General features: G+C 42.5%; 4 protein-coding genes, 1 long non-coding RNA gene and 1 pseudogene across 15 annotated transcripts in view; 2 read left to right on the forward strand and 4 right to left on the reverse strand.

Annotated features, from left to right (window-relative positions):
• Positions 1 to 2,148: 2,148 nt before the first annotated feature.
• On the forward strand, positions 2,149 to 21,655 carry LOC141373884 (uncharacterized). Of its 2 annotated transcripts, XR_012380279.1 has the most exons (4): positions 2,149 to 4,288; positions 10,290 to 10,395; positions 14,533 to 18,088; positions 18,187 to 21,655. It is a non-coding gene; the product is annotated as an uncharacterized lncRNA (long non-coding RNA). The 2 variants fall into 2 exon arrangements; XR_012380278.1 differs by having other exon boundaries at positions 14,533 to 21,655.
• On the reverse strand, positions 16,093 to 65,610 carry KBTBD2 (kelch repeat and BTB domain containing 2). 4 transcript variants are annotated; one of them, XM_073899043.1, is made up of 5 exons: positions 65,557 to 65,610; positions 64,276 to 64,360; positions 25,350 to 25,862; positions 21,487 to 21,652; positions 16,093 to 18,828 (listed from the first exon to the last, which is right to left on the reverse strand). In XM_073899043.1, exons 3-5 carry the CDS (start codon positions 25,517 to 25,519, stop codon positions 17,293 to 17,295), a joined length of 1,872 nt encoding a protein of 623 aa, XP_073755144.1. In that variant the 5' UTR covers positions 25,520 to 25,862; positions 64,276 to 64,360; positions 65,557 to 65,610; the 3' UTR covers positions 16,093 to 17,292. The 4 variants fall into 4 exon arrangements, with proteins under 4 accessions (XP_073755144.1, XP_073755145.1, XP_025728895.1 ...); XM_073899044.1 differs by lacking the exons at positions 64,276 to 64,360; positions 65,557 to 65,610 and adding an exon at positions 52,042 to 52,163; XM_025873110.2 differs by lacking the exons at positions 64,276 to 64,360; positions 65,557 to 65,610 and adding an exon at positions 37,207 to 37,270.
• Positions 65,611 to 65,971: 361 nt separating this feature from the next.
• LOC112825049 (retinitis pigmentosa 9 protein-like) lies at positions 65,972 to 83,672 on the reverse strand. The gene is made up of 6 exons (XM_025873121.2): positions 83,304 to 83,672; positions 79,086 to 79,116; positions 77,802 to 77,931; positions 72,744 to 72,835; positions 69,589 to 69,650; positions 65,972 to 68,875 (listed from the first exon to the last, which is right to left on the reverse strand). Exons 1-6 carry the CDS (start codon positions 83,453 to 83,455, stop codon positions 68,683 to 68,685), a joined length of 660 nt encoding a protein of 219 aa, XP_025728906.1. The 5' UTR covers positions 83,456 to 83,672; the 3' UTR covers positions 65,972 to 68,682.
• A 5,431-nt stretch (positions 83,673 to 89,103) lies between these two features.
• Positions 89,104 to 89,498, reverse strand: LOC112825052 (metallothionein-4 pseudogene; annotated as a pseudogene).
• A 5,694-nt stretch (positions 89,499 to 95,192) lies between these two features.
• On the forward strand, positions 95,193 to 138,373 carry FKBP9 (FKBP prolyl isomerase 9). Of its 2 annotated transcripts, none has more exons than XM_025873111.2 (10): positions 95,193 to 95,553; positions 106,616 to 106,761; positions 107,188 to 107,377; positions 108,047 to 108,192; positions 111,697 to 111,886; positions 115,668 to 115,813; positions 127,115 to 127,301; positions 131,163 to 131,308; positions 133,233 to 133,396; positions 135,792 to 138,373. In XM_025873111.2, the coding sequence occupies exons 1-10, from the start codon at positions 95,324 to 95,326 to the stop codon at positions 135,966 to 135,968; spliced, it is 1,722 nt and encodes a 573-aa protein (XP_025728896.1). In that variant the 5' UTR covers positions 95,193 to 95,323; the 3' UTR covers positions 135,969 to 138,373. The 2 variants fall into 2 exon arrangements, with proteins under 2 accessions (XP_025728896.1, XP_025728897.1); XM_025873112.2 differs by lacking the exon at positions 95,193 to 95,553 and adding an exon at positions 99,619 to 99,672.
• Positions 138,374 to 143,169: 4,796 nt separating this feature from the next.
• NT5C3A (5'-nucleotidase, cytosolic IIIA) overlaps positions 143,170 to 143,551 on the reverse strand; it is a 54,927-nt gene continuing 54,545 nt past the window's right edge. For all 6 annotated transcript variants that reach the window (XM_073899045.1, XM_025873113.2, XM_025873117.2 and 3 more), the window contains one exon: positions 143,170 to 143,551. This exon is cut by the window's right edge and continues 343 nt beyond it. The gene's annotated coding sequence lies outside the window, so the exon portion shown is untranslated.

Below are 143,551 nucleotides of genomic sequence, written 5' to 3' on the forward strand. Positions count from 1 at the left end.
TGATATTTTCTATAATCCTCTAGAAACTTTTAAATTTTGCCTTTCATATTTATTCACCTGGACACTTGGAATTTCTTTTTTTAGAGTGAGCTAGAGTAGAGGTCCAATCCCTCCCACCACCCCGACTTCCCAGTGTGGCTAGAAGGTTTTGGCACTTCTTCTTTTGCCAAGTAAGGACTATATAAAACTACTTTATCTTATCATTATCACTCCATACAAAGACATTTTAATGCCAAAACATGGGAAGAGCATAGGGTCAGAGTAAAGGAGAATCCTTTAAGTCAAATATTAACTGTTGGAGGTGAACTAATTTAATTTTTCTTCATTTTTCTCATTTTATTACAGGTTCTGTGCACCAGTTCATGGAGATGGATGAAGAAACTATTTATTTCCTCCGAAGGGCTGACATTCCCCAAGTCGAACAATCACATAGAGGTCCATTGTTTTCCAGAACTGTCCTGGGCAGCTACAGATCCTAAGGATCTGCATCCTAAACACTGCATCAGAGGCACACTGGCCTCCAGAGACCCAAGATTTGCACATCTTTGGCTACCTGCACTGGGAAGCCACTCTTAAGACGAACCCAAGTCCCTCATACTCATACTGCATTTTAAACCCTGCCTTCTCCCTATCCAGTGTTTGAGTGCCTACTATGCATGCACATAGCACATGCCACACACGTGGTTCCTAGCCCTCCTGGAGCTTGCCGTTCATCAGGGCAGGTGAGCAGTTACCACAGGGGACGAAGAGGGCCAGGTCAGAGGTGAGCCAGGGTGTGTTCCAGCACATCATGGTGGCCGGCTGCTGTCCGACAGGGACAAGTAGAAGTCTCCTCCCCAGGAGCCTAAGTTGAGACCTGAAGGCCATGTGATAGTTACGGGGGTGAGGGAAGGGGTTGTAAGCCTTAGAGGGCTCTGGTGTGCAGAAGACAGCATAGGCAGACATGGAAGCAGTGAATGTTCTTTGGTGTGCCTGGGACCTAAATGGCCAGGTCAGGATGGGGAGAACTTTGTGAGCCAGGAGAAGGGGTATAGGCTTGTTCTAGAAGGCAGGGGAAAAACCTGGAAGGGCTTCCTTGCAGGCCAGAGGCAGGTTGGGTGGTGCATTTTAGAACCTTGGTTGAGGAGGAGGTACCACTGCCGTCCCACTGCCCTTAGCCATAAATTCAGTGATGTTTCTCTGAACCAACAGCACCCTTTCCTTTCCCTTCCCCAGTAGCCAGTCTCACAGCTTTCTGCTGACTTCAAATCACATGTGCCCCAAACAACAGGCCCAAGAAGAAAACCCTTGTGATGCTGTCCTCCATCAAAAAGCAGTCACTGTGAGAACATGCGTTTTTCCTTGATTTAGCCGGTGGGGCTTGTTAGTGAAAAGCAAATCTGAGTGATTTCGGGGAGTGCAGGGGACACTTCAGCATCTAACTTACTCTTCTTGGCCAAGTGGGGACCCAGGAGACATGCCTCACCAGCTCTTTGTGGATAGGTTTAAACGTGGATAAAACTCACTTTTCCTCTACACAGTTTACAAGCAGGAAGGGAGTGCTTTGTATATTCAAAAAGTCCATCTGCAGTCACCATCTGGATTTTCATTCATATTTGCTCCAATCCATAGAATTTTTTTTCTCATCAGCTTTCCCAGATGAACCACGTGCTTTGCTCTGGGGGATGATTGGGTCAAAGTAAGATAGCAGAGAACTTGAAAAGTAGCCTTTCCACCTGCTCCTCCTGGCTATGCCCTAGAAGATGGTTCCTCAGCAGCACTTACTAGAAACCACTGAGACCAAAGTTAAACCACACCATCTTCGGCTGCAGTGATCCTGAGCTGGCCCTCTGTGCAAGGTCATCCACGAGACACTGGTGCCCCCTCTGTGGCCTCAGTAGATCATTCACTCCCACTAAATGCCTTTGAAGTGCAAATTCCCAGGTAAAGTTTTAACAGATAAAGATGAATGAGTATTTCTTTGTGTCACCCACTTTATAGTTATTTAAAGTCACAGGGGCAGCAGGACTAGAATTTTTAAATCTTACATGTTTTCCCACCTTTGAAGTATGTTTTTCCATTAGTGACAGCTCCATTTTAAGACTCAAAGTTTAAAACATTTTTATTCTGAGTGCCATTAATTCCACTCCCTTGAGCAACCAAAAGTTGGTGAGACTACAGGACTAAGGAAAAGAGAGTGAAGAGGAGGAAATCCCCTAAGTGGCAGATAAAGGAAGGAAAAAAAGTACAGTTGAGCCCTGAACAAAGTAGGGATTAGGGGCACTTACCTCCCCCCCCATGCAGTCAAAAATTTGTGTGTAACTTTTAACTCCCCCAAAACTTTACTTATAGCCTACTGTTGACCACTAGCCTTACCGATAATGTAAACAGTCGATCAATGTATGTTTTGTAAGTTATATATATTGTGTACGTAGAATAAAGTAAGCTAGGGAAAAGAAAATGTTATTAAGAAAATCATAAGGAAGAGAAAATACATTACAGTTCGTTACTATATCAAAAAACTCCCATGTATAAGTAGACCCACACAATTCAAACTCATGTTGTTCAAGGGTCAACTTACTCTCCGGTGGGAAACTGTTCAAAGTCTCAGTTGAATGATGAGTAAGGCCGCTCTGACTGGTCACCTTCCTGCAGCACTTGTCTATTTCTTCCTTCCTTTGTGAGGTGTGCCAGGCTCCCACACTCCAGAAGAGTTCTTTTCTGAGTGTGTTTGAACGTTAAGCTAACACTTGTTTCATTTGCTTTGAAAGAAATGCCCTTTTAAGCCTGGGCGGCTCAGTCCGTTAAGTGTCCGCCCCTTGATCTCAGGGTTGTGAGTTCAAGCCCCGCACTGGGCTCCACGCTGGGTGTGGAGTCTACTTTAAAAAAAAAAAAAAAACAACCCATCTAAGAAACAGAATCAGTCATTAAAGCTGGAGTGAACATTTTTATGGCCCTGTACCTTAGTTAAGAGAGCATCTAACTCATTTTGAATGGACTTAATCTTATCCTAAAGCTGGTCAACATTCGATTCCTAAGGGTTTATATCAAAGAAATAATCCACAAGGGGGGGGGGGAAAGCATGTGTATGGAGTTCTGTGTCTTTATAACAAATAACGAAAACTTGAGAACAACAAACAGGACTGCCGTGATACTGAAGTGCAGGACTAGTAACTCTGATGCTCACTGTTACGTTAGATAGCTCTTAGTCACTGAAAAGTGGGGTAATGCGGAGAAGAGGAAAATACAGAGAAAAAAACAGAAACGTATCCAAAGACAGGTGGTTCATGGGGGCGGGGGGCGGGGGTACGAAGCCGACTTGCTTCCCTCTGCATTTCTTCTTCTTCCTTTGTGTGTCTTCTCTCAGTTTCTCCCACTCCGGTGTGAGAAGTTGGCTACTGTATTGGAGGGAGGGGACAATCCAAGCACAAATGGAGGTCGAGAAGACACTGCCTGTGAGTAGAAGCCTCTTGCGCCCTGAACACGTCTCCGTCGCCATTCCTACTGTTCTGGGGCTAACGATCTAGTGGTAGAATGGACAGTGAGGGTGGGAGTCCTCGCACGTAGTAGGCACTAGATGACTACTGTAACATGAACAAGACCCTCCTTCCCGGTGCCAGGCTCTGTGGTTACAGCTTACTGAGCACAGTGTAACTGATGCACTGAAAGAGCAAAAGGAACTAAGGAAGCAAAATAAAGCAGTGCTTTCAACTATTTCTATTTTACAAAGTGCTTGTGAAACTGTAAAGGGTATTTAGTACCACAGAAAGTAGGCCAAGGGTAAGAAAAACTCTCCATACCCAAGAGAATTCAGCTGACCAAATTAAGTCTGATCCAGAATAAACAGTTCTCATCTGGAAATCTAGCAGTTCCAGAAAGTACCGTCCAAGTAGGAAAAGGCCCACGATTCTGGTCTGTGTAATTATGTAACCCTTGAGGAGGTGGGAAGCAGGGCCAACGTGCTGGGGGACACGGGGAGAATTCTCGAGCCTCAGAGAAGAGGACTGTGCTGCTGAGAAGCCAGGCTCACATGCCCTTTCTCATGAACTTGACCAACCTCGGCCATTTTTCCCCCTGCTTACCCAGTGTCCAAAACCTACAACAGGATTTCTATTGTCGAATGCCTACGACAGAAATAACTTTCAAACAGTCATGTGAATAACACTGCACGTGAAGAGTTCACTTGAAACGAAACCGAAGCTCAGCTTCAGTGGTCAAGACCATCCGTGTTGGTGTTTTATCAGGAAAAGCCTTATCACTGCCCCTTTAAAGATCACTTAAAAACATCAAACAGACTAAATCCCAGATGGTAAGAGGAATTTAAAATATAACCTTCTTTCTCTAACAATTTGTAAAAATCCAGGCTTAAAATTGAAAGCGGGGATTCCAAGAGGTCTGCATACACCGTGTTTACGGCAGCATTTTCCATGATAGCCTAGGGGTAGAAGCAAGCAGTGTCCGGCCACCGACGAATGGAGGAACACCATGTGCGATGTACACACAATGGAGTATTATTCAGCCTTTAAAAGGAAGGAAATTCTGGCATGTCTGCTACATGGATGAACCTCGGAGACATGATGCTAAGTAGAATAAGCCAGTCACAAAAGGACAAATACTGTGTGATTCCGCTTGTGTAACATACCTAGAGTAGTCACAGTCCTAGAGACAGAAAGCAGAAGGGTGCCTGCCAGAGGCTGTGGGGCAGGGGCAGCGGGGAGTTACTGTTGCCTGGGTACAGAGATGCAGTTCTGCAAGATAAAAAGTTCTGGAGATGGGTGGTGCTGATGGTTACACAACGTTGTGAATGTGCAAAAAAACTTTTTTTTAATGCCCTTAGAAAGACCATGGAACCACTGGAAGAGACACTTGGGATCTTCCGAGTTCAGTTCTCTTATCATTTACCTTTTACTATGGCAGATTTCAAATACATAAGTAGTCAGAAGAGTTTAATAAACCTCCTTTTGCAATATGCCAATCTAAATTCATCTTTACCCTCACTTGTTCCCTCCATCCCATAGAATTATTTTTAAAACTTTATATTTGGAAGTAATTTCAAGGATACAGGTAAGTAACAAAAATGAAACAGTAAGGCAAAACCGAACACCTACTACCCTTTACTCAGATTCATCTGTTACTAACATCTTATTTCATTTGCTTTTTTATTAATATGTTCTTTCTCACCTTCTCTCACATACACACATGCGTCTCTCCCAAACACATTTTTTCCACCTACTGGGGGTAAGTTACATATATCCTGGCCCTTTACCTTGAACTACTTCATTGTGTTTTTCCTTAAAATAAGGATAGTCTCTTATATACCATTGAGTACAGTTACCAGTTTAAATTTAACACTGACTCAATTTTATCTCTACACCATTTGTGTCCCAGTTTCTTTTTTTAAGATTTTCTATTTATTTATTTATTTTTAAGATTTTATTTATTTGAGAGAGAGAGAATGAGAGAGAGAGAGCACAAGAGGGAAGAGGGTCAGAGGGAGAAGCAGACTCCCTGCTGAGCAGGGAGCCCAATGCGGGACTTGATCCTGGGACTCCAGGATCATGACCTGAGCCGAAGGCAGTCGCCCAACCAACTGAGCTACCCAGGCGCCCAAAGATTTTTTATTTATTCATGAGAGAGAGGCAGAGGGAGAAGCAGGCTCCCTGTGGAGCAGGGAGCCCGATGTGGGGCTCCATCCCAGGATGCTGGGATCATGACCTGAGCCGAAGGCAGATGCTTAACTGCCTGAGCCCCCAGGAGCCCCTGTATCCCAGTTTTGTCCGTTGTGTTCTTTATAGCATTGCTTTCCCCTCCAGTAGAGGATCCAGGTCAGGGCCAGGTATTATATTCAGTTGTCAGCCTCCATTTCCAGAGCCTTTCTCTTTTATGACACTGATATTTTGGAAATATAAATCCCTCTTCCTTTTTTTAATAAGATGGTCCTCATTGGGGTGTTTGCCTACCATTTTCTTATGATTAGATTCAAAATAGGCATTCTTGCCCAGAGCACTGCCTAGATGATGTGTCCCTCTCGGGGTTTTACATGTGGAGGCATGTGTCTATCTGCCCCTTTTGGTGATGTTGATCTTGATCACTGGTCAGGGGTGTTGCCCAGTTGCATCACCATGCAGTTACTGCTCTGCCTCCTCTCCCCCCCCACCCCCGGCAAATAATCTCTGGAGATGCTTTAAGATCATGCAACTAATCTGCTTATCAAAATTTCCCTTAGATTCAGCATCTGTATTTACTTCCTATTGCTGCATAATACATATGTCAAAACGGACTTGTTTAAAACAAATATTTGTGATCTCAGACAGTGTCTGTGGGTCAGGAAATTGGCTTGGTTGGATGGTTCTGCCTCAGGATCTCTGGTGAGATTACATTTTGTTGTTGGCCAGAAGTTGCCATCATCTGAAGGCTTGCCTGGGGCTGGAGAATCCATTTCCAAAATGGTTCAATCACATGCCTGGCAACTTAGTGCTGTCACTTCCTTGCCACCCGGACCTCTCCCTAGAGTTACTTCTGTGCCCTCATAGCACGGACTGGCTTCCTCTAAAGCAAGTGATCCCGGAGAGAGCAATGCCTTTTGTGACCTACTCTGGGGGGTCATACACTATCACTTCCGCTACAGTCTAATTAGAAATGACTAAGTCCAACCCACATTTCAAGAAAGAATTAAGCTCCAACTTTAAGTACCAACTTTAGAAGCAAGAATATCAAAGAATTTGTGGACATCACAGCATCCATTGATGAATCTTGCCTGATTCAACTCTTACTCTGACGGCTGCAAAATACTGGTTTTCCAACTACCCTGTATTATTTTTGAAGCAAACCCTGGCATTATATTTAATATGTAAATATTTAAGATGTATCTCTAAAAGATAAATGTTTTAATGTTATAAGCTGGTAACAGTGTTATCAAGCAGCAAATCAGTATTTAAATTTCCATTTGTCTCATGAATGCCATATTTTTATTGGGATTCAATTCACATGCCATAAAATTCACCCATTTAAAGTATACAATTCAGTGGCTTATAGTATTTTCACAGAGTTGCATGATCATCATCACTATCTTAATTCCATCACCCCAAATAGAAACCCTGTATCCATTAGCAGTCACTTCCCATTTCCCACTCAGCCTGTGGATTCACCTATTATGGACATTTTGTATAAATGGAATAATACTATATGGCCTTTTCTGTCTGACTTCCTTCACTTAGCATAAAGTTTTTAAGACTGATCCATGTTATAGCATGAAATAACTTTGTTTTTTTTTTTTTTTTTAAGTAGGCTCCACACCCAATGTGGAGCCCAAAGCAGGGCTTGAACTCACGACCCTGAGATTAAGACCTAAACTGAAATCAAGAGTCGGATGCTTAACCAACTAAGTCACCCAGGTGCCCCTACGTTTTTTGTTTGTTTGTTTGTTTTTTTTTTGCTGAATACTAGTGTATGGATATACCACATTTTATTTACCCACTTTTTGGCTATTATAAATAATGTTGCTATGAACATTGTGTACAAGTTTTTGTGTGAAGCCATATTTATTTTTTGTTTGAATCAGGACCAAAGTAAAGTCTACACATTGCTATTGGCAGATAAATCTTTTAAGTTTCTATTATAGGTTCCTCCTTTCACAACTTTATATATTTTTTTCAATTTGTTAAGCAATTTGAGTCATTTGTCCTGCAGTTTTCCAAAATCTGGATTTAGTTGATTGCATCCTCTTGGCATAATTTAACATGTTCTTCTAACATCTGTACTTTCATAAACTGGTACTTATGTGTAGAAACTTGATCAGATTCAGTCTTGATGGAAAGGGGTAAGGTGACTATAGGTAGGCTGTTATCCTACCAACCTAATTGTCTTTTTTTTTTTATATATTAGCAGCCATTGATAATCATTGCCCAGGTCCATTTTGGCATAAAATGTAATGATAGTCCCATGCTGTCATTTCTTACCTATGGAATCTGATATAAAGAAAACATTTGCCCTCAATTCCTTTATTGCTGCATGATTCAGTTTGTATGTAAAAGGAAGGATAAAATGCTTCAATTTTTCCCTTTGTTTTATCCTCTAATAATGATCAACTATTTGTGGGTTTTGAAAATGAATTGGTAGATTAAACATATTTAATATATTCCACTGGAGTGCGGTTTTTTGTTTTTTTGTTTTACATAATAGTTCTATTTTTTAAAATGCCACGTTTTATCAGGAACACATGAATAGATTCTTTGACTTTCATTATTATTAGATGATTAATGGTATTTCTCTTTTGATATGAAGTCATTTTAGGGTTTAATAATTCAAATATGGGTATACTTTTTCCAAATAAAGTAAGACAAAATGTTTGAAAATATTCATGCTAATGTTTTAATTTCTGAAGATAAAGAGGTTAAATATTTAGTAGACCATTTAGTAGGAAAAAAGCACTGACCTCTAGTGGAATCCCCTAGGAGGTTCAGTAGATTAAGGGTAAAATAGGTTTCTTTATGTACCAATAGGCAGCTGACATCCTCACAGAGAGGAATTTTTTTTTTTTTTAAGATTTTGAGAGAGAGAGTCGGGGGGGGGGGGGGGAGCAGGCTCACGCAGGACTCAATCCCAGGACCCTGGGACCATGACCCGAGCCGAAGGCAGACGTTTAGCTGAGTGAGCCACCCAGGTGTCCCAGAGGAATATTTTGAACACAGAAGATACAGGACACAACATGTGGTTGGTATTGGAAAAATGTCTGCTTTCAAATACATGTATTAATGTTTGCGTTTTACTGCCACCCCCTCCCAAATAATGCTACTGGTACAGTGATAAAAGGCCAAGAAAATTAACCACGATAAGTGAAGGGGAAATGTGTTACGATTCAGAAGCTTTAATTTTCAAAAACTTAACGTTTATCTTCCTCTTACTGGAGTTATTCTTACTGTTGTTGCTCACATTGTCCTCTCTTTGGCCAGTGGTTTTTTGTTTGTTTGTTTTTTTTAGGAAATTCTGTGGCCCCTGGCTCTCCCTACAAGCCAGATGGGGGGTGGCGGGGCGAGGGGCTGGTTGCAGGGAGCCTGGGTGCTGACTCAGCGCCTCCCGCAGGCAGTTTGTGCCCCGCACCTTCCCTCAGGCATCTGCCCTTCCGGCCTGTGGGATGAGGCCTGCCCTACGCAAACGGTCATATTCCTGTGGCCTGCAGTCCCCAGCACTGTGCCGTTGAGGAGGAGGTTTGCGTGGTGAATGGTGGCAGACCCCAAATGCCCCTGCTGTCCTGCTGGACCCTCGGGGCCTTTCCAGCAATCCTGAATCCGAGGTGTTTCCCTTCCTGTGGAGCCGCCATCAGGCCCGGCCAGTGATTCCTGTTGGTTACTTGGTTCCCAAGTCTTTTGACATGACTGCAGCATTCTTCGATAGCTTCCTGGATAGCAGGTGTAAGGTGTTTCTAGCTTCCTTCATACATTTCTTGCCCCTTATCTAGAATCAGCCTTTTCTCCAAGAATCTTTGCTTCTGTTTAGTAGGAAATATAACCTCAAAACTACAGTCCAGGGGCGAATCGGATGCTCACTGCCATGATTGGTAGTTGTTTGCAGGCCTATTCAGCAGAAAGGAGGAAAATTTGGTTTATTTGAGATGTGTTGTGAGTACATACAAATACTTGCACTGCAAACTCAGGCCACAAGGATTTTGCTTTCCTTCTATTGTACATCTGTATTTCCTCTCTCCCATGCAGAGAATCCCAGTTGTAAAGAGATTCTAGTAATACCAAACCAGATTATTACTCATTTACTTTAGCACATGGTATGTACACAGCAGTCTCAGGATGCTAATACTAACACTACCACTGATAGATAATGTGACTAACGACCTGTAAAGATTTTTATTTATTTTTTAATTTTTTTATTATGTTAATCACCATACATTACATCATTAGTTTCTGATGTAGTGTTCCATGATTCATTGTTTGTGCATAACACCCAGTGCTCCATGCAGAACGTGCCCTCTTTAATACCCATCACCAGGCTAACCCATCCCCCCACCCCCCTCCCCTCTAGAACCCTCAGTTTTTTTCAGAGTCCATCGTCTCTCATGGTTCATCTCCCCCTCCGACTTACTCCCCTTGATTTTTATTTACTTTTTTTTTTTAAAGATTTTATTTATTTATTCATGAGAGACAGAGAGAGAGAGGCAGAGGGAGAAGCAGGCTCCCAAGGAGCAGGGGGCCCGATGCGGGACCCGATCCCAGGACTCCGGGATCATGACCTGAGCCGAAGGCAGACGCTCAACCATCTGAGCCACCCAGGCGCCCAATTTTTATTTACTTTTAATGTAGGCTCTACACCCAGCATGGAGCCCGACCTGGGCCTTGAAATCAAAACCCTGAGATCAAGACCTGAACTGACATCAAGGTTCAGACGGTTACCCACTGAGCCACTCAGGTACCCCAAAGACTTTTTCCTTAGGGTTTATTCCACTAGGGATGCATAAATTACTGTTTTAAGAGGTACTTTTTGTGTGCTTATGCCACCCGCTGGATACTAATTTAGACTCATTAGCTTCATCCTCAAGTTTTTAAATTTAATTTTGTTTTATAATTATGTAACATATTTACCTAGTTCTAAAGTCAAATTTACCAAACTAGATATAGTCAAAGAAGACTTTTAATTTTTGTTCCTTGTTTTGTTCCTTCCTTTTCCCTCTAGTTAACCATTTAAAAATGTTTATAATTTATCTTTCTGCTTTAAACACATAAGCAGATACAGATAAAATAGGATTTTTTTTACCACACACACATTCTCCATCTTTTTAATCTGGAGATCTGTATGGATTTGACATTATTTAACCAATCCTCTTCTGGTAGACATTTGGGTTGTTCCTGGTCTTTTTGCTGTTGCAAATAATGTTGTAAGGGATAACAGCCTTGTGCATATTTACATTTAAAAAATATTTTTTGCCAGTTTGGTTTTGGGAGAGATCGTTAGATATGGGATTGCTAGTCAAAAGGATTAGTAATTTTACCAGTGTTGCCGAATTCCCACCAACCACAATGGTAATTTGCAGGACCATTAGCAATGTATGAGTGTGTGTGTTTCTCCACGAACAGTATGTCAAACTTATGGATTGTTGCCAATTTAATATATGAGAAATAGTATCTCAGTGTTAGTTTTATCTTTGTGTTTTGCTTAACATGAATGAGGTAAGCATGTTTTTATATCGTTAGCCATTTCTTTTCCTGTTCATTGTTTATCTCACAGGATTAATTTCCTATAGAGTCCTTGGTCTTTTTAAATTTTCTAAATTGTTTTTTTTAAAGATTTTATTTGTCAGAGAGAGAGAGCACAAGCAGGGGGAGTGGCAGGCAGAGGGAGAAGCAGGTTCTCCTCTGAGCAAGGAGCCCAAGGTGGGGCTCCATCCCTGAACCCTGGGATCATGACCTGAGCCGAAGGCAGACGCTTAACTGACCGAGCCACCCAGGCATCCCCCTAAATATATATTTTTTTAAATTTAAAAAATTTTGGGCTGCCTGGATGGCTCGGTCGGTTAAGCATCTGCCTTCAGCTGAGGTCATGATTTCAGAGTCCTGGGATTGAGTCCCACATCAGGCTCCCTGCTCAGTGGGGAGTCTGCTTCTCCCTCTTCCAATGACCCTCCCCCCCCACTCATGTTCTCCAATAAATAAAATCTTTTTAAAAAGTTGACCATGAACATATGAAAATATATTTCTGGGTTCTGTTATATTCTGTGTCCTCATGTGGTACCACACTGTCTTCATTATAGTACAGTTTTGAATTTAAGATTTTAACTAATCTCTACACCCAATGTGGGGCTCGAACCTACAACTCTGAGATCAATATTCACATACCCTATCAACTGAGCCAGCCAGGCACACCTGAGATTTTTTGGGTAAGTGTTCTAACTTTATTCTTTTTGTAAAAATGGTTTTGGCTATTGCAGGCCATTTGCTTTTCTGGAAAAATTTTAAAATCAGCTCTTCAGTTTCTGTGAGAGAAAAAAGGTGTACTGGTATTTTGATAGGGATTGCACTGAATCTGTAGATCAATTTGGAGAGAATTGACATCTTAACATTGATTCTTTCAATCCATGAACATGCTCTCTCCATTTTAGGTCTTTTTGAATCTCAGCAATGTTGTGTAGTTATCAGTGTGTGTCTTATACACACCTTTTGTTAAATTTATTCCTAATTTTGTTACGTCATTAATTTTTATAGTTGATAGTACATAAAATACAGCTGATTTTTATGTATTGATCTTGTAACCTTGCTTAATGATACTTGCTACATTATTCTAATTGGTTTCATTCTAAGCTGTATGCCTTTTCCATTTCTTGCCTTATTGCCTTGACTAGTACAATTCCACGTAGAAGTGATGAAAGCAGGCATCCTTGTCTAGTTCCTGATCTTTTTTTTTTTTAAGTTTGTTTTATTTATTTATTTATTTATTTATTTATTTATTTATTTGACAGAGAGAGACACAGCGAGAGAGGGAACCAACACAAGTAGGGGGAGTGGGGGAGGGAGAAGCAGGCTTCCTGCAGAGCAGGGAGCAGAGAGCCCCATGCGGGGCTCGATCCCAGGACCCCGGGATCATGACCTGAGCCGAAGGCAGATGCCCAATGACTGAGCCACCCAGGCGCCCCTAGTTCCTGATCTTAGGGGTAAAGTTTTCAGTCTTTCACCATTAAGTATATTAGCTCTGCCTTTTTCATAGATGCTCTTTATCAGATTGAGCAAATTTCCTTCTCTAATTTGCTGAGTTTTCATCGTAAATGGATATTGGATTTTATCAAATAATTTTTGTGTCTCCTGAGATGATATGATTCTTCTCCTTTATTCTGCTAATATGGTTATATTATATGATTTTCAGATGTAAAACCAACCTTTCATTCCTGGGATAACACCTACTTGGTCAAATCCTTTTTATATGTTGGTGTTTTCTTTTTTTTTTTAAATGCCAGCTCATTTGATGTTAATTTATTTGATAAACCCTTTCTCTGTAGTGTCAGAGATACTCCACTAATTACAATTCCAAAATAGGGGCCTGAATTCAAATTCCCTTTGTGCCTGTACACTCTTCCGTAGAGATTGTATTTTGTGTAAGCCCTTGCCCTCACAGCAGCAGTGAAGACAATCAAAACAAGTAACTATAAGAGTTTGAGGAGTGTTAGACAATATTGGGTACAAACTGTGATTTAAATAAAGGGAACCCAAGGTAGAATTTTTTAAGCCACCAGAGGAAATTACTTGACATGTAAATAGAATTTAGCCAGGGTTACCATAGCACTCACCATCCAAACAGGAACATTTTTTTTTTTAAAGATTTTATTTATTTATTTGAGAGAGAGAGAATGAGAGATAGCACAAGAGGGAAGAGGGTCAGAGGGAGAAGCAGACTCCCTGCTGAGCAGGGAGCCCGATGTGGGACTCGATCCCGGGACTCCAGGATCATGACCTGAGCTGAAGGCAGGCACTTAACCAACTGAGCCACCCAGGTGCCCATTAAACAGGAACATTTTTAAAAGTCAAAGGGAAAACAAGTATAAAATAGGATGTATGGTCTCCTTAGATCTAATTAGATCTAATCAAAGGAGAGGAGCGTTTTAGGCAGATAAAAACATATCTGAAAGAGGACTTGGTCTATTAAAATAACTAAAAATCTCCATTTAGTGAGTTTGTAAATTGTAAAGAAGAAAAGGAAGCCAGAAAAGTAAGGAGAAATCAGGTTTTTTTTTTAAAGATTTTATTTTTATTTGACACAGAGAGACACAGCGAGGGAGGGAACACAAGCAGGGGGAGTGGGAGAGTTCTCGGAGAAGCAGGCTTCCCCCCGAGCAGGGAGCCCAATGTGGGGCTCGATCCCACGACCCCAGGATCATGACCTGAGCCGAAGGCAGTCGCTTAACCAACTGAGCCACCCAGGCACCCAGGAGAAACCAGATTCTAAAAGCCCTGTGAATCAGAAAGGACCTTGGACTCCCATTCCAAGGACAATAAAAGTTCTAAGCAAAAGCATGACATAATTGTTGTAAAAAGATTACGTTGATTGCAGTGTGAGCAAAAAAGGGTATCAGTAGAGATGATTTAGCGGGGAAATGGAGAGTTGGGTATGGGTTTTTGGAGTCATGAGATGTTCTCTGATAGTGTGACTGCATGACTATGAATATAAAGACCACTGAATTGTTTGGTATGTGAATTACAGCTCAAGAAAGGTATTTTTTGTTTTAAGGAGATTTAGGAAATTAAGTTCTCCAGGTGAGATGATAGGGGCTCTGGATTAATGTTAGAAAGGAGGAGGAGTTCAAGAGATATTTAAGATAATCTGTAAGGCCTTGTGACTCAGGGTATGGAGGTGAGGGAGAGGGGAAAAATCAAAGTAACTTCCAAGATTCTGGCTTAAGCTGCAGGATGGATGATGGTGCTGTTTACTGACAGAACCTGAACCAGACACGTGTGAGATGGGGGTGGGGAAGGTCTTAAGACATGTTGAATCTGAGATAACGTTGAGACATTTAAGTTGGATTATCTGTTTTGGACTGTGTCCCCTCACCTCACTCCCCAGATTCATTTGCTGAAACTCTCATCTCAGTGTGATGGTATTGGGAAGTAATTCGGTCATGAGGATGGAGCCCTCAGGATCTCGAGTATCCTTCTAAGAGGAGGCCAGAGAGCTTGCTCGATCTTTTTCTGTCACATGAGGATACAAGCAGCCGGCCGCCTACATAGCCCAGGAGAGGGTCTCACCAGAACGCAACCATGCTGGCAAGCTGATCTCGACTTCCAGTCTTCAGAACTGTGAGAAACAAATTTCTGTTCTTTATGATAAAGCCACCTAGTCAGTGGCACGTTGTTTTAGCGACCCAAGCTAAGATAACATCCAAGTCTGGCTCTCAGGTGAAGGTCTAGACCAAACGAAATCAATTTAAGTCATTGAAGTAAACAGCATGGCATGTGAATACAAGATCAAGATTTAAGCTTAGAGGTGAAATCATCATCTGAGTAAAGACCCCAGAGGTAGGGGAAAAAACCAGGGGAGCGTAATGTCACAAGTCCAGTTTAGAGTCTTTCAAATGAAGTGTTCAGCAGTGTAACGTACTATTATATCAAGACAAGTGAAGTGGATTCTGAACTTAAAAGTTGCAGTGGAGTGATAATGGCAGAAACCAATCTCACATGGGTTCATTGGTAAATGTTGAGATGCGGTTTGTCAGACAGTTCAGGCAAGGAATTAGCTTTTAAAGGGGAAAAGAAGGGGTTGAGGAGAAAAATACTATTTAAAAAAAAAAAAGGTTTGGTCATATCTAAAGAAAGGAAAAGACCCATTTAGAGAAGTTGAAGATGGTGACTAAAGATGTGTGAGAAGGCACTCTCTTGGGCACAGGTAAGAGGTGGCTATCAGGGAAGCATTCATTTAAAAACTCCAAGTAATCTTAAATACAGAAAGACAGCCATGGGCAGCATAGGGACAAAAAGACCATTTTGAGTAGAGCGGTGGCACAGGCAAAGACAGCAAAGTACAGCAAAAGCCTGACTGGTAAAGTTTGTAGGAAAATAATATAAGGCTGGAAAAGTAATTTAAAGTCAAATTACAGAGAGCCTTAAATGTGCTAAAGAATTTGGGACTTTCTTCAGTAGGCAGTGAGAGGCAGTTGAAGTGTGTGAACTTGAAGTGTGTGAACATGACTAAGACGTGCTCTAGGAAGGCTGGCAAACCAGAAGGAAATGCCTACCGAAATCCTTAGTTAAGGCCTAACCCAACGGCTCTCAATGGGACTGCACAAAAGAACCACCTGTAGTGCTTTGAAAGACACTTGATGGGTGCACCCACCAGAAATTGTGGTTCATTTTGTCTGGGATGAGGCTCAGGCATTTCAAAGTATTCCAGAGGATCTTAATCCGGGACTAGGGTTGAAAGGCATTGTCTCTTCTGTGCAGTTGATGTTATGTTGATACAGTAAGGCTCAAATCAGACGGTAATAAAGGAAAGCCAAATATATATATATATATATATGTATGTATGTATGTCACATTCTGGGGAAAAAAACAAACACCTGTAACAAGCTAAACTGACCCAGTAAAATTAAAAAAGCACACCATTACACCATCCCCATCACAAAAGAAAAACAGATAATATATACAATTTATTTAATAAATTAATGTCATTCAAAATACAGTGCCAGAACATTATGCAGTTGAACATGCTAGTAATGTTGGTCATGAAGCACCTGTGCTCATGTTAGATGGGCGGCGCCCCGCTACTGCTAGTGGTTCCTGGGATTAATGCCAGAGCAGCACTAATGATCTGCTCGTGTGCACGGCTAGTGCCGAGAATTCCTGAACAGTTCACCTTCCTACTCCTACCCCCACACGCACACAACAGGTTAAAAAACAAAACCGAAAAAAACACACCCTGACAGCTAATGGATATCTATACACAATCACTCTACAGTAATGCTTGTTATTAAATTAAGATGTAATGACCTGGTTAACCCACTCTAAATCTTTACGATGGAGAAATACAACAGCAGCAGGTAGTTATATGCATGAGCCAATGTTAATGTAATACAGAAAGTGGAGGCATTTACGGATTAAAGCTCCACACAGACCCGCACAACAAGGGACCAGCAATTCTCATTGCAAGCCCAGCAACGTAAGTCCACACCTGGTAAATGACCAGCTGATTGGAAGACCTGTATTCTAGATAGACAAGTATAAGTTCGTGAAGAGAGAACACATGCACCTAATAGTACAGTTAGACTGATCCTGCAGTCATAGCTTTCCCTGTGCAATACCATAAAATGGAAGATCTTCCTCAACTAGAGTATAGGATTTTGACAACATTTCTATACCAACATGGACACTAGTGTTAAGTGCAGCTGAATTAATTACACTGAAAAAAACCATATTCCAGGACTTCGGAACAGAAGCACGGGAATGAGATACATATACTAAAATAACCTCGGCACAATTTGCGATATACCACACTAGGAACAGGAAACTACTTTTAATAAGTGAACTTTTTGAACTGTACATAACACAGGGCTAACAATGTTATTAGATAATCCAGATTCTTATGCTCTCATGATACACGTAAAAGTTTCTCAATTATCAGATAATCTATTTCATATTATGGAAGCATATCTTTCTGTAAGACTCACTGATATATATTATACTGATGCAAATATTAAGTAGGGCATAAAAATAAAATTTATCAAAGATAGACTTTTATGTACTCATATTTAGTCCTCTCATAGCCTCTCTTGTTTAAGCAAAGAAAATGACGAAGCACATAAACCAGGCGTGCACTCCCTCAACTCGCCGACTAGACAGGTGGTAGTGCAACCATTTCTCCATCCAGTTCAAACTCCTCCGTCCCATCCGGTGAAAAAAGGTAAGTTGGTGGTTTCCATGGAGACTCTTCAAGGCAGGATGGATAAAGTTTCCCCACAGTGCACCGAAAATCTCTCCCTAAGTCCCACAGTACACGTTCAGATATGTGCTGCCGCAGAGACCATCGGTCAAGTTCCAGATCATACTGGTAGGTGACATATTTCGCTCTCTCGTTTAAGTGGGTTTCTCGCATAAACACACACAGAGAATTTGAGATCACAACAGCTCTAACACAGGGATCTGAGTACCTCTTGGCAGGGATGTTGGCCGCCATTTTCCACTCATTTTTATTCACGTCATAAATCTCCACAGTTACCGAAGACCCGTCTACAGTGCCAGAGGGGAGTCTTATGCCAGAATTGGTAGCAATGTGCAACCCTCCAATATAGAAAATTTTATCACCAAAAGCCGCAGCCGAAGCAAAAGACCTGCTGGTCTGTCTCATGGCCATTTCTACCCATGAGTCAGACCTGGGAAAATAACAGTACATGAGGTTCAGTGTCATCACATAAATGCAGTCGTGAACCACAACTGCCGCGCTCCACTGCCAAGCACAAGGCAGAGGGCTTACCATTGTCCACTCATCCTTCTCAGTGTCGTATCTTTCCACGGTCCTCCGGTTAAGTTCGCCACCTACACTGTCTCCTCCAATTGCATAGATATAGCCCTCACAGCAAACCAAAGATGGCTTTATGCGGACAAAAAGCATCGGGGTCTTTGGAAACCAGGTATTTTGCTGTGCATCAAACCAGTAAAAGCAATTCACAGTTCTGAAGGCAGTCTGAAGTTTGCTTGTTTTACTGTGATTCGTTTTTGTGTTTTTCAGAGGAACCTGACCCCCTGCTATATAGATGTCATTATCGGGAGTTACAACAGTCCCAACCTTATGCAAATCGGCTGGTGGGCTGCACAGCTTGTAAACTTTTTCTGCTTGGGGGCTGTAACAGACAGAAGAGTAAAGACTACAAGGATTTTCTGAAGATGCTTCAATGAAAATCATCATCTCCTCTTTAGTCATTCCAAGTCTTGGTTTGAAAAACTTGGGCATAGACTTATACAGACCTTGAACCACGACAGACTTGTCATTGGGCGGCAGGCCTTGAAACCAAGCTCTCTGTGTTACTTCGGAAAGTGCATCAATTCGGATTTGGCTAAGAACTGAAGACAAATACTGGGACCGTGATTCTGTGTTGTACTCTAGCCACAGCATAGCAGCTTCGCGAACCGTCTCCTCCTTTTCAACATTTAAATTGTCACTACTGAGGATGTCTATCAGTAGGTCATGTGACAGCTGCATGAACGCTTCCTGGTGATACACAGCAGTGAACTTGTGCTCTACCATTCTTTTAGCACTCTGCTTTAATTCCTCACAACTGAACAGATCCGCAAAACTCAACAATCGCACGCAGTTCTCTGCGTTTATTTTTTTAATTAAGTATTCTCGACAGCGTTGCAATACATCTTCTACCTAAAATGGGGGGGAAGGGGGAAAGGTTGATAAAGACAAATTTTACTTTTATGTAAAATACAAGTAGTATTAATCAGATCCCCATCCTATAGTTTCTATTTTTAGATATGTATGCTTGGGCAAAGGGAGTGCCTTCCAGTAATAATAAAATTAGAAGACTATGCATAGTTTTGCATATCTACTACTTGTCCAGTGGCCTACTTAGGTGCCCTATTTAGGAGCTAATACTGTAACATTAAATAGGCTCTTAAAAATAAATGGTCTTGGGCGCCTGGCTGGCTCAGTTGGTTAAGCGACTGCCTTCGGCTCAGGTCATGATCCTGGAGTCCCGGGATCAAGTCCCACATCGGGCTCCCTGCTCAGCAGGGAGTCTGCTTCTCCCTCTGACCCTCTTCCCTCTTGTGCTATCTCATTCTCTCTCTCAAATAAGTAAATAAAATCTTAAGAAAATGGTCTTAAAGGAAAAATATGGAAATTTATGCATAAGTTCTATACTTTTCTAGGCTTTAAAAATATGTAATTGAAAAAAACGGAAACAATGTAAATCATAGTACATAAATGATTATAAAAAAATTTTTTTTAAGATTTTATTTATTTGACAGAGACACAGTGAGAGAGGGAACACAAGCAGGGGGAGTGGGAGAGGGAGAAGCAGGCCTCCCACGGAGCAGGGAGCCTGATGCAGGGCTTGATCCCAGGACCCTGGGATCATGACCTGAGCCGAAAGCAGACGCTTAACGACTGAGCCACCCAGGTGCCCCCTATCATTATAAATTTTTTATCATAAATGATTACTGTTGAGTAGCTGTTATCTGGTTTTCTCAACATCGACAAGACAGTACTATTAAACAAGAAAACCAGGTACAATGACTACTTATGTGCCTTTCTTTAGACAAGTAATGTCACCAGGGGAATAAATACATTTATATGCAGTTATAAATTACCTACATTTAAATGACCCACCTTAGCCATTCTGTTTCCTAGATTTTTAATTCTTAGGAAAAGTAGATCTCGGCTGAAATCAGAAGTGCTCCCTACTCTACTTATTCAACACCACAGGAAACTAACTAGAAGCAGTTTACAGTGAGAAGTCAGGGTGCTTAGACTGGATGGTCAGTAAGTAGACATCCTTAGGCAGCTTCACTTCTCTAAGCCTCAGCTTTCTCTTGTATACAATGGGGAGATCCTTACTGAGGATTATAATAAGGATCAGATGGTATCCATATATCTGTAGACATAAAGCATTACACTTAACCTAAATAACATATGAGAATAGTATCGGACATATAAAAACATTTATCATTTTCAGTGCTTAATAAGGAAAATCATGTTGGTAGTCACAAAAAGCCTGGCTTGTCATCCCAGGCTTGTCAGGACAGCCCAGTCCAAGGGAGTCCTGTTTTGCATTTGGTAAGTATATGCATACAGAGTTCATTAACACGGTAGGAAAAGAGTTCTAAGGAAGAGTATCACTATTTATAGTAATAAAGTACTCTGGAATCCAAATTTCTTAAAATTCCTCAATTTTTTAAGCAATTCTAAAAAATACCTGCTTTGAGTTTCTGGCTCTAAAAAAAGATACTGAAAACTTAAACTACGGAAAGACAGTGCATACTGTAGGCATTTCCTCCTTTCAGGTTTGGATTTAAGTTATGAATGCCTTTAATTCTAAAGCACCAGGAAGCTACTATGGCCCTCAATTTCCCCATAGTTGTAGGTACAGTAGGATACTGTATAATTTTATAGGGAAAGAGAGTACAGAATAAAAGGAAGCAAGCTATATAAAGCATGGACTGAGTTCTGATTACCAGAATTTTACCCAGGTGTTGGCATTCAGTGTCATTCATACTCAATGCAGCACACATTTATGAAGCACCTTAACTAGGTATCATGACCTGTTCTCCCCAAATATAACCTTTAGTCTCAAGGTTCTCCCCTCAGAGAAATTTTGTTTCTGAAATACACATTGTTATTTCAAAACAAGAGAAAGGAATGAGGAAAATATTTTTTATATTCCTCTTAAAATTTTCTTTAAATGGTGAGGGGAAAATAGAGTAAAATAGTTTATCTGTAAATGGATCAATGATCACTTTTTTAAATAGTTCTTAATATTAGTAGCTCAATATGGTCACATGGCTCTTATAAAGTTTGATAATTTCCATAAGAATCTTTAAATTTTTTGTGAAAAGTAATACCATCAAATATTAATACATCTCAGGCTCTAGCAAAAAAACAAAACTGAAGCACTTAAATTTAACAAACACTTTTAAAAATTACTTTTACTTGAAATCCAAATTCTCAGGTATATTAGAATATGAAACCAGTATGAAATTTTCACCCATCTTTTAATTAAGTTCCCATGATAAAACTAGTTTACTGACTGATCAAATCCTATTGTTTTTCTTATACATTATTTTTAAATTTATTTAAGGAATCTTTACACCAACATGGGGCCTGAACCCAGGACCCCAACATCAAGAGCTGCCCGTGCTTCCAACTGAGCCAGCCAGGCGCCCTCCCCTGTACATTTTAAGAAGAGAAAACTTACCTTCTAAGTTTTGCAATAAGAAAATTATATAGATGTAAGACAACACTGATGAAACCATGTCTCTTGAAACAATAAAGCAGTTTATGTATATAACAGGAAAAGCTACTTACCTGCAGGAAGCAAGCGGTTTCATAAAGCTGTTCGACAGTGCTGTCATTTATTGCCAAGTTACCCGTGTATGCATAAGCTATTATTATCTGTAAGGTGGCTGCATCCACATTCCTCAGGTGCACGTGTGTCTGTTTGCTTTCACTGAGTCCACTCATGAACATGGCCCTACCAGAGAGAGAGAAAAAACAAAGCTTATGGGTTTAGTGTAAAACCAACGTAGACCTAAGAAGGAAAACTAGACAACATGGATGTTTATTTAGAGGATTTGCTGAAGAACATGTTATAGGGAAAGCTTTTGAGGGAGACAACAAAAAAGCATAATTCAGTGCCAGAGATATACCAAACTATTCCATTATGCCATTCTGAGTGAAAACATCAAAAATCCATCACTCTTGGGGGGTGTGGTGGTGGTAAGAGAAAGGAACATCTATGTAATACATAGAAACTTCCCAAATAAAATGCCACTGATGTTTGACCAAAAAAAAAAAAAAAATCATTACTCTTTATAGTCATACAATACTATTCAGCCATAAAAAGGAACTAAGTATTGATGCGTACTACAGCACAGATGAACCTCCAAAACATGCTCAGTGAAAGAAGCCAGAAACAAAAGACCACATATTATAGGATTCCATCTGTATGAAATTTCCCCCCCAAAAAGCAAATATAGAGACAGAAGAGAGATCAGAAGCTACCCAGGACTGTGGGTAAGAATGGTGTCTGTAAAAGGGCACAAAGGTGAATGAAATGTTTCAAATTAGATAGAGATGGTTATGCATCTCTGTAAATATACTAAAATTCACTTAATTATACATTTAAGATGGGTGGATTTAGTGATATGTAAATTGTAACTCTATAAAGGTGTTAAAAATGTCATTCGCTCAAATGATTTCCTAAAACTATACAGGGTAATTTCCTAAAAGTCTATTACATGCCAAAAAAGGCAACTGGTGTACAGAATACAAAGTAGAACACCCATATACAGGTGAGAGACGAAAAAACAATGCAAAGAATATTACTGCGTGCATACAAGAGAAAGATCTGTATGTGATCAAAAGTGGGTATCACAACAGCACTAGCTTAGGCCCCTCTAGGACAAGATGAGGAAAGCCATCAACAGGGATCAACTAGGGAATCAGGGCAGAACATGACCATTTTTTCCAGGGCATAAGGGCTCATACAGGAGACCGAAAAGATGAGTGGCAGTCAGATCACAGAGGCTCTGAAAGAGACCTAGGAGTCTGAGCTTTTTCTTATGGTGCAGAACACTGAAGGGTTTGTGTATGGATTTATCAGCATGATAAAATGTATTCTAGGATGACTACTCTACTGACAGACCTCAAGGGCCAAAGGCTGGAGATAGGAAAACAGACTATGAGTCTACTGCAATAATCTACAGCAGGAATAGCAACAACCTGCCCCAGGGCGGCAGAAATGGATACAAAAGCTATCACAATGAATCAAGATCTGGTGATTTTCTGAACATAGGAAATGGAAGAGAGTAGAGAGGGAAATAAAGCCACATTGTTTATTCTCAAGTTAAGTGCCTGAAAAAATACTGCTAGTCATTGAGAGAAAGTAAGGTCAAGGAACTGCAAGGTCAAGTTAATCCCGGAAAAAGAGGGAGTTAAATTTTGGATATATTTAAGACAAGAAAATAATAAAGTATTTAATATTACTGAAACTCTAGAGAAGGTCAAGCGTTAATACAATAGGCTATGAATTATTTACAAAGTGACATGTTACAGCTGAATAAGTTATCTGAGGGGGACTAAAAAACTCAAAAATGCACCCAGAATCCCAGTGACCAACCTGAGGCAAAGTTCAGTTAGAATAAAAAAAGAAAAAAAGTAAGAGAAGGTTGTCCTTATTCCTCATTCTGAGCTACACCAGTGACTACCTAATTGCTACCTAATTGCTTTTGTGGTGTTTGTTACCCTTGATTCCACAGTTTTTGACACCCCACCTCTCTTGTCCTAAGTAGCATGGTACTGGACTGTTGCTTCTTACTTCTCTGATGAATCTTTCTTGATTTTTGCTCAGATCATGATCTTGGGATTGAGCCCCCACATTGGGCTCCGCGCTGAGCAGGGAGTCTGGGAGATTCTCTCTGACCCTCCCTGCCGCCCATGCTCAGGCGCACACGTGTACTCTAATAAATAAAAATCTTTAGAATGGGAGAGCTAGTAAGCCTAGGTATTGACTGAATCTATAACCTCCAATTTCTAAATCTGAAAAAGAAACTGACCATCACAATCATTTGGGAAGCTCTTAAACATAAAAATTCTGAAACTCTAACCCAGACCCACTGAATCAGAATTTCTAGGTTTGAAATCCAAGAATCTCTGTGGAAGCACTTGAAGAGTCTGAGGATCAACCAAGTTTTAGAACCACTGTTTGCAAATATGCTAAGCTTTCTAAGAAAATCAATGTCTGAAATTGCATGAAAAATCCACAGCTTAACTTGAAACAATTGCAGGCATAGCAAAGATAATTAGTATGTGGGCCTCAGCTGCTACAATCATGAGATGTGTTACATTAAGAAATCCAACATTTCTACAACCTTCATGTATGTTAACCTTAAAAAGTCAACATTAAACCTGTCTATGGTTGGGCAACTGCCTTCGGCTCAGGTCATGATCCTGGAGTCCTGGGATCGAGTCCCACATTGGGCTCCCTGCTCAGCAGGGAGCCTGCTTCTCCCTCTGACCCTCTTCCCTCTCATGCTATCTCATTCTCTCTCTCTCTCTCTAATAAATAAAACCTTAAAAAAAAAAAAAACCTGTCTATAGTTGTCACTAAAGAACAGCAGAAATTAACTTTCACTGCTGATCTCCACTTACAGCCACTAATATCTGTGGTAGGATTATACTGGTCCACATTTAACTCATCTTTATTCACCCCGTCCCTTTCAGATATTAAGTAAAAATTCAACCTAAGGGCAGACCACAAATAAAAGAATTTCTATGCCTTTGCTTCTATTCCTCTTATGCAACGAATAAAGAGAAACCTACCTAAAAAGATTAAAAGTTGCAGATCATAAAAATGTAAAGTTATGCTTTATTTATTTGTTATTACAAATAAGTCAGCTTCTAAATTCTACGGCACAGAGAACAATGTTATTAATTACTAAATAATGAAATCTAGCAAGGAGTCTGGTAAGGCTAAAAGGTATCATAAATGATAACAATAACCAAGAATGAGAAAAACATTTTTGCAAAGGAAAAAAAGTCCTTAACATGTCTGAATAGCAATAATGATCCTCTAAAAGTTATTATTGAGCCTAATTCCATCTATCAACAATGACTACTTTCCTAAAAGTAGTATTTTAAAATAAATGGTAAATAAAAATTATTTTCTTTCTCTTTTAATTTTTGCCTCCCCATAATTAAAACTTTACCTGAGTTAATTTCAACAAATTTCTTATATTTAAACTTTTGTAAAAACTTCAACCTGTCCTTTACATGCAAGGAAGTGATTTGGCAAGCACTACGCCACTGGAATAGAAAAGTTAAGCGAAACATTAAGACATCTATTTTTTTTTTTGACCTAAATGTTTAAAAGAATTCCTTTATTAAGACATTAAAATAGGGGCGCCTGGGTGGCTCAGTCATTGGGCGTCTGCCTTCCACTCAGGTCATGATCCCAGGGTCCTGGGATCGAGCCCCACATCGGGCTCCCTGCTCGGCAGGAAGCCTGCTTCTCCCTCTCCCACTCCCCCTGCTTGTGTTCCCTCTCTCGCTGTGTCCTCTCTCTGTCAAATAAATAAATAAAATCCTAAAAAAAAATAAAAAATAAAAAAATAAAATAAGCTAACATTCTGCATTTGAAATTACAAATCAAGCAAGATTAAAGTACTTACCTAAAATAAGAGCTACATGTTGCAAGAACCATCTTATGACAAGGGAATTCAGTGCCCTCAACAATTAACACTATGTCAGTAAACAACTGCTGTTCATAAAACAGTTTTAACTGTTCCAACAAGGACACAGCATATTCAGTATTGATCTGCCTCTCGTCTGGAGTGGACATGACTGTATTCCATTAATATCTCCCGGAACAGATTGGAAAAGTCAGTCTTACTGATGGAAGGTCAAGTGAATGCTTCAGAAATAAAAAAAGGAGAAACTCTGCGTGCTGTTATCTGCAGCATTCAGAATCAAGACTGACACATTCGCTAATGAATAGTATCTTGTTATATGCTTAGAATCACTCCTAGGTCATCCTGTGTTAATTAGGTCCTTCAGTTCTTCAACACGGTGGACAGCCGTCTTGCTCAAATTTGCAATTGTTGTGCAGCTCATGAGTTAAAGAGAGTAACACACGAGGTAGATTTTTTGGTGACATCCTACGTTCTGTGAATCCTCTGGAGTAACTAAAAAAAAAAAAAAAAGGTCAGAGTATCTAGGCCAGTACATTTTTAGGATACAGTGCTTAAAATGGCAAATTTAAATATAAATTATATTTATTTGAAGTTCAACTACAGACATTACCATAAAAATGAAAGATGAGAAAAAGGACATTTTAAAGTCTATTACATTTAAAATAAATAAGATTGAAGAAAATTAACATTTAACAAATTAACTTTTTGCCTTCTCTTCAAAATATAAACATTCTAGAAAATAAGGAGCACATCAATAAGCATATATTTTTAGTTATTTAGAAATAAGGAATTTAAATTACCAGCAAAGCCAAATCTAGTTGTTTGTTTAGTGGCAATACAGGACCATAATTTAAGAGGGGGAAAAAAAAAACAAAAAACCCCTTTCTCTTGCATAGAGAAACTCATTTTGGGGATATATTCTAAATGTACTTACAAAGGTTTTATATTTAATTTAAATTACTTAAACCATATGGTAAATAGGTTCCATTAGTTTATTTCCAAAGTATACACTATGTTTTTCATGTGTAATTCAGTCCAGTAAGGGAAGTATATGCAATATATCTTTGTACAGTGGTTCCTTCCTAGAAATCATTTTGAGTATACAATTTTACTGGAAAAAGGAAAAACATTTTTAAACTAAACAGGATAAAGACATGTGTTCCTATATGGAAGATTCCGTATTATACAAATATGAATGCTCTCCAAAATGTGTAAATTTAATACCAATCCAATCTAAACCCTATTTGCAGAAGATTCATCTAGAAGAATGCACAGAAGTTGCCAGGATATTTGAGGAGAAGGGAGGGCAAGTTTTTCCTCATGACTCTTATCAAATATTAAAATGTATTACAAATCTACAATAAGCCCAAGTAAATATAAGAAATTAGATATGATAAACACTGGCATTTTAAAATGGAAGGTTGGCTTATTTCAACAAATAATGTTGGAACAACTCGCTAACCACTTGAGAGGGAAAAAAACCCCTAGGTTTTAGCTATATTGCATACCATTCATTAAAAGAAATTCCAGAGAATTAAAATTTAAATTTTATTTGGAAATCAGTAATTACAACATAAGGCAAGAGTTACAAATCAGGAAAAGAGGTAAAACCCATACAGAATTACTAAACAGCTAAAAACTATCACTTCTTTTCTAATTAGATGACTCTTAGTTCCCATAATCAGAAAATCAAGTACTACTCACATGAAACCTATAAATAATACCATGATTGGAACCATTAACACTTCTCACAAAGTATCTCCCATATGTCAAGGAGAAGATCACATTGTACTTCCTGCCAAACTATACTATTACACAAACTGCTAACTTGATATACACTGTCAAATTTCCAGCCAACTTAACTCTGAATGTAACTAAAACAGGTGCAAAGGCAGAGTGAGACTTTGGGTCATTTAAGGTAATGACTTTGCTCTTCCAGATCTCAAGGTTACACTATAAATCTAATCTACTACAACCTCTAAGGCTAGTAATACCTAAAATCACCGGCTATTTTCACTTATCAATGATGCAATATCCAGTGTTAGTAAGGGTATGGGAAAATGAGTTTTCTTACACAGGAGTAAGCCAATTCACACCTATATAAGCCCTTACTCAAAACCCTTAGAGCTAGATATGTTCTGGAATTTAGAGATTTTCAGGTTTTATAGAGGTAATGTGGTATATATATCATGTACTACAGGACTCTCTCAAGAAGTCAGGAGCAGCACTCCATAATTGAACATATTACTATCTTTGCTGTGGGAAATATGAACAGTGTGAAAATAATACTGGAAATAGCCTCATGTTACTTCAGGTTGAGTTTTGTTAGTTTTTCTTAAAACCTGATTTTAAGAGCTTTCTGAATTTCAGAATTGCAAATGAACTACTACAGAAAGCATAGTATCTGGCACTGTAAATACTGAACATCTCAATCTATCAATTCTACCTCTAGAAATTTATCTTACAGAAATGCATACATTGATAAACTGAAAGTCCTAACCCTAGCTGCAAGACCCAAAATTGTCCTCATCCATATTTAAACCAGGTGACAGGAACTGGCAGCTAGAGCCAGCATTGATGTGGATCACACTGCTAGACTCCAGAATTCCTTGCAGACTAGCTGTACAGGCTCCCTCTGGTCACTTAACTTCATACTATGACTTGATTTTTTTGTAGTGACTTGACTTTTTGCTGTGACTTTTTAAGGCCCCATTTAATTTGTTATGTCAGGGTTTTGCTAGATTTGATTTTTTTTTTAAATCAGACTCATGAAACCATACTAAAACAAGTGAAGTCTGCTTTTACAAAATTACACGGTGAGCCAACTTTATGTAATACTCATTATGACTGTTTTATGCACCATTTCCCACTCCTTACTTTGTAATCTAGGGTTCATCCTCATCCTGGTAAGGTAATTTTTACTTACGGTATCTTAATACTAAAACAGGCATAAAAGTCATTCATTTAGATACCAAGTAACTCAGCTTAATAAACAGATCTGTATCTAGTACAATTCAAAATAAAGCTGTCACTTCTGAGAGTACAGACTTCAAAATATATTAACTAATAAAAACGTAAAAAGGTGCAAGTTTAAAATGATCAACAACTTTCGGGCGCCTGGGTGGCTCAGTCGTTAAGCGTCTGCCTTCAGCTCAGGTCATGATCCCAGGGTCCTGGGATCGAGTCCCACATCAGGCTCCCTGCTCAGCAGGAAACCTGTTTCTCCCTCTCCCACTCCCCCTGCTTGTGTTCCTGCTCTCGCTGTCTCTCTCTGTCAAATAAATAAATAAAATCTTTAAAAAAAAAGTAAAATAAAATAAAATGATCAACAACTTTCAAAATGCCCATAACATGAATATTTACTACAACAAGATTCCTTCTCTCAATAACAAAACTTGAAATAGCCTAAAAATATTTCAAAGTCTGTACCGTATTACTTAATTACCAGTGATCTGACATACTTTATGAATTTTCTTTTTAATAAACATATTAATCACATACCATTCTATGTCATACCTAAAATTAGCTTCAAAATAAGTCACACATCCTGTTATCTGCAGAAGTTAGCACCTACAGACTAATTCCCAGGTATCAAGGAATTATTTAATTTTCTATCACAAATTAATGGCTACTTAAATTTAACTCAACAAATGTTTACTGAGTATTCATTAAACGCTGGTCATTGTACTGTAAGTACTCAGACTGAGAGTTGCCAACCACTAGAGCTCCAAAACACCATATGCATTTATTACTATAGACTACAGCCCAAACCATGATTATCATTTAAAAAGTTTTAAAAACCAGTTATTCTAGACAAAAGCTAAAAAGGCGGCAGCAAATAGGTGAAATAATTTGGGTAGAAGAAATGTTTTTCTTGGGGCGCCTGGGTGGCTTAGTTAGTTAAGCGACTGCCTTCGGCTCAGGTCATGATCCTGGAGTCCCGGGATCGAGTCCTGCATCAGGCTCCCTGCTCAGCAAGGAACCTGCTTCTCCCTCTGGCCCTCCCCCCTCTCATGTGCTCTCTCTCTCTCATTCTCACTCTCTCAAAATAAATAAATAAATCTTTAAAAAAAAGAAATGTTTTTCTTAAAATCTAGCTGTCTTGGGACTCCTGGGTGGCTCAGTCGGTTGAGCACTTGCCTTCAGCTCAGGTCGTGATCCCAAGGTCCTGAAATCGAATCCTGCAACGGGCCCCTTGCTCAGCGGGAAGCCTGCTTCTCCCTCTGCCTCTGCGGCTCCCCCCTGCTTGTGCGCTGACAAATAAATAAAATCTGAAAAAAGAAAAACCAAACAAACCTAGCTGTCTTGGTCGTTCATTTCCAAACTTCTGGTAACATAAGAACAAGAAATTTTATTCCTTATCATAAGAAAAACTGTGATACAAGTAAAATGAGCAAAGGATGTAGCTGGCACTTAGCTCCACTCCGAACAGCGGTTCACGCTGCAGAAAGAGGAAAAACTTACTGAAGACCTTTTTAAGCCTTCTGAATTTTATTAACATATGCAATGATTATCTAATTTAAAAAAATAAACTTTTAAAGGGTATACTACTTTCTTTTATCACAAAGACAAAATATTCTAGAGGCGGGGCGCCTGGGTGGCTCAGTCGTTAAGTGTCTGCCTTTGGCTCAGGTCATGATCCCAGATCCTGGGATCAAGCCCTGCATTGGGCTCCCTGCTCAGTGGGGAGTCTGCTTCTCCCTCTCCCACTCCCCCTGCTTGTGTTCCCTCTCTGTCTCTCTGTCAAATAAATAAATAAAATCTTTTAAAAATATATATATTCTAGAGGCTTTGCAAGCTATAAAGTCTCTGTCCCAAATGCTTAACTCTGTTGTAGTCTCAGAGCAACAAGACAGTATGTAAACAAATGGACATACTGTGTTTCAGTAAAACTTATTTCCAAAAACAGGCTGCAGGCCACATGCACCAATCTCTGCTTCAGACTGCTTCTTGATCAAATATTAAAAGTCTGTGATTAAAATGCATAACTCAAGATGTTTTTCCTAGAAGAGTATTTTCCCTTTAGATCACAAAAACAGGAAAAGCATAAGCCTTAAATGCTTAAAAGTTGATCTTAATCTAACCTGTATATATTCCACTTTTCTTTTCAACTAAAATATTTTAACAACTGTTAGCTAATCACACAACTAACTGCTTTCCCCACCGACTGCAGGTTCAGTGGATTTCTGAAACACTTTCTCTTTTATGTAGTGTGAGTACCCTTTATTAAGGTTAAAAACACAAAGGACATTCCTCTATAAGATAATCTGTTGAAAAAAAATGAGAAAAAACTATTATAGAATCAAAAACACAGGGGCACCTGGGTGGCTCCATCGTTAAGCATCTGCCTTCGGCTCAGGTCATGATCCCAGGATCCTGGGATAGAGCCCCAAGTCAGGCTCTCTGCTCAGCAGGGAGCCTGCTTCTCCCTCTCCCTCTCCCTCTGACTGCTGCTCCCCCTGCTTGTGCTCTCTCTCCCTGTCAAATAAATAAATAAAATATTTAAGAGAAAAAAAGAAAGAATCAAAAACACAACCTATTGGGGCACCTGGGTGGCTCAGTTGGTTAAGCGGCTGCCTTTGGCTCAGGTCATGATCTCAGGGTCCTGGGATCGAGCCCCGCATTTGGCTCCCTGCTCAGCGGGGAGCCTGCTTCTCCCTCTCGCTCTGCCTGCACGTGCGCTCTCTCTCTCGTTCTGTCAAATAAAAAATCTTAAAAAAAACAAAAACAAAACACAACCTATTTTCTATTTTATCAACTACAACAATAACTACATACATTTGAAAAACACAACATGTATAAAAAACAATTTTTGTGTAAAGAGATAGGCTTTAAAATTCTGTATTTTAAAGCTAGTCATTAAAATATTAGAACATATTCCACAATGAAAAATGCCAACTAGAGTAATAATTAAATGGGAGTTGTACAAACACGATATAATGAAATTCAGAATCTAATAAAATGCAATGTACTTTGATATAAAAACTATGGGTTTCTAACTTCTTTTTCTAAGTTATGGGCTCAAGTCAATGTTTTCCACAGATCTGCTTGATGGCAGAGAATAACAGCATTGATAAGGTTAGAATGTCATATACAGGATGAGATCCTTTCTTCTATACTCTACCCACTTTCTGTAAAATGTTAGGGGACAATGTCCAACTTCTTTTTAAATCTAAGGGCTACCTGTGTTGAAAGTAGGAAATGTATAAATTATGATTGAAAGAAAAAAAAGCAAAAATTTTGGTTTTAATACATTTTTTTCTCTATTGAGTTCCACCACACAAAATAGTTTCAAAACAAACAATGCTACTGAGTGATCAGGATTAAATCAGCCAGCAATCCAGATTAATATATACAATTCTATTTAAAAATCTGAAACAGGGCGCCTGGTGGCTCCGTTGGTTGGGTGACTGCCTTCGGCTCGGGTCATGATCCTGGAGTCCTGGGATCGAGTCCCACGCAGGGCTCCCTACTCAGCGGGGAGTCTGCTTCTCTCTCTGACCCTCCCCCCTCTCATGCTCTCTCTCTCTCTGTCTCTCTCTCAAATGAATAAATAAAAACCTTTAAAAAAATAAAAATAGTGACTTATCATGATGGAAAAAAAGAAAAGAAAAATATATATTAAAAATCTGAAACACCTCTTATGGGAACTTACTCCAACAGGTTTTCCTCAAATAATCAATAGCAATACTACAAAAAAGGTGCTTAAGTCCCCAGGCTTCGCAAGCCAAAATATGACCAAAACTGTGTCTACAAAGAAAACCTACACAAAGTAAATACTGTTAATAGACACAATTAAAGATTAGTAACAGTAAATTGTATATTTATTTTATAGATTCTGAACATTGATATTAAAAAGAAACCAAGATTAACTGGAGAAAGGCATGGAAGGTTGAAATTTTAGGGGCGCCTGGGCGGGTGGCTCAGTCGTTAAGCGTCTGCCTTCGGCTCATGTCAGGATCCCAGGGTCCTGGAATCAAGCCCTGCCTCGGGCTCCCTGCTCGGCGGGAAGCCTGCTTCTCCCTCTCCCACTCCCCCTGCTTGTGTTCCCTCTCTCGCTGTGTCTCTGTGTCAAATAAACAAATAAAATCTTAAAAAAAAAAAAAAAGTTGAAATTTTAAAAAATAATTCCAAACACTCTTAAAGATTTCAGAGGTTGATGGTAGCGGATTTTACTGGGGGGAGAGGTGTCCAATTTCACTTTGAAACCTGGTTTTTAATCCCACAGGTGCGTCATTTGTAGTACCCTTCCACTGAGTAGCTACAGAAACACAAATAGAAGCAAAGCAAGCTTTTCCAATGTTAACCAGGCAAAACCTAGAAGATCAAGGAAAGAATAAAGTATTAAATGACCACTGAATGTAAAAATGAGATTGATTAGCAATTAACTGAGCTGTGTATGTTAAATGAAATAAAAAGATGGGAAGGAGGTTGCCAACAAGGACTGCACAGAAATTATATAAAGGATGAAGTAATGATAGGAAGGGCAGCGGACTGTAGGTCGTCACCTGCACAAAGCACTTCCCAGTTGCATATTATTAACTTAGTGCTGCATCTTTTATTATGTTTTGTTAATCACCATACATTACACCATTAGTTTTTGATACAGTGCTGCATCTTTCAATGCCACAAACGCCAATACAGAAGCTAGAAAACTTTTCTTGGAAAGGATCCAAGGCATTCAGAATGTCAAGTTATTGCCAAAAAATTAAGCGCATGAACTGTGGAGCTGTGAAAGCCCAATTCTTCAACTTACTAAATGCGTGACCTTTTGTAAGTTATTTACTTTCTGTGCCACAGTATGCTAATCTGTAAAATGGAAGATAAAAATAGAACTCTTCTCAATGAGTTGATTAAATGAATTTCATAAAGATCTTAGGACCAGTGCCTGACACATCACACTACTAAATAAACATCTGCAGTTGTATTTATTAATGCACTCACTGGCCAGGCTTTTTGTGGCACTTTCCCAACTCCTGAATCTCCACACCTGTACCAGGTCCAGGCGTCCCAATTACAAGGTCTCAGCACTCACAGTTCTTTTTACCCTGGGTGAAAGGGATCTTAGACATTCATTCAAAGATTTAGGGAGTATTTTGATGGTACAAATCAATGAAACAAACCGGCTCAAAGACTAATCTTGAAAGGGCTGATGCCAGTGCAAAAAAAAAAACTAAAGGAGAACCAGGAAGCACCCGTGACAAAACAAAACATTGTTCCTTTCAATGAAGTGATAGGTTTCTCCGTAGGGACAAAATATTGGTACCAGCGAGTTTGCTTTCAAGTTATCAAAACCATCCTGACAGTTGAGAATGTCTGGAAAACTACAGTCTTTAGATTGACTGCCAACCACTACACAAACAGAATTTTTTCGAGTTGTGACAAACATCAATTAAAAAACAAACACCTTGCCTTTTGAAGAATTTATCAAGTTTGATCATTTCAGTATAGCTTCCCCTACTCTAAGCAAATTCAGACCTCAGGCCTATTCCTATGTTCTTCATTTCCAACCACACTGAAAAGTCTACAGGACTCCATCAAGTAAATTCAGATCACAAATATAAGCTTCTGTACTACATTATGATTAGTAAGTTATTTCACTTTAAAACAAAACAAGAACAACAAAATACTAAACGAGACTATAAAGGAAATGCCACCACCTGTGACAGAATAATCCTACGAGTATAGTATGTCCTTTTATTTTGGATATCACTTTTCGTTTTCTCCCCTCAGCTCTGCAATGACTTAAGAAAGCTGGAGAGGGGTGCCTGGGTGGCTCAGTTGTTAAGCGTCTGCCTTTGGCCCAGGTCATGATCCCAGCGTCCTGGGATCGAGCCCCGCATCGGGCTCCCTGCTCCACAGGAAGCCTGCTTCTCCCTCTCCCACTCCCCCTGCCTGTGTTCCCTCTCTCGCTGTGTCTCTGTGTCAAATAAATAAAATCTTAAAAAAAAAAAGAGGAAAGGAAAGAAAGTTGGAGAAATATAGGCTAAAGCAAAACTGACGTTAACGTTCTCACTGGGATTTCATTTTCCACCAAGTCAATGATTTTTTCAATCACAATAGCAGAAGAAAATATTTCCCAGGCATTCAAACATGCGGTCATTAAGGGCACGGCCAGTTAACAATGATTATGACTACTGAAGTTTTTCAATTTCTTCCAAAAAAGAAAAGTAAACTGAGGAATATTTAGAATCCTTTGCCTAACATGGAAGCTACTGCATGTCACCACTTGCCAGAGGTATGGAAATGGAGCAAAGAAAGCCAAGAATTTTAAAAGCTTCTCTCATTAAATTACAGTTTCCCCAAATCTACAAAAATCCCTTCTCCCCACACTGAGGAAATCTAGGTACTGCAAATTCCTGGCAAGGGAACCAGGAGTAATCTTCAAATATTTAAAAAATTACTTGCAATCAACCTGTCATTTCTGAGTTACTTAAATATTACTTGCTCTATTTGAACTCCACAAAACTGAAAATAAGACTGAGATATAATAAAGTTGTTCCAACATTTTCATTCATGACTGTAGGACAAATCCTTTTTCCTGGTCTTAGGAAGCTGGGCAATGAGAAAAACAACTCTTGTCTAAATAAATGTGTAAAATCTTTTGGCTTTTCAGACTACATTCAAATTTCTAGGAATTCGATGTTTGAATCTTATGGAATAGCTCATTATTTCCATTAACCAGAAGAAAGAAAATCTACATTATTGTGTGGACTTAAGGAACTATATGACATTGCTATTCCCACCCACCTCTTTACAGGCCCCATGAATAACTAAAGTTAACAGATTTTATGCGTCCTATGAGAGCAAACAAAAAGGGGAGAAGAGCTGTAACACTTTAAACTCTTCCTACAAAACTCCGTGTAGAGAAAATAGCGCTAGGTGAAAAAGTGTGGACTATCAGGCATGCTCAACAGAAACGTCATAATCCTGGTATAGTTTACCGACAGACTTCTTGAAGATTTCAGGACCCAAACTAAAGGGATTTCAATTAGCACTAGACCAACGACAAAGATCAAAGTGAAGAAGTAAGCTTAACATCAGTTAGCCAGATGAAAAGAACAGCAAAATTCCACATCATCAAGACTAGAAAACGGGCGGGTTTGACTTTTCAATTTACTTTAGGTCAGGAAAAAAAAAAAAACCCTTCTGAAAAAACGTTACCAAAGGTTAACTAAAATAAGTCACAACCGCAAGAGATTTGAAGTCCATATTACCCAAATTCAAGCAAAAATTCACAACTCAGAGGGAAGGAGAAAAAAAAAATCCACCCTGTTAACTAGTTGCCTCAACAGAAGAAAATAAAATTTTGGTTAGACCACATTGCTGATAAGATTTTGTTTCTGAATGCCTGAACGCTCAGTGAGCCAGACGTACAGATTCATGTATAAACAACACGTGACCAGTCCTGTACCCTACAATTTTTATAAGGCTAAGTGATACCGAAGATAAACATTACATACAAACATGCCCTCTTAAAGTTAATTTTACATTCTGGATTTTCTGTTTTCACTTGAAGGGACCAGAGTGGTAGCGGACAATTCTAGGGATCTGTAGCCCATGAAGTGTATATTCCTCTCCCTTTGAGGTCGCTGTAAAACAAGACCTTAGAGATCGCTAAACTTGGTGGGGAGGAGGGGAGGACGTTAACTCAGAATAACTGCTCCAAATCAAACCAAGGGATATTCTTATAACTTCACGGTTTGTCAATTCATGGGGAGAGGGAGGTGATCGAGTTCAAATAAGTTAACGATTTCACAGTCTAAAGTAAACACGTACACAATTTTGTTTCAAAGGGTAGCTTCTGCTTTTTTAAAATCGTTAGATCACAATAGGATCTCTATTCATCTACACATCTCCTGCTTACTTCAGATGTACCGGGAAAGAAAAAAAAAAAAAATGCAAGGAAGGGCTTGCCCTTCTCCGGCCCACCACCTCGCGAACCCGTCGCGAGGCGTTAAGGGAAACGGCTTTATTTTAGCAAGGGCGGGCGCCAGCAGGCCGGAAACCGCCCAGCGAGCGGCGCACCCCGCCGCCCCTGCCCCACACACCGGCCCGGCGCCGGGCTGCGAAGGGGCCGCCGCAGGGTGCGGAGGGCGGCGCCGGCCGCCCTCGCCCCTCCCCCGCCCGTGGCGGAAGCGTCTCGGGTTTGAAAGATGCCGCCGCCGCCGCCCCCCCGCGCCCTCCCAGCCCGCGGAGCCACAAAGGGCCGAGCCCCCTCCCACTGCTGCTGTCTTTTCCCTATTTCTCCACAGGTCCTCGCGGGCTCCCCCCGCCTGCCCCTCCCTCTCGCCCGGCGCTGGCGACGCCTGCTCACCGTGTCCCCAGGTCCCGAGGATTGGGATCCGGGGCGGCCGGCGGCCCCCGGAAACACTGGGCCCCTCGGGCGCGGCGGCGGGGGCGTGGCCCTCCCGCCGAGGCCAGGGCCGGGGTCTCGCCTCCGCCTCCCCCCGAGGAAGCCTGGCGCCGCAGCCTCGTCTTCCTTCCGGCTTCCCCTCGCGCCCTCCCTCGGTCGGTCCGTCCTGCGCGGAAAGCAGCGTCCTCTGCGGGCGCCGCCGCACGTTCCTCAGGGCCCGACCACCGCCAGACTCCTCCCCCGGGAGCCGCGCCGCCGGGCCGCGAGACGCCCGGCTCGCCGCTCCCGCCCCGCCCCTGCGGCGCGCGCTCGCCCCCTTTGCGGGCCCCTTCCGCGGCCCAGGAACGCGCGGGCAGCGGACCGTGGGCCAGCCTTCGCCAGGTTTCAATTCCCGCCGCTCGCGCCCGCCTAGCGGCACAAGCGGCAATTTTGCAGTTTCCCGGGTTCTTGAGACCCCCCCTCTCCTTCTCCCGCCCTTACCCTAGCTTCCCCCGCCCTTTTCCTTTGCTGGATCCCACCGGAAAGCCAAAACAATTGGGTCCGCGCAAGCGCGAAAAAGGAAGCGGAAAAAGGAGGAAGGGAGGGGGCGGCGCGAGGTGACGGGGAGGCGCTTTTGGAGGGGTTTCCCGGAGAAGGTCAGCAGATAGCCCGCGGAGGGCGCGTGCGCGGCGAGGTGGTCGCCACCCCGAGACGAGCGGGACTGGGGCGCCGGAGGGTTCAGGCTTAGCCTGGCGAAGGGAGAGCCTTTAGAAATTCAATGCTAGGAAACCCAGACACCAAAGCACCAAATCTTATGCCGTAGGCTGTTTTCTTCCCCCTTGAAATACAGAAATGTTCGGGCTGGGTAAGGAATTGGGAATGAGGAGGGCTAGACAACATCAGACCATGGGAAGAAGGCGAGATGATGGGTGGCTGACTGAGTGGGCTTTGTCTCCTCAGTCCCTGCTCTCCAAAACGCGCCTTCCACTCTCAGAACATGTTCGGCTTTCCCAATCTTATCTGAAAAGGCTTCTGTCCCGGTATTTCAAGGCCAAGGAAAACCTCAAAGCATCTGAAAGGGCCCGCATTTCGGGAGAGGGAACAGTTGTCAGGGTGCGGAGGGGAGCCGCTGTATATGAATCCCTCAGATAGGTTTGTACTGCATTGCGGCGGCTACCTGCTCCCCCTTCCCCACCCCCAGCAAGTTCCAAAGGAGTGCTTTCAGCTTCACAGGCTAAGCCTTTGTAGCAGCAGATGGCTGTGGCCCACGCTGGTTTGGTTAACTTGGTACAGCTTGCTAGCAAGCAGAAAGTTGTAGATTTGCTCTCTCATTTGATAGAAGTTATTCATGGATGCAAAATTGTCAGGAATGCCCACACAGACTTCACCTACCTTTGTAATTTACACTCTCGGCACAAACCCAATCTGGAATATGTACATGACTAATTTATAAACTAAAAGCCTTTACGTTAACAAAGAGCCTCTTCCTGTAGGCTAGGTTAGATCAACTGAATGCACGCCAAGATGTGTGTATTTGGGAATTTTACAGTACAGTTTAGAAAATAGATTCATTCAGCAAATCTTTATTGAGTGCCAGGTATGCTATCATTCTGCTTAGTCTGGTTAAATGCTTAAGTGTTTTGATACTAAACAACAAAGAAACCATATAAAAAAGATTCAGTCATTTAACACACTTGAGCACCTACTCTTTGCCAGATTGGACCCTGGAGATGCAAAGTCTGAACAAGAAGGCACAAACCACAAATGATACCTTTGGTAAGAGTTTGTGTTGTGGCGCCTGCAAGGTGCAGTGGGTTAACTGACCGACTCTTTTTGGGCTCAGGTCATGATCTCAGGGTTGTGAGATGGACGTGCTGAGCTTGGAGTCAGCTTGAGATTCTCTCTCCCTCTCCCTCTGCCCCTCCTGCCTGTGCTCACTCTCTCTCTCTAAATAAATAAAATCTTTAAAAAAGAAAAAAAGAGTTTGTGTTTCATCCTGTAGACAAAAGAGAGCCATTTATGATTTTTAAGGAGAATATCTTGATAATAGAAAAATAATTCTAGGTGGAATTCATGGTGGATAATCAGGTGAAGTGAGTAAACTAGGTGGAATTCATGGTGGATAACCAGGTGGAGTAAACTAATTAGGAAGCTGTTAAAATAGCCCAGATAGGAGAGTGTCCAAACTAATTTAGTGGCTGTGAGAATAGTGAAGCAGAGATGGATTTGAAACTAGCTAGATGGGGCCCCTGGGTGGCCCAGTCAGTTAAGCATCTGCCTTCGGCTCAGGTCATGATCTCCGGGTCCTGGGATGGAGCCCCACATCCAGTTCCCTGCTCAGCTCCCTGCTCAGCAGGGAGTCTGCCTCTTTCTCTCCCTCTGCCCCTACACACCCCCCCCCCCCGGTGTGCACTCTCTCTCTCTCTCACTCAAATAAGTAAAATCTTTAAAAAGAAAGAAAGGAAAGAAAAAGAAAAACTAGCTAGATAAAATAAACAAGACTTGGTTACTAAGAGGATAAGGAAAAATAAGTGAGGCTGAGTTTTCTAGTTGAAGTGATCTACATTAATATCAGGAACTATAGGAAGAGTAGCTAATTGTGAGTAGGAAAAAGAACTAAAAAGGTACCATTTTAATAGCTGTACAGTTAGGAATGCATTTGACTGCAAGTAAAAAAAAAAATTCCTATTGCTATGACTTAAGTAAGGGTCTATTTGGTCACATAAGTCTGTAGGTAGTCAGTTACCCTGGTTTCAACAGCAGAGCCACAATTTCTGTGATTCTTTTGACATTTCTCGTGGTTGCAGGATGGCCACAGCAGTTTTAGCCTTCATATCTTTATTGAAGGCAGGAAGATGGGGAAAGGAGGGGCCTCAGCCATCTACGCTTATTTTTATTTTTTCAAAAAGTAGAAGCCTTCTCAAGACAGTACCTCATACCCCCAACTCAGCAGACTTCCATATGCATCTCAATTTCTAGAACTATAATTTGGCCAAATGCAGCTGTGAAAACAAGTTTTTCCAAGCTTTAATACAAAGTTATAAGGCAGAAAAGCATTGGGAATGGATGCTGGGTCAGACAAATAGCAGTCTGTTAGTTCATTAATACTTAAAACATAAGTTTTAACATTTAAAACACTGAGAGCTGGGGCCCCTGGCTGGCTAAGTTGGTAGAGCATGTGACTCTTGATCTCAGGGTCATGAGTTCAGGCCCCATATTGGGTATGGAGCCTACTTAATAAATAAATAAATAAAATTATTTTATTTTATTTTTTAAGATTTTATTTATTTGACAGTGAGAGAGGGAACACAAGCAGGGGGAGTGGGAGAGGGAGAAGCAGGATTCCCGCCGAGCAGGGAGCCCGATGCGGGGCTTGATCCCAGGACCCTGGGATCATGACCTGAGCCGAAGGCAGATGCTTAATGACTGAGCCACCCAGGCGCCCCAAAATAAAATTATTTTAAAAAAACAAACAAACACTGAGAGCTAGCAGGTTGGATTGAGGCTTCTAGAGTTTCAAAGAAGTCCATTCTTTTTGTTGTTTTAACTAGAAAAAGAACAGGTTGAACATTTTATCCTTAAATATTTCTACTTGTTTGCCATTTTTCCCTAAAGGTTGCCATCCCTTTAAAAGTCTCAGAGGGGATTTGAGCAAGAAGAAGGGGCAGGGGCACCTGGGTGGCTCAGTCTGTTAAGAGTCTAACTCTTGATTTCCGCTTAGGTCATGATCTAAGGGTCGTGAGAAGAGCCCCACAGCAGGCCTCCACCACCACTCTCTCACACTAAAATAAATAAATCTTAAAAAGGCGGGGGAGGGCTTGCTACAGTCAGAGGAGGCTGACCCTTTGTTTAGCTTTCTGTCTATAGCTGCTATCATAGAACAGTTGTAATGTGCTTGACATTATTAGCATCAACACCACCTTCATTTTTTCTTACAGATCCTGCCCCTCAGCTTGGAAGCTGAGCAATCACAACTAGTTAACACTGTCTAGTTTAGGGAGATCATAAATCAGTATTTTCTAGCAATTCCATTAACTTTTCTGGAATGTACAGCAGCTCCCACATGATCTATATCCAAAACTAGGCATATGACATTATTTCAAGCTCTCCTTTTTAGTTAACAAGGCATTTTCTTTTAATTAAATGGCAAAAGCCATGAAACAGTATCTTCCTAAGACTGCATTTGAAACATTGTCATGATGTTTCATGAAAAGAAAACAAAAGAAAACAAAACAAAACAAGTAATTCTTGGAAAAAGTAAAGATGCAACTACAAATTTTCTAAATGCTTAACCATTTCTGAATGTTATAATTATTTAAGATGGTAGGGGCGCCTGGGTGGCTCAGTCGTTAGGCGTCTGCCTTCGGCTTGGGTCATGATCCCAGGGTCCTGGGATAGAGCTCCGCATCGGGCTCCCTGCTCAGCGGGAAGCCTGCTTCTCCCTCTCCCGCTCCCCCTGCTTGTGTTCCCTCTCTCGCTGTGTCTCTGTCAAATAAATAAATAAAATCTTTAAAAAAAAAATTTAAGATGGTAAAATAATCTAAAACATTATTGTTAATTTTAACATTGTAACCTATTTTAAAATCTTGGATTTGGGGGAGGAAGTTCCCAGGGCCATCTCTGAAGGGGACAGTGCATTCTAGAGCTAATATGCAATATATCCTCTCCATCTTGCTTCCCTGTAATAATACAGAGAAAATCTAGTTAAAATGGACATCATTATTATGGGGTAGCACAAGGGAGCTCTCTGTGGTAAAAGAACAATTCTATATCTTGATTGTGGTATAATCACAAATCGATATATATGATAACATTTAATAGGACTATATATAACACCTATTTAAGTGCACACAAAGGTGATAAAATCTGAGTAAGGTCTGTAGTCTAGTTAATTTCATTGTGCCAGTGTCAATCTCCTTCTTTTGATAATGTACATAGTTACATAAAATGTTACCAGTGGGGGAAGCTAGGTGATTAGCACACAAGGAACTCTCTGTATTATTTCTACAATTTCTTCTGAGTCTATAATTATTTCAAGATAAAAAGTTTTTAGGGGCACCTGGGTGGCTCAGATGGTTAAGCGTCTGCCTTTGGCTCAGGTCATGATCCCGGGGTCCTGGGATCAAGTCCCATATCGGGCTCCCTGCTAGGCAGGGAGCCTGCTTCTCCCTCTGCCTCTCTCTCTCTCTCTCTCTCTGACTCTCATGAATAAATAAAAAAAAAAGTTTTTAAAAGTGGACACCATTCATTCAACAAAGATTTATTTTAGTGCCCTGGGGTATAGAGATAAAAGACTCATAGAGGAAGAGGAATGTTGGGCGAAAAGACCCAAGCAAACCAACAGTGGGATAAATTCTGTGAAAGCAATATGCTTTCAATATGTGAAAGCAATGTGTATTATAAGAGTCCATCAGAAGAACAAGCAGGTCAAAAAAGGCTTCTCAGAAAAAATGGAGCACGGCAGATGGAAAAAGAAAGGATCAAGCAGAGGAACACAGCATGGGTCAAGGCATAGAGGCTTAAATGAGCTCTGATAGGTTTCACTATTATATATTTTCATTTCACATAACACTTTTTATCTCATAGCCCTTATGATGATTGTAACTAACTTTTTTTTTTTTTAAGATTTTGTTCATTCACTTGACAGAGAGAGAGAGAGTGTGTGTGTGTGAGCACAAGCAGGGAGAACTGCACGCAGGGGAGAGGGAGAAGCAGACTCCCCACTGAGCAAGGAGCCAGACTCAGGTGCTCTATCCCAGGACCCTGGGATCATGACCTGAGCCAAAGGCAGATGCTTAACCAACTGAGCCACCCAGGTGCCCCGTAACTAAATGTTTTTATAATGTGAGCTCCATGAAGGCAGAAAGTACTTTTATATCTTGTTGACTCTCCAGTGCCTTACACAGTTCTTGTCTAGGCATGCATAACTTTTGCTAAATGAATGAGGTCATTGGCCATCACCAAAACATGGAGTAAGTGTGGGGGAATGACAGGATATCTAGAGAGAAAAGCAACAGATAGCTACAGATCATGAAGGGTCTTATATGTTACATTTGGACTCTATCCTAAAGGTAATGGAAAACTATCAGCAGAGGATGATTTCTTTTGTGTTACAGAAAGATAATATAAAGATAATATGAAGTATAGACAATGCAAAATGTAGCAATGTTCCAAAAAGTCAAAATGTAACCTGAATAGTTTGTTTATTACCAGAGGAAAGCAAGCAAGGCTGTTAATAATTGCAAGCCCACTCCAGGAATTATATGTCTACCAGCCTCTGAGTGTCCAAGGACTTTGTTTTGCACCAATAAGAATAATAATAACAACAGCTAACACTTGCTGGGTGAGTACTTTATACATATTAACTCATTTAGTCCCTACAACAACTCTATGAGTTTGCTATTGTCTCCACTTTACAGTTGAAGTGACGGAGGCACAGAGAGGTTAATTAACTCACTCTAGATCATACTATTACTAAGTTAGCAGAGTTAGGATTAAAATCTAGGCTGTCTGGGGGAGCCTGGATGGCTCAGTAGGTTAAGCATCTGAATTCAGCTCAGGTCATGATCTCAGGGTCCTGGGATGGAGCCCCGTGTGGAGCCCCATGTAGGGCTCCCTGCTCAGGAGGGAGTCTGCTTCTCCCTTGCCCTCTGCTCCTCCCCTACTTGTGCTCTCTCTCTCTCTGTCTTAAATAAATAAACAAAATATTTTTAAAAAATTAAAAAAAAATCTAGGCTGTCTGGCTCCAGAGTCTATGATCTTTACCCTGTTTTTTGGCCTTCTTTCCTCCTAGCCAATTGCATCCTTGTATCACTTCAATTATTAGGAACTACCACATTATCTCAGCAACGTGGTTTAAGCAATATGAACAGGAAGGAAGAAGAGGTGATCTTTCTTTTCCCTTCTCTTGGGTTATCAGATGAAAATATTTCCCACAATGCTCAGCAAAGTTCCTCTCACATCTTCTTGGCAGGAAAATTAGATTACTGTAATTGGTTTCCAGTCATTGGTTGGATTAGAAGGGAAAAGTCCCACTTTCTCTGAACACATTGCTTTTCTTTATCTGGACAAAATCAGGGTTCACTTAGCTAGGAAAAATTGTTTAAGCCCACTGGTAAGACCAACAACAATGCCTGCCACAAATAAAATCAACCCATGAGACCAAAGTAGTCAATGAGAGTATCCTTCAGGAAGAGCACTGAACTGGATTCTATCTTTAATCTGCCATTTAGTAGCTATATCATCTTGGCAAGTTATTTAACCTCTCTGAACCTATTTCTTCACATAAAACTTGGGCATACTATACCTTAATATTGTACAAGGATTCAAGACAACATAAATAAAGTGCCTAGCACACTATCATTTAATAAGTAACAGTTGTTAAAATTATGTTATTTTCCACATGTTAAATATAAAATTACCATATGATCTGCCAATTGCACTCCTAGGCATATACCCAAAAGAACTGAAAGCAGAGACTCAAGCAAATATTTGTAAACCCATGTACAGAAAAGCATTATTCACAATAGCCAAAAGGTAGAAACAAATGTCCATCAATGGATGAATAAATAAAATGTCAGTTACATTGGAATATCATTCATACATATAACATTGGAATATTATTGCAATAGAATAGAATATTATTCAGCTTTAAAAAAAAGGAAACTCTGACACATGCTACAATATGGAATAACCTAGAAGACATCATGCTCAGTGAAATAAGCTAGACACAAAAGGGCAAACATTATATAATCCCACTTACATGAGGTATATAGAGCAAATTCTCAGAAACTGAAAAGTAGAATGATGGTTGTCAGGGGCTGGTGGGAGGAAAGAATGAGGTTCTTATTTAATGGATAGAGAGTTTCTGTTTGGGATGATAAAAAGTTCTGGATATGGATAGTGGTGGTGGTTGCACCACACTGTGAATGTACTTAATGCCACAGGATTGTATGCTTAAAAAGGTTAAAATAACAAATTTCATGTTATGCATTTTTATTCCAAAAAAAGTTAAAAAGAAAACACTGAAAAGAGGCCTGGCTTTGTCACTTACTAGATCCGTGATCTGAGGCAAATTACCTAACTTACTCAAGCCTCAGTTTCGTCATATACAGAATGGGAAAAATAATAATAGTATCTATTTCCCGGGTCTATTGTGTGGTTAAAACAAGATAACTTGGGGCACCTGGGTGGCTCCATCATTGGGCCTCTACCTTCGGCTCAGGTCATGATCCCAGGGTCCTGGGATCGAGCCCCGCATCGGGCTCCCTGCTCAGCAGGAAGCCTGCTTCTCCCTCTCCCACTCCCCCTGCTTGTGTTCCCTCTCTCGCTGTGTCTCTCTCTGTCAAATAAATAAATAAAATCTAAAAAAAACCAAAAACCAAAAAAAGCAACAACAAATAAACCAAGATAACTTGATAAAGTACTACTATGTCTTGTCTGATTCTTCCTAGCTTAAAAGGGAAATACTCTAATCCTAAAACTCATGGGAGTCCTTAGTACTTTATTTAGCAAAATTGTTACTATCACTGTGGCAGAGACAAAATGTACATTTTTAATTTGGCTGGATCATATGGTAGGAGTATGTTTAATTTTATAAGAAACTGCCACAGTGTCCTCCAAAGCAGCTGTACCATTTTGCATTCCCACCAGTAATGAACAAGAGTTCCTGTTGTTCCACATTCTCTCCGGCCTTTGGTGTTGTCAGTGTTCAGGCTTTTGACCATTCCAATAGGTGTATAGTGGTATCTCATTGTCATAATTTGCAATTCCCTAATGACATAATGACGTAAAGCATATTTTCACATTTATTTTCCATCTGTATATCTTCTTTGGTGGGGTACTTGTGAAACTCGGTAGCCTATTTTTTAATTGGGAGGTTTGTTTTCTTGGTGTTAAGAGTTCTTGATATTTGTATATTTGATATTGTATATTTGATAACAGTCCTTTATCAGATAAAACTTTTGCAAATATTTTCTCCCAGTCTGGTTGTCTTTTCATTCACTTGATAGTGTCTTTCACAGAGTTTTTCATTTTAATGAAGTCCAGCTTATTAATTCCTTCTTACATGGGTTGTGTCACTGGTGTTATATCTAAAAAGTCATCATCGTACCTTTTTGTGCTATCTTCTAGGAGTTTTATAGTTTTTGCATTTTACATTTAAGTCTATGGTCTATTTTAAGTTAATGTTTGTGAAACCTGTAAGGTCTGTGTCTCAATTCATTTTTTTGCATGTAGATATCAAGTTGTTCCAGGATCATTTGTTGAAAAGACTATCTTTGCTCCATTGTATTGCTCCTTTGTCAAAGATTAGTTAACTATATCTGGGTATATTTGTGGGTTCTCTATTCTGTTCCATTGGTCTTTTCATCTATTTGTTTGCCAATGCCACAGTGTCCTAATTACTGTAGCTTTATAAACAAATCTTGGAGTAAGGTAATATCAGTTCTCTAACTTTGTTGTCTTCCTTCAATATTGGGCTGACTATTCTGGGTCTTTTTCCCTTTCCATATGAATTTAAGGATCAGTTTGTAGATATCCATGAAATAACTTGTCGGGATTTTGACTGGATCTATAGATCAAGTTTGAGAGAATTGACATCTTGACAATATTGAGTCTTCCAATCCATAAACATAGAACATCTTTCCATTAATTTAGTTCTTTGATATCTTTCATTAGAGTTTTGTAGTTTTGTACATATTTTGTCAGATTTATACATTTAAGTATTTCATTTTGGGGAACTGCCCATATACATGGTAATGTATTTTTAATTTCAAAGTGAACTTTTTCATTGCTGGCAAACGTGAAAGTGATTGGCTCTTGTATAACAACGTTGTATTCTGCAAGCTTGCTATTATTAATTATTAGTTTCAGGAGTTTCCACATCCATTCTTTCATATTTTCTACATGGAAGATCATGTCATCTACAAAGATAGTTATGTTTCTTCTTTCCAATTTAGTATATTTTAAATTTCCTTTTCTTATTTTATTGCTTAGCTAGGACTTCCAGCATGACATTGAAAAGTGGTGGTGAGGGACACCTAGGTGGCTCAGTTAAGTGGGTGACTCTTGATTTTGGCTTAGGTCATGATCTCAGGCTCTTCAGATCAAGCCCCATGTCAGGCTCAGTGGGGCGTCTGCTTGAGATTCTCTCTCTGCCCCTCCCCACCCTGTCTGCATGCAAGCACTCTCTCTCTCTCTCTCAAATAAATAATAAATCTTAAAAAAACAAGTAAAGAAAAGTGGTAGTGAGAGGGGATATCCTTGCCTTAAAACAGGTATTAGCAGGAAAGCTTCAAGTTTCTCACCATTATGTATAATGTGCCATGTAAGCTTGAACAGACTGTGGATCCTGCTGTTGCTGAATAAAGTAGTCTATAGTTATCCATTTTATTCAGGTGATTGATGGTGTTGTTGAGTTTATCTGTGTCCTTACTGATTTTCTGTCTGCTGGATTTGTCCATTTCTGATAGAGGGGTATTGAAGTCTCCAATTATAATAGTGGATTCATCTATTTCTCCTTGCAATTCTATTAGTTTTTGCCTCACACAGTTTGATATTTTGCTGTTACACATATACACGTTAAGGATGGTTTGTCTTTTATCATCATGTAATGCCCCTCTGTATCCCTCATCATTTTTCTTGCTCTAAAGTCTGCTCTCTCTGAAATAAATATGGCTATGCCCACTTGCTTTTGATTGGCGTTAGCATGGTACATCTTTTCTCAATCCATTTACTCTTAATCTCTATGTGTCTTTATATTTAGAGTCAATTTCTTGTAAACAACACATAGTTGAGTCTTATTTTTTTGGTCCACTATACCAAACTTGCATCTTTTAATTGAGATCACTGACAAAGTGATTACTGACATAGTTGAATACCTACTATATACATTACTGTTTTCTACTTCTTTTTTTTTAAGATTTTATTTATTTATTTGTTGGAGAGAGAGAGACAGAAAAAGAGCACAAGCAGGATGAGTGGCAGGCAGAGGGAGCGCTGGGCAAGGAGACCAGTGTGGGACTTGATCCCAGGACTCTGGGATCATGGCCTGAGCCGAAGGCAGACAATTAACCAACTGAGCTACCCAGGTGTCCACTGTTTTCTACTTCTTGCCCTTGTTCTTTGTTCCTATTTTTGTCTTCCACTCTTTTCTGCTGGTTTTCAGGTCACGATTGCCAGGGTCCTCAGATCGAGCCCGGCATCGGGCTCCCTGCTCAGCAGGGAGACTGCTTCTCTCTCTCTCCCTCTGCCTCTCCCCCAGCTTGTGCATACACACTCTCTCTCTCTCTCACTCATTCTCTGAGAAACCCAGGCACCCCCACAAATTACTTTTTTAAAAGGTTTTATTTATTCATTTGACAGAGAAAGCACAATTAGAGGGAGCAGCAGAGGGAGAAGAAGAAGCAGGGAGGACCCTGGGATCATGACCTTAGGCAGATGCTCAACCAACTGAACCACCCAGGCGCCCCAAGTATACACAAATTAAAAAAAAAAAAGTCAATAGTATTCCTATACACCACCAACACAGTTAAAAAATGTAATTTAAGTGAAATAAATAACTTTCAGTAATAAGAAAAACTATAGCTGTAAAAGATATTTATAGGGGCACCTAGGTGGCTCAGTAGTTAAATGTCTGCCTTCGGCTCAGGTCATGAGGGTCCTGGGATCGAGCCCCACATCGGGCTCCCTGCTTAGCAGAAAGCCTGCTTCTCCCTCTCCCACTCTCACTGCTTGTGTTCCCTTTCTCGCTGTGTCTCTTTCTGTCAAATAAATAAATAAATAATCTTAAAAAAAGATATTTATAAAGGAAATTATAAATTAGAACCTTGTATTTAAGATTTATCCATGGAGACAGATGTGATTCTCGTTCATTCATTTAACTCCTATGCAGTACCCCATAATCTATCTATATAATAATTTACTTATCTATTCTCTTGTTTCATGGACATTTAGGTGATTTTCAATTCTTTTATGTTACAAGCAAAGCTACTGCAGGAAACAATTTTAATAGATGGCTCCTTCTGTTTATATGCAGGATTTTTTTCTAGAATATTTCTAGAAGTAGAATTGCTGGTTTATGGAGTATGATACATTTCCAACTTTTTGATATTGTCAACTTGCTCTCCAAAGTGACTTTACCAATTTACACTGTCACCAGCTGTGTGTACATATTCCTACCACTCCACTTCTTCCCCCTTAACCCTTGGTGTTGCCAGACTTGTTACATTTTTTTCCCCCAGTCTGAAAGTTATGTGTCATCTCATTGCAAATGTAGGCTCCCTAGGAATTATAACTTTGTTTTTCTTCCCTGCTGTTTCCTTAGAGCTACAGTTGTGCTGGTCCTTTTGTAGATACTCAAATATTTGTGGAGGAAACAAGTGAATGAAGGTTCACTGGTAAGGCTGAGCATCCTTGCTGTGTTTATAACTGATATGTTAAAGAGGAGGTCTCAAGGCATGGAAAGCAAGACTCTTATTATTATACCTATGTTTAAAATTTCAATCTAAAATCCAGTGTGTCAACCGAGGGGAAGAGTATAAATCACTTTAATGAGAGACAGAGACTATCAGACCGTCAAGGGACCACCCAAGCAACAGAAAAGGCACTGGGCCTGGGAATCCAAAGACCTTAACCCAATCTCCTTCCAATTTAGGATAGCAACTTCATATGTATGGGCAGATTACTTAACCTTACTGAATCTCAGGTGTCATCATCTTAAAATAGAGAAGATGATAATAATACCCATTTGGAATCCTAAGCAGAGAACACAGAGTTCACTAATTGGACCTTAACACAAAAATAGCAACCGTCACCTAACTTCAGACATTCCACCCCACACAAAATGCCACAGATGGCACAAAAACATTCTTATATCAGAGGTCAAGTTGGTATCTATGGACCAGATAGTACCACTATGGGCCAAGTAGTCCAAAACCAGGTAGTTTCATCCTTGACATCTTCCAGCACTGCCCCAAACCCAAAGTTTCCAGTTAGCTGGCATTTCTGGGACACTCATTCCAGTTCTGCTCCCTAATGATCTACCTACCAACCCTCTCAATTATGTGACTTGCAAGTCCTGCTTGGCTAAATACAACCCAACATATCCCTCAACCTGTTTACTGAATAGTTGCTGAACTTTGCTTTCTCCCAAGGTCACTCCTATTCTGAGCTGCCCTCATAAGGGGGTTCTTCTTTCTCCCACTCTGCATGTACTCTAGGGCTGAGACATGGCCACCAGCTTGTGGAAAATCCAAGTTTTCTGGGGACCGAATATTATAAAATTTGGGGAGCTCTCTTTAAGAAAAATATTATAAAATTATAAATACAAACATCTTCTGATACTACTCTCTTTCACTTTGTGGGTCACTACCACATTCATTGAGGACACAGGAACCTCTAAATGACTATGATATGAAGGAGGGGGTGAATCATCCAAAACTCCAGCTTCCCTGATCTTTTTCTTCTTCAGTGTCGATGATTTTTACCCCCACAGCATTTCAGCAAACCACTGCTTGGCCACCCTATGGACCTTATTATAATTTGCAACGGCTCCAACTCTAAAATCCTAAATTTAAAATTTCCATTCTCTGACCTCAACCCCCCTCCCTCTAGCTCTTTCACTCTCAGGTGAAAGATCCCCATTAATTTTTTTCTCCATTTGTTCAGCTCCTCTCCAACATCACTTCCTTTTTCTTCTTGACTGTATATTAGCCACTAAGTAGGGCCCACCCTAGGGTGAAAATTTAAGGAAGCACTCATGTTCAGGGTCATGCAAGTGCAGGGTATATATTATGTGCCATGATGCATTACTTTAATTTCTCACCATTACACTGAACTTTCTTGAACCCTTGCCCTTCTTTCCACAAGCCTTGCAAAACAAGTCCTTGATCCATCCAATTGTTAAATGTCTCTCCCAAGCAACTGAATATGCCTGAGCAAGTGACAGACCTGCACATGAGGGACAATACAAATTACTAATCCTCATTCTAGATGAGCCCTCAACTCTACCAGCAATCCTTTTGCACATCTGTAGATGAATGCTTTTTCTCTTTCCTGCAGCACTATGGTAGACATTGTTAGTTGTCAACTCAAATAATACCCATTTTCTTCCTTAGTCACAGCATCTCAATTTATTTCAGTAGCAATATGCCCAGCTAAAAGATAACTACGTTTCAGCCATAAGAAGCCAAAGTGGTATAATCTGAAGTTGGGTAGGTCTTCTAGTAAAGCTCCTTAAAAGCAAAACTGATGACAGAGAGAAGCGTCTGTGTAACTTTGTGCTCTTTATTACCCTTTGCCCTCTCAACTCCCTGCTTTCTGCCTGGAACAGGCATCTTGAAACTCGTGGCAATTTGAAGGTGGAAACCATTGCTAAGGATGGCAGACCAGAAAGAGAGGAGATTGGGTTCTTTGGGAGAGCAAGGAGCTTCCAGACCAGTGCTGGATGGGTGGCATACCTCCAGACTTCTCCATGTGAAAGAAAAACTTTTATACAGTGTCAGGCACCACTATTTCGGCGCAAACACAATTTTTACCTGGTAACACAAATAATCGTCCCCAATTTTCAGTGCTCCCTGCAAGTCTTGTTCCTGCCCTCCACTGAAAAAATCAAGGTCATTCGATGCTAAAGCCAAATCCCTGCCTTGAGGACCTCCGTTCCCTCTTATCCCAGTAACTTCTGTCCAGGCAGAGCATTGCAGCCACGTTTAGCTAACCTTCCCTTGTGCTTCCTCGGAACATCTTCCTAACATCCCTTCTCTCTCCACTATAGGTAGGTAACATCTCCCCGTCTGTCCATTCTGGCCATAAAGCTACCGAAATCTCTATCTTAAAAAAAAAAAAAAAAAAAAAAAAAAAATTCACAATCCTCCTTCCCACCCCACGACTCCCGTTAACTACTCTCCCAGAAGTCTTCCCTTTCTCCCACGTGCAAAAGAAAAGCGGAGTCCGTGCGCGCCAGCTTCTCCCTCAAACTGCCTACCTACCCGCTCACAGACGACTTCCCAGGCCGCCTGGCCCTCACTCTCCCCAAATGGCGCCCTGACTGCCAGAGCCTCTGCACCGCTGCTTTTTACTCGCCTCAGCGGGAAGCAGGCTGGAGCGCCCGTCCTTTGTGAATCGCCTCTTCTCAGGCCTGCACCGTCCAGGCTGGCCTCCTCCTTCCTCTCTCCTTGTCCTCAGTCAGCTCCTCTTCCTAAGTGTCAGAGGCATTAGGCCCGAGGAACGAAGGACACCAGGAGCTCAGAGGGAACACAGGCTGTACTAACTGAACACACTCAAATGAAAGGTACACTCTGGGAGAGCGGGGGTGGGGGGGGAGGCGCAGGGACTGACCCGTCTTCTGGAAGCACCGACACCTGGGCGTCCACGCACTGGAGCTAGCATGGTGTGGAAAACTACTCTCGAGCTTCTCCAGGTGCCCCGGGACAGAGCAGCCCGGCTGCGGGCCTCGTCCAGAGCGCATGCGCGGGCCATCTGCGGGAGGGCGGCGCCTGCGCAAAAGGCAGCACGTGCTAGCCAGGGTATGTAAGGGCGGGAGCCAGGGCAGCAGGGGCCAGAGACTCTCCAGGTCGCGGAGGTAGGTTTGGCGCAGGCGGGGGTGTGGGGATGCGGGTCCCGAGGGAGCGGAGTAGACTGGCTTGTGGGACGGGGGCGGGGTGTGAGCCGTGGGTGAGGAGACACTGGGCCCAGGGGATGGGCTCCTCCAGAGTGGGGAGGGGGCGAGGTAGGCACGCAGGCCAGGCCGAGGTCCGGTGCCTGCAGGCCGGGCCCAAGCCACCGCCCTCGAGTGGAGCTCCTGGGCGTAGCCCGGCGCGCTCCAGGCGCCGCACAGCTTCCCTCTTGGCCTCCCAGGCCTCGGTCTTCCTTTGGGGCTGCTGCTGCGGCTCGGGGAGCCGAGACTTGCTCTGGCAGGTTACGGCCCCGCCCGTGGGCAGCGCTGCCCAGGTGCGCAGTGCAGTGCAGCCCTGTGTCCGCGATCCCGGCGAGCGGGAAGAGAAGGTGAGGACCCTGCCACCCAGCCTTGGGGTTCTGAAAGGGAACTAGGATGATTTCTCCCTTCATGGCAGCGCTGAGCGCCACTGTCCTTTCCTAAATATGAACACCTGTTTTTCAGCCTAGAAAATGAACTCTTCAGAAAACAACGCACATTTTGAGGGTGGTAACGCCAGACCCCTTTTTTATGTGCATGCCGTGGGCCAGCAGCCTTACCCGAGTCCCTGGTACCAGAATCCCACCTATAATCCATTCTCTGTTCCCGGGGCAGGTAAGAAATCCGAGTTCAGTGGGGTTAGGGACCCTCCCCTAAAGCAATACCTTAATCCACCACTTCCCTTTCCTCACCCTGTCTTGACACGAAAGAGATGATGGCAGCACACAGGGGCAGGGTTTGAAGTTCACCTTAATAGGTAAAATTGGAATTCTACCTATATGCCACTTATTCTGCCAAATACTGAAGTAGGCTCTCTCATTTGACCTCAACAACCCCCATCAGCTAGGTAATATTGCTGTGAGGCAACAGAGGCTCAGAGTCCCGGACTTGCCCAGAGTTAACAGAGGAGTCAAACCAAAATTTTATGAAACCAGTCTGGTAGAAGTACCTTAGAGCTCCTAGTCCCTATAATTTTTTCAACAAGGCCTAAAGATTCTAAGAGCTGTCCTGGGGAGGTCGAAAAAGTAGCTGGGAGAAGAATGATGAGGCTTAAATGTTTGGGAGGTAGACATCTAGGATTTCATGCATTACAGAGTGGGAGGGGGCTTTAGGCAGGGCAGGAGGATCCATGGAGTGATTCACCCTTCTCATGCCTCTGGTAGCAAAGATAATGTTAAATCTATCCTTCAGTGTACCCTGCTGTAGATAAAGTATGTTGTGTATCTTATGCAACTGTTTTCCAAGGAGAAAACTAGGTGTGATAAGGGCTGCTTTTGAGTCCATCCATCACTGATCCCACCTAAGTAGTAGAATCTTTAGTCCAAGGAGCTCCTAGTGGCAGCCATTTTAAAATTGCAGTCTGAGCAATAAGAAATTTTGCCAGCATATGACCTGTGGACTTCAGCTCCTCACTGTGTCTGCAGCAAAACTGCCTACTTGACATCTTTTGGACTTGTACCTCCACATGAGCTAGTTCTTAAAGAAATTTTTATAAACATTCCATTAGCTTTGTTTCTCTGGTGACCCCTAATTAATACAGATGTTGAAATGTGATTTTGGAATGGTTCAGATGAAGGAATTGTATGAGGAAGACTCTTGAGGTCAGAGGGTGGGAAATTCCTGAAAGAAAGAAATGCATATTGTATCTTAAACTTGAATTAAAAGGCTGAGATTCTGTACTTGTGCACTTTTTTCATGTACTTCACCTTAAGGTTTAAGGTATTTTGTCCTGAGAGTTGTGGTTTAAGAGAATTAAAGTGATGAGTACTGGGAGTTGGAATCAGATCTGTATTGTTTTGCTTGTTTGTTTTAACCGCAACCTAACTCAGGGATTTTAGTGAAGAAGAAAAAAAGTTTATACAATTCACTGTTTTGTGCAACCAAGAATTCCAAGAAAGAAGCCACTTCAGGCTGGCTAAATAGGGACTCCAAAGATATAATCCATATTAGAATCTGTATCCCTTTATTTCTAGTTTGGTTTTTCCCTAGGTTTTGACTCTCTGTATTGACCTCATTCTCAGTCATTTCAAAGTGGCAAAGACGGTTACAGCATTTGTGGGCCTGTAATGATTTCATGGCAGGGATCCCATAGAAGAAAGAGCCTTCTCTTCCAGTATTTCAACAAGAGTTCCAAAGCTGACTCCTGGTGGTTTGGTTTTGTCACATGTCATCCTTGTTCTACTTACCAATCCAGGAAGATGGACTAATCTCCTTGACCAGTCTAGGTTATATGCCCCATGTTGAAGGTGGTATGAGGCTGTCAGATTCCATTTGGACAGCGAAGGTCTCTCCTTTTTCAAAGGAGCTTGAAGGACCTATCGCCAAGAGAAGAATGGATGCCAGTACAGAAAGATGTTGAAGGTAATTTACATCATTTTTGGATAGAGTTAGTTAAGTAGGAAATGAGAGTAAGGTATTAGAACTTGTTAAATGGCTTGATGAAATTGTGTATTAAACAGCATGTCTGTCACAGCCAAGGATGTAAAGATGTTCCTTGAGGGAATATAACATGAGTTCAGTTGAGCAAGTGGACTCAAAGCATCCTGGTTGTATTAACCTACAGGGCAAATTATTGTAGTCTATTTTGTACCTAGTCATTTTGACTAGGAAGTATTCAGAATGAGAGATGTAACTATTTTATGAATAACAGAACATCTCTTCACTTGAAACTGCTTAAACCATTTTTTTTATTGAAAAACTAACCAAATACATGGGCTAAAAATTAAAATAGTATACAAACAAGGAATGAAATCTTTCCCTCTTAATCCCTTTTCCCAGTTTCCCAGTACCCTTCCCGAGGCAGAAAATATTGCCAGTGATTTGGGGATCTTTCTGGATATATTCTATGCATATTCAAGAATCTCTAAACCTGTATTTTGTAGGCTTTATTTTTTAGAGCAACTTTGGGTTCACAACAAAATGAAGCAGAAGGCAGAGACTTCCCATATACCCTCCATCCTGCATAACCTCTCCCATTATCAACATCCCTCACCAGTGTGGTATATTTGTTATAATCGGTGAACCTATAATGTTTCATTTCACCCAAAGCTTACATTAGGGTGTGCTCTTTGAGCTGTATGTTCTGTGGTTTTGGATAAATACATCATGAAAGCTCTCCACCATTATAATATTGTAATTGAATAGTTTCATTGCCCTAAAAATCCTTTGCCTGTTCACGACTCCATTCTCCCTAACCCCAGGCAACCACTTACTTTTTTTAAAGATTTTATTTCTTTGACAGAGAGACACAGCAAGAGAGGGAACACAGCAGGGGGGAATGGGAGAAGCCGGCTTCCCGCCGAGCAGGGAGCCCGACGTGGGGCTCGATCCCAGGACTCTGGGATCACAACCTGAGCCGAAAGCATACACTTAACGACTGAGCCACCCAGGCGCCCCCAACCACTTATCTTTTTACTGGCTCCATAGCTTTGCCTATTCCAGAAAGTTGTATCACTGGAATCATGTAGTATATAGTTTTTTGATTGGCTTCTTCTACATAGTAATATGCATTTTAAGTTTCCTTACATCTTTTTGTTACTTGATAATTCATTTGTTTTTACCGCTGAATAATACTCCATTGTCTGAATTATGACATACATCCACTCATCTATTGAAGGATATCTTGGTTTCTCCCAAGTTTTGGAATATGTTTAGTTTTGCAAGAAACTGCCAAACTTTCTTCCTTTCACACTATCTTACATCATTTTGCATTTGTTCCATCTTTCATTTCCACTAGCAATCCAAGTTCCTGTTGCTGCACATCCTCACCAGCATTGGGTGTTGTCAGTGTTCAGGATTTCAGCATTCTAGTACTTGTATAGTATCTCATTGCTCAAATTTGCATTTCCCTGATGATATATGATATGGAGCATTGTTTTCATATGTTTATTCGGCAAGGTTTGTCTGTGTATTTTCTTTGATGAGGTGCCTGTTAAGGCCTACAGTCTCTTTTTAAATCAGGTTATTAATGTCTTAAGGGTTCTTTGTATATTTTGGATAACAGTCGTTTATCAGGTATGTATTTATAAATATTTTCTCCCAATCTGTGGCTTATCATTTAGTTGATAGTATCAGTATCTTTTGCAGAGTTTTAAATTTTAATGAAGGTCAGCTTATCAGTTCTTTCTTGCATGAATCATGTATGCCACTGGTATTTTGTCTACGAAGTCATCACCATACCCAAGGACATCTAGGTTTTTCTCTTGTGTTATCTTCTAGGTTTTACAATTTCTGTATTTTACATGGAGGTCTGTGGTCCATTTTGAGTTTATTTTTGTGAAGGGTGTTTATTGCAAGGGCTGTGTCTAGGATCACTTTTTGCACATGTATGTCCAGTTCCAGGATGATTTGTTGAAAAAACTATCTTTGCTCCATTGTATTGTCTTTGCTCCTTTGTCAAACATTGGTTGATTCTATTTATATGGGTCTGTGTGTGGGCTCTCTTTTCTATCCGACATTGATCTATTTGTAATTTCTTAAGTGTTTGGTAGACTTCACCAGTGAGCCTTTCTGGACCTGGCACTTTCTGTTCTAGGAGGTTATCAGTTAATTGATTCATTTTCTTTAATACATAAAGATCTATTCAGATGTCCATTTCTACTTGTATGAGTCTGGCCAACTTTATCTTTCAAGGAATTGGTCCATTTTTTGTAGGTTTTGAAAGTTGTGATAATAGAGTTCATAGTATTCTTTCCATCTTTTTACTGTCCGTGGGATCTGTAGTGATGTACCCTCTTTCATTTCTGATATTAGTAATTTGTGTCTTCCTTTTTTTTTTTACTCAGTAAACTGGCTAGAGGCTTATCAACTTTATTGATCTTTTCCACGAACCAGCTTTTTTGTTTTCCTATTGATTTTCTGTTGTCAGTTTCATTAATTCTGCTTTAATTTTCATTTTCTTTTTCTTCGGATTTAATTTCCACTTCATTTTCTAGTTTCCTAAATTAGAGGCTGTATGATTGATTTTCAGAACTTTTTAATTTGTAAATTTCCCTCTAAGCACTGCTTCAATTTTGAGAAGTACTATTTCATTTAATTCAAAATCTTTTCAAATTTCTCTTGAGAATTCTTCATTGATTCAGGTTTATTTAGTAGTGTATTTAATCTCAAAGTATTTGGGGATTTTACAGCTATCTTTGTTTTCTAAACTCAGTTGTAGGCTAAAAGCAGACACTATATGATTAATATACTTTTTAATTTGTAGAAATGTTTTCTGGCCCATGGTATGGGCTTTCTTGGTGCATGTTCCATGTGGGTATGAGATGCCTCTTCTGTTTGATGAAGTAGTCTGTGGATGTCAGTTATTTCCAGTTGGTTAAAGGTGCTGTTTAGTTCAACCATTCTTACTGATTTTTTTTTACCCACTGCATCTGTCCTAGTCTGATAGAGGAGTGTAAAGTCTCCCAATAGGAATAGTGGGTCATTCTGTTTCTCCTTGCAGTTCTGTCACTTTTTGCCTCACATAGTTTCACCCTCTGTTAAGGGCACACACTTTAGGGATTGTCATGTTTCAGTGAAGAACTGACGTTTCATGTAATGCCACTTTTTATCCCTGATCATTTCCCTTGCTCTGAAGTCTGCTCTGTTTGAAATACAGCTTGTCCACTGTTTTTTGATTAGTATTAGCACAGAACATCTTTTTCCATGCATTTACTTTTCATCCTTGTCTTATATTGAAAGTGAATTTTTTTGCAGACAACATAGGTTTTGCCTTTTAGTATATCTTGTAATGTTTCCTTGATTGCCAGGCATTCTATACTGGATAAAAGGAACTGCTCTAAATAGGCCGTTAGTGACTTGTTAAGTTGTGGAGGTGGGACAGGGATCATAGTCATCTGGTTCTTGAAGGACTGTGATTTTAGGTCTCAGTCTTTTAGTGAGATTGTGCCTCTGGACTTTGAACTATGCATGTACTTCATCTTCCTCCTCCCACTGAATAGGGAAGGATGGTTAGGGTGGGTTTGAGATAAGTATTTGCCTACCTCCTTATCAGTTAGGCTCCGGTTAACTAGCTTGTCCTGAGGTCCAGTGTTGGTAGGAATAGAGTGCTCCTTATGTATGTCGCAGTGGTTTCTCTTCCCCACTCTTCCCGCGGGATTTCTTTCCTAGATTTACTGTAAGAAACTGGCTGAGCTACTATAGATAAATCTCAAAACAAAGTGCGGGGGGAAGGTTCCTTATGAATGGGTCCCCCTGAAGTTTTTAACTCTCAGATTTATTCATCCTGAGCCTGCAATTTGTCAATAACAGTTCAGGTTTCCCTACCCTACTACTAGTTCCCATGGAATTTTTATCTCTTGGGTTTCTGCTCCTGTAAGTTGTGCTTGTCTACATTCACATATCTCTCCAACACTGGGGATAGCACTTTGCCCTGTAACCTACTGCTGTGAAGTATCTGGGAAAAATTCTTGATTTTTCAGTTGAGCTTTTTACTTTGTTCAGAGTAAGTGACTTCCAAACTTCTTCCATATTCTTCTTACGTGCAATTAGAAACTCTACCAGCTTTAAACATTAATTAGACATGCAGTACACATAGTTGTACAACTGAAATAGAGGGCCAATTCATGCTTTTATATATAAATAGGCTGATTTGGGGGGGGTTTGTTTTTTAATTTTTTTAGATTTATTAATTTATTTGAGAAAGAGAGAGCACAAGCAGGGGGAGCGGCAGGCAGAGGGAGAAGCAGGCTCCCTATGGAGCAAGGAGCCTGATGTGGGGCTCAAACCCAGGACCCTGGCATCATGACCAAGGCAGATGCTTAACCGACTGAGCCACCCAGGCGCCCCTAAATCGGCTGATTTTGAATCAATATTAAATTCTCTTTGCCTCAGTACCCTCCTTTGTATGACAAGATGAATTGGTTTTCTTTTGCCTTTGGCCAACATTTCCCCATTAACCCCACCACCCAGTCCCTGATATACCTCTATTCTACTGTTTGAGTTAATTTTTTGTAGATTTTACATAGAAGTGGGATGATATGGTATTTGTCTTTCTCTGTCCAGCTTCTCTTAGGACTATGCCCTCAAGGTCCATCTATTGTCACAAATGGCAAGATTTCCACTTAAAAAACAAAAGGTTTTGGTAGCAGTGGAAGAAGTAGGGAAGGAGGGTGTCCCAGAAAAGTGAAGAGAAGTTAGCCTGTGAAGGAACCCACATATGGCTAGAGCATATAGGCTCAGTGGGAGAGTGAGATGATAGGGTGACAAATCAGAATAATGAGGGCTTTTATGGCATCCTAAGGAATGTGGTCATTGTTCCTCATTTCCTGACTGGCAGTGACAATACTTCGAATACTGTCTCTCAAGTGAGGGGTCACATTTGAGTCAGAGAGATCATTCTGGGAGTGCCTGGCTGGCTCAGGTGGGAGAGCATCCGACTTGATCTTAGGGTTGCGAGTTCGAGCCCCATATGGGTGTAGAGATTACATCCAACAAAAGGAGGGAGGGAGAGAGGAAGGAAGAAAGGAAGGAAAATTCTGGAACTAATAATGGATTACGGACCTGTGAATGTCAGGGAGATGGGTCAAGGAAGTTACTAGTAGTAGTTACTGAGGTAAAAACGTGGAGATGACTTAAAGTCCTGTGCATGGTAGCACAAGAGGGAAGGTATTACAAAGAGTAGCCATAGATTTTGCTGATTAGTGAGGGACAAAATAACAACTGCAGAAACACCTATGTTTCTGCAGTGAGTAGTTGAATAGGGACCTGGGATGGATGCTAGTGGCAGGGAGCTACATTAAGGTATTTTGGTCCATTGTATGATACAGTACCAGATGTATGGTAGGAAGTTATCTGACTCATGAACTTCATTCTGTTGGCTTCCAACCTTTGCAGACAGTGTTGAAGTCCAAGCTGAGACCTGTCTGCTTCCTTTCTATAAAGAAAGAAACCCATATACTTTTATGTATAAATACATTAGGCCAGGCCCAAGAGGCATTTTGATGCAGTCTTAAACAGTGAAATTGAGTTCATAAGATCAACCTCAATATTGAGTAAATTGCCTGATGAACACTGATCTGAATGTAATTATTGCTTTTATATGCAAGGTAGAAGTTTTATCTTATCAGTTGTATAAATCTGTCTTGCAAAATCAAATGCCTTTCCCCATGTGACTATGTATGACAGTAGTGTTTCTGGCATTATTGGCACCATTATCCTGTTTACCCCTAAAGAGAGGAGAATGGGAGAAGGTGTGTGTGTGTGTGTGTGTGTGTGTGTGTGTGTGTGAATGAATGAATAGTGCTGAATGAACAGGTTTAGAAACGCTTGCTCTATCAGAGCTGACACAATTATTCTTACTTCAGCCACAACAATCCTGAATTATGCTTGGTGGGTGCTAGGTCTCTCTGAAAAAGAGTCACTACTAAGTAGGGGTGATTCATAATATGCTGACTATCTGATGGCCTGGCAACCAACCCATCAGACAGATGCTTGCTCTCGTGGTGAAGGAGGGTTCTGGAGGTCCCACCGTTCTGGGCACTGCACATTCCCTTCTCGAATCCTTGAGGATATCCAGGGAGAAGTGGGGGCCAGGAGCTACCAACTGGCATGGAAGAAACTGTGTATTTTACCAATCGGTGTGGCCACGTGACTGCGTACTGGCTGAATGTTGTGACTGGCTGCGGGAGACAGAGTGGCTAACTACCCGTGTTCTCTTCCTAGGTTTCAGAAATGGAAGTCTGTATTTCCCATATTCAGTGGTACTCAGTGAGTCTCCTGGCTTCCTCATCCCTCAGTCCCCGTTGCCCACTGCGCTTAACCGAAGACCCGTGTTTTGTAACGCAGCACAGTTCCGGCAGTGTAGTGGCTATGGAAAGAAAACGAAGACGAAAGAGACTCAGACTGAACCTCATCAGGCTGCAAACCGGACTCGGAAACAAGACACCCACTCAGAAGGTGGTATGGTGACCAGTATCCCGACTTCTAATATTGACACAGAAACTGACAACATTCCTGAACCAACAGATGGGGTTTTTTCATCTGTTGCCCAGAAGCAGCAGCTACATGGTGAGAGCCCTTCTCTTAACACTGTGTATAGAACATCACCTCAAGTAAACTATGCATCTGGGAAAGGGAAAATGAGGCTAGAACAGAGCAAAGGATCCCCCGTGACACAGTTCTGGAAGACTCTGAAGGAAACTATCCGTTTGTATGACCTAGCTTACGGTAAAGCCATGCCAGACATCATGGTGCAGCACGGTGGGATGTCACACAGCTCTCGTGAGAGTAGAAGTGTGCTTCGTAAGCGTCACGAGGGTGCAGATGGCATTACGTGTAAAGATGAAGAAAGCACTATCTGGTCGGAGCAGTGTCATGATGTAAGACGTGATGAGGTGGTAAAGTTGGGCTCCATTATGGACATGAACTTGGGTAAAGAAAAAGGCTACGCATCTGTTCCCCAATTCCTGTCCTCTCCAGATGAAGCGAAAGACAAAGATAAAGTCCAGGATACCCTGAACTCCAATCTGTGCCAGTCTTCTGGAGATAGCAATAAGCTCCAGCAGGAAAGGCCAGTCTGTTCGAGCAATAAAGCCATTGAGGACCTGAGCCTAGACTCCAAATCCCGGAGTCCCATTAGCTTTGGGGAAAGCATGCCAGACAATGGTAGTGGGGGCCCTGGCTTCGCTGTGAACGTGGACGAAGATGAAGTGGTAGAGAGCAACGGCTACGCTGAGAATTATGTCCTTCCCCCTACCTCCCTGGCCCGGTTCAGCCAGGTCACTGAAGGCATTCAATGTGATATGAGCCACTGGCAGGATGCAGAGCACGGGAAATCTCCTGAGTCCTCGCTAGAAAGCAGAAAGCCAACAGAAGAGGAGGCAGTCAGGTGTGGGGAACTGGATGAGGTGGTAGAGAGGGACAGCTATTCAAAGTATGTTCCTCGCCCTGCCTGGTTGGCCCAGATGAACAGCAGGGGGGTGGATGAAGGGATTCAGTGTGATAGGAGCTGGTGGCAGGATGCACAGCTGGAGAAATCCCCTGAGCAAATGCCTTGCAAAGATGAAGGGTCATCACCAGACTGCAAAACTAAGGGATCATGGAAGACCATCAGGAATGGGAAGTTGAAAACAGATGAAGAAGAAATGACCATGAATGATGAGACTGAGGAGGAGGATCGTGAGAACTTCAAAAGGTGTGCAAAGATTAAAAAAAAAGTGAAAGGCAGGAAGCAGAAATCCCTGAGCAACTTCTCAAGCGGGAACACAGTCTACTTATTGAAGAAAAATGCTGCCGTGAACACTGTACTTCCCAAGGATTTAGAAGACTGTGAGTTGGAAGAGGAAGCTGAAGATGAAATGTATGAGACAGAATGCCTCTTTGAAGAAGTTAGTCCACTGGGCCCTGTGACATCTGCCAAAGGAAGGATTTATCGTGAGGCTGGCAGGGTCATCAGGCTGCCACCTGAGTGCTCTCTCCCTCCCCAACTTACTGTGTGGCCCACCAGAAATCAGTACAGGTTAAAGCTTGGAGAATACGACAGCATCCCCATGGTATGCGAAGCGACGGGACAGAATGGCAGGTTCCGAGGGGAACGTACCACGGCCGTGCAGGAGGGACTGGAGTCCAAGAGAGCCTCTCACAAGGCCTGGGAATGTAAGTGACTGACAGGCTCATCCTGTGTGGGTGTCTGTGGTGGTTCCATACTGGGTCCTGGATGCAAAGGCAGTCATAAATCAGTAGTATTTCTCCATTTTGAAAGTATGTTCTTCAACACCTGTCGGTGCTCATGTTTGTAGGATTGGCAGAGATCCCAGGTTTGAGGTCCTGCATTCTAGGAAACTGTAATGTAATTTGAAACAAAGAGCGGTAGGAGATGATGGAGAGCTGGGTGGTGGTAAAGGACGGGGCGCTGAGAGAGAAAAGAGTCATGGACATAGATCTAGATGGAGTTGCTGAGAAAGGGCAGTCCATGTGGAGGTGGTGAATTTTGATACAGATTTGGGGGCTGTGGTTTGGAGTGAGAAAGGAGACAGTAGCATGGGATCAAATGGGCAGCCAGGGCAGGTCAAGTGTGTTCCAGGGATTGAGCCTGAGAACAGCCAGCCAGAGGGGAGACCTGTGATGAGTTGGGAAAGTGGGTCTGAGCAGAAGAGGCTAAAATAGTAGAAATTTTCCTTTTTAGATTTTTGTCCTGTAGGCAAGAAGAAGGTGCCAAAAGCAAACTGAATAGAGAAAGGCAGGAAGAAATGTGTTCTAGGCATCTTCAGCTCGCGGTACAGTGTAGGAAGAATTTGAAGCCTGTCTGTATGGATGAAATCCCTGTATAAAGTCAGTTTAACTGAACATTGGATATAAAGTGATGAGGGTCCTAACTCACATGGGAGTAAAAGATATGCATCTCAGAGAATCCATTCACAAAATTGACTCTAAAGAAAAAAAGGCTGGGGGGCGTGCCTGGGTGGCTTAGCGGTTAAGTGTCTGCCTTCAGCTCTGGTCATGATCCCAGGGTCCTGGTATGCTCCCTGCTCAGCGGGAAGCCTGCTTCTCCCTCTGCCACTGCCCCTGCTTGTGTTCCCTCTCTCGTTGTGTCTCTGTCAAATAAATAAATAAAATCTTAAGAAAAAAAGAAAAAAAAAGGCTAGGGTTTGAACTTGAATACCTAGAGAAAATGATAACCTCCATGGAAAAGTAAACTTGGGAAGGGAAATTATTTTTGCTTTACTGTGTGGTTGTCAGTGGGAGGACTGGAGTAGCAGGTCATGCACACCTGGTTGAAGCTTGAGTTTGGACCACCCTATGTTTAGGGAGGGGGCTCAAATGAGTGGGATGGGCCCAAAGTACAGCCTGGGGGAAGATTAGACTTGGGGTGCAAAAATGAAATGAAGTGGGTAAGTGATGAATGGGATGCATAATGGCCCCCGGGGAAATTTAATTAAGTTCCAGTCTTAGTTTCTAAACCAAAACACTGTCCATCTTACCTTTGGTCTTCTCAAAGTCTCATCTGCCTCTGCTGTCATTTCCCATCAGTGTGTAGGAATCAGTTTTTTCCACCCTATCACAGCCCTGTGAAGAAGATAACTTTAATTTACTCTTGGTTACACAGTTAAGATGATAATTTTCAGGCCGAATTGTCTCACTGTGTGTATTAGTTTGATTTTTTTTTTTCTGCCACGGACTGTAGAATGATACAGAATAGTATCTTGAAAAAGAGATTTTTTTCATGAAGGGTGTGTTCTTGCTTTGTTTTTCCCTTTGGTTTTTAAGTAACTTGGGTTATTTAATGTATGAATCACTTCTTCCATCAGGTAACTGTAAGAGTTGGAAAACCAAGGTACCTTACAAAGTTTCAAACAGATTCAGGGCAAATGCTGTAAAGTTTAGGAAATACACAGCAGGTACAGAGGTTGGTATCTATCCTGTGTCCAATTTGGGTGTCTCATGATGGCTTTTAGGGCTTTGTTTGGGGTTTCCTACTCAGTGCGTGTTCTGCCCTCCAGAACTAACACTGCTTGTGGGCAGTGGAAAATGGCAGCATTCTGACTGCGTTTTAGACCTGTAGATCTATAGATCCTCACTTACAAGTAGATTGGAGCCAAAGCCTTTCAGTCCTGTGGAATGTCATTTTTATGCTGATTTTCCACGTTTAATTCCCAGGGCTGTTAATGGTAGTCTGTTGTGGGTTATATGGGATTTTGTGACTTATCCTGGTGGCTTATCAAAGTGTCCCAGGTTAGAGCTGGGAGAGCTGGGTACTTGAAGTTCAGGGTCTCCCTTAAGGGGCTTAGTAGCATGACAGGCTTCTCTTCACACTGAGTCTTGGGGTTGAGTATCCCTACCACACCTACAACCCCCTAGGCCTGGAGTGTCAGGGAGCAATGGGTTTTGGCCCTTTCAAGGCCATTCCTGCCTTACAGTGGTCATAAGAAAAGACAGATAATCATGCTCAGGCAAAATGTTAAGACCTTTAACTTTATCCTAAAGATGAAAGCTAAAGATATTAGTCATGATTCTCTGTATATCTTCAGTTTGTTATACAGCTAATTTAAGGAACTCTTTTATTCTGTTGTTATTTCACAGGAAACAAATTGCTGTGTTCCAGCTACATAGAAGAGCTAAATAGTACATCGTCATGATGGCTTAGAACACAGGATCGTCCCTTGATTTGAACTAAGAAAGCAATTATACCAACAAAAAGAAAATGGCATTGTAAAGCCTTTGGAATTAAAAGACCCAAACAGCAAATAAATTGAATTGCATACGTGTGTGATTCTCAAGCATTTTCTTCCCCTCTCAAAATGGCCACATCACTGGTAACACCACCAATAGAGTTGGGTCATTCATGAATACTTCTGCCAGGTGTATTACTGTCTTTTAATCTCCAGGGACCTTTAAATATGGGGAAAAGGATGGTGAGTTGAGGATGGAATAAAGAGATGAAGGATTCTCCATAAACAGGAACTACCCTGATGATAGAGACAGTACCTTATTTACTTTTTTATAAATGGAAATGAGGCTTATAGTAGCTCCACTGATCAGTATGTCCCTTGATGGGGTGTAGCATATGTTACTTACTTCCGGTGTACACTCATAGAAACAAGGGAGACAAAAGCTCCTTATACTCAGAACCTACAACCTATATGGTCAATTTGTGGAACCAGTGTTTTCCCAATAAATGGTACAGGTTAAATCTGTGACTAGGTGCCAAAATGTTTATATGTGGAAGAAGGCTCTTTAAGGGTATTTGTAAGAACAGGGCAGATGTGGAAAGGCTAGGGTTGCTTCCTATGAACAATATTTTGATACCTATGGATGGGTTCACTCAGTGTTGCTTCTGAGTTGCCCAGTGATGAGTTAACTATATTTGTTTATTTTTATATTTTTTAACTGTATTTTTAACTTCCTGTGGTAACAAAGTTAACTCTCCAGATGGGTTAAGGAGATGGTACAAAGTGATAGCACTGTATGTTTTCGGATGAGATGCAAAAAATTAAGCAAAAGGTAATAGGGTTTCTAAAGCTGGTCTTATTATAAGGTTTGTGACTTATCTCCCTCCTAACCCCTACCTAAAAGATGGGGTAGATACTCCAGGAAAATATCTGTGATGCCTATCCCCATCCATGGCTGGAGTATGGGACTCTCCTGTGTGTTTTAGTAACACCTGCATTTTCACTTTCGTAGCCCATGACATGACAGGAGAGTTATAACGTTTTCACCCTTGAGACCATGTATTCCTTAGGGCTATAGTAGCTCCATGGAATAGTTAGTATAGAGCCTAGCACATCATATGCCCTCAAAGATTTGTGAATGAATGGCATAGTGTCAATTTAGATGAACAGTTTTGGCCTTGTCACTGTTCCCACCATCATTCCAAGCCCAGAACATAACTGAAGTGGGAAGGCTGAGGTAGGAATGCATTAGCTGGAGTAACTGAACAATAAGGAAGACTTGAGTCCATATAATCCAACTTCCTTGCTTATCTGGGAACCAGGAAGCCATTCCACTACTCTTAACTCCCCACTAACAAGTCTGATTTATTCAAATTCCAACAATCTGATTCATTTACCTATAAATCCCCATGAGAAGATTAAAGAGTGTGGCTTTTCATTAATGTGTTGGTATGAGTTGAATCTGATCACTTTTTTTACACCTGTGAAATGAGTTTCAAGTGTTGTGGGTAGACTAACTCAAGGCACTTAAATGGACCACAACTGGGGCTTTCTGGCTACCGGGAAGATGTTGGACCCTAAAAGGTGGGGAAGATGGTAATGCCAGTATATAGAAGAGTAAGCACAAAAAGAGGACTGGTCTAATGAACACTGTGCCTGCTTTGTAATCCTTCCCAAAGTCTTACCTCTATTCTAGAGGCTAGATAAGAAGTCAAGCATAAGTTTGGAAATAAGTCCAAGATGAAAGGTACATCCCAACAACACCTTCCCTTTCATTTTCCCAAGCAGTTATTGTACCCCCTGGCACACTGAGTTCCTCAGGGTCAGACTCTGACATGAAGATTTCTGTGCAGGAAATTTAGTGGGGTGTGCTACAGGGAATAAAATCTCTCAAGGGGCAAAGAAAGCATGATTAAGCATAGGGCAGAAGTATGGATGTGATACAGTAACAACAAAGACCTTAGCCAAAATCCCACCAGGAGCTCCTGAGCTGCAATGATCCTGAAGAGTTGTCTCAACTGGGGTAAGAGGCCACGCCTTACACCCCTGCACCCTTTGAAAAGGTCAACTGTGTATTATAATCTAATCATGGGAGTAAAATCCATTACAGTAACAGTTCTACAGATTTGGGCAAAAGACTCAGAGGCTATTTTATAACTCTGCCTACCACAACCACAGTGACAGGTTGATAGATACCTTGGTAGGAGGAGGTCTGGTGACTTCTCTTCCTTTCCTAAATAGGACTGGAGAGTACTGAGTCTGAAAGGAGAGATTTTAGGATAAAGAACTTTGATCAGCTTTATAGGCTCAGTGGTCTGGGAGTTGGAGTAGAGGAGGAAGAGGTTAGTTTGAGGTTATTCTGGGTAAACTGGGCAAAAGGACTACAGGTCAAGTGATATGACAGACTGAAATAAAGGACCACGGAACCTAGGCTAGAAACAGTAGACAGAGAAACCTGGAGTGAGAGAGAAGAGACAAGAACTTGCAAGGGTTGCAGTGGATGGCAGGATTTTTCTTTCTTTTTTTTAAAGATTTTATTTATTTGAGAGAGAGCGAGCGAGTGAGAGAGCATGAGCAGGGGAGAGGGAGAGGGAGAAGCAGGCTTCCCACTAAGCAGGGAGCCTGATGAGGGACTTGATCCCAGAACCCTGAGATCATGAACTGAGCCAAAGGCAGACACTTAACCAACTGAGCCACCTAGGTGCCCCACAAGATTTCAATTAAAGCAGGAAGTGGAGGAAGGCTTCAGGAAGAGGTTTAACATTTGGAGAAGTGGTTCTCCAAGTCTGGCCCCCAGACCAACAGTGTCAGCATCATTTGGACAGTTGTCACAACTGCAAATACTCCAGTCCACTCCAGACCTAGTAAATCGAATTCTAAAATTCTAGGAGTTAAGACACAGGAATGTGTTTTAACAACCACCTCAGGTGATTTTCTTGCTCCCTAAGTTTGAGAATCATCTGTATTATTCTTGCATATTGTCATTGAACAAAGCTTTCCTGCCTGAAATCAGCCGCTGTCCAGAGCTAGTGCCTGGGAAAGTACAACTCACCCTCCTGGGTCACATCTTTGCTGGAAGGCAGGTGAGAATTCACACACGTGACACCAAATACCCTGCTCTCTAGGCGGCTCTCTCCTAGTCCTCCCCGATTCCACATCCTCTGGTCTTTGGCCACAGTGTCTGATTAGGGAGAAGAGAATGTTGAACAAGTCAAGTTGTCAGTCCGAGTCTGAACTCTCATTCGACTTGGAAGATGTATACTTTCGTTTCTTCTTCTTTTCTTTCTTCCTCTTCTTATGCTTTTCTTTCTTCTTCTTTTTCTTGTGTTTCTCTTTACATTCCGAGGAACTGGAGCTGCTCCCATTCTCATCGGATGTAGAATCCTCCAGTAACTGTTTCAACTGCTGTATCCTAAACATAGAAGATTAACCAAAGAACCATATTTAACTCGAAAAAAAGGTAGATAAAAATGATATAAAAGCAGCAGTGAGGGTAAAAAACATCATAACCACCTTACTGCAGACAGTACTTATTTTTATTTCTGCATGTTTTCCCCATTCTTGTCCACATCCATGCCTCTTTGACAGGACTGTACCCAGTGTACAAGCCATTCTGTATTCTTTTCACTGTCCTAAGTATTTCTGCACGTTTCTCCAGTCCTTACTACATAACTTCGAATAGATGCCGCCTCTCCTTCATCACCTCCCCAACGACCCACAACCACTCAAGTTCATACTAGGTAATCTACCTCCTTAACAATTAGAACTCCATGGAACCAGTTTGAGAAAAACAAACCCTCCTCTTTCTTCATCCTATCTTTATTCATGTCTAAGGATAATTTTTAAGAATAGCTCAGATCCATAAAAACACTGAAACTAAGTTACACTTGCCAACATCAACTATCAGTGGTGTGAGCAGGCAGGACCAAGTCCACTGCTAACTCAAGTGGAATGAGGCTGGCCTGCCACCCACTGGCCTTTCCTGTGATGAGTCCTGCCTTCCAAACAGTTCACAATTGAAGCACCATAGTTACCAAACCACTCATCTAATACTGGAACAGGTGTTTCCAACTTTATATAATTTCAGACTTTAAAAGGGTATTGTTATCACCAGGACCATCTCACCTTACATCCTTTTCATGTCTTTTATTCTCTCGTATGATGTCATACATGGGATCTTCATGTGCCTTGAGAATGAGAAAAGGTTAAGATTGTGTTAGGCTCCATGGACTATCAGTTAAATAAAAATTAAATCCATATTTCACTGAAACCAGTTTTTTTTCCTATTTGGTATAATTTCATATTTAACATGTTCTAATCCTTCCTAAGGGTTACCATCACTGCAAACCCACTGAGACTGTAACAAAGGATTTTCTAATTAGAAAAATATAGATTATAATTTAAATATCCTTTGTAAGAACATAAACCATGGCAGAATCATGAAATACTATTCAAGGTAGAAATATTGAGGTAATTTTCTTTGTTCTATTTGGAAGGATGATCAAGAGACAGTATTAAGAAAAACAAGTGGGGGGGCACCTGGGTGGCTCAGTGGTTAAGCGTCTGCCTTTGGCTCAGGTCATGATCCCAGGGTCCTGGGATAGAGCCCCACATAGGGCTCCCTGCTCAGCAGGAAACCTGCTTCTCCCTCTCCCACTCCCCCTGCTTGTGTTCCCTCTCTCACTGCGTCTCTCTCTGTCAAATAAATGAATTAAAAAAATCTTTAAAAAAAAGAAAGAAAAAAAGAACAACAACTGGGGTACTTGGGGGGGCTCAGCTGGTTAAGTGTCCAACTCGAGATCTCAGCTCAGATCTTGATCTCAAGGTTGTGAGTTCAAACCCCGCAAAACAAAAAAAAAACCTACTGGGGCACTTGGGTGGCTCAGTCAGTTGGGTGTCCAACTCTTGGTTTCCACTCAGGTCATGACCTCATGGGTTATGAGACTGAGCCCCAAAATGGGCTCCGCACTCAGCAGGGAGTCTGCTTGAAGATTCTCTCCCTGTCCCTCCCCCAACTTGTGTGCACACGCACACACACTCTCTTTCTCTCTCTCTCTTGAAAATATATAAATCTTTAAAAAAGCCCTATTGGGCGCCTGGGTGGCTCAGTTGTTAAGCGTCTGCCTTCGGCTCAGGTCATGATCCCAGGGTCCGGGTCCTGGGATCGAGCCCCACATCTGGCTCCCTGCTCCGTGGGAAGCCTGCTTCTCCCTCTCCCACTCCCCCTGCTTGTGTTCTCTCTCTCGCTGTCTCTCCCTCTGTCAAATAAATAAATAAAATCTTTAAAAAATTAAAAAAATTAAAAAGCCCTATTACCTCCCTACCTGGGGATAATTACTATTAACATTTGATCTCTTTCTTTCAATCATTATTAGTAATTAATGAAAAACTATAATCCTCCTATATATACAACTCTATTGTTTTTCACTTATGTCTTCATGAACATTTTCCCATGACATTAGGTCTTTTTTTTTAAGATTTTATTTATTTATTTGAGAGGGAGCGAGAGAGAGCATGAGTGGGGTGAAGGGCGGAGAGAGTAGCAGACTCCCCACTGAGCAGGGAGCCCGATGTACGACTTGATACCAGGACTCCAGGATCATGACCTGAGCCCAAGGCAGACGCTTAACCAACTGAGCCAACCAGGCACCTGACATAATGTCTTCTAAAACATAATTCCTGGGGTACCTGGCTGGCTCAGTCAGTACAGCATGAGACTCTTGATCTCAGGGTTGTGAGTTTAAGCCCCTGGTTGGGTGTAGAGATTACTTAAACATAAAATCTCAAAAAATATAAATAATATCTAATGACTAAATAATTTGCATGCTACAGAAATTGATGTTCATATGTTGGACTATTGTTTCCCATTTTTCTTTAGTTTCCATTGTTTCTGGATATAAGAGTTATCCTTATATATAGATATCCTTATTCATAAATACTTGTGTATATATTGATGTTCTCTTATATCCTTAAATTCCTTAAATGGGATTTCTGAGCCAAAAAAAAAAAATGAATATCTTCAAAGTTTTTGAGATTTATCACCAAACTATATTTTATATAATATCTGTAAAAACTGACATTCCACCTAGAAGTGGAATGAGTGATCAAAAATATTAATTCAGATTATTAAAATAAAGCCACAATGGGGCACCTGCATGGCTCAGTCGTTAAGCATCTGCCTTCGGCTCAGGTCATGATCCCAGAGTCCTGGGATTGAGCCCTGCATCGGGCTCCCTGCTCTGCAGGGAGCCTGCTTCTCCCTCTCCCACTCCCCCTGCTTGTGTTCCCTCTCTCACTGTGTCTCTCTCTGTCAAAAAATAAATTAAAAATTTTTAAAAAATAAAAAATAAAATAAAGCCACAGTGGTTTAAATGTCTTTTTTAAAAAAGATTTTATTTATTTATTTGAGAGACAGGGAGCATGAGCAGGGAGAAGGAGAGGGAGAAGCAGACTCCCCACTGAGCAGGGAGCTGGATGTGGGGCTCAATGCCAGGACCCTGGGATCACGACCTGAGTCAAAGGCATATGCTTAATGGATTGAAACACCCAGGCACCCCACAATGTTTTAAATGTCTTAAAAATTTTAGTGAATGTTGGCCCCAGTTTGATATATGCTGATGATCTCAGTACATCTAGACAGTGGCATATATCACTTGGCAGAAGTTACTGAGTGGTAAATTAACACCTTTAGGAGAAGACTCTATTAAAATAAAGTGAGGGAATGATATATTTATTTTACTGTCAACTGAAGACCATATATAATTTATATACACACCTCTAGCTTATAATTTAAGACTGTCTTTAAAGACTGGGAAACTGCGGTGCCTAGGTGGTGCTCCACGGGAAGACTGCTTCTCCCTCCCCCACTCCCCACTGCTTGTGTTCCCTCTCTTGCTGTCTCTGTCAAACAAATAAATAAAATCTTTAAAAAATAAATAAATAAATAAAAATAAAGACTGGGAAACTAAACCCTAATTTTAGTAATGAACCATGATTTTTTATATAAGTTAAAACAAGTGATTGAATAAATAAAGTCTGCTTTAGAAAAAGAATCATTATTCTCAAGGTATAAACAAAAAACACTTTAATAAAAAGTTAGTTTTTTGTTAACTGTCACACAAATGTAATTTAAGAAGAGATGTAGTCAACACCAGATACTCTGGCCAAAAAGCTTCTGGGAATGTATTTTATGTGAACTTCCAGTTCACGGATTACTGCCTGTTTCATTAATATTCATTATTTCTGAAAAATGTAAATTGGCAAGGTGGGGTTCTACTTACTACTCTGAACTGTTCTAACTTTTGGTTGCCTTTGATAAAAAAAGGGCATTCTTTGTCGCCTGTTCGGTGACCATACCGTTTACAACGCCAACCTAAAAACAAAGAAAAAAGGAAATATCTCTGTAAGATAACAATTTCATTTAATGAAGATGAAGAATCAGTATATCATACTAAAGTTTTTCTTCATTAAACTCCAATTCTAAAAGCAAATGCAATGAGTGGATAAACCATGTAAGATCCTAGAAAATAAAGGGAAACTAACTGCTTCCCCAAGCAATAGGTATTAAGCAATCCAATGTAAAAGTACTATAAAGAGTGAAATTGTTTTTAGGCTGTAGCTTATTGTTATTTTTCAGAGGAGGACTCTTCTATTCATCAAGGGACTGTGATTCTCATTTACAATTTTAGACACGAGCAAATAGCTTCTTTCTCTGATTGAGGCAACTACTGCAAAAAATCCCTCACCTTTAATTAAAACAAATCACAAATTATCTTAAAATGTTAATTCCATTAGCACTCTAATATAGCCTCACCTGCTCAATAGGGAACTGTCCTTTGTAAAAAGGTTTATTATTAGAAGCAGACGGCCCTGATGAGGAACTGGAAGGAGACATAACAGGAAAATGCATACACACATTCCAGGGCAAAAGAGGGAAACATGCACCTTCATGGAATTTCAGTGAGTACAGACTTGGCATTAGATGCTGACATGGGAAAAATGAAGTGGTGAACAAAGCAGGAATGGGTGAGACCCTCATTACTTCTCTCACCTGCTTTCGTCCTCTCAGAACCATTTGGATTTGAGGCAAATCAGGAAGTCAAATGAGTGGTGAGCTAAGTGAGACCCTGTGTTTGAACATTAAGGAACTCCAACCAAGAAAGTCAGGAAGCAGGAAGAGTGGGTAAGATCAGCCAGGGTTGCCCCATGCTGGCAGCTACTCAAAGTATGAAGTGAAAGAGAAGGGATGCTTTCCTTTTTAATTTTGAGGGTTGGATGCAGGAAACCACTGAAAAAGAATGAAGTTTGGAGATACTTTATTGACTGCCTCTGAGCTGTCCTTGTCTTGAACTCCCCAAACATTTTAAAGTTCAGGAAAGAAGGATTATACTCCTTCAAACCAAAGTTCTTTGTGTTCAAAATTCTGTTACCGTTAAAGGAAAGGTGATTCTTGCTATTCAAAATGTGGTCATGGGCAAGCAAAATCAGCAACACATGGGAGATTGTTAGAAATGCATAGTGTTAGACCCATTGCAGAAATACTGAAACATACCAAAATTTTAAAAGATTAATTGGTGATTTATAAACATATTAAAGTTTGGAACCACTGTTCTAGATAACACTATAATCAATAAAATCAATGAAAGGATGTATATGTGTCTTTTATCCCATTTGGGATAAGTCAAAATTTTGTGGGGCCTGAGTTTAAATTATGGAGGTGGGGGGCTCTTTAGGAAAAAAAATATCTTGCCTTGGCAAATTTCACAAAATCATACGACCATTATCAACACATCATTGTTTCCCCTGCAGGCCCTTGAAAATCACAAGTAAAACTGGCTCTGGTCCCAACCCAGACACTTATTTTCTAAATCAATGCAAATAACTATAAAACGGTAATCGAAATGGGGGCACGTGGGTGGCACAGTCTGTTAAGCATCCAAACCCTGGTTTTGGCTCAGGTCATGAACTCATCGGTCATGAGATCAATCCCCAGGTAGGGCTCCAGGCTCAGCACATAGTCTGCTTCAAGAGTGTCTCCCTCTGCCTCTTCCCCAACTCAAGCATGCTCACTCCCTCTCTCTAAAACAAATAAATGAATATTTTTTAAAAAATGGTAATTGAAATATAAGTAACCACCTCATAAAACAGAGCAGTGGTCTTCAAACTTAAAAAAAAAAAAGAAAAGCTGTAGACTTCTGAGTAAGATGACAGACTACTAAACACATTTGCTTGCTTTCATTCCCTTCCGGACATCCCATAAAAATGACAGTGAAGAGGATTCTTTTCAAAAGGAATAAGCCAGAAAGCTCCTCAAGAATGGCCAAGTGACAACCTTCATAAAAGCACTGAAAATAGTCATAAACTTGCCCAAATCAACTTATTTGAAACTCTTGAAATTAACCAAAGGTTTGCCACAATCTGAGAAGCATTAATTCAAGAAAAGCTAGTGACGCTTGATAAGAACAGCAGGATTCCTGGCATTTTAACCAGACCTACTCCCAGCCCTCTCTCCTGATTTCCATTATAATCTTAAAAACCAACAGCCTTGCAACCATGACAGCTATGAAAAGCAACAGTCCTGCGACCTCAATAGGGTAAGACCAGGTTTTGAGCCCCCCAAAAAACCCTAATTTCAGAGGATAGAGCCACACTGACAGGGTGTTGTTTCTGTGTAACCAGTCATAGTTTACTTTACAGGAAAAGCCCAATCCCTCAGGATATTTGTTGAAAACAATCACCTGCAACTGTTTTAACATCACAGTTGCCAATGACTGTGATATCATTGGATAAACAGGAGCCCAACTAAAAATGTAAAAGATCCAGGAAATGAGATGTCCATAGAGGGCTTTCAAAAATGCTGACACAATCCTGGGAACCTAGAAGGCTGTGCACATGTGCCAACATTTGTTACATTCTGTTTTTTTGATAGTAGCCATCTTAATGGGTCTGAGGTGGTATTTCACTGTAGATTTGATTTGTATTTCCCTAATGATTACTGACACTGAGAATCATTTCATGGGCTTACTGGATATCTATATAACTTCTTTAGAGAAATGTCTATTCAATAAGTCCTTTACCAAATTTTAATCAGGTTGTTTGTTTCTTCATTGTTTTTAGGAGTTCTCTATATATTCTAGATAGAATCCCTTATCAGATATGATTTACAAATATTTTCTCCCATTCTGAAAGCTGCCTTTTTACTCATGTTTCTTATTCAAAAAATTTTGAAATTTTCATGAAGTCAAATTTGTCAATTTTTTTGTTGCCTGTACCGTTGGTGTTTGATCCAAGAAATCACTGCCAAATCCAATTCTGTACAGCTTTGCCATATATTTTCTTCTAAGAGATTTCATAGTTTTAGGTCTTAACATTTAACATTTGATCCACTTAGAGTTAAATTTTGTATATGGTATTAGATAAAGGTCCAACTTCATTCTTTTGCATGGGGATATCTGTTTTTTTTTTTTTAAAGACTGTCCTTTCCCCATTTAATGGTCTTGGCTCCACCATAACAAGATATTATAACAACAAAGAAGATGACTCAACATACAGGAAACAGGAGATTCAACACAGGACAGAAACTAAGGGAAACTGCAGAATGGTTGTGTCTCAGTTCAGGGCCCCCCTAACAAAATATAGACTGGGTCACTTACACAACAGGAATTTATTTTCTCACAGTGCTGGACACTGGAAATCTACAATCTGGGTGCCAACAGTGTTGTTTTCTGATGATTACTCTCCTGGCTGACAGACAGCTGTGTCCTCTCACATTGTGTCCTCACACAGTGGAGAGAGAGCAAGCTCTCTGGTCTCTTCTTAAAAGGAACTAATCACATCATCAGAGCCACCCTCATTACTTCATCTAATCCTAATCACAACCCAAAGACCCCATCTCCAAATATCATCCCATTAGATATTAGGGCTTCAATATATGAATTTGTTGAGGGACACAAACATTCAATTCAAAACACAAAGTGAAGGGAGATCCCTGGATGATAAGCATGGGATCAACCATTTTTAGAGGATGAAATTAATAGAATGCCTCAAGCATTTGAAGGTCTTGGGGCACGTGGGTGGCTCAGTCGGTTAAGCATCTGCCTGCGGCTCGGGTCGTGATCCCGGGGTCCTGGGATCCAGCCCCACATCTGGCTCCTGGCTCAGCGGGGAGACTGCTTCTCCCTCTCCCTCTGCAACTCCCCCTGCTTGTACTCTCTCTCTTTCTCTTTCTCTCTCTCTGTTAAATAAATAAAATATTTAATTTAAAAAAATGCATTTGAAGGTCTTAAGAGTCAATCTTTGAACAATTTGAGGTTGAGTAAGAAAGCAGTACATGGAAACCAAAAACAATAACAACAGAACAAAACACACACACACACACAAATACCAAAAACAAAACAACCATTAATCAGGGGAAAGGAGGGAACTCTTCAGGATGCATGAAAGGAAAAGTAATCAGTTTACTATATGACTCAGCTCTGGATATAATCATAATAAAATAAACATTAAAGACTTATCTAACCAAAATTATGAAAAAAACATTTTGGGGAAGATGTGATATAATAAAGGTACATGTGTGTGGTAGGATCAGGAGAGAGCTAAATTCTCCTCTTCCATTGTACAGTGTCAACAAATAACACCTAAACCTGAAAAATCAATACAATATATGATCTTAGACATATGAATATAAATATCAAAATAACCAAGTAAAAGAGCTGTAAGTGGAAATGGAGAAAAAATGACTGGAACTATTTTAATTATGTGTATGAAGAATCTCTGTACAAACAGAAGCAGTATTTGAAGCAGTACCCTTTCTTCAAATACTATCTTATGCTAGATGGAAAGTGTTGCGGCCGGGGTGGGGTGGGGGTGTGCATGCACAGCACACCTGTTCTGGACCCACCCTCTGGGCTCACAGCTCCTCCCAAGTTACATGGATGAAACCTTAACACCACTGATGGGGGGCAAATGATGCAAGACCCAAAGGGACCTGCCCTCCAACACATTCCTTGTCCCTCATGGCATTTCTACAACAGAATATCCTTTTTGTTACTGGAATATTACTGAAGAGTGAACTCCAAAGGTAGCTATGGTCCCTGTGGATGACCCCAGCCTTTGGAGTCAGAAGCCCTGGAGTCAATGCTCCTCTCTACCTCTTACCTCGGACCACTCACTAACATATGCAGGTCAGCTTCCTTAACTATGAAAGAGAGATTGTGCCTTGACTTAACAGGGCTGCGGTGAGAACAAATTAAAAAAAAAGGAAGTAAACGCGCTTTGTAAATCGTGGTATATAACTTGCGTGTATGGAGGAGTGTTACTTGCAACTCTCCCGTGCTCACACTGCATAACTTTGACTTCTTTCCCCAGTGGCATCCAGAGTCCTTTCGTTGGTGCGTGAGCCAGAAATTCCCTGGCATGTTCGTTGCCTGGTACATCTGGTATACAGTCTTCTGGCTTAGTCTCATCTTCCTAAAAAAGGAAACAACGTGTCCACAACATGGCAAAAAAGCACCGGCATTCTCTCCCACCTGCTTCAGGACACAGCCCTGCCTGCCTTTCTCACGGGCTGGACACGCCATGTCCTCCTAAGTTACCCTCTCAAGTACTAGAAAGAAAGACAAATTATACCTGACAGAAAAACCAGAAATAAATGTACCAGAAGAACCATATCATGAAAATGACATAGCTACTCTTAGAGAAATATTACTAGTATTGTTCACTTAGGAATGATTTGTGAGCTCCAAATCCTGATTCTAGATCACAAAAATTAGATTCAGATCACAAACTTTTCTGCTACCTTAAAAGCCTTGTGGAATGAAGCAAAGTATAGAATTAAACAAGATTTCCTGAAATAAAAATAACATGTTAAATTAAAAAAGATTATTATCCCTCGGAGGCCACTGTCATGTTTTACAATCTCGCACCTGCTGTATTTTTGAAGTGTGCTTTCACCACCAAATAACTTCATTACACAATTAAGGTATTGTTGTTATTATTTTTTTTACCTTCTGATTGTTTTCAGCTCCCATGAATATTACATTTATAATGAAAGAAGGTTTTGTAATCTTTTCTTTTCATTGAATGTGAGCAAGCAGAAAGCTGTCCTGACCTCCACTGAGCCCTCTAAGTCTCCCTCCCACAGATACTGGACTCTAGGGCCAGGTGCTGTCGCGGAGCAGGGGTGGGGGGTTGGGGGGCGGGGGTGGTTAGGGGGGTGTCCTGCACCAGGGGCTGGACTAGAGGGCCTTCCAGTCTCCTCAGAGACTACTGTTCTCTGAGCTGATGATACTCAGGAAAGCAGCAGCAAGTCAGAGAAGGAGCACAGCTGTGAGAAGATGGCAGCCACAGCAAGAGAGAGAGAGGGCGGGAGAAGGGGACCGATGGCTGATGAACATGTGGGGCTGCCACCGTCTCTTAGGGAACAGACACACGGCTGATTACATTTCTACAAAGGCACAGGCTGGACACAGAAAGCCCAAAGTGTATGAACTGACTGGCATCTGCAGGGAGAAGCAGGGTTACCATAAAAGGGCGTCCAAAACCTTATGCAACAGGTTTTTATAACAAGTAACTGAGTCAAATATGTCTAAGAGAATGACCAAAGGCACAAATTTCACACTGACCTTGATAAGCCCAGGAGGAGGTTTTTCATAACTAGAAAGGAAAAGAAAAAACATCATCGATCATGTTAACAGGAACGTAACACATTTTAGTGAGCACTGCAGACCAAAATAAAAAGGATATTTTTAGTAAAACCTCAAAACTGCATTATGTCTAAAGCAGTTAATAAAATATGCCCAGCAGTCAGAGGTCCCATATAAATAAACTGATGCTACTCCACATCCTGTGGAGATCTAGAACTGAAATTCACTGAGGTAATTACTAGGTGTCTGAGCAAAGTGATTTTATTGTTGAAGAAGAGAAAGCAAGAGATTGCAGGGGAAATGTGAAGGAAGAAGACCTTTGAGCTAATCATGATTCCCAAAGTGTCACAGTTGTCAGGTTATTTACCTAGCATAACTTCCACTTACTCAACACTGAAGAGGGACATGGTGGGGGAAAGTTGAGAAATCTTTTCTAACTTGGTTGGGGGCAGCACGGGGGGGGGGGCAGGAGCAAAGCTGGAGGGAAAGGCCTGTTGCAGGGGAAGGAAGTGGAGGTGATCTGTCCTAGAGGCTTCCTCTCCTGTTTCTCTGCAGCTCCTGGTTCAAATCCTGCCCACCCACCCTGCCTGCAGAGTGAGCCACCTGCTCCTCAGCTCTCTGACAGCCCTCTGTGCCTGTCTGACCTCACTGGACCTGGGGTCCGGGACCACTGCACAGTGCCCCGATGACAGGCAGCATTCAGTAAGAATGCTGCCTGAACAAGCAGAGGGATGATGTGTAGGAATGTACTTTCCCTTTGAGCTCTCAGACTCCCCCCAAGGGGACATATACATCATGCTTATGCTCCCAATTCATTTTCACTTCCCATTACTCTGCCGGAATTGCCCCAAAAGGCTTCTGGATTCCAAATCTGGATAATTAGTACCAAATGCTCATGTTCACTTTCCAGTACTGACCCACTTCTAGCTATAACATACACCACATGGGTGTTTATTTGGCTTTTAACTGTAAATGCCTATGGGACCATAAAGGAAAATAAGAATGTAAAAAAGAAACATGATAACCAGACATCCTGGGTCCATTCAACATCCCACAAAGAACATTTTACTGAGGACATCTGGGCATAGCAGTTGGCTTAAAATTGTGAAGACTCCAGAAACTTGGAAATGTGAGAGCTTCAACATTGCTGCACCCAGATGGTGAAGCAAGGGTGAGTAATTAGGTGTCCTACAATGAAAATGTATTACTTTTATCAACAGATAAACATTACTAAATCTTTAAAAAGTGAGTTATATATTGATATGGGACAATCTCCATAACAGTTTAGTCAAAAAAAGGGTGGGGTTAGGGAATAGGGAGCAAAACTGTATTTGGTAAGCTTCTATTTGTGTGTATGGGAAGGAGACTATATATGGCCACATACACACACACCTTTTAGGTACTTCTAAAGGACAGTAAAGAAACTACTCACATGCTTGCCTCTAGGGATAGGAACTAAGGATCATAAATGGGAGAGAGCTTTGTTTTTCATTCTATTCACATCTACATGCATTAGCTTGCAAAATGCTTTTTAATTGCAAAAGAAAAATGAAATCAATGGTAACTACATTACAGCTCTGTCAGTATAAACCCAGGTTAATACATCTCTGAAAGAAAAACCAAAGATAACTTGGGACCAAGAAAGAAAAATGGAGCCAAAAAGTACGCTATTAGGAGTTCATATCTGCTATAGAGTTATATATGCTGGATTTCTGTTTCAACAATCAATGCTATTTCTGTAATAGTTTCAGGAATATAACCTCCAATCTAGCCCTGATTAAGTTGATTATTTTCCTCCCAGAAAAAAGGAGCAGGTACAATAGGCAAAACTAAATTTGATATTCAGGTAATATTAAAGATTCCACATAAAAACTTATTCCTTGCAGAAGTAATCAATTATTGTGCCGGGCATGTTGCTAGGTACTAGAAGGGAGAACTAAGGGCATAAGGATATAACTAGTTAAATCCAAAAAACATATAAAATGAAAACTGCTCTTAGGACACCTGTGGCTCAGTCGGTTAAGCATCTGCTTTCAACCCTGGTCATGATCCCAGGGTCCTGGGATTGAGTCCCACATCGGGCTCCCTGCTCAGTGGGGAGTCTACTCTCCTTCTGCCTGCCGCTCCCCCGCTTGTGCTCGTTCTCTTTCTCTGTCTCTGACAAATAAATAAAATCTAAAAAAAAAAGAAAGAAAGAAAACTGTTCTCAGAAGTGACAAGTGACAATAAGTCTTTATAACTGTCCTGATAAAAGGAGATGTTCTATCTTCTTTCAGTAGATAGAATTCTAGCAGGAGTATTTTCAGTTCTAAATCAGGGTTAATGTGAATCCTGCAGAGGGGAAGCAAGGCAGAGTAGAAACCTCATGGGCTTTGGATGTAAAAACCTTTGGTTTGAATTATGATTCATTCTCACTGTGTACTTTGGGCAATTTACTTAACCCCCCCCCCAGTGCCTCAATTTCTCCATGGATGAATATGTCACACCACACACTTCACAATGCTGGCTTCTGTTCCTTGTTGAAGACAAATCCATGCTCTCAAGAACCTCATGAGGCACCTCAAGACTGGAGCACTAGCATCACAGAGGCCAAGATCTGGAGCAACAGAGGTGGAAGAAAACAACTTGGTGGTAGTAACTGACAAATGCCAGGAGTCTCTAATCTAGAGCTTTTCTGAGCAGACAGAAGAGGATCTGCCCCACGAAGATTGCATAGTAAACACCTAGGCATGAAGAGACGTAGCTTCTCAGGTGTGGTACAGCAATTTTTTTCAAAGCAAATGCTTAAAATATTTTCTAACACAAAGTGGTGGCGTAACCTAGAACAACGGAAATCTGCACAAACTGGGGAAATGATACAGTTCATCTGCAGCCATTCATTTAAAATACTGATGCTATGGCTTATGCACAGAGACCAAGAGGAGTTTGGTAGTAGTCTATGAATCCAATAATCCAGTAATACATCCTCTGAGCCACAGGAGTTGTACAAAAACAACATATGGCCAAATAGAAATCCAAATTCCTGAAAAATATGTAATTGTTATTGCCAAGATGAAAAGGAGTGTGATGGAACTACACATTGTGAAATCTATTATTAGCAATGGCATTCCCTAAAAAAGTCCATTTACAACTATTTTCAAAAGGAAGGTAGTTGATGGCTCAAGGGTCACACTGAAAGGAGCAGGCCAGCCTCCAACAGTGCAATGCATTTTGTGTCAAAGCTCCCAGGTTAATTATAAAGAATCTGAATCCTTTGAGGACGTTTCCTTACGTGATCATCTTAGCTTAGGTAATGCAAGTGCCTGAAATAGAAACGAAGTATGTATTGAAGAACTCCGTGAGCACCAAACTTACAAGTTTGCCTTCTAAAGCTAATTAGAGAAAGACAGAATCACAGAAAAGAACTGGAAGGTCCACCTCCCACCTGATGTTGCAATCTCCTTTACAACCCGCCCTCCTCCCGCGGGTTCTGGGCTCTCTCCCCGAACCCGCTGGAGCTGGGGGCGCACGGTGCCCCTTTAAGTCAGGCCATGCTGACCAGCATCCACAGGAGACTCTGGTCCTAAGTCTTTGTGTTGAGCCGGAACTGGCCTCTTTGTAGCCCCCACCCTTCATGCTGGTAAACCACCATCACCACCACCACCACCACCACCACCACCACCACCCCCAAGCCTAAAGAGAACAAGTCTCCACTCTCTTCCACCTTTGGGATCTTTAGGGACAAGTCCCTCACCCCATTCTCCAGCCCTCTCTCGCCACCGCACTAACGGTAGAGGACGGCGTGTTCTCTTCCCTTCCTAGCAGCGAATGAAGAGATCGGGGGTTTTATCCGGCTCCCGGGGGGCCCTGTCAACCGACAACCCTGAAAGGGCAGGACGGCGGCGCTCACTGCACCTGCCGCGTGTTCAGTCCCCAAGTCCCCACCGAGCGCCTACTAAGTGCCGCACGGTCCTCAGCGCTAAGCAGAGCCCCGGCCGCACGCCGACCTCGGGCGGGGAAATAAAGCCCGAGCTTCCCTGCCGGCCCAGGCCGCTCGGCGCGCCGGAGCAACGGCCCTTCCCTCCCCGCGGAGGCGCGACTGGAAGTCCGGGTGCCAGCGCCGCACGGGTCCCCGGGGACCCAGCCTCCCGCGCCCCCGCGGCGCCGGCCCACCCGAACCCCGCGCCTGGCGGAGGAGCGGGAGCGGCGCGGACTCACAAGGACTCCAGGTGCTTGAGCTGCTGCAGCTGCTGCGCGTCGTGCCGCCGCCGCTTCTGCTCCCGGCGCCGCTGCAGCTCCTGCTCGGCCGGCTCCCGCGGCCGCCGCACGCCCCCGGCCCCCGCGTCGTCGCGCCCGGGCCGGGAAGACATCGCGGCCCGCGCGGCTGAGGCGGCCCCCGCGGCGTGCCTGAGGCGGCTGAGGCGGCGGGAAGACGGCACTTCCTCCGCGCCGCGGCCGGTCGGCCCCGCAGCGCCCCCTCCCGCCGCCCGCCCGGGCCGGGCCCGGCCCGCTGTCCCCGCCGAGGCCTCCTGGTCCCCGCCTCCCGCCAGGCCTCCCCGCCGCCTCCCGCGTCGTGGCCCCAAGTCCGCGCTGGCAGCGCGGTGGCCCCGCCGCCAGGCCGGCCGGGATCGGAGCGCGCCCCCTGGCGGCGGCCGCAAGCGGGGCGGGGGCGGGGGTGGGGGTGGGGGAGGGGGAGGCCGGCGGGACAGCCGGGGAGCCCCCCACCCCCGCGTGCCCCTCCCCTGGGAGGCCCGGGGACCCGTGCGCGGCGGCCTCGTGGCCCCTGCTGCTACTTGGTGCTGGGATTCACCCAGCTTTGAAGAAAGCAAGACACCCCAGAGAAATTCTCTTGATTTTCCAGAGCGTCGTTAAAACGTAGTCAGCCTGCCGTGAATCTAGACAAGGTTTGGGCGCTAGACTGAAAGCTATAGACACTGAGCGCTTTTTATGTGCTCGTCATTGAGCTAAGCCCGTAAGAAAAGTTGATTTAATCTTTAAAAACTTACTAAGTGCTGTTATTACCCGTATGTATTACCCTTATTTTATACATAAGAAGGAGGCGGAGAGAGTCAAATAACATGCCCAAGGATGCAGAAGTAGAAGTCGTGGAGCCAGGCCGCGAATTGTTAAAGTGCTTAACTAGGTTGCATTTTGTAACTGTATCTGGTATGTGAAGTTATGATGACTGTTTTATCTTTAACATAATGGAAGAAACCACAAACGAAGTAAAAGTAACAGCACAGGGACTATTCCCCTCAAATGTGGCATTCAATATGGTTAATACTTAAAATAAATGAGGAGCTCCTTCATATTTATTAGGGAAAATCCAAATGAAGGAATGCACAAGGTCTGTGAACAGAAACACAGTATTACACTGATATGTCCCAGAGCTTGGAAATCAGGTTTCCCTCTGAGAGAGAACTGTTGCATGAACCAATCCAGTTGTTGATGTAGTTACTTGGCCAATAAGTAGCCTGTAAATATCTTGCAAGGTGTTTTCATCTAGGAGAATATAGTCTAAGGAAGATATGATTGAGAAACAAAGAAAGTGTAACTTAATTGTGTTACAGAAGGAAGATGGTCTATAGAATCTAAAAAAGAACCAAAGAAAAATATCGGATGGTGTTTGTCCAGCACTGTCCGCTGAAGACACAAATTATATAAACACACGAGTGTTCTGATTACTAGAGAAATATGCACCATTTGGAATAAGGCATAAATTTGACCAACCTTAGCCCCATCTTTTCTTTTTTAATTGAAGTGTAGTTGACCTACAATATTATATTAGTTTCAGGTGTACAACATAATGATTCAACACTTACATACATCAAGAAATGTTTATCTAGATATGTGTAGTTACCATCTATCACCATGCAAAGTCATGACAACATGATTGACTGTTTTCCCTGTGCTGCACTTCTCTTCCCTGTGACTTATTTATTTTATAGCTGGACGTTTGTGCCTCTTAATCCCCTTCATCTGTCTCACCCACCCCCCCGACCCTCCCCTCTAGCAACCACCAATTTTTTCTCTATGAAACTGTTTCTATTTGTTTTTTGTGTTCTAGATTCCACATGTTAGTGAAATCATGTTGTCTTTTTCTGTCTGACTTATTTCACTTAGCATAATACCTTCTATGCCCATTCATGTTGTCAAAAATGGCAAGATATCATTCCTTTTTATGGCTGAGTAATATTATATATATTTATACATATACCATATATGTGTGTGTGTATATATATATATATATACACACACACATATGCCACATCTTTATCTATTCATCTATGGATGGACACTGGTTGTTTCCATATCTTGGTTGTTGTAAATAATGCTGCAAAATTCGGCCCCATCTGAAAGGAAATACCTTTCAAGACTAGCCAAGCTTCTGTGCTCTGATTCCATTCTCACCGAGTACCATCCTGACAATGTATTATACCAGATCCTAATATGAGGAGAATGGTATTTTTGTCAGATCTGAGTATTGGGGTGAGTGGAAAGTTAGGTCTCCTACTGTAAATTAGTAACTTGACATTGTAATTTGTAATCTAATATCTTTGACTTTAGTTATTGTGGCAAATGGTATTATCCAAGTTGCCTGCAATAATCTCTCTCATCTCACTTGTTTTCTACAAATGACCTTGACACTCCTCCCATGGAGAGGTGGAGTCTATGCTCCTTTCCTTGAATCTAGACCAACCTTAGTGATTTGATTGTAACCAGTAGAAAGTAGTGGAAGTGATGCCTCATCATTTTTTAAAATTTTATTTATTTTAATTTTTTTAAGGATTTCATTTATTTGACAGAGAGAGACACAGTGAGAGAGGGAACACAAGCAGGGGGAGTGGGAGAAGGAGAAGCAGGCTTCCCGCGGAGCAGGGAGCCCGATGTGGGGCTCGATCCCAGGACCCTGGGACCAGGACCTGAGCCGAGGGCAAACGCCCAACGACTGAACCACCCAGGTGCCCCGATGCCTCATCATTTTTATTTTTTATTTATTTATTTATTTTTAAAGATTTTATTTATTTATTTGACAGAGAGAGAGAGATAGTGAGAGCAGGAACACAAGCAGGGGGAGTGAGAGAGGGAGAAGCAGGCTTCCCACCGAACAGGAAGCCTGATGTGGGGCTCGATCCCAGGACCCTGGGATCATGACCTGAGCCGAAGGCAGACGCTTAACGACTGAGCCACCCAGGCGCCCGCCTCATCATTTTTAAAATTAGGCAGAAAAGATCATATAGCTTCCACTTGGTTCTCTTGAAATATTTCCTCCTAAAGCCTTCAGGAATGCAAACTGTTCCATTGCTCTGAAGCCACCATGCTGTGAGGAAGCCAAAATTAACTCACGAGGAGAGAGCACATGAAGAGACCTTGAGATTGAATAAACAGAGGGATGCCTGGCCAGACCCCAGTACCTAACCACCCCAAACCCTAGTCAGACGACTCGACAGTGCATACCAGAGTAAATCTAAGTGTCTTGTAACAACCAAGCTGAACCAGAATTGTTCCTCCCCTCCTCAAGAGGCTTTGTTGCTGGCCGAGCTATGCCCTTAAAGTAAAAGAAAAGAAGGAAGAAGAAAGAAGAAGGAAAAGATAAAAGGAAAAAACACCAGATGTTCTCCAACCATAACCAGTGACCTTATAGCAAGCCAGCAAATAATCTGAAAACCTTAGGATGTACTTCTATGCAGAAACCAACTGAGTTGGGTTTCTCTCACTTGCAACTGAAAGAATCTTGACAGCAGCTCTTTCTACCCCAGGGGTCCTGTCCCTGTACTATAATAAAAACACCTTTTTGCACAAAAACAAACCAACAAAAAACAGAAAGAAAGAATCTTGACCGATGCAAATATTTGCCTAACACAATGATTTGGTCTCTCCCTGCAAGGTGGTCCTGGGGGAGATGGATGCAAGAAGATCCAGCAATGGATAATTCCACTTCAGCAAGTACTAGTCAAGACTTTTTGAAAAACAACAGACCAAAATCCAAATCAAGCTGTTTTAAGAAAATAATAAATAAATAAAGGAATTTATTGGTTCACATTAGTGAAATGTCATGGGATAGAAATTCAGGAATGGCTGGGTGTGGGTGCTGAAATGTTATCATTAACAACTTCTCTTGGGGCACCTTGGTGGCTCAGTCGATTAAGCATCTGCCTTCAGCTCAGGTCCTGATCTCAGGGTCCTGGGATGGAGCCCGCCTCAGGCACCCTGCTCAGTGGAGAGTCTGTTTCTCCCTCTGCCCCTCCCCACTGCTTGTGTGCTTCCCCCCATCTCTCTCAAATAAATAAATAACATCTTAAAAACAACAATTTCTTTCTCTTTACTTCATCTTCTTTTGTATCACTTCATTCTCGTGTTTCTCTCAGTGTGGGAGCAAAGATGGCCACCAATTTAGTAGCCCCAGCTGCAAGAAACCTCTTTCTCAGTTCCAGTAAGGCATCCATGTATTATACTCATTAGCTTGGTAAGGATTATGTAGCTGTCATGGAAAAAATCACTGTGATCAAGGAAGTGCAGTACTCTGACGGGCCAAACCAGTATCATACACCCACCTTAATTCGCAGGGGTGGGATTAACAGTGTGGGAGGGGTAGTTCCTCAGAGTGAAATCAAGGTCCTGTTAACAGAGAGAGAGAGACAGAGACAGAGCTAGTCGGGGAAAGGGATTCTGGGCAGGGAAAAATAGCAGATGTCCAGTTTAGTAGTCTGATAGACTCTCCTGGTACCACCTCCTAGTTTGTATTCTAGGCATCTCTCCTTGATGATTAGCATGTTAGAGTTTATAAAGCAGTGAAAATCTTCTGCTACTTATATCCACCTTTCTATGCGAGTCTGGGTTCTTTGTGGATTTTGACACCAGACTGAGAAATTTCCTGGTCACCAACCCAGTGTGAAAGGCAAAGTGTTGTGTTCACTTCACAGAGGCATGATGGACCCGCATCCACCCCAAACTGGTTCACTGTCAAGACTGATGATGCCACATATGCACCAAGAAGGTAGGAAGAAGTTTATTATTCACATATTGAGACTTTCTAGAAGAGCAGTTCAGACACCTAAGCTAGTCCAAAAACGACTTCAGCAAAACAAAGGTGAGTGGCCCTGAGTTTTATTGTGTTTAGGGGGTGGAACTGGGTGAGTGTTCCCACACCCAGGCCAAGATTTTGTGTAGCTTGAACTTCTCCCCTGGTGCCACATGGACTTTCCTATCAGCTTGCCCAAATGTGGGATGGAAGGGAAAAGTGGAGGTGAGACTTGAAAATTATCAGTGGTCAGCCTCAAAACTGGAGTCAGATGCTTTATGACACAGGGCCATCTCTCAGATTCAGTCCAGTTTTCTGGTTGTGATCGACTCAATGTAGTAACATCTCACCCATTAACCAAGGAAACAAATAGGAATTCTTTCCCTGCTGATTATCATTGTAAAACACTATTCTTACCAATCCCCCTTTATTCATGCCTGTAGCATCTGGAGGGGTGTGCGGGTATAGCTCGTTTCCAGAAAGAGAGTGAAGTGACTATTACCCAACCTGAATACACAGGGGGTCAGCCTTTACTTTGTACCAAGGCAACTAGCCCAGGTGAGAGATGCTTTATTTGTACTCCCTCCTTGCTGTATCCCCTGCCTCAGTCTCTTATACCCCTCTACCCCATCCTAAGATACCAGATTCATTCTCAAGGCCAGCCATAGGGCATTGGTGTTGGCCAGGTTGTAGAGGGGTGGCTGCAGTTGGTCCTGGCTCTGTTTTACTGGGTAGATTTTAAGCCTTTCAGAATGGAACAATTTAAAAGAGACTAGACTTGCTTATATTGGCCATCTTTCACAGCACAGCTTTGATGCCATTATTTTGCTCACGAAGTATATTATTTTACATACCTATTTATTTTTTTGCCAGGAAAAAATCAACATGAGTTTTTGTCATTCAAATATTTCATAGAAAAAAAAAGAATGTAGCGATAGGTTCAGGGTAGCATAAAAAAAAAAAAAAACAAACCACCCCAGCAGGTTTGTACACTTTGCTCTATTTCCATCAGGGAGCAGGCTCTCCCCGACACTAGGCATAGCTGCTGCACCTGTTGGATGCCCCTTTGCAGGTGCAGCCCTGGGCACACTTGGCCCAGTCCACGGGCAGCAAGTGCAGTAGCTCTTCTTAGAGGAGGAGCATTTGCACTCTTTGTATTTCCAGGAGCTGGCGCAGGTGCACGATGCACTGGTGGAGCAGAAGCAACTGGGGTGTATTTTGGGGTCCAGCATCAGTGGTGAAGAGAGGCACTTGGGCTGGCTGGAGATGTGGTGGTCCACAAGGTTTATTTCACTAGCTTTTATCTTACCGGTGACTTTTTCTCGGCTAGGAAGATGGAGGAAGGAAAAAGTTGAGTAAAAGGGAAACATTTTATCACATTCTATCATATATTAAAGAAACACGGCTAGCTTGGAGGGTAGAATGCAAACCTGCTTTTTTTTAAGATTTCTTTTTTTTGAGAGAGAGAGAATGGTAGAGAGAGAGCATGAGAGGGAGGAAGGTCAGAGGGAGAAGCAGACTCCCCGCTTAGCAGGGAGCCCGACGCGGGACTCGATCCTGGGACTCCAGGATCATGACCTGAGCCGAAGGCAGTTGCTTAACCAACTGAGCCACCCAGGCTCCCACCTGCTTTTTTTTTTTTTTTTTTTAACCAAAAACCAGATTTCAAAGAATTCTCATAGTAAAGTAAGCAGGAAGCCCCCACGGGTACAAGTTCGCAATTCTCTGCAGCACAGTGGAAACATGTGAGAGACCCTGTATTATTTCTAAGAATTTTTTTTAAGATTTTATTTATTTATTTGACAGAGAGAGACATAGCGAGAGAGGGAACACAAGCAGGGGGAGTGGGAGAGGGAGAAGCAGGCTTCCCGCTGAGCAGGGAGCCTGATGCGGGGCTCGATCCCAGGACCCTGAGACCATGACCTGAGCCGAAGGCAGACGCTTAACGACTGAGCCACCCAGGTGCCCCTATTTCTAATAATTTTAACTGGTATTCCATTAACAGTTTAGTAACTAGTAGGATTGGAAAGAAAAGGGCAGACAATGTGCTTAATTGGAGGCTTACAGGTAGAGAAGACTGAGGGAAAAAGGGGGGACACCAAATGGAATTGCTAATCTGTGGCAAACCTTGTTGGTGGCCAACCCAGTTGTCATCCCCCCTTCTCTTCCTTGCCAACAACACTCTGATTTTGTTCAGGAGTCTAAGGTAGCTGTCTGCTTTGGAGGATGCTGGTTGGAGAGTAGAGACCCCCTTCCATCCTCTCTGGAGGTGAATCTTGGTTAGTCTTAAGGCAATCATAGTAATCCTATTCCTTTTCCATTGATTGGTTTAGCGATGGACACATGATACAATTTTAGTCAATGAGACATGACGGGAGGTCTCATCTGAGGAGAGCTTTATAGAAAGCTCCACGATCTTAATAAATGATACTTTCTCCTTCAGGATGGCTCTCCTGCATGTGGTACCTGGATCTGGGGCAGCCGTGAGGGGGCAACAGCGAAATCTGAGGATGACTGGGGAGAGGAGACACTTGAACTCTTGAGGATGTTCTAGAGACACTTGATCAACCCAGTCCTGGAGCTTCTTCCCATCCAGCCTTCCTATTCTGAGAGATAGTATATTTCTTTTTGTGTTAAAAGATTTTGTGTTGGGTCTTCTATTAATCATAGATAAATGCGATTCCTCACATTTACATAGTATTTTGCAGATTTCTATCCCTCGTATATTGCTTCAGTTGACCTTCACAGAAATTCCCCGGAGGTAGGCAAGGCATTTTACAGATGAGAACACTGATGAGTGTTGGAGAGTACGGGGATGGGTGACCCTACAACCAAGGTGGTCTGATTTCTCGTCTAGGGTTTTTCATCAGAGCACATGGTAATTCCAGGAGCGTTGTCAAATAGGGCAAGTGGGATAATTTGTTAGAAACTCCTGGGGAGGGCGCCTGGGTGGCTCAGTTGGTTAGGCGACTGCCTTCGGCTCGGGTCGTGATCCTGGAGTCCTGGGATCGAGTCCCACATTGGGCTCCCTGCTCGGCGGGAAGTCTGCTTCTCCCTCTGACCCTTTCCCCTCTCATGCTCTCTCTCTATCTCATTCTCTCTCTCAAATAAATAAATAAAATCTTAAAAAAAAAAAAAAAAAAGAAACTCCTGGGGAGGGCGCCTGGGTGGCTCAGTTGGTTAAGCGACTGCCTTCGGCTCAGGTCATGATCCTGGAGTCCCGGGATCGAGTCCCATGTCGGGCTCCCTGCTCAGCAGGGAGTCTGCCTCTCCCTCTGACCCTCTTCCCTCTCATGCTCTCTATCTCTCATTCCCTGTCTCTCAAATAAATAAATAAAATCTTTAAAAAAAAAAAAAGAAACTCCTGGGGAGGGGCGCCTGGGTGGCTCAGATGGTTAAGCGTCTGCCTTCAGCTCAGGTCATGATCCCAGGGTCCTGGGATCGAGTCCCGCATCGGGCTCCCTGCTCAGCGGGGGGCCTGCTTCTCCCTCTCCCTCTGCTTCTCCCTCTCCCTCTGCTTCTCCCCCTGCTCATGTTCTCTCTCTCTGTATCTCTGTGTCTCGAATGAATAAATAAATCTTTAAAAAAAAGAGAGAGAGAGAGAAAAAAGAAACTCCTGGGGAGGGAAGGAAAGAGGGCGCTGCGCGAAGCAAATGTCTCCCGCTTTACATTTGCCTCGGGCGAGCTCCGATGGACTTTCCAGGGCTGTTTTCCTTAATGCTGGCCTTTTCTTTATCCCTACTCAGTGTGTGCCAAGCTAAAATTAACAACTTACTTAGCTTAGCCTCCAGGGTTTACTGCTCTTGGAGGATCTGATTCATGGGACTTCCTTTATTTCAGGCTCAATGAAAAGTGGAATTCTTTCTTTACTGCCCAGCTTGTTTGATTTTCCTGATAACATTTCAACTTCCTGTATAGAGGGGATAGGGCAGAACCTAGTTTTCTGACTTTCATCTAGATCTACCCTTTCTCAGATTTCCCTTCTCCTCCTCCTCCATGCTGCTTCACACCTCCATTGGCCTCACACCTTTTGGATGTTTCTCTTATTCTGTCCTTTTCTTTATTGTGTCACATTTCTTGCTTGCTGGCTCTCTATTTTCTCATTGATTCTCATCTTCTACTTTTCCCTTCTTACTTTCTCTTTCACCACCAGCCCCCACCCCAAGCCCTACTTTTTTTTTTTTTTAAAGATTTTATTTATTTGACAGAGAGAGAGACAGTGAGAGAGGGAACACCAACAGGGGAAGCAGGAAAGGGAGAAGCAGGCTTCCCGCAGAGCGGGGAGCCTGATGCGGGGCTCGATCCCAGCACCCCAGGATCATGACCTGAGCCGAAGGCAAACGCTTAACGACTGAGCCACCAGGCACCTTTTTTTTTTTAAGATTTTACCCAAGCCCTACTATTTAAACCCAATACCCTCCCTTTCTTTCTCCTCCCTGTCTCATGCCCACTCACCTCTTCCCCCTCATCTTTATCTTTCTGAGCTTTTAGTCTACTTGATGACTCTTCTTGACTACAGATTCAGTTTTTAGACTTGGAAAGTCCTTACAAAGTCAGCCCCCAAAACTCAATGGAAATCACTTTTAAAAAAGATTTCTTATTTACTCATTTGAGAAAGAGAGGGAGAGAGAGAGCAAGAACATGAACAGGGGGGAGGGTCAGAAGGAGAGAGAGAAGCAGACTCCCGGCTGAGCAGGGAGCCCCACAGGGGACTTGATCCCAGGACTCCGGATCATGACCTAAGCTGAAGGCAGATACTTAACGAACTGAATCACCCAGGCACCCCGGAAATTATTTTTAAAATTTCAGCTTGGGGGTGTTTGGCTGGCTCAGTCAGAGAAGCATGTGACTCTTGATCTCAAGCCCCATATTGGGTGTAGAGATTACTTAAATAAATAAAGCTTTAAAAAAAAATAAAGTTTCACGGGTGCCTGAGTGGCTCAGTCGGTTAAGCATCCACTCTTGGTGTCGGCTCAGGTCATAATCTCAGGGTCTTAGGACTAAGCCCTGCATTAGGCTCCATGCTTGGCAGGGAGTCCGCTTGAGGATTCTCTCTCTCCCTCTTCCTTTGCCCCTTTCCCGCCCCTTTCTGTCTCTCCTTAAAAAAAAAAAAAAAGTTTCAACTTGATTTTAATTAGTTTTTTGTTTTTTTTTTTAGAATGCGGAGAGGGTGTGCACGCAAGGGGGGAGGGGCAGAGAGGGGGAGAGAACCTCAAGCAGACTCCACACTCAGCTCAGCAAAAGCCAGACACAGGGCTCAATCTCAAGACCCAAGATCATGACCTGAGCCAAAATCAAGAATCAGACAGTTAAGCAACTGAGCCACTCAGGGTCCCCTTAGTTAGTTCTTAGGATAATGCTGTCACTAAAGCCAAGAGATAAATTTTCTCTTTGGTAGATTGCTACAGAAATCCAAAGCAAATAAGTCTGTTGGGATTTAGAGATGCTGAAGAGCACGCGTACTGTTTGATCAGCTAATTAACATTTTTAAAGAATGACAAGAAATCAAAGCACTAGGAAACCCTAAAAGGCAAAATGGAAGTGGCAGTCACTACTCAGCCTCTCTTCCGACATGTCTTCCTTGCTGTCCTAGAGTGTTTTCTCTCTTGCAGTATCATAGGATTTTAGAATTGGTGGAAGTCTTAGAAATCAACCGCTTCATTTTACAGAAGACACTGAAGCCCAGACAGGTGGCGTGTGTCATCCACAGTCACAGTAAGGGGGTGGAAGATTTCTGACTGGAACCAGGTTGACTTGTTTGTTTCTGTGTAAAACTGGATCGTTTTAATAAACATGTGACACAGTCATTAAAAACCATAAAGGAACACTGAAAAATACAAAGAAGGAAGCAAATCATTACCCCAAATTCAACCGCCTATAGATAGCCAGTGCTAATAAGATGAATTATTTTAATAGGTTTTCTATTTCCATAGAATTAGTTCTATTAGGAACAACAGGCATTTATTTAGTGCTACATGTAGTTTCTCATTAGATCCTGGGATCTAATGAAATCTAAAATTATAATTACCATGTTTTATCTTCATCTTACAAAGCACAGACTGTTTATTAATTTGCAGAAGGTCACCTACCTAGGAACTAGTCCACATAATGGTGTATTATTCCCTTAATAAATCGTTGAATTCAATTTGCTCACATTTTATTATTTTTGTAGTTATATTTATAAATTAGATTGGTGCCCAGTTTTTATCTCTCTCCCTGTGTTTGCCAGGCTTTGGTATCAGGATAGTTTGCTTCCAAAAGACGCTGAGAAACCCTGGGTGATTTGCTTTCATTAGTTCAAAATTTTAATAAATAAGAACAACCAATTCCAAGCTAAGAATTCATTTAAGTACTCTAAAGAATTTCTTGGGGCTTTGGGGTCTTTATTGTGAAGTCCTACCTAGCTTAGTCACGTGTGTGGGACCATGTGAGATGTTTGTTATTAAGTACCAGCTCACAGTCCATCCACGAATGGCTTGGGCAACAGTCACAGTAACTTAAAACCTTCTCTGGACAGCTATCGGGGGAGTTTCAAAATACATGCCTCTCCCTTTTCTCTTTAAGTATTATCCTAAAAACAACAACAACAACAACAACAAAAACCCAGAACCGAAGAATGGTTTCAGTCTTTTTCATGTAGAATCCATTCTTGTAATTAAGTTAAAAAAAAACACATAATAATCTAAGTTTCCCTCCCTTCTCAAAGCAGCCAGAAGTAATTGGATCCGCGGCCACGTAGGAGCCTCTGGTGGCGCTAAATCTGGAAAGTCTCCAGGGACAGGCGGGGACCCGCGAGTCGCCCCGGGCAGTAAACGCTTTTCTCTTCCAACTTTGGGCCGAAGCCCCGTCCAGAGGAGTTCACGATTTCTCCCTCGGGGACAGGTTCCCTCTGAAGTTGCCAGCCCTCTTCCCCGGGCGGGCCAGCTCTCAGGGCAGGGCAGGGCAGGGCAGGGCCGGGCGGCGCGGGGCGCGGCAGGCCGGCCCTGGCGCGCGGCGGCGGCTCCTCCCCTCGCTCGGATGTGGCCGGGGGGCGGGGGGTGGGAGAGGGGGCGGTGGCTGCCGCCCAGGGAGGGCCGGGACTCCTTTCCACGTTTGCAAACGCCGCGGCGCGCCCAGCTCCGACCCGCGCTGCCCGAGCTCCGCACGCCCTCGCCGGCTCCGCGTCGCGCCCCGCGCCCGCCCCTCGCTGCTCTCCTCGTCGCCCCCCCCGCCCCCGATGGCGTTCAGGGCCCGGGGCTGGCGGTCCCCGCCGCCGCCACCGCTGCTGCTGCTGCTGCTCTGGGTGACGGGGCAGGCGGCGCCCGTGGCGGGCCTGGGCCTCGACACGGAGCTGCAGATCGAGCGGCGCTTCGTGCCCGACGAGTGCCCGCGCACCGTGCGCAGCGGCGACTTCGTGCGCTACCACTACGTGGGGACGTTCCCCGACGGCCAGAAGTTCGACTCCAGGTACCACGCCTCGGACGCCCAGCCGGGCCTCCCAGGCAGCAGCGCCCGCTCTCCCGCTTCCCTCTCTCCGGACAGGCCTTTCCCTCCGGACGGACCTCCCCCAGCTCCGCCCAGCGAACCCCGCGCCCCTCCCTCTCCCTCCTCCTACCCAAAAGCTCAGCGACCCTAAATCTCTCCGCCGTGGGGTGAGCCTACCGCTCGGTTCTTAACGCTCCCGTGGTCCGCCCGCCCGGGACTGGAGTCTTGGTTAGGACCTGGCACAGAGGGGTTGGAACAAATCCCGTCCTTCCTGTCCTCCCAGCGCATTCACACGACGCGAAATCTGTGTAAAATGGCCACTCTGCCAATAGACCTCCACCCCAAGAGTAAATGTTTATGTCTGTCTGCTACCTCCCTTTACTGGCCCTTGGACAGGCCCCTTGAGTCAGATGATGCCTTTCGCAGTAGATGATGATGATGATGATGATGATGGTGATGATGAGCTGATGATAGCAGCCGTTAACATTTATAGAGCTATTACAATGTGCCAGGGTAGTTCTAAGTGCTTTCCCTACAATGAACTCATTCATTTCTTACAACGGATCTCTTAGGTAGGTACCATTATTTTGCCAGTAAGGTTACTTGAGGCCACCGAGGCTAAGAAACTTGTTTAAGTGGGGTCCGACTGAAAACCCTGACAGTCCAAGGCTTGGGTCTGTGCTTAAGGTACTGCAGCCCTTCCTTTTCGGCCACTGGGTGTGGGGTAGTCCAGAGCAGGTCACTCAGCTTTGCTCTGGGGCCCTGGACCATGCCCAGGATTCCTTCCCTCATCTCTGCCCGGAGGTCACAATACCTGTCCCTAGCTTCTCTCCAGTTGAGCTTTAGGGTTAAGAAACCTCTTCCTCCAGCTACAGTCTGCTCTCCTCCCCAAGGCTTTGTTACAAACCCAGGTCTCTCAGTGAATCAGCAGACTAGGCAAAGAGCATCTGCCCGAGGCTGTGCAGGCTCATTCCAGAAGTTATCTTTTAAAAAAATATTTGTAGACTCTCTTGCCTTTTTTGAAATTTCAGACAATGAATATACAAAAGCTGTTTAGCATGCAAAGTGGTACATAGGCAAGTGCTTAGAAATGGTCGTTTTCTGTTGTTTCAGTTGCTTCTTTTTATTTTTAACAGCTTTACTGAGATATAATTCACATACCATACAATTCACCCATTTAAGGCATACAATTTGGTGGTTTTAGTATATTCATAGATTTATGCAACCATCACAGCTATCTAATTCTAGAACATTCTCATCACTCCAAAAAAGAAAGGCTGAACCCATTAGCAGGCACTCCCCTCCTCTCCAGCCCTAGGCAACCACTAATCTACTTTCTGTCTCTATGTGTAATCATATAATGTGTGGTAAATCGTATCTGGCTTCTTTCAGTTAGCATAATATTTTCAGGGTTCATCCATGTTGTAGCATGGACCAGTACCCCATTCCTTTTTAATGGATGTATAATATTCCACAGTGTGGCTGTACCATATTTTGTTTATCCAGTCATCAGTTGATGGTCATTTGTATTGCTTATACTTTTTGGCCAATGAACATTTGTGTACAGGGTTTTGTGTGGATATGTGCTTTTCTTTCTTTTGGATATATACCCAGGAGTGGAATTGCTGGGTCCTTTGGTAACTGTGTTTAACTTTTTGAGGAACTGCCAAATTGTTTTCCAACGTGGCTTCACCATTTTATACTCCCACCAGCAATGTATGAGTGGTTCTAATTCTCCACATTCTTCCCCCAACAACTGTAATTTTCTTCTTTATTCTAGCTATCCTGGTGGGTATGAAGTGGTATCTCATTGTGGTTTTGGTTCATGTTTCCCTAATGACTAATGATGCCGAGCATCTTTTTATGCGTTTATTGGTCATTTGTGTATCTTCTTTTGTTTGCTTCCTTAGTTAGAAAATAAGGAACAATTTCCTGCTTGTGCTGGTGGTAATTAATAATTCCCACTAGAACAAGTTGTCTGATACTTTCTACCCTCTAGGCATGGCAGCCGCTGTGAGGCAGTGTGGGAAAACAAGACATTAGAGGCACTACCATCCAATCAGCAAACGTGTGTGTAGTGTCTGCCCCTGAAGACAGTGTCCTTCCCTGTCCCTACACCTTATAGTCTGGGCAATTCCGTAGTGTGAAATGTACAGAAAGAATAATAGCATACACTTTTGTCTCACATGCAGAGTTCACACGGTTCTTACCATATACCTATCAGCGTATGAATTCATTTAATCTCAAATAAATTAATTAACGTCACAAGACAATGAAGTATGTACCTCGACAACAGGTGAAGAAACTGAGGCTCAGAAAGTTCCAAGTAACTTGCTCAAGGGCCTTGGCTACTCAGTCTTCGAGTGAGATTTTGAACTTAAGCAGCGTAGGGCCAGAGTCCATAGTCTGTGGTCCATAGTCTATGCATATATATAATGAAAGAAAGGCAAGAAGCTGTGGAAACACACAGAAAGCTCAACTGTATGTTGCGTGGGGTCAGAGAGAGAGAGAGAGAGAGAGAGAGAGAGGTCGGGATGGAGTTCCAGGATTGCAGGGATAAGACCTGAAGATGATTAAAATTGACCAGGGCTGGGGCACCTGGGTGGTGCAAGCGGTTAAGCGGCTGACTCTTGGTTTCTGCTCAAGTCCTGATCTCAGTCAGGGTCATGAGATGGGGCCCCGCAGCGCTCAGCGTGGAGGCCGCCTGAGATTCTCTCTCCTTCTCCTGCCCCTCTCACTCATGCTCTGTCTGTCTCTCTAAAATGAACACATAAATCTTAAAAAAATAAGCAAACAAACAACAACAGCAACAAAAATTGACCAGGGCTGAGCAGAGGGGTGAGGGCTGTGGAGGGTAGAAAGGACGTGGCTGGTGGAGGGCAGAGCTGATGCAGAGGCCTGGCGGTGGGCACCTTGTGTCGGGGGCTGTGAAAGCTGTTCACTGCGGCCTGAGTTTGGAGCAGGGGTGGGGGAGGGACGGACAGGGAAAGGCCAGGGGAAAGGAAGAGGCTGGAGAGGAAGGAAGGCTGGGCCCAACTTTGAGAGATCTTTTCTGCCCGGCTATGGAATTTGGACTCTGTCTAGGACAGTGGAAAGCATTGAAGAATTTTAATCAGGGGGTGAGGAATCAGACGTTTCTGTGGCTGCAGTGTGGACAGCGGGGTGGAAAGGGCAGGACACACAGTAGGTGTTTCACTGCAGTGAGTTTTTCTCTAGGGCCTCCCTTCCTTTGGGAATTTATGAAGCATTAAGGCACAACTTTGCTATTCCTGCCCAGAGAGCTTAGAGGAGGAGAAATCTGAGTATCTGGGGTTCTGGCTGCTATTTTGGAGGTTTTGCTCAGAAGAAAACGCCTGTACTCTGACCAGAGTCATAAGCCACAAAGGGCTTCTCTTTTCATTGAGCTTTCTTCCTGCGTCTCTGCCTGGCACTTGGGAGCAGTTAGTATCTTTTCAGCTTATGAGCATTTGCGCTTGCCAGCCCGATGGCCCTTGGCCACTGGTTTGGACGTGGTTTCATTTTATTCTGGAGCTTCCGTGGGCTTGTTCATGTGCTCCTGCGGCTACTACTCTAGACTGAAGAAGACAGCAGCTTCCAGGCTAGAGTTTCCGGGGGGCTCCTGCTCACACTCTCCAGCTCTTGGGAGCTCCTTGTCAGCTACTCCTGATTCAGCTTTTTTAGGAGTTCCATAGCCTTCCTAGCAATAAGGGTGAGGGGGACGGCCTCTTCACTTGCTCTGATTTCCTTCTGGTGACTTAAACATGTTCCTGTTATCCTTAGCAGCCAAACCTAGCATCTGGTCAGTGCCTTCACAGCCTCCAGGCTTGTGTGCGGACCCTCAAGGTCCCGATATGCAGTAAATATTTTTGTGTGCCTACCACATGCCCTCTTGGGTGGGGTGCTCTACACAGTGGTGCTCAAACTGTACACGCATTACAATCACCCGGAGAGCTTGTTCTACCCAGTTCCTGAATCGGTAGGTCTGGGTGGGGCCTGAGAATTTATTTGCATTTCTAAGTTCCCAGATGATGCTTTGGCTGCCAGTCTGAGGACCACACTTTGAGAACTCTTGCTCTAAAAGAATCAAAGACATTAACAGAGGTTTGCTTAATTTTATATATTTATTCATTAAACAAATATTTGTTGAGTACCTATCAAAGACTTATTAACAGAGGTCTGCTTACTTTTATGTATTTATTCATTCAACAAATATTTGTTGAGTACCTATCAAAGACTTATTAACAGAGGTCTGCTTAATTTTATATATTTATTCATTCAACAAGTATTTGTTGAGTACCTACCGTTAATACCTGGTGGGTATTGAGTGAAAGGGGTGTTAAGCCTCACCCCTTCTGGAGGATGGGTTCTAAGAAGAGCTAGGGAGCTGGGCAGCACCGCAGATGGTGTCAGGGTGGACTGGAGAAGTTAAGTGGTGATGGGGCGACGGATCAGGTAATGACAAGGCTCACTTAGGCAGGGAACTTTTAAAGTGTGAATCTGAAATAGCAGCTCCTCCTATGGATGCGCTTTAGCCCAGTGTGTCTCTGCCTACTTTAGGGAAAGATCGTAGCCTCCAGGCAGTACTTACTAGGGTCTCTTGAGGCCATTCACCTGCAGGGGCGCCTGGGTGGCTCAGTCTGTTAAACATCCGACTCTTGGTTTTAGCTCAGGTCATGATCTCATGGGTCGTGAGGTGGAGCCCTGTGGTTGCTTGGGACTTTCCCCCCCTCTCTTCCACCTTTCCCCTGCTTGCACTTGCTCTCTCTCTCTCTCTCTCAAATAAATAAATAAAATCTTAAAGCCAGTTGTCTTTAAAAAAAAAAACAAAAACAAAACCAAACACCCTGTGAAGACTTAATGTCATTGCTTTTAATTTTCATTTGTGGGTCATTGCGAGCGACTGTGCATTGATATTGATTAATTAGGCTATATTTTACTGGCTGAGAACTTGTGTAGAATAAGATTTATAGAGATCTAATATTTTAACTTGTGCAGTTGCTGAAAAACAAAAATCCACAATAGCTGCGGAACGATTTCACTTTGCTTTGCACAGTTTTTCTCTTAATGATATTTTAATGTGCCAACTGCTTGCATTTCAGGGTGTTATCCTCTGTGGAGGCAAGAATGGATGTGTTCTTTCTTGTTTCCCTCCTCTTCACTCTTACTCCTTTGTCTCTTCTCCCTCACCTTCTCTCTCTTCTTCTCCTGCATCTGGTGGCCGATAGTTAGCCAGTTCATTAACGGCTTGCCTTTTCCCCCTGCCACGGCTCCTTAGCAGCTGGTAGAGGTGGGTGTTTGGGGGATATAATCTTGGGCAAAGAGTCTGGGAAGCCCAGAGTCACCTTTGAGAGCATGTGGTGTGGAGAGAGAGGTGGGAGGCAGAAAAGTCAGATTTTTCAAGTCTGCATGTGGGCTCAGTGGTGGAACTCAGCCAGGGGAAGGTGTTGAATCTTACCTGGGTCATCTCAGAGGGAGACTAACAGCTAGGAGGTAAGTTTCTGCTTTCGTGCATTTCGTGCATGTTTCAGCCCCATTCAGGGATGGCTCTGGCAGAACCATAGTCCTCCTGTCAGGTAGGTCTCAAGCGAGCCAGTCATCTGAGTTGGCCTGAGACTAGACCAACTTTCAGGCACCCCAAACATGGTTCCCATGCCCAGTGGCTGGATCTTTATTATCTTGCTTCCCTCCTGTATGAATTCTCAAAATATGGCAGTCTCTTTATTTTTTTATTTTTTATTTTTTTAAAGATTTTTATTTATTTATTTGATAGAGAGAGACACAGCAAGAGAGGGAACACAAGCAGGGGGAGTGGCAGGCAGAGGGAGAAGCAGACTCCCCGCTGAGCAGGGAGCCTGACGTGGTGCTCTGTCCCAGCACCCTGGGATCATGACCTGAGCTGAAGGCAGACGCTTAATGACTGAGCCACCCAGGCACCCCATATGGCAGTCTCTTTAATGTTCAAAGAAATGAATTCAGTCTAATTGATAGCATGGTGAATATAATTAATGATATTGTACTGTATACTTGAAATTTAAGCATACTTTCTTTATACTTGGAATTTACTGACAGGGTAAACCTAAAGTGTTCTCACTACAAAAAAAGAAAGACAGTGGTAACTATGTGAGATATGTGAATAGCTTGATTGTAGTGATTCACACTGTATACATATATCATCAAAACATCAGATCATACACTTTAAATAGATGCAATTTTTATTTGTCAATTATACCTCAGTAAAGATGGGGGAAAGTATCATATTCAGCCTTTATTTGTCTAAACTCATTCTAAAATTGGCATATAGAACAAGCTGACATGTCCTCTCATAGCTGAGCAGGACTTCAGTTCTAACCTCAAGGCAGCTTTCCCTTCCTTCTGTAATTGCCATTTTTCCTTTGTTTCTGGATCTGAGATAAAAATAATCTCAGCAACAAGTAGTATAAACATATATGAATTTTTGTCAAAAGTTTTACAGTTAATTTAATTTTTAAACGTCGTATTCTACATTACTTTTGCATATATTCAGAGTTTTTAAAACCAGGTGAGTAATTCCATAAAGCTTAAAACTGTAGTTGCCAAGCTGCTAGGAGGGGAAGGGGCTGGGAGTGGGGTGTAGCTGTTATGGAGGCAGACTTGCAAGCTCCAGGCTTCCCTCTGCGCTGCCACATTCCACCCTGCACCTCTTCAGACTCAGGGTGGCACATGGCCAGGTCCCCTTGGCCAGGTCCTCTCTGCTTCCCCTAGATTCTTTTTCTTCCCTACTACATCAGATCCTACACTCTCTTCCCTTTCCATCTTCCAAATTTTGTTGCCAGCTCTTGACAGCAATGGTCTCCTCTCTGTTTTCCTAAGTTGTTTTTTGTTCCGTTTTGTTTTTTCATGAAGAGGAGCATAGGAACTTGGGGGAAGGGATGGTCTTTGGGGACTCTAGGGAGGAAGTACGTTCAGTTTGACATATTTTCTTTTATTTTTATTTATCTATTTTTAATATTTATTTATTTAAGTAATCTCTACACCCAGTGTGGGGCTCGAACTCATGACCCCAAGATCAAGAGTTGCATGCTTTTCTGACTGAGCCAGCCAGGCTCCCCATGACATATGTTCTTCTTCTTCTTCTTCTTCTTCTTCTTCTTCTTCTTTTTTTAAAGATTTTATTTATTTTATTTTTTTTTAAATAATTTTAACAGCTATTGTCTTTTATTTTTTTATTTTTATTTTTTTTTAAGATTTTATTTATTTATTGGACAGAGAGAGACAGCGAGAGCAGGAACACAAGCAGGGGGAGTGGGAGAGGGAGAAGCAGGCTTCCTGCTGAGCAGGGAGCCCGATGTGGGACTCGATCCCAGGACCCTGGGATCATGACCCGAGCCGAAGGCAGACGCTTAACGACTGAGCCACCCAGGCGCCCAAAGATTTTATTTATTTAAGAGAGAGAGAATGAGCAAGAGAGCACGAGTGAGGGGTGAGAGACGCACAGTAAGGAGTCTGATGTGGAACTCCATTCCAGGATCATGGGATCGTGACCTGAGCCGAAGGCAGACGCTTAACCAACTGAGCCACCCAGGCACCCAGACATATATTCTTTTAAAAGTTCACCATCACTGCAGATTGAAATCTATGTTTAGAAATAGAGCCACAGTATTTATGCTTCAGGAATGCAGCCACGGAGGTAGTTACTCATCCTGAAGAATATGCTGCACGATCACGCGTGCTCATGTGTAGACGGTTTAATGACTTGCATATGATGGGTTTTATGTGATGTCTCCTGTCTTAGTGATCCTTGGGCCAGTGAACGGGAAGGGCATCATCAGGGGATGCTGCAGCCACCTTTCATCACCCCCTTGGGGCAAGAGAAAGTAGAAGCAATCAAAGGGTTTATAGCAGTGGATGAACAGGGGAGAAAAACAAGCTGATGGGGAGGAAAGGGGGGTGTTGGATGTGCTAGGTGATTTCCATTTGCCTTTCTAGGTCCCCTCTCCTTCTGATCTACTTGCTTTTCACTCTACGAGGCTGTATGAACTACATGTACTTAGTATGGGTTATATCAATGACCCCCTTGTCATCTGGCTCCTGGTTGGGTTCAGCCAGTGGGGTAGCAGCTGGAGATCAGAGGGAGGAGAGTGAGGTGGAGGTACTTATTCCCTTGACTCCCTGAGTCTCCACCATTTGTGTCCCTAGACTGGAGGTCCTAGCTGAACCTCTGTCAGCTGGCCCTGAACCTTCTCTGTCCCTGGATCCTTCAAGCCCAGGTCTGACAGTGCACTCTCTACTTGTCCCCAGAGATAACCATGTTGTTCTTGTGTTCTCTGTACCCTGCACACTCCTTTGCACACAGCCCCTTCATTAAACTTTTCTGGAGCTGCTTAGTTTGGGTGTATCATCTGTTTCTTGCAGGACCTCAACTGGGACGTCTGCAGAAGGTGTAAATCAGCCAGATACGGGGACAGGCTGTATTAAGTGCTTATTCCAGAGCTTGCAGAAATAATTTTCCTCACCAGTTCTGGGCTTGACGCTGCATATGAATTTGTGCCAGTTGTGCTGATCAGCACAGATTTACTCAGAATGACTTTATTTTTCCAGATGGTCAGTTTTAAGCAGGAGATAAGACTAGTCTTGCATTGTTAGTTTCTCACATATGTAAATTATAACTATTCTTTCAGAAAGGTGTATTTTTGTTTTTAGCACTCTGCTTAGGCAGTCAAATGAAGATATTAATACTGCAAGGCAACAACAGTTTTTATATACCACCTAGGGGGGAGGCCCTGCACTAGGAGGTTAAAGGTGAGATAGACCTGGGTTCTAGCTTTTCCCCCACTTGGTTAACATTGTTAGCCTGTCGCCCCCAAGGTGCCTGAGTATCAGCACCTACCTTGAAGTTTTGTGTGATGATTAAATGGGAATAGCATGTGGAAAAGCTTAGTTTGCCACCGTGCCCCACACATAATAAACACTAAGTGGTAGTTATTATTAAAAACTCTTATTAAATTTGGGAACTGTATTCAGATTCCATGGATGAAAGATTTATTTATAAAGTGGTTTCCAGCCTTTATTTATAAAGGGGTGCTCCAGCCTGGAACAAACATAGCTGTTTGCATATGTTCTGTACCTGGGATGTCTTTGAAGCTTCCAGTTCTAGTTCATTATTAATATAAACCCTGCAGTTGGATGGTGGTTCAGGGCATGGCAAGTCCCCAGCCAAGTGAAATTAAAGAACTGGCATTCCTGGGGGCGGGTGTTGGTCCCTGGAGGTGGAGGGTGGAGGTGTAAAGCTGTCTTGGGCACAAAGCTGACCATGTGTTTTTTGTCCTCTGGCTTGCTGACCTGAACTTGGAGTCTTGCTTTCTTTTCCCTGATCCTGTGAAAGGAAGGCTATTAAAATAAGTTGTAAAACTAGGAGAAGGAAGAAAAAAAGGGGCAGGTCTGAGGAAGCTGCCCTGATGGGTGGTGAAGTAGACTGTGCTTCCAAGCTGTTTATTAGGGAAAATGAGGAAGTATTTTACCAAATGAAGGGCTGCACATTGGAATGAGGTAAATTCCAATGGCTCTTTATTTTATTTTATTTTATTTTATTTTATTTTAATTTTATTTTATTGTATTTTATTTTACTTTATTTATTTGAGAGAGAGCGTGGGAGGAGGGACAGAGGGAGAGGTAGGGAGAGAATCTCAGGAAGACTCCACGCTGGGCGCGGAGCCTGATGTGGTTCTCCATCCCACGACCCTGAGACCATGACCTGAGCCAGAATCAAGAGTGCAACACTTAACTGACTGAGCCACCCAGGCGCCGCCCAACAGTTCTTAATATTTTCTTACATGAATATTACATGTTCATTTTGAAAATTAAGAGAGAATTAAACCACCTGAAATCCCCTACTCATAGATTACCATTATTAATGTTTTTATGTATCACCTAGTGGATTTTTTCATATGCATCTATATATATAAATTCAAAATAGAATTATTTTATACTGTGGCTTTGTAATCCGCACTTCTCTATTACCATATATGTCCTTCTGTGCCAATGGATATAAATCTGGTATTTTTAAATGGCCATTGAGTGTTTTATTATATGACCTTGCCTTAAATGCAATCAATGCCATACCTTTGAAATTTCTAAGTTATTTCCAGTGTTTCATTATTATAAACGAAGCCCTGTAGTTATTTTCTTAAACACAGTATTTGAAACTCTCTGGTTATCTCTGCTAGGTTTTTTTTTTTTTTTTAATAGCCAAAATCCATGCCTTGGGCTTTTTTATATCCTCCAAAGCACCTAGCACAGTCTCCTAATAGGCAAACCCTTGTTGGATGCAGAATTTGACATTAAAAAGGATGAGAGCATGGATGTTGGCCACGGTTCCATTATTTATCTTTCAACCTAAGGCCATCACCAGCCAGCCTTTAAAATCACATATGTTTGTGATTTCAAGAACGTATCAGACTTCCCATTACCTGTAATAATTATAATAATAGTGACATAACTCTGAGGTTTTCTGAGCACTTTTCAGATTGTAATATCATATAGATCTTGGTGTATGTACTGCCAAAGCGAGCACAGTAATATTGTATAGATCTTGGGAAGGCTATTATTGTTATTCCCATTTTGTGGTGGAGGAAACAATTTAAGAGAGTTTAAGTATCCTTTATGCTACACCATGCTGCATCTTTAACTTATAGACTTAAGGAAAGAAAAGAACAATCAAATATATATGTTAACTGGAGTGTTAGTATCTTATGTTGTTGGTTTTAAATGCTGATCACATAGAAATGGAATAAACTTTTTTAGTGGAAGTATTGGTAGCTACTTTGCAAAATGATATATATAAGGAAGGTTGCTTATCTAACTAGATTTCTTGGCAATGTTCAAAGTAATTAAAAAATTCCAACCAACGATGTACTGTTAGTGAAGACATTTCCTGTGTCAGTAAGTCCTCTACAGGCTGTTTTTGCTTTCCAGTGACCTCACTCTGTCCATGGGTACATTTTCACTGGTTTCACTAAGGGAAGGATTAACTTATACTTTTATTTTTCTCTACCTCTTGGGTCTTCAGCTATGACAGAGACTCCACTTTCAACGTGTTTGTGGGAAAAGGACAACTGATTGCAGGCATGGACCAAGCTCTGGTTGGGATGTGTGTAAATGAGAGGCGCTTTGTGAAGATCCCCCCAAAGCTTGCCTATGGAAGTGAAGGAGTTTGTAAGTTTTTGTTCCATGTTTGTAAACACATTTGCAGAAACAACCAGAACATTTGAAGGGTATTCAGTCAGGCAGATCAGAGAATCTTCAGAAGCTTTAAATTGAGGACAGTGAGAAGCAGTGAACACACACACACACACACACACACAGCTAAAATTTCATCTTTGGTTCATTTCTTCTAGATATAAAAGAAGTTGTTATTAACACAGGTGAATTGAATGTCACCCTTGTTGAGAGGAAGACCATTTTTTCCTCATTTCTTTCCATTTTATTTGGAGGTAAGAGGGAGAGAACATGACCCATTTTGGAATTGTTCAGTGACTCCCTTGAACACCTGGGCAGCATCATAGGTGTTTATTCATCTGGCCCGACAGGCAGCACAGTAAAGGCAGCAGCTTCTCAGTGTGAATTCTCTTTAATTTTTAGCTGGTGTGATCCCCCCAGATTCAGTTCTTCATTTTGATGTACTCCTGATGGACATTTGGAATTCTGAAGATCAAGTTCAGGTTCACACTTACTTCACACCTCCCAGTTGCCCTCGGACCATCCAGGTGTCTGATTTTGTAAGGTACCACTACAATGGAACGTTCTTGGATGGGACACTGTTTGATTCAAGGTATGTGCCGCCATTCCAAGTAATATCGGTGAAATGCCCCTTAGTTCCTTCTGTCTCCCCTGCTTTTTATGCTCGTGGAGAAACCAGAAGAGAGACTCTTCCCGATTTCCATTAATGTCAACTCCTTCACTCATAGCTTTTGGTTAATGTGTCATGCTCTGTAAAGCCAGAATCAAAATTTTAATATATTTTACAGAAACGTAAGAACAGTGTTTATCTAAATTAACTGTCTTGGGAGCTCATCATTAAGCGAAGGGCCCTATTTCCAAGTAGTTTGATGCATTTTTTGGGTCCATTTTTATAGATTTCCCATGGAAGGAAGAGGGGAAGCCTGAATGTTTATGAAGTTATGGACAAGTGCTAGGAGTAAGGTGCTAAGCTAGAGAACAGTGAACCCTTAAGGCTTTCCTGTCGTTATAGTGTATTTGGTTAGATAGAGTAGCAGGCCTAGTTTTGTGAATCACTGTGAGTTAATTACATGATTTTCATTTCTTCTAACTTTGAGGACTTCTGCTGTCTTTGGGAACAAAGATCCAAAAATGCCTGTCGTCAGGGATAGGTATAGTTTCACTATTTAGATGATAAGTGGGTACCTAAAGCCTTATTGAGGAATGAGTTGGAAACACCCTCAGTAGCATGGAACTTTCCCCCTTTCTCATTGGTTTTCAGTCATAATCGCATGAAAACATATGACACATATGTGGGCATTGGCTGGCTGATTCCTGGAATGGATAAAGGGCTGTTGGGGATGTGTGTGGGGGAAAAGCGCATCATCACCATACCTCCTTTCCTGGCCTATGGAGAAGATGGAGATGGTAAGTCTTTCTCATTCTTCAAGCTACTTTCATCTGTCCTTATTTTTTTTTTTTGAAATATTTTATTGATTTATTTTAAAATACTTTGTGTGTTTATTTAAGAGAGAGCGAGGGTGAGAGACCACAAGCAGGGGGTGCTGCAGAGGAAGTGGGAGAAGCAGACTCTCTGCTTAGCAGGAAGCCTGACTCAGGGCTCAATCCCAGGACCCTGGGATCATGACCTGAGCTGAAGGCAGACGCTTAACCCACTGAGCCACCCAGGCGCCCCTAAAGATTTTTTTTTTAAGATTTTATTTATTTATTTGAGAGAGAGAGAGAGACAAATAGTGACAGAGAGCATGAGCGGGGAGGTGAGGGAGAAGCAGGCTCCTCACTGAGCAGGGAGCCCGACGCGGGGCTTGATCCCAGGACCCCGGATCATGACCTGAGCCGAAGGCAGACGCCTAATGACTGAGCCACCCAGGCGCCCCTAAAGATTTTTTTTAAGTAATCTCCATACCCAGTGTGGGGCCCCACAACCCTAAGATCAGGAATCGCGTGCTCTTCTGACTAAGCCAGCCAGTCGCCCCTCATCTGTCCTTATTTTTATTGCTGTGATGAATTCAACTTACCACATGAAACCTGCCAGACCTTTTGGTCTAGACTTGCACTGTCCAATATAGTAGCCACTAGTGACATATGGCTCTTTATAGTTGAATTTAAAATAAACTAAAATTAAGTAAAATCTAAAATTCTATGCCTTAGCCACACTGCCACATTTCTTGTACTTAAGAGCCACATGTTGCCGAGGGCTACTATCCTGGGCAGTGCAGATACAGAGCATTTCCATCACTGTAGAAAGTTCCATTGGGCCGTGCTAGTCTAAATCATCTACCGTCTCATCACTGAATTGTGGAAACTTCCACTTATTCATGGTCATTGGCGTTCATAAGTAAAGCATCTGCCACTGCCTCATAAGCTGTAACCTTGGGCACCAGCCTCTCCCGCCTGCATTTTCCCATCTGTGAAATGAGATTTGAACTAGAAAGTCCAAAGGTTGGAGATCTCAAGGTAGAAATTTAGTATATGATGCCAGATTTGCCATCCCTCCCCCCCCCGATTTGTACCTCCACAGTGGGTTTTACCTGTGACATTTGTTCCCTCTGGACAGATACAAAGCATCATGTTAGAAAAAAACATGAATTCGAACTAGTGTCCTTTTTGAAGGGAGAAAACAGAATATTGGCTGGTAAATGGAACTTCGCAGTTACTTATATTTTAATTTCAGGCGTTTTTAATCACACTGACAGGCTAACACAACAAGGAGAACCTTCTGGCATTTAAACAAGCAGGTATATGTAGTTAAGAATTAAAATGGAAACATGATGCATTTAAGTTTACTGACTGTGGTACCGGACTTAGAATAACCCTGACATAATGTTTTCCAAGCTATGTTTCCTGGTTCTGTATGTCTGCAGAGCAGGAGGAGAGAGGAGGAAATGGGGCTCAGCCTTCTCCCCTGTCCACCTCCTCTTTTATTGCTGAGGATCTGCAGACAGTCCTTCAAAAAGCCAGGGTGGGGATTCCTTGCTAAAAGAAAAATAAAATTTGAAAACAACTGCTGTAAATATGTCTTAATTCGCCCCTCCCCAAGACATGCTGTTATTCTGATTGATACTCTGGTGGTCTCATCCTTAGCCAGTGGAAGTTCATTTCCCTTGGCTCTTAAATCCTTCTGATGTCATCCAGATGCATACATCATACATAATAAAACTAGATGCCTGGCCTGATTTGAGGAATATAATTTATTTTAAATAAATACTTAATGCATTGAATATTTAAAATAGCTTATTTGAAATATTTATTATTTAATACTGTGCTCAGCTCTCCAGGTGTAACTGTGTTTGTTTGTTTATTTATTTAAGAGAGGATGGGGAGGGGCAGAGGGAGAGGGGGAGAGAGGGAGAGAGAATCTTTAGCAGGCTCCACACCCAGCACGAGCCCAACATGGGGCTTGATCTCACAACTCTGAGATCATGACCTGAGCCAAAATCAAGAGTCAGACATTTAACTGACTGAGCCACCCAGGCGCCCCGGGTATAACTTTAAATAGGTGAATTGTATGGTATAGAAATTATATCATGATAAAGTTGTTATTTAAAAACCAAATATTCAATTAGTACATGATAATGCTAGAAAAATTTCAACTCTGGAGTAACTTTTAAGGCTTTCTTTTTTCTCCTAAATTAAAAACTGCAGAAAAGCATAAAAGATTCATATTCTGTTACACACACACCCATACACACATTTTGGGGATTGACCACACCTTACATTCCAGAGGCTGACTCAGCAGCCACTTTCAGCAGATTTTGTTATTCCCCTGAGGGGAAGGGGAGGGGGTGGGCTCTGTCAAGGAGCCAATTGAAGGAACTCAGGCTTGATGTGCTGTGTCACTCACTTGCCCAGGCCTTCTCCTTTGCAAGGTATAACAAATTGCAGGTAAGAGTGTTGAGGTAGGTGGTTTGTCAGTTAACTTCCTTTATCTCAAAGGACTGGATTGAGTTATTTATTGCTTGATATTGATCTTTGCTTGAGGAGCTAGTACCCAATAATCTCTTCATGTAGATGATCATTTTGCAGATATTCACGAAGTCCCCACTGTGGGAGCATCCAAAAGAAGCAGTACCATCCAGAAGTGAGACAGAAGCAATTTGAGGACTTATATTTTGCATTGTGGGTGCCATTTTTTCCCTCTTAGCTAGCTTTAATTTTATTTATGTCTTGTTTTGGATGTACTTAATAAATTGAATTTTGCATTTTGCCTTTTCAAAAAAATTGGGCTGTTGGTTACAAAGAACAAGTCTGTGTAGTATTCTGTAGAACCAGGTCCAAGGTTTAGAATTTATGCCTTTAAATGTCTGATTTGCATTTGTACACAAACAGGAACCCACAGAGGCATGTATTTAGGTTTGCATGTGGGTGCATAACCACCCACATAGAGCCTTGATTTGCCAGCACAAGCATAGAAAATATGGTTGTAGTAGTCTTTCACATGTCATTAATACTGGTTTGCTCCTTTTTCTGAAGAAGTCAGGCTTCAGATCATATCCACCAGCTCATGGTTGGGCACCATGGACACAATGGTGACAGAACATAGTTGGACACCAGGGGGGACCACCCAGCATGTGAAAGAACATTTATTTCCTTGACTTGGAAACTTCAAGGAATGGGTAACACCAACACAGTGGGAGTTGAGTTGTTGTTAAAAGTACTTCCAAGGGGGCACTGGGGTGGCTCTGTCTGTTAAGCATCTGCCTTCGGCTCAGGTCATGATCCTGGGGTTCTGGGATCGAGCCCTGCATCAGGCTTCTTGCTCAGCAGGGAGCCTGCTTCTCCCTCTGCCTGCCCGCTCCCCCTGCTTGTGCTCTCTCTCTCTCTGACAAATAAACAAATAAAATCTTAAAAAAAAAAGTACTTCCTAAATCTTGTGTCCTGATTTCATCATCTTCCTTCATTCTCCTCTAGGGAAAGACATTCCTGGACAGGCATCCCTGGTGTTTGATGTTGCATTACTGGACCTCCATAACCCCAAGGATGGCATTTCCATTGAGAATAAGGTAGTCCCAGAAAACTGTGAGCGGCGAAGTCAAAGTGGGGACTTTCTCAGGTATCATTACAATGGCACCCTTCTGGATGGCACCTTCTTTGATTCCAGGTAAGGAAACAACTGGAGCCTTCACTCATCAGAGCGTCTTATTAAATACAGTCTACCTCTGGCTGGACCATGATCTGAATACTCTGTCAATGCTGATTTGTAGTTAGTATTTTCATCTCCAACATAGCTTTGTTTTCTGACATTGAATTCCTTTAGAGGCTGTTAGAATGGTCTCCCTTGTTGGGGTCTGTGGGATATAAGTCTACAGGAAAACAGGAGACTCAGCCTCCCCTCCCACTGTCCCCTACAACTGTGCTCCACTATCCAAGTATGAAGCCAGCTATGACATCCAGGATGGGAAGTGGCCAGAACTGAGGTCCAGGTGGTAGTATGAGAACAGAACAGACTTGGTGCCAGGAAACCTGGGTTCTCATCCTGGTGTGTGGTGACTTTGGACAGTGTTTGACCTTCCTGAACTTCAGAGTGTGTGTGTGTGTGTGTGTGTGTTTGTGTTTAATATTTTATTTCTTTATTTGACAGAGAGCGAGAGAGGGAACACAAGCAGGGGGAGGGGGAGAGGGAGAAGCAGGCTTCTGGCTGAGCAGGGAGCCTGATGCGGGGCTCCATCCTAGGACCCTGGGATCATGACCTGAGCTGAAGGCAGACGCTTAAAGACTGAGCCACCCAGGTGCCCCACCACCTGTTGTTTTCTACCTTTCAACATTCTAAGTAGGGCTGCAGTAATTATTTTTGCAGCTAAATCTATGTAAGATTGTTTCCTTGGGATAGATTTCTAGAAGAATCTCTGGGTCAAAGGTTACATGTATTTTTATAGTTTTTGATATATACAGTGAAATTGTTCTCAGGGAAGGTTTTATTCCCCATCACTGTCTAAAAGTGCTCCATTCCCTCAAACTTGGTAACACTGAGAATCATTTTTAAATTATTTTTGCCAATTTATAGGAGAAAAATGGAACCTTATAGTTTTAATCTGAATTTCTTGATTGCTGTTGAGGTTGAAATTGTTTCAGATGTTTATTACTAGACCATTTGTATATCTTCTTTTGTGATTTATCTGTTGTATCTTTTGCCTGTTTTTATGTTGAAGGTATTAGTATTTGTCCTTTCCTTATCGATTTGAATATATGAAGACCTCTGTACATTAAAGATAGTAACCCATTGATGACTGTATATTATCAAAAGCATATTCTGTGTTTATTTGCATTTTTATTTTGTTTATTGTGGTTTTGGACCTATTTAAATGTAAACTTTTTATGTTGTTAAATACATTTACCTTCTCCTGTATGGTTTCCTTTATTCTTGTATAAATTATTGTATATTCTGTCTTTGGGGACTTGCTAAAAATAAAAAATCTGTTCCCCTAGAGTATATAAACATTTGTTTATATTTTCCTCAAGCCCCTTTAATGGTTTTACATTTTTATCCTTTTAAAATATTCTTTATTAAAATTTCTGTTTTAAAAAGTATTATGTTCTTGGGTGCCTGGCTGGCTCAGTTGTGGTAGAGCATGTGACTCTTGATCTCGGGGTTGTGATTTCAAACTCTATGTTGGGCATAGAGCCTACTTAAAGAAAAGTAGTAGGTTCTTATTGTGTAAGTGAAACAATACAAAGATGTATAATAAAATATAATAATTTCCCATTAGCCCCTTTAGCCCCCTGAGGTAAATATTAATAACCTTCCACAGTGTCTCTCCATGTCATAAATCTTTCATGTTTAAATCTTCAATCCATCTGGAATTTATTGTGGTATTCAGTGTGACAATAAGGATCTAACTTTATGTTTTTCCAGATGGCTAGCTAGTTTTTCAAACACCCTTTACTGAAAACTATTTTTCCCTTGTCTAAAATGTGACTTTTTTTTTTTTTGGAAGATTTAAAATTTTTTTTTTTAAGATTTATTTGTCAGAGAGAGTGCGCGCACATAAACGGAAAGGGGCAGGCAGAGGGAGAAGCAGGCCCTCTGCTGAGCAGGGAGCCTAATGCAGGGCTCGATCCCAGGACCCCGGGATCATGACCTGAGCCGAAAGCAGACACTTAACCGACTGAGCCACCCGGGCGTCCCAAGATTTTAATTTTTTTAAAGTAATCTCTATACCCAGTGTGAGGCTCAAACTCAAGTACTTCTCTCTCCACAGGGAGCCAGTGTTTTTAATTTCATAGGTCTTCTGCACATATACAGTGAAGTACTTACATTCTCTCAGTTTAATTTTTTACAGGAATGAGAGCTTGCTATATCCTGTACCTTCCAAACAGCATTTTTAAGTTTTGTGTTTTTTTTAAAGATTTTTATTTATTTATTTGACAGAGAGAGACACAGTGAGAGAGGGAACACAAGCAGGGGGAGTGGGAGAGGGAGAAGCGGGCCTCCTGCAGAGCAGGGAGCCCGATGCGGGGCTCGATCCCAGGACCCCGGGATCATGACCTGAGCCGAAGGCAGACACTTAATGACTGAGCCCCCCAGCCGCCCCGTTTTTTTTTTTTTTTTTAAGTAATCTCTACCACAATGTGGGGCTCAAACCCATGACCCTGAGATCAAGAGTTGCATGCTGTCCTGAGTCAGCCAGGTGCCCCAAAACATCATTTTATTTATTTATTCATTCATTCATTCATTTAAAAAATTTATTTATTTATGTTAGAGGGAGCGAACACAAGTAGGGGAGGGGCAGAGGGAGAAAGAGAAGCAGACTTCTTGGCTGTGTTCTCATCCTGGCCTTCCTGGCGCAGGTGAGGGGCTGAGGGCTGGAACTCCACAACGTGGGGGAAAGGGTATTTCTCCATAGCCTCTTCTGGTGGGCTCTGTAGATGATCGGCTTCCTGGGTGAGGAGAATCATCTGTTATTGTCATTTTTTACGGCCCTCGGCTTTGTGTTTGGTCTCTGAGGGCTACCGAGGAGGGAGAACCCCTCACAGCTCAGTCTTTTCATCCCCCTGGCCCCACTCAGCTGGCCACCGTCTCTGAGGCAGTCATCCTCTGGCTGTGTTTGAGGTAATGGTGGAACGGACTGGCTCTTTCAGGACAGGCTTTTTGCCACATGAGTGCAGATCACTGTGGTTCAGACTTGGTAGTAGACGTGGCATATTAAGTTTTATTATTTTATTCTAGAAACATCTGGCTTTGGGGAGTTGATTTCTGTCCTCACCAAACTCACAGGAATCAGATTCAATTGGCAGTTTATACAAAGGCTGGATCTCTCCCCTGAGCAGAATGCTTGGGCCTCCTGCCAGTGGCACTTGGGAAACCCAAGTAACTCACCAGAAGGTGGCTTGGTGAGCAGGGATTACAGTAGGAAGAGTCATCCAGGCTCTGGTAGGGACTGCAGAGTTGAATTGCTCTCTGTATTTGTGTTACTTTTATGGCAATCCAAATATTCTGTCTCATATATACAGATATTCTCTTCTTTAGATACTGGAGACATTGTCCTTGTGACAGATTCTTAGTTTCTAATAAGGGCCACCCCGGATGCTTTTTGCATTAACTTGACCCGGTTACCAAGCACAGTCCAATGTATAGTAGCTGCATTTCTGTGTGGTTGCTTCTTGTCACGTGCTTCCCATCCATAACCTGACCAAGCCAGAGGGATGGAGGGCTTGTTTCTGGGAGTGTTTTTGTACACGGCCGCTCCCACTCTGTGTGTGTGAGTTCTTGGGAATGTCGGTCTCAGGGGAGTATGTTTCCAGGCTGTGTCCTCACGTTCTAAGTTTCAGCCTATTCCAGGGTCTGGAGTGCTCTGCCTTCCTGTTGCCTTGTGATGCCAACTAACGTACCCAGCTGCTGTGGTGTTGGTTGTGAGGGACCTCTTTCTTTCCTTCTTTTCTAGCTACTCACGGAACCGCACCTTTGACACGTACATTGGGCAGGGCTACGTGATTGCTGGCATGGATGAAGGTCTACTGGGTGTTTGCATCGGCGAGAAGCGGAGGATTGTGGTCCCCCCTCACCTCGGCTATGGAGAGGAAGGAAGAGGTGAGTGCCGGCAGCTTCCAAGCAATCAGGGCTTCTTGAGGGCCCAAATGTGGAAGCTGAAGTCCCACTAAAGACTTGAATGTCCAAATAGCTTTGGTTTCTAGAAATGGTCTATTCTTTCCTCTTGTCTCCACTGCCCATTTTCCTATTTGAAAATTCTTAGACCTACGCCAAAGTTGAAAGAACTGTGAGATGAACTCTTAGATTCATCAACTGTTAACATTTTGCTGTTTATTTTCTCCAATTACATTTTTTTGTTTGTTGTTGTTGAGCCATTTGAACGTATATTGCAAACCTCCCCCCTTTTGTTTTTTGTTTTTTAACAGTTTTATTGAGGTATAATTTATATGCCATAAAATTTACCCGTTTTAAGTGTACAATTCAGTGACTTTTAAAGATTTATTTATTTATTTTAAAGAGAGAGAGAGAGCATGAGCTGGAGGGGCAGAGGGAGAGGGAGAGAGAATCTCAAGCAGACTCCGTGCTGGGCACAGAGCCCAACACAGGGCTCGATCCCGCAACCCTCAGATCGTGACCTGAGCAGAAACCAAGAGTCGGATTCTTAACCAACTGCACCACCCAGGCATCCCCAATTCAGTGACTTTTAGTAAATGTAGTGAGTTGGGTAACCATCACCCTAACCCGATTTTAGAACACTTTTGTCACTCTAATAGCAAACCGCCTTTTATTTTGTTTATTTGTTTTTAAAAGATTGTATTTATTTGTCAGACAGAGCACAAGCAGGGGGAGCGGCAGGCAGGAGAAGCAGGCTTCCCGCTGAGCAAGGAGCCCAATGAGGGACTTGATCCCGGGACCCTGGGATCATGACCTGAGCTGAAGGCAGATGCTTAACCGTCTGAGCCACCCAGGCATCCCAGCAAATCCCCTTTTAAACATTATACAAATGATACATGTTGACTTTAGAAAAAAGAAAATACAGATAATGAAAGAAAATAAAAATCTCCCATAATCCCATCATGCAGGAATAAACATTGGTGTGATGTGGTAGGCAGAATAGCAGCCCCAAAAGATGTCCCCGTCCTATCCCCAGAACCTGTGAATATGTTAACTCACATAGTGGAAGGGATTTTGCAGATGTGATTAATGTGAGGATCTTGAGATGGGGAGATTATTCTGGATCATCCAGGTGGCCTTGATGTACTTACAAGAGCCTTTGTAAGAGGGAAGCAGGAGGTCAGAGAGAGGAGAAAATGCTAAGTTGCTGGCTTGGAAGTTAGTTGGAGGAAGGGGCTACAGGTTAAGGAATGAGGGCAGCTACAGGGAGTTGGAAAAGGTGAGGAAACAGATTCTACCTCAAAGCCTCCAAAAGGAATGCATCCCTGCCAACACCTTGAATTCAGACTTTTGACCCTCCAGAGTTATGAGAATAAATCTGCATTGCTTTAAGCCACCAAATTTGTGGAAATTTGTTATAGTAACAATAGGAAACTAATACAACCATGAAGTGAAAATACACATCCACCTACACTAATAAATACAATAAATTCTTTTTCTTTTCCTTTTAAGTAAACTCTACCCCCAGTGTGGGGCTCAAACTTTCCACCCCGAGATCAAGAATCGCATGGTCTACTGACTAGGCCAGCAAGGTGCGCCATTAAGTTTCTGATCTGTAAAGCCACACCAGTTCACAGCTTACGACGTATTCAACAGGCCTTGCTTCATGTCCTGTTTGTCTGTGTCTTGATGCTCCATTGTTTTGTATCCTGTAAACTTCTACTCACATACATACAGAAATAGACAAATACTTTCTGAGTATTCGTGTTTTGCTAAGCCCTCAGGATTAATCCTTCGTTTCTCTAAATATATTAATGGAAAACATTTGCTTAAATTATTTTTTTCCTTTTGGCTTTCTATCAAGTATGAGACAGAGCTCTGCAAAGCATTATATAAGGCTCTGGGAAACATCCGAATGCTCATAAATTCTGTGGGTATGAGGCTGCTTTATCCCAAACCATATGTTGTTCTGGGGGCAGAGACACTCTGACAGGTACCACCCGGGTGCTCTTGCACAGGGGCGGAGGTGGGGGGCACCTCTTTCTTCTTTGGATTAGTGTCTCCCTGGCCTCTTTGTGGGTTTTGCATAGGACTTAATGCTAATCCTTCAGGGACTGACCCCAGAAGGGTGTCAGGACATGGAGGACATACCACAGGGCCAAGCACATAGTAAACATTCAATAAATATTTGTGGAAGGAGTGAAATGCTGGGCTCCCCATGGGGTTCTCCAGCTCCATTCTTGGCATTTCATTTTATTGAGGCCATTTTTCCCCCTGTGGGGTTAGTGGAAGGGAGGGTGTAGGCCTTCTGGAAAGGCTCTGGCCCTCTGCTGTCTACTCTGTTCCACAGGGTCCACTCTGAAATTAGGATGCTTGGCTGTGTTTGTAGCCCTGAAGGGGAGAATGGATTCTGTCCGAGGCACTGTGGAAGCATTGCTTCCTCGTTTTCTGTTCCCCAGTTTCCAAATTACCTTCTAAGCACTCTAAGATTGGGAATATAGGATTATCATGAGAATTAAATAAATCAATACATAGAAAGCACCTAGAAGTGTGCTTGGTACTTAATAAGCACCCGCTGTGCGTATGTGTGTGTGTGTTAGAGAGAGCAGCCAAGAAACAGACAGAAAAATAAGTGGCAGGGATGGGGGGCTGTAGGTGTTCACAGTCTGAATTCTTTCTGGAGCTGTGCTGTTTCCTTGAACAAGGTCTGTCTGAGTTGGTTTTCTTATCTGTAAAATGCTAATGAAAGTATTATACATCCTTGATTCTAAGTAACACTAATTTTTATTTATTTATTTTAAAGATTTTATTTGTTTATTTGACAGAGAGAGAGAGAACACAAGCAGGGGGAGCGGCAGGCAGAGGGAGAAGCAGGCTCTCTGCTGAGCAGGAAGCTGGACGTGGGGCTCGATCCCAGGACCCTGAGATCATGACCCAAGCTGAAGGCAGCCACTTAACTGACTGAGCCACCCAGGCGCCCCTAAGTAACACTAATTTTTTAAAAACGATTTATTTACTTATTTTGGAGAGAGAGCACACCTGCAAGCTGGGGGGGGGTGGGGAGGGGCTGAGAGAGAACGAGAATCTCAAGCAGACTCCTCGCTGAGCATGGAGCCCTAAGTGGGGCTCGATCCTACAACCCATGAAAGCATGACCTGTGCTAAAACCGAGTCAGATCCTTAACTGACCAAGCCACCCAGGCACCCCGTAAGTAATACTATTTACAAAGATTTTACATTTAAGCTTCTCTGAAATGGTCTAGGGGTGTGTTTAACCACGGATGCATATGTTTAAGGTGTCCCCCTGCCCCTCTCCGGCCCCCTGAGAAGTGGTCATTAAATTCATGGAGCATCTGCTAATCCTGGATTTATGGTAATCCCCCACAAGGTAGCTGCAGGGATTTAATGAGAGAGTGTAGGGGCGCCTGGCTGGCTCAGTCGGCAGAGCATGCGGCTCTTGATCTTGGGGTTGGGAGTTCAAGCTCCCATTGGGTGTGGAGATTACTTAAAAATAAAATCTTTAAAAACATGAGAGTGTAGGGGGCGGAGCAAGATGGCGGAGGAGTAGGAGACCTAGATTTCGTCTGGTCTCAGGAATTCAGCTGAATAGGGATCAAACCATTCTGAACACCTACGAACTCAACAGGAGACCAAAGAAGAGAGTAGCAACAACTCTCTGAACAGAAAAGTGACCACTTTCTGGAAGGTAGGACGTGCGGAGAAGTGAATCCGAGGCGATATTCGGGAGGATAGACGGTGGGGGAGGGGCCTCCGCCGGCCGCTTCTGGCAAGTGCTAGAGCCGCGGAGCACAAAATCGGACCTTTTAAGAAGTTGGCTCCGTGGAGGGACGTCGCTGCAGTGGCTAAGCGGGGGGTGGAACCCTCGCGGGATAGTGGGGTCTCAGGACCCTTGGGGTCACAGAGAGACCGGGGGTGCCTGAGTGCGCCAGAGCTCCCAGGTATCGGAGCGGGGAAGCCGGCTGCAGAGACGGAGCAGAGTCGCGGGCTCTCAGCTCGGGGTTGCCATAAACTGTGATCTGCGGCCCAGTCGGGGCACGGCTCCTCCAGCAGGGACCCAGCAGGCGGCAGATCCGGGGAGACTCCCCTTCCTTCCCGGGGAGGAGTGGTGCGGGAACGCACTGCAGGGATCTGCTGGGTTTGGAGACTCTGCGTGGGGTCGGGTGCCAGAGATAGCAACGCTCGGTCACAGGCCGGGTGAGCCCGGAGTGCGGCCAGAGACCGGGGACACGGAAGTGACTGCTTTTCTCTGGGGGCACACTGAGGAGCGGGGCCCCGAGTTCTCAGCTCCTCCGGGTGGAGATTGGGAGGCCACCATTTCTGCCCTGGTCCTCCAAGGCTGTACGGAGAGCTTGCAGGGAACAAAAGCTCCTGAGAGCAAACCGGAGCAGCTTCCTTAGCCCGGACCGACAAGGGCGGGGCAATTCCGCCTCCGGCAAAGACATTTGGAAACCACAGCAACAGGCCCCTCCCCCAGAAGATCAGCACAAACAGCCAGCAAGCCAAGACCAAGTTGATCGATCAAGGAGAACGGGAGAACTCCAGCGCTAGGGGAATACTGCACATAGATTCATGGCTTTTTTTTTTTTTTTTTTTTTTACCATGATTCATTATTTCATCAAAGTTAATTTTTGTTGACTGTTTTTTTTTTATTTTTCTTTTTCCTTTTTTAACCAACATCTTATCAATCCCTTTTTTAAAAAAAAAAATTTTTCATTTTTCATTTTTAGAGTCATATTTTATCCCTTCATAGTAGTTACCCTTATTTTTGGCATATATATATAAGTTGTTCTCTCTTTAAAATTTTGAGGTACAGTTTCTTCTAACAGATCAAAATATACCCTAAATCACTAGTGTATGGCTTTGTTCTAGTCTCCTGCCTGATCACATTCTCTCCCTTTTTCCTTTTTTTTTTCTTTTCTTAAATCTTCTTTCTTTTTTCAAACAACTTATCTTACCAAGTCCTTTTATAAAACCTTTTATAATTTTCATCTTTACAGTCATCTTCCATCCCTTCATTGTATCAACCCTTATTTTGTACATATATGTCTTTCTTCCTTTAAAATTTTAGGAGGCACTTTTTTCTAACAGACCAAAATACGCCCAAAATCTAGTGTGTGGCACTGATCTATGCACTAGCCTGATCATATTTGATCATATTCTGCTTTTTTTGTATTGTTTTGTTTTTGTTTTTATCTTTTTTTTTTTTCTTTTTTCTCTTTCTTTTTTCTTTCTTTCCCTTTCTTTTCCCCTGGTTTCAGGTCTTTTCTGATTTGTATACAGTATATTTGCTGGGGACGTTGTAAACCTGTTAGCATTTCGTTCTCTCATTCATCTATTCTCCTCTGGACAAAATGACAAGACGAAAGAAATCACCTCAGCAAAAAGAACAAGAGGTAGTACCTTCAGCCAGGGACCTACTCAATACAGACATTAGTATGATGTCGGACCTAGAGTTCAGAATCATGACTTTAAAGATACTAGCTGGGCTTGAAAAAAGCGTGGAAGTTATTAGAGAAACCCTTTCTGGAGAAAGAAAAGAACTAAAATCTAACCAAATTGAAATCAAAAAGGCTATTGATGAGGTGCAATCCAAAATGGGGGCACTAACTGCTAGGATAAATGAGGCAGAAGAAAGAATCAGCGATATAGAAGACCAAATGATGGAAAATAAAGAGGCTGAGAAAAAGAGAGAGAAACAACTACAGGATCACGAGGACAGAATTCGAGAGATAAGTGATACGATAAGATGAAACAACATTAGAATAATTGGGATCCCAGAAGAAGAAGAAGAGAGGGGGGGGGCAGAAGGTATATTGGAGCAAATTATAGCAGAAAACTTCCCTAATGTGAGGAAGGAAACAGGAATTAAAATCCAGGAGGCACAGAGAACCCCTCTCAAAATAAATAAAAATAGGTCAACACCCCGACATCTAATAGTAAAACTTACGAGTCTCAGAGACAAAGAGAAAATCCTGAAAGCAGCTCGGGAGAAGAGATATGTAACCTACAATGGTAGAAACATTAGATTGGCAACAGACCTATCCACAGAGACCTGGCAGGCCAGAAAGGACTGGCAAGATATCTTCAGAGCACTAAACGAGAAAAATATGCAGCCAAGAATACAATATCCAGCTAGGCTATCACTGAAAATAGAAGGAGAGATAAAAAGCTTCCAGAACAAACAAAAACTAAAGGAATTTGCAAACACGAAACCAGCCCTCCAAGAAATATTGAGAGGGGTCCTCTAAGCAAAGAGAGAACCTAAAAGCAGCAAAGAGCAGAAACGAACACAGACAACAGACAGTTAACAGTCACCTTACAGGTAACACAATGGCACTAAATTCATACCTTTCACTAGTTACCCTGAATGTAAATGGGCTCAATGCCCCAATCAAAAGACACAGGCTATCAGATTGGATTAAAAAACAAGACCCATCAATATGCTGTCTGCAAGAGACTCATTTTAGACCCAAAGACACCCCCAGATTGAAAGTGAGGGGGTGGAAAACCATTTACCATGCTAATGGACACCAAAAGAAAGCTGGGGTGGCAATCCTTATATCAGACAAACTAGATTTTAAAACAAAGACTGTAATAAGAGATGAGGAAGGACACTATAAGGGTCTATCCAACAAGAAGATCTAACAATTGTAAATATCTATGCCCCGAACATGGGAGCAGCCAATTATATAAGGCAATTAATAACAAAAGCAAAGAAACACATTGACAACAATACAATAATAGTGGGGGACTTTAACACCCCCCTGACTGAAATGGACAGATCATCTAAGCAAAAGATCAACAAGGAAATAAAGACTTTAAATGACACACTGGACCAAATGGACTTCACAGACATATTCAGAACATTCCATCCCAAAGCAACGGAATACACATTCTTCTCTAGTGCCCATGGAACATTCTCCAGAATTGATCACATCCTAGGTCACAAATCAGGTCTCAATCGGTACCAAAAGATTGGGATCATTCCCTGCATATTTTCAGACCACAATGCTTTGAAACTAGAACTCAACCACAAAAGGAAAGTCGGAAAGAACTCAAATACATGGAGGCTAAAGAGCATCCTACTAAAGAATGAATGGGTCAACCAAGAAATTAAAGAAGAATTAAAAAAATTCATGGAAACCAATGAAAATGAAAACACAACTGTTCAAAATCTTTGGGATACAGCAAAGGCAGTCCTGAGAGGAAAGTATATAGCAATACAAGCCTTTCTCAAGAAACAAGAAAGGTCTCAAATACACAACCTAACCCTACACCTAAAGGAGCTGGAGAAAGAACAGCAAATAAAGCCTAAACCCAGCAGGAGAAGAGAAATCATAAAGATCAGAGCAGAAATCAATGAACTAGAAACCAAAAGAACAGTAGAACAGATCAACGAAACTAGGAGCTGGTTCTTTGAAAGAATTAACAAGATTGATAAACCCCTGGCCAGACTGATCAAAAAGAAAAGAGAAATGACCCAAATCAACAAAATCATGAATGAAAGAGGAGAGATCACAACCAACACCAAAGAAATACAAACAATTATAAGAACATATTATGAGCAACTCTATGCCAGCAAATTAGATAACCTGGAAGAAATGGGTGCATTCCTAGAGATGTATCAACTACCAAAATTGAACCAGGAAGAAATAGAAAACCTGAACAGACCTATAACCACTAAGGAAATTGAAACAGTCATCAAAAATCTCCCAAGAAACAAAAGCCCAGGGCCAGATGGCTTCCCAGGGGAATTCTATCAGACATTTCAAGAAGAATTAATACCTATTCTCCTGAAACTGTTCCAAAAAATAGAAATGGAAGGGAAACTTCCAAACTCATTTTATGAGGCCAGCATTACCTTGATCCCAAAACCAGACAAAGACCCCATCAAAAAAGAGAATTACAGACCAATATCCTTTATGAACATGGATGCAAAAATTCTCACCAAAATACTAGCCAATAGGATCCAACAGTACATTAAAAGGATTATTCACCATGACCAAGTGGGATTTATTCCTGGGCTGCAAGGCTGGTTCAACATCCGCAAATCAATCAACGTGATACAATACATTAACAAAAGAAAGAACAAGAATCATATGATCCTCTCAATAGATGCAGAAAAAGCATTTGACAAAGTACAACATCCTTTCTTGATCAAAACTCTTCAGAGGATAGGGATAGAGGGTACATACCTCAATATCATAAAAGCCATCTATGAAAAACCTACAGCGAGTATCATTCTCAATGGGGAAAGGCTGAGAGCCTTTCCCCTAAGGTCAGGAACGCGGCAGGGATGTCCACTCTCACCACTGCTATTCAACATAGTATTAGAAGTCCTAGCCACAGCAATCAGACAACAAAAAGAAATCAAAGGCATCCAAATCGGCAAAGAGGAAGTCAAACTCTCACTCTTTGCAGATGATATGATACTGTACGTGGAAAACCCAAAAGACTCCACCCCAAAACTGCTAGAACTCATACAGGAATTCAGTAAAGTAGCAGGATATAAAATCAATGCACAGAAATCAGTGGCATTCCTATACACCAACAACAAGACAGAAGAGAGACAAATCAAGGAGTCTATCCCATTTACAATTGCACCCAAAACCATTAGATACCTAGGAATAAATCTAACCAAAGAGGCAAAGGATCTATACTCAGAAAACTATAAAATACTCATGAAAGAAATTGAAGAAGACACAAAGAAATGGAAAAACGTTCCATGCTCATGGATTGGGAGAATCAACATTGTGAAGATGTCAATGCTACCTAGAGCAATCTACACATTCAATGCAATCCCCATCAAAATACCATCCACTTTTTTCAAAGAAATGGAACAAATAATCCTAAAATTTGTATGGAACCAGAAGAGACCCCGAATAGCCAGAGGAATACTGAAAAAGAAAAGCAAAGCTGGCGGCATCACAATTCCGGACTTCCAGCTCTATTACAAAGCTGTCATCATCAAGACAGTATGGTACTGGCACAAAAACAGACACATAGATCAATGGAACAGAATCGAGAGCCCAGAAATGGACCCTCAACTCTATGGTCAACTTATTTTTGACAAAGCAGGAAAGAATGTCCAATGGCAAAAAGACAGTCTCTTCAACAAATGGTGTTGGGAAAATTGGACAGCCACATGCAGAAGAATGAAACTGGACCATTTCCTTACACCACACACAAAAATAGACTCCAAATGGTTGAAAGACCTAAATGTGAGACAGGAGTCCATCCAAATCCTAAAGGAGAACACAGGTAGCAACCTTTTCGACCTTAGCCGCAGCAACTTCTTCCTAGAAACATCGCCAAAGGCAAGGGAAGCCAGGGCAAAAATGAACTATTGGGATTTCATCAAGATAAAAAGCTTTTGCACAGCAAAAGAAACAGTCCACAAAACCAAAAGACAACCGACAGAATGGGAGAAAATATTTGCAAACGACATATCAGATAAAGGGCTAGTATCCAAAATCTATAAAGAACTTATCAAACTCAACACCCAAAGAACAAATAATCCAATCAAGAAATGGGCAGAAGACATGAACAGACATTTCTTCAAAGAAGACATTCAAATGGCCAACAGGCACATGAAAAAGTGCTCAACATCGCTCGGCATCAGGGAAATCCAATTCAAAACCTCAATGAGATACCACCTCACACCCGTCAGAATGGCTAAAATTAACAAGTCAGGGAACGACAGATGTTGGCGGGGATGTGGAGAAAGGGGAACCCTCCTACACTGTTGGTGGGAATGCAAGCTGGTGCAACCCCTCTGGAAAACAGTATGGAGGTTCCTCAAACAGTTGAAATTAGAGCTACCGTTCGATCCAGCAATTGCACTACTGGGTATTTACCACAAAGATACAAATGTAGGGACCTGAAGGGGTACGTGTACCCCAATGTTTATAGCAGCAATGTCCACAATAGCCAAACTGTGGAAAGAGCCAAGATGCCCATCGACAGATGAATGGATAAAGAAGAAGTGGTATATATACACAATGGAATATTATGCAGCCATCAAAAGGAATGAGATCTTGCCATTTGCAACGACGTGGATGGAACTGGAGGGTGTTATGCTGAGTGAAATAAGTCAATCAGAGAAAGACATGTATCACATGACCTCACTGATATGAGGAATTCTTAATCTCAGGAAACAAACTGAGTGTTACTGGAGTGGTTGGGGGTGGGAGGGATGGGATGGCTGGGTGTTAGACATTGCGGAGGGTATGTGCTACGGTGAGCGCTGTGAATTGTGCAAGACTGTTGAATCACAGATCTGTACTTCTGAAACAAATAACGCAACATATTTTAAGAAAAAAGGAAAAGAAGAAGATAACAGGAGAGGAAGAAAAGGGGAGTATGTCAGAGGGGGAGACGAACCATGAGAGATGATGGACTCTGAAAAACAAACTGAGGGTTCTAGAGGGTAGGGGGGTGGGGGGATGGGTCAGCCTGGTGATGGGTATTGAGGAGGGCACGTTCTGCATGGAGCACTGGGTGTTATGAACAAACAATGAATCATGGAACACTGCATCAAAAACTAATGATGTAATATATGGTGATTAACATAACAATAAAAAAAATAAAAAAAAAACCATGAGAGTGTATGTGAAAAATACCTTTGTAAACTGTAAAACATTATTCAGATGTGAGGTAATGTTTTTAAAAGTGGAGATGATGGAAAAGAAAAGTATACTAATTTTGTGTAGATGAGATAGGGTGTGTTGTAAAAGTACTTTTATCAATTGTTAGGTGTACTATATCATAAGGGGAGTATATGGGCCAGTTTTGGCTAGGAGTTTCTCCCCTGTGAAGTTTCTGTTATTTTAGTTTCTCTTGCACAGTGATGGGGGACTGGAGTGATTTTTCACTCTGCAGCAGATTTTCTCATCTTACCTCTTCTGTAGGAGCCAGGTGAGCCTTAATGTGGCTGAGTTTAGTTTCCTCATCTGTGAGGAACTCAGCCATACATCTTTCAAGCTCAGTGATCCCATGGGCAGTAGCTATCCTCTTGAATTGTAGTCCAAACTCTGTTCTTAACTGACTGCGTGACCCTGGGCAAATCTGTGCCTCAGTTTCCTCATGAGGGTCAGGTTACTTCTAATGGCCCTTCCAGCTTCAGTTTCCCAGTATTCTCTAGGTTTTCCTGTCTAGGTCTCCTGAGTTTCTCACTGGAGGTCTGCGGGGACATCCCTGGTGACACTGGGGAGGTACGCGTGCTACCGCTTGGAGGACTCATTAATTTCCTGTGTCTGACCTTTAGGGAACATCCCTGGTTCAGCCGTGCTGGTGTTTGACATCCATGTGATTGACTTCCACAACCCTTCCGACTCCATCAGCATCATCTCCCACTACAAGCCCCCTGACTGCTCCGTGCTGAGTAAGAAGGGGGATTACCTCAAGTATCACTACAATGCCTCGCTTCTGGATGGGACTCTGCTGGATTCCACGTAAGGGCCACTGGGGACAGTAGGGGCATAAGCCTGGAGGATAACAGCCATAGGTTCCCAGGATTCTCCTTTGCTTTTCATCAGGTCCTGGTTGAGAGCTTTTCTCTCCATGCTTCCTCACTGTGAAATTGTCTTTCTGAAAAACAGATGTCATCTTCTGACTGCTGTCTTTAAAAATTAACCCACAGGAACATTACAAGCTCTGCAGTCTGGCACATCAGGCTGTATTTGTCAGCTCTGCTCTGCTTGACTGATCTCATTTTCTGTTAGGGCCCATTTTTTTTGCCTCATAGAGCTGCCATGTGCAGTGGTGCAAGATGTGCACTGCTTAAACCCTTCCTTCTGGCCAACTTCTGCCCAGGCTAAAATGTCCTCCCTTTTTGCAAAGTCTTTCTTTAATTCCTAGGAAGAATCAGCTGCTCCCACTTCTGTGTCTCATAATGTTTTAAGTTATTATTTTTATTAGCAAAACGTATTTATTTTTGTTTCTGTCTCTCTTGCTGGTCTGAATACCTTAGAGAAACCCAACATGTTTATTCATATTTTCATTCCTTACACCTAGCCTAGAGCATAGCACAAAGAGAGCATTTTATTTTTACTTATTTATTATTTTTTAAAGATTTTATTTTTATTTATTTGACAGAGAGAGACACGGCAAGAGAGGGAACACAAGCAGGGGGAGTGGGAGAGGGAGAAGCAGGCCTCCCGCCGAGCAGGGAGCCCGATGTGGGGCTCGATCCCAGGACCCTGAGATCATGACCTGAGCCAAAAGCTTAACGACTGAGCCACCCAGGCGCCCCAAGGAAGAATTTTATAAATGTTAATTGATTGAGATGAATCTGAAATATTATTAGTAGGAATCAACAGTAAAAACTAGTATCATTGGCCAATTTTGGTAAAAAGGAGCTTGCTTCTTATGTTTCTGAGTCTTTAGATGTAATTGTAAGTAAAATATTCTCTTCTCTGGGAAAGAAACATTTTCAGCCTTCCTTTATATGTCTATATAAGTATATCCATTTTCGTACTGAGCCTGACTTAGATTCCTAAGTTTGGGCTGGGGAGAAAGAAGGGCTTCATATAAATATGTGTTGCTGCATTTATGCTGCATGAGGAGGGCCTTCTCTCCCTCCCACCTGCCCCTCTCTGGTGACATTGTTGAAGGGGGGGCGGCTGGCAAGAGCCAGACATGGAGACGGAGCCCTAGGGACATGTTCTTCAGAGCATTCTCTCTGGTGCTACGAGATCCTGTATTTTAATGCATTTAGTGTTTTTCTAAAATGTGTTGATTATTAAAAGCATCACTTTATGTATCTCTAAGAAAGAAAAAACGCTGCCCCCAAATTAACATGCTGCTAATCATAAAGTGTATCACAATTACAGAGATGTTAAAATGTGAAAGTATGTGCGTTATAGAATCATTGAACTATGTACTAGCTTCCGGAGCTCGGATTTACAAGGACCTGCTTTACAGCAAACCTCCTTGCATTAATATTAGAAGCCTTTGGAGGGCAGCGTAGAAGAAGCATGGCTTGTTGCTTGGGGGATCAAGTGAGCTTAGGGTCCACAAGTTTAGAATAGTCTGTAAGGTCAATGGCTTGCTGTCACTGCTCTTGCTAATGTTCATGTTCTTGTCTGGTGCTCTTACTCTGGGGCGGGGGTGAGGGGAAGTGGGGGTGGAAAATGAACAAAGGAATTGCTTCTCAGTGGGTTCAGGATATGCTTCTCGTGGAGGGTGGGGAGAATCAGCCTTCCTGCCTTCTAATGTTTGGTGGATTCATAACATTCCTGCAGAGTCTCCAGGAGCCACGTGATGTTCCTTCCTCTTATCAGACTCCATTCTAGACCATGGGAGTCATTTGTGTTCCGTGTAAATCTGCACTGAAGAGTAACATCTGGCATCCCCGCTGCTCTGTTCTGGGTGTAAGCTTCAGAATAATGGGAAAATAGGATGTATGGTGGGTGTTTGCCTCCTGTGTGTGGGAGAGGAAGATGAGACTGCTCCCACCCCAAGCCTTCCACGGGCTCTGTAAACAAGGAGGCGGGTGACGCTGTGGGCACCTCTCATCAGCACAAGATACGCCGGCTGCTGAGAGGATGGAGGGGAAATGTGGGCGAAGAGCCAGAGAGGGTGGCCTGCAAGTGGGCAGCAGGAGGCTTGCAGTGGATGGGAAGCCGGGGAGGCGGAGAAGGAATGAGGAGAATGTCGGAGAACAACTGGCAATCAATCAATAATCAATAATCAATAATCAATATAAATAAATGAATCAATCAATAAATAAATAGTTGATCCGAGGAAGAAGAATTAGTGGGGCATTCGGAGGTGATACATGAAAGCACAATGTTTGTGTGTGTTTATATTGGCCTCAGAGCAGAAGAATAAACCTTTGTTATTTGACGACTAAATGAGGTTTTGACTATTCTGTAAGGCTTGGAAACGGAGTAGTCCCATGGGCGGTCCCCAGGGTCCCTGGAGGAAGGCAGTGTGCGGGTGTCTCTGTGCTGCTGACAAAGGAGGAATTGTGTGGGAGGCGGGACAGAGGACATCCTGCTCCCTCCCACAGGCCTTGGGCCAAGGCAGCCAGTGCCAGAGTTGGCTTTGTTTTGGTTTCGTCCCAGGTAGGACAAATGCAAACCCTGTTTTGGTTTGTGGGTGCCTCACAACCAGCCTGGGCCTGGGAACCAGTTTCAGAAGGGAAGGTGGCGGTAGCCCTGCCCCCAGGGCAGGCTGGGAAGCCTGATGAGGGGAAGTGACCCAAAGGGGCTGCGCCTTCCACGCTGTCGCCACCTGGTAACGGGCATCAAGGGGACTCCAAGATACCGGGGAGGCTTTTCTTCCTTGCTGTTGAAGAATAGCTCCATTGTTCGTCTTTAGGAAGTGGTAGAAAGCAGTAGTGCCATGCGTTTGGGAAGAGATTTATTTTCAGTAGCAACCGAGGTGATGGAGCCCCAACTTTCATTTATGTGGATTTCCCCGGGACGGTGGACATCAAGGATAATTTCAACCATGGCTCAAGTTAAACTTTCAGTTACTTTTCTAAAAGTCAAGAACTATTACAGACATCAGCACTTCACAGCCTCAAGGCCATCCACTTACTGAGCTCTTTATGCTTGTTCTCCTGGCTGCCAGCAGACTTATTATTTACTCTTTAGAAGAACACCCCTGTGAGATGGCTCTTACTGTCTCTGGTTTCTAGATGAGGAAATGGATTTTATTTCTCAAGGTCCAATTAAGTGGCAGAAGCAAGATCCAAACTCAGGTCTTGCTAAATCTGAAACCCAGGGTCTTTATTATGTGTTTTTCGAATTCTCATGAAAATTCCTTACCCCAGGGGTATTGATTAAAATACAGAGAAAAGTTGTAAGAGCAGTCCAAAGGACTTCCTTTTCCCTGGAATCATTGAGAAGTGGGTTGCCACCATGATGTCCCATCATCCCTGAGTACATTCGTGCACCTTTCCTACAAACGTGGACATGCTCCTGCATAATTCAACACACACTTTATAACCACAAAGTTAACACTGGTATGTTACTATCTTTTCATCCTCAGACCCCACCTAGGTTTTGCCAGTTGTTCCCATAAGGTCTTTTATAGCAAAAGGATCCCATTCAATATGTTCCAATGCTCTGGAATGGCTCCTTGGACTTCCCTTTATTTTCTTGACACTTTTGAAGATTACACATTCATTATTTTGCAGAACGTTTCTCAATTGGGGCTTGTCTGATGTTTTCTCCTGATTAGACAAGGGTTTTGTATTTTTGGCAGAAAGATCACAGAAGAGATGTAGATGTGTTCTCATGAAAACACTCTCAACTACCAATGGGTTGCTGACCTAACCGGGGACTCTTCTCTTTCCTTTTCAGGTGGAATTTAGGCAAGACATATAATATTGTTTTGGGATCTGGACAAGTTGTGTTGGGAATGGATATGGGTCTCAGAGAGATGTGCGTTGGCGAGAAACGGACAGTGGTCGTTCCACCCCACCTTGGCTATGGGGAGGCTGGTGTGGGTGAGTAAGCAACAAACAGCATTACAGGGTGTTGGGGCATGGTCACAGTCTGAATGTTGTGCTTTTGGGGGGGCACCATATTTAGAACCACAGTATGCTTCTTCCATTTAAAACCCAAAGATGGGGCGCCTGGGTGGCTCAGTCGGCTAAGCGGCTGCCTTTGGCTCAGGTCATGATCCTGGAGTCCCGGGATCGAGTCCCACATCGGGCTCCCTGCTCAGCGGGGAGCCTGCTTCTCCCTCTGACTCTCCCCGCCTCTCATGTGCTCTCTCTCTCTCTCTCATGCTCTCTCTCAAATAAATAAAATCTTTAAAAAAAAAACCCAAAGAATCTGTGGGTTTAGAATTAATACTAATCAGTTAATATTAGAATATATAATCATAATATTATACAATTTATATAATTAAAATGTGTTTATTGTATATCTAATATAATATTAATACTATAACACATGATAATATAATAATGTCATGAGTTAATACTTAAATTTAGCATCTTTGTTTAAAGAGTCCCGTGAATTCAGTGTTAATGCCCTGCACCTCCTTAAGAAAGCAGGAGTTTCTGTGAAAAAACGCCTTGGGTCTTTAAACTCATGTGTGGGAAATGTCCCTGAAGGAGCTTTCCTAGTGATTTGTGTTAAGTGAAGCTGAGGCTTCCTTCTGGAACAGGTTCCTGGGACAGTGGAATGCTACCGGCCTTTGCTTTTCACTTCTCCTGAACCTGTAAGCTATCCATGAAGATTTCCTTTCGGAAGAGATGAGTGTCAAGTTCGGAAATACTGGCTTTACCTTGCCCTCACAGCTGGTATGGTTGACTTCATGATTTGGGCCAAAATGAGTCCTACACGTAGGGGATTTGGGAACCCCATCTTCTTCAATGTTTTATGCTCCTACTCTCTGGAGATGGGAAGTGCTAACTTATAAAAGATACGTATCTACTTTGGGTTGATTTTCTCTTTTTCACAATTTTACTTTTTGGCTCAGCCCAAGGAGCATGTTACTCTTGTTCTCAGGGTCGTGAGTTTGAGCCCCATGTTGGGTGTAGTGGAGCTTATTTAAAACAAAACAAAACAAAACAAAATAAGCCCCACAACTGCCTGCTAGTCTCCCCAATCCAAGAAGAAACACTTAAAAAAAAATGTGTACCCTATCAGACCATGGGATATATAAGTATTTATAATATATAATAATTTCAAATAAGACGTATTATATATGTGTATGTATATATATATATTCATATGCTTATATAATTTCTTTTGGGCTCATACTGTATATACTGCTCATAAATTTGTTATTATAGTCATATCTTAGATCAGGATTTTAAGGCATACTGTATTATTCTTAAGGTTCTGCTGTAGGATTTATTCAAAAGTTTTACAACTATAGTTTCTAGTAGTGGCTTTCAAACTTCTTCACCAAGACATACAGTAAGAAATAAATTTCATGGGGGCACCCGGGTGGCTCAGTCGGTTAAGCATCTGACTCCTGGCTGTGGCTCAGGTCATGATCTCATGACTCATGGGATCGAGCCCCACTTTGGGCTCTGCACTCGGTGGGGAGTCTGCTTGAGATTCTCTTCTTCTCCCTCTGCCCCTCCGCCTGCATGTGCGCACACACACTCTTCTCTGTCTTCCTCTCTCTCTCAAATAAAAACTTCTTAAGAGGTGCAGTGTACCCGTATCTATTCTATTCTTTAATTAAAAAAAATGCTGGTCACCATCCTGTAAACGGATTTCATGACCCACTAATGGTCACTACCTACAGTTTGGAAAAAACCTCTTGCTGGTGTGGAACTTTCTTGCTCTCACAAGAAATGCTTGCCACCCGGGAGGCAGTTGGAACCCTGGGTCGGGGGAGGGAGGTTGAGATGGGCATGCCCGCTGTCTGGTGGTATAACACTGTCTCTTCCCTTGTTGGTGAGGCAGATGGAGAAGTGCCCGGCAGCGCCGTCTTGGTGTTTGACATTGAGCTGCTGGAGCTCGTGGCTGGTCTGCCTGAGGGGTACATGTTCATATGGAATGGCGAGGTGTCACCCAACCTCTTTGAAGAAATCGACAAGGATGGTAATGGAGAAGTCCTCCTCGAAGAGGTAACTGACCTTTGAAGGAAAGCGGGACTAAAGGAGCCCGGGGAGCCTTATCGGGGCAGGGGTCCATTCTGAATGTGAAACCTTCCTAGAGTGAGGAGGACACACCTGTGCCTATTTCTTGCCATGATGGTAACCTGCACACGCTCGTGTGCCAAACACTTCTATACACACACTCTAAATTGAAGCTCACAGTTCCTTTTTGAAGAAACTGAAGCCCTGAGAGGTACGGGGCTTGATTCCAGGGCTCACAATTCAATTCTCAGTTCCTGGGTGCTCACTGTGTGCCTGCATTATGCCAAGAGTTTTTCACATGTATTATCTTGCCTGACCCTTGTGGCAGCCATGTAGTCATCATCCCTGTTTCAGAAGCAGCAGCTGTGCACAGAGAAGGTAAATGGCTTGCCCAGGGTCACACAGCTACCCAGTGGTTTGAGCCAGGATGCATATCCTGGTCTTGATCATCTAGGTGCTGGGTGTTTTCTTCTGTAGCAAACGCCCCTTCGTGGAGCTGGGCAGTAGAGTGGTCTGTCCTGTCACACCCTGCTAAATTCCACGACTCTGCCTGTTCTGTATCTGCTTAGTCAAGGACAGGGGTCCAGCCTTCTCCACTTTCTCTCTGACATCAGTCGCATTTTCCTGGCTATTGGGTGGTTCACATGCTCTTCTCTTCCCTTCTCTTGGTGCATCTTTCCATTTCTTTTATTTCTTTGCTCTCTTCACAGCAAAAATGGCAAAACTCTTTTAAACCCACTCCTGTTAGTCATTTGTCCCTCCATGTCACTGAACCTGGTCTTGCTAAGGTGACTGGTGCCTTTCATGTTGCTGCAGCCAGTGGTCACTTCTCACTCTCCTTGAACGTGGACAAAGCCAGCTGCTTTGCAGGATGCCTTCTTTCCCTGGCTTCCAGACCACACTTTCTTGGTTTTCCTTCGCCCTCACAGGTCAGTGCTTCTCAGGAATCTTCTCCCTGATCTCTTCATGTCAGAGTGCGCCAGCCTGAGTCCTGAGCTTGTTCTCTTCTCCACCTTAACATCACTTCCTGGGTGATCTCAACCAGTCCCGTGGCTTTGCCATCCATAGCCCCGTGACATCCAAACTTGTAGCTCCGGTCCAGTCTTCTCTCTCTACTTCAGACTCCTACATCTAACTACCCACCAGACACCTTCACTTTCTGAACTCCTGCTACTTCCTTCCCCTGGTCTTGCTTCACCCAAAGCCTTCCTCATCTCCTCTGATGGCAACTCTCAGGTGAGAGCACTCAGTCATCTTCGACTCCCCTCTTTCTCACAGAGGCTATAATTCATCCAGCAGGAAATCGTTCTAGCTCTATCTTGAAAATTTATCCAGAGCCTGACCACTTCTTACCATCTCCACTCTATAGCATCGTGGTCCGGTGCCTGCTGTCTGGCTTGGACCTCCACGAAGGTCTTCCTGCTTTCACCCTTGTCCCTCACAGCAGCCAGAGTGAGCCTTCTAAAACTTAAACTGGATCATGGCTCACCTTGTCTCAGAACCCTGAAGAAGACCCCCATTTCCAAAGTCTTCACAGTGGCCTGTAAAGGCCCGCACAAAGGTTCTCCCTGACCTGGTCACTGTAACTTCCTCTCCAGCTGCTCCTCCCCACCACCACCAGGCATGCACCCTCCTTGGGCCTTTGCGCCAGTTGTCTCTCTCTTCAGAAGACACTGCCCTGGATAACTGTTTGGCTCCTTCCCTCCCTTCCCTCAAGCCTTTGCACAGGTCTCCCTTTTCCACTAGGGTTTTACCCTGACCGTTGGATTGGGACCTCAACCTCCTCCCTGCCTGTGCTCTGGATCTTCCTTGCTTGGCTCTACTCTTTTGTTTTCTAGAGCACTTCACTTTCTAACTTAATATGGGATTTCCTTATTTTTTTTAAATGTTCCTTTCTAATTGTGTCTTTCCTACTAGGATATGCTAGAATTACAAGGGCAGACTTTTTTTTAATTGATGGCTCTCTAGGATCTTGGATGGTGCTCAGCACACAGTAGATGATAAGTTTTTATTGTATGAATGAATGATTGAATGAGTGAGTGCAGGCAGCAGTGTTCCAGAGGCCAGGATGGTTAGGGGATTAGCCTTTGGTGGAGAACTAAGTGTTGATTAGGGAAGAAAGGATAGCTCCAATCGCTGCTGTGTTTTGGGTGCCTGGAACCCAGGGACTCCTGGAGTCCTTCGTCAGGGGTTTTTAACCTGCATTTGGAGGAAAAAAAAAACCAAAACAAAACCAGGTTGTGTAGCTCATAAAATTGTGTCTGTTTTGTGAGCTCAGCCTCCCAATTCCAGCCCCATCGCCCTCGGGATGCTCTGTTCAGGCTCTGTTCAGGCCCAGGCTCAGCTGCTGTATCTCATGTCCTGTCTTGTTCCCTCTCTTCAGTTCTCAGAGTACATTCATGCCCAGGTGGCATCTGGCAAAGGGAAACTCGCTCCTGGTTTTGATGCTGACATGATCGTGAAGAATATGTTCACCAACCAGGACCGGAATGGAGACGGGAAGGTCACGGCAGAAGAATTCAAACTCAAAGACCAGGAGGCCAAACATGATGAACTCTAAACCTGACTCAGGCCACTTGTGTGACACCAAGCCCCCTGTCGTGGCAGAACATGAAGTGAGGCGTAAGGGTCTCTCAGAAGGGGAATGAATGGTCCACAAGCAGTAGATGGTCACACAGTACCTGGGGCATGTCAGGGATGGGTTGGTAAACATGGTGAGAACTTTAGGCCACATGCCAGTGATACGAAACAAAATTGGTGTGCGGTGCCTTAGCAGGGGCTGTGTAGAATATTGAAAAGGCTGCACTGTCAGCCATTGTTTTGTGAGCCTTCCGGGTAGTTTTGTTATTAAAGGAAAATAGTGTCATACAGAAGTTACAACCATCTTGGAGGGAACAGAAGAGAAGGTGTCCAGGATATCCACATAAAGAGGATTCACATTGTTTTGTTTTTTAACTTGCTGGTGTTTTAAAAGTGTTCTCCAGATGAGCAGAAAAGACAAAGGGCATGTCCCAGCAGCATTCCCCGAAAGCCCCAGAAAACTCTCAGTGGCCTGTACAGGCTCTGGTCATGCCCAGCTTCCATTTCCTGCCACACACACACAAAACACACACACACACAACTCGTACATGTGTGCTTTTGTAGTTAACCAGGCCCTACCTGTTGTGGTCTTCTGATTGGCCGGGTAACTTGGAAGTTAAGAAGAAAATCAGTGGACCAAACAAAAGGCATCTTGGACCACGAGTAGAGAATTTGATTCTGTGTTTGCCATGCAAGGTTATCTGCTTCACCCTTTCTTACACCCATTGCTCTGTCCTCCCTGAATCTTTTGGTCAGATAGATATGCACAGGGCTGGTGGCTAAGCCATGCTCCAGAGTATCTCACTGTGACCAAGATGGAAATGTCACCCCAACAGATGAGCATAAACAAGGTGACATATTTCCACTCATTTGTGTCCTGGAGAGGGAGGTGCCCGAAAGCCCAGGGGCCTCTGTGTTGGGAAACAAGGACATGGTTATCTTGTAGCCTGTCCCCATGTTACGCAGTAACCACCTTGCTGCCTTATGTGCTCTGTTCCCAAGCGGTGGTGACATCCACCCTGAAATAATCAATGATTTTCCTTTGGAAACTGCTTTATTTTACTAATTTAAACTGTTTTGTACTGATGTAGCCCTGAGATAGTTCATGAAAATGCTGTGCACTCATTCAGTGGAATAAATGTTGGAAGACTCATCCTTTCGTATATAAAAAATTGAATTATAACATCAGGTTTTGTGGAGTTTTACTTGAGGGCTGAGAGGATCCCATGAGAATACACCTTGATTATCTGTTGACAGTCCCCTTGATAAACACTCAAGGATTGCCTCTGAATTTGCAGGCGTGTGAGGTACAGTATACAGGGGGTGTGTCAGTCAGCGTCCTGGCAGGAAACACACCCTCACATGGGACTTTTGAGGAGAAGCTGCATAAAGGACTTTACAGGAGTGGGGGCAGGGTGCAGAAACCTAGTAAGGATGTCAAGGTACCATGACAACCGTTGGGGAGCACCAGTAGGAGGCCGTTCTACCCCTGGGCCTGAAAGGTAAAGGGGAGCCACAGATATGCCCAGAACTGTGGCTGGTACTGCAGCAGAGGAGTGAGGGCAGAGACCCTCCCCCTTCTCTGTCCTCTCCCTGGTTCCCACTAGCTGAACCCAATCCAAAGCCAAAGGAGGAGGAGGCTAGGGTATAATCTTAGAGGTCAGCTTTTGGGGGCGCGGAGAGACTGCAGGGATTGGGAGTGGGAGCAAATGGGGGAATGACTGGCACATGTATAGAGGAAAATTATGTTTTTTAAAAGCAAATGCTACTGTTTGCAGAAGCAACTTCGGGGACTCTGTACGGTTTGGAAGGCAGAGAAGATGCCTGCTGCGGCCTTCCTGGCTGCTGTTGTCATGGTAACGCGTTCCTCCACCTGCCTTCTACAGAGCGCACCATCACTCCTGATTTCCTGTTTAACAGAATTCCTTAAGTGCACTACATAGGTTAATAATTTTGCTAAATTGAGTTGCCCTTTGGAATGCATTTGACCTGTAACACCTCACTATCCTTACACATCTTCATAAAGATAAAAAAAAATGTGGTTATTCTCTGACCCCCCTTTTTAGTCGTTCTTGATTTCTTCACTGGCGGTTTTCTTCGGTGGTGGAGACAGGTTGGTTGAATAAAAGACACATTTCTCTGGGGAAATTAAGGACTGTGGGCCTCAGAGCTTCCAGAATAGAGGGAACCCTTAGCTTGTTTTTGTGTTTAAACTCTGCCTGCCCAACGGCTGAGCTGGAACCTTGGTCTTCTCTGCTTCAGACTCAGACTGAAATGCTGGCTCTTCTTGAGTCTCCAGCCTGCCACCTGTTTTGTTTTGTTTTGTTTTCCTTACCGAGCCTTACTGAGGTATAATGAACAAGTAAAATTGTAAGATAAACTGTATGTGATGATTTGATATATGTATATATGTTTACTTGTGAAAGGATCTCTCCCCCACCTAGCACACCTCACTTTGTGTGTGTGTGTGTGTGTGTGTGTGTGTGTGAACATTTAAGTTTTATACTCTGTTAGCAAATTTTAAAACTATACAGAACAGGTCACCATGTTGTGTATTAAATCCTCAGACCTTGTTTATCTTACAGCTGAAAGTCTGTACCCTTTTACCAATCTCTATTTCTCTCCCCTCGCGCCCCCCCCGTAACCACTTTTGTACTCTGTTTCTAGGACTTCAGCTTGAATCTTTTTTTCATGCCACATATAAATAATACTGTGTGATATTTATCATTCTAAACCTTTGGCTTGTTGAGTGCTCCGTGGGCACTTCCGTTCTTCCTGTTGCTAAGGAGGGCATTCAGTTATCTGTGACTGTCAGGGGCTCTAATCTCTGGAAGGACCAACTGCTCTGATGGCCTCACTTTATAATGCTGATGCAACATGTGTTTACATTTGCGTTATGATTATCGGTGACAGCTCTGCCGGCAGGACTGTGAGTACTCATTAGGGAGCCAAATACGGGGTACAGATGCCACGGGGCATTTTTCTTAATCATATTTTATACACAGTTTCTGTGTTGCTGCTTGAGGCAGCTTGGATCTCTTGATAGGACAGCTATCACAGGCTCTGGATTGGGACCACCTGACTTCTGACTTAACGCAGATTTTGAACTCTGGACCCTAAAGATGAAGTAGGTCATTGATGCCCACGAGATTGGAGCATCTCAGTGAACATGACATCTGAGTATGCATGTGATCTGTGTCCTTGAAACACCACTAGGCTAACCTTGCAAGCATAAGCTATTTGCATTATTTTGTTAAAACCCAGTGAGTTTTGATCTCTGATTACCTAGGAATTTTTAATACCTTTCAAAATTATTACTTAAAAGACAGAAAAAAACATTTCATTTTGGCAGGAGAGTTGACCTGACTGCAAGATTCTGCATAAGTGCTGATACACTGCACTTCAGCGTCTTAGGTTTCTAGGAACAAGGTTGCTCTTTTTATATGTTATGTATGTATGTGTGTGTGTATTTTAGAGAGAGCACGAGTGGGAGGGGAAGAGGGAGAGAGAGAATCTCAGGCAGATTCTGGGCCCAGCGCAGAGCCCGACGTGGGGCTTGATCCTAGGACCCTGAGATCATGACCTGAGCCAAAACCAAGAGGCAGACACTTAACCTGAGCTACCCAGGTGCCCCAAGGTGGCTTTCTTGGGGATCTGCATCTTTTTATAAACTAAGAATACTGTTCCCAATTATTTTTTTTTATTTTAAAGATTTTATTTATTTATTTGAGAGAGAAAGAATGAGAGAGAGCACGAGAGGGAAGAGGGTCAGAGGGAGAAGCAGACTCCCCGCTGAGCAGGGAGCCTGATGCGGGACTCGATCCTGGAACTCCAGGATCATGACCTGAGCTGAAGGCAGTCGCTTAACCAACTGAGCCACCCAGGCGCCCTGTTTCCAATTATTTATTGCTAGTTGCAGATATAAAACTTGCATACTTACTGAAATAGTGTTTGTGTGGTCTTTGTCCTTAATGTTGGAATTTTAATAGGTCAAGGGAGTCCTTCCAGCTTACACTGGCCATATTTGTATCTCATTTAAACACAGACAATTAATGCCTGGTCCCAGCCAAAATTTCTCCTTTGAGCTCTAGTCTATTTGGTATCTCTCCCTGTGTACCTCACAGGTACCTCAAACTTTGCATGTCCAAAAGAGAATGTGCGTCCCCCCTGCCTTCCCAACACCCTCCACCCAAGCCTGTTCTTTCCTCCCCCACCTCCACGTGCTTAAACCAGACATCTTCGAGACCCTTCCTCCTCTCTCACCCCATACGTTTAATCCAAAAGCAAGTCTTGTCATTTCTAAATCTAAACTAGTGAAAATGATCCACTTCTCCCTGAGTCCTACTGTAATTTTTAGTGCAAACTTCTGCAGCAGCCCCCTCACTGATTCGCTGGGGTAGATCTGCCCCACCAGTCCATTTTCTGCATGTCAACATGATCATGGCACTGCTTTGCAGGGAGAGTAAAACCAAACTCATGATTTACAAAGCCCTGTGTGATCCGGCACCCTCACCTCCCATTCATGATTCCGTTCCTTTGCTCATAACACTGTTAAGCCAGTTCTCAGTTCTTTGAACACCTTCAATTTTCTTACTCAGGACCTTTGCACCTGCCATTCTCTCTCCCTGGAATGTTTCTCCCTTGATTCCTCACATGGCTGGCTCCTTATCCTTCAGACTTTGGCTGAAATACTATCTCCTCAGAGCTTTCTCTGGCTGCCTTGTCTAAAATATTTGTGTTGGTTTCTTCATAGTATCTTATTTCTGTCACATCTGCTAGGATGGAAGCTACACGAGGGCAGGAAGCATGTGGGATGTGTTAATTACTGTTTCTCTGGAACCTAGCCGACAGCCAGGACTTCAGTATTTGTTGGACAAGTCACTGTTCATTTACTCAATCCTCACCTCAAGTTCATACCCCAATTTAGAGATGAAGAAACCAAGGCTTAGAAAAGTTAGAAACTTACTAAATATCCTAGAGAGAATCTAAGACTCAGATCCAGGTTTGACTGACTTGAAGGCCTGTGCCCCTTACAACTTGGGCACATTTTATCTTATCTATTAAACTTGTACTGAAATACTAGAATAAGTATAAAACACAGCAGGATTGATGAATCTTGAGGTAATCTTGGACAAGTTCCAGGATTAGTTATTCAAGATCCCACATATCTTTTCCTTCCTGATGCTCCATGGGGTACACCAAAGAGAAAACCTTGAACCTAAAGTCTGGTTAAAAAAACCTTTAATGGGGCCTCTGAGTGGCTCAGTCAGTTAAGCGTCTGCTTTCAGCTCAGGTCATGATCCCAGGGTCCTGCGATCGTGTCCCGAATCAGGCGCCCTGCTCAGCTGGGAGCCTGCTTTTCCCCCTGCCTGCCACTCCCCCTGCTTGTGCTCTCTCTCTCTGACAAATAAATAAATAAAATTAAAAAAAAACCTTTAATAATCTACCTAATCAACTCTGGTGTCTATTAAACATACCAAGGAATGCAGAGTTCTTGTAAAATCACTCTGGAACAAACTAGTATCTCTGACAGTTGTTTTTGTTTCTCAGTTTCATCAAAATCGTTCATCTCAGCACCCAAAACTGCTTTACCTCCTAAAGTAAAATTCAAAATTGGAAAAAAAAAACACCCCACAAAACCCAAAAAACCCTAACAGATAATGCTAGACCCTTTTGGGAACATGGTAGTGACCACACACTGCCAATGTTCACTAGGGCTATGAAAGAGATTTCCATCTCCTCCATCTATCCAAACTGCTTCGTGGATGGGTAAGAGCTAACCATATTGAATACTGGTGCTAAGCTATTCTAAATGCAAATATAAAACTTAAAAGCACACATCGGTGTTGAGGAGTGCATGGCATCCTCACAATGATACATCTAGAGGATGTATCATTACCTTCACTTTACAGATGAGCAAACTGGGACACAGGTTAAATAATGTGTCCTGGTCACACAGCTACTAAATGGTAGAAAGAGGATTCAAATCCAGACAGTTTGACTCTATAGCCCATTTCTTAATGACTACACTAAACTGCTCTGAAAGCTGAACTTGAAAACAAATTATTTTAAATATCGGTAGAAACGGGCAGTGAGAGGTGATAGGGTGACAGGCAGATTGTAGAAGAGTCAGGGGCCTTGGTTTGGTAATCCAGTTACGGCATGGCCGGAAGGGACTGGAGAGCCTGCATGCCCTCCAGGCCCTCATTTTTAAAGGGAGGTGCCTGACCTAGAGTCTTAGTACAGGGCTGAGCCATGACTAGAATGGAGGTTGTAACTTCAGTATTCTTTACATTTACACCATGCACCATGTTTCTTTTTAGAAGCATATTATAAGGTCCTTTGGAAAACAGTCAATATGGCCAACTCTAATAGCAATACGGGATAAAAAGCTACCATTAGATCAGAAATCCCCCCATTAGATCAGAAATCCCCAACTTAAGCAGGAAATAGCCTGCTCTTGGCCACTACCAACTTTGTTTCACTATTTATTATAAAAAGGAGAGGTAGTGGTAGAGGATGAGGACCGGCTGCCCTGGGAGAGGTCTCGCTGCAATGCCTTGCCTACCTGCCACATCGGACTGGACTAGAGGCTGCCGACCGCACTGACGTCCAGAGCCAGCTGGAACAGGCTCTGTATCACGGCTCAGATGCTTTATGGAACTAGTGGCTCATAGACTCTGGAGTGAAAATGGTTAGAGTCAGGGTCACATTTATCACCATGGCAAGTCTAAACCTTGTGGAAACCAATTACAGGGCAGCAGAAATTTGGAATGGGAAGTCAGACTGCAGAGAGGAATGCCAGTTCCTAATTTAGCAGTACTCAGTTTTAGTTAACAGGAGATCCAGCTACACTTTGTTCCCTGCCAGTGGCTATTTCTGAAACTCTTGGACTTACAACAAAGTACCCTCTTTTACTGATACTTTCAATGTGGGAAAACAAATTTTCCCAGTCCCCAGTATTTTCTGAAGGGCTGATTAAATTTCCTCTGCAACTATCTTTTTATCCTTAAACTTATAATGTGTAAGTTTAAAAATACTCAATCTGAATAGACACTATGACAATGACACTAGGATTTATCTCTTCCTCTTTCCCCCTCTCTCTCACACACACAGGAAAAACATAGCAGGTGCTTAATAGGTATTTGTTGAAGAAATGAATAATAATTGTCTGGACAGTATAATTTAAAAAGGCTTTTCATTTCATATGTATTATCAGTGCTTCAATATAGAACATTTTGTAATGACTAGTGACATGTGGATACAGATGGTTTTCTTCAAACACTGAGTGCCAATATTTTCTGGTAAATACTGACTTTCACGAAACAGAATAACCAAATATAATATAATTTCAGGAGACGGTGATATTATCAGCATAATTCACCCCAATTACAAAAATGGCAACAGTTAAAATCATGCACATTATTTCACCATTTCATAAAACTTCTTTTTAAACTTATACAAACTTCCCCAGAATAAAAAGTTTCCTCAAAAACCTCATGATAACATTATACTAAAAAATTCACTCTGGAAATGCAGGGAGTTATTTTTCAAATTTTGGCT

Source organism: Callorhinus ursinus, unplaced genomic scaffold (genome assembly GCF_003265705.2).
Source record: "Callorhinus ursinus isolate GAN/ISIS: 27379988/994484 unplaced genomic scaffold, GSC_fseal_2.0 scaffold12, whole genome shotgun sequence".
In the NCBI taxonomy this organism is placed as follows: domain Eukaryota; kingdom Metazoa; phylum Chordata; class Mammalia; order Carnivora; family Otariidae; genus Callorhinus; species Callorhinus ursinus.

What these genes read in the sequence shown, in the direction of transcription:
- FKBP9 (XM_025873111.2), top strand. Translation starts at nt 95,324, where the DNA reads ATGGCGTTCAGGGCCCGGGGCTGGCGGTCCCCGCCGCCGCCACCGCTG. An exon ending in GGCCAGAAGTTCGACTCCAG is followed by an intron (nt 95,554 to 106,615) that starts GTACCACGCCTC and finishes TTGGGTCTTCAG; the next exon opens with CTATGACAGAGACTCCACTT. An exon ending in GGGACTCTGCTGGATTCCAC is followed by an intron (nt 127,302 to 131,162) that starts GTAAGGGCCACT and finishes TTTCCTTTTCAG; the next exon opens with GTGGAATTTAGGCAAGACAT.
- KBTBD2 (XM_073899043.1), bottom strand. Translation starts at nt 25,519, where the DNA reads ATGTCCACTCCAGACGAGAGGCAGATCAATACTGAATATGCTGTGTCC. An exon ending in ACATGTAGCTCTTATTTTAG is followed by an intron (nt 21,653 to 25,349) that starts GTAAGTACTTTA and finishes TCTCTCTGGTAG; the next exon opens with GGCCATGTTCATGAGTGGAC. An exon ending in AAACCGCTTGCTTCCTGCAG is followed by an intron (nt 18,829 to 21,486) that starts GTAAGTAGCTTT and finishes CCCCCATTTTAG; the next exon opens with GTAGAAGATGTATTGCAACG.
- LOC112825049 (XM_025873121.2), bottom strand. Translation starts at nt 83,455, where the DNA reads ATGTCTTCCCGGCCCGGGCGCGACGACGCGGGGGCCGGGGGCGTGCGG. An exon ending in CTCAAGCACCTGGAGTCCTT is followed by an intron (nt 79,117 to 83,303) that starts GTGAGTCCGCGC and finishes TTTCCTTTCTAG; the next exon opens with TTATGAAAAACCTCCTCCTG. An exon ending in AGTTAGAACAGTTCAGAGTA is followed by an intron (nt 69,651 to 72,743) that starts GTAAGTAGAACC and finishes CTCATTCTCAAG; the next exon opens with GCACATGAAGATCCCATGTA.